Consider the following 144,179-nt stretch of genomic DNA (forward strand, 5'->3'; position numbering starts at 1 on the left):
TTCCTTGGCTGTACCATTCCCTGGCTGTACACTCCAAATCTCAAGGCGTTTTGTAAGGGCTAGCAAGGAATGATTTCAAAACCTAGATGGCAGACTTCCCCTCCCCTCATCCATTTGCAGCTGGAGATTATGGGACTTGTACTCAAGTCCTGTAAATAGTGGAGACAGAGTATGAGCAGAGGCAGAGTATTCAAGTAAGAGGAAGTTCAAGAAGGCCTTTGCCTGCCACTGATTGGGGCTGCCTTCTTTGAGAGGACAGAGTGTGCATGTTGAAAAGTTATCCTCTCAGCCACTTGCCTCAGTGCCACCTGGCTCTTCCTTGCACTCAGCAGATCAGGGAAGTGGTTGTTCTTTTGATCTCATACCCTACAGCTGTCTTTATTTATCAGGGATGTACCTGTCCTCAGGCTCCTGTTTTTTTAGTAAAAAAAGCCCTGTTTTGCTCTTGGGGATATCTTAACAAAAATTGTTACTGTGCATACACATGAACTAAAATTCTTCAGGTGTTATTGTCTCCCCAAATCTTTAGAAGTTGCAACTTGGCTGTAGTGGCATTGCACGTGCCCTGGGGCTGGCCCAGGACCTCCTGATGCCTGAAGTGGCCTGCGACATGCTGCTCCCTTACCCAATGATATCCCAACCATTGTTCCTTCCACTCTCCAAGATCCTAGCTCAGCACTTTCCTTCCTTCTACATTTCCTGTTCCTCTATGTTCTTACTTTTCTGTCCAGGGAGTGGGAAAGAGAAGGAAGGACAGTGCAGGCAAGTACTAGGCAGAGATGGGCTCCTCCCACCAGTGGCATAGCTAAGGGGGTGCAGGCGGTAGCAGTTGCACTGGGCTTGGGGGGGCAACAAGCTGAGCTTAACAATAGTGACCAAAATTATGAAAATCTTGGTATGTATGAATAATACCATCATGTTATATATCGTTGGAAAGGTAATTTAATGCAAAGTGCAATGAAACAAACTGCACTGGAATATCTGTATTCTATCAAATGTTATGGCCAATTAACCAGAAAATGAAAACAACTGTCTTGTGCAGGGGTCGGCAACCTTAAACACTCAAAGAGCCATTTGGACCCATTTTCCAGAGGAAAAAAAACCTCGGGAGCCACAAAACCCTTTTGACACCTAAAATGAAGATAACACTGCATACATAGTTTTTTTTTTTTTACCTTTATGCTCTTATAGGTCCCATTTTTATAAAGTAGCCCCCTCTTGTAGCTTTTAGTTAGTTTTGTCATACATTCTTGTCCTGTGTTTTCAGACACCTGGTCCTCTATGGTGTTTTGCCTGATTCCAAGGCCATTCTCTGCCTGGAGAATTATGCCCACTTTAAGCAAATTAGTTCCCCTTTCCCCCAACAAATGACCCTGGTTCTGCCCTGCAGTCCTGCTGGACCCCACCTCCAGGGTAGCTCCCCTGTTCAACCTGCAGAGGTCCTCTCTCCTGCCAGCAGCCTCCCACCACTACAGCAGACCCTGGATTGTCAGCAGGTCTTGGGCACAGCAGCTGCACTTCAAACTCCAGTGTCTCTAGCAGTCCCTTAGTCACAAAGTCAGTCAGAGTATCCAGGGCAGAGTCCAAAGTCAATAAGCCAAGTCACAATCCAAGGTCAGATTCCAAAGTCAGTCAAATCAGTCAGAGTATCCAAGTCAAAGTCCAAAGTCAATAAGCCAGGTCAGATCCCAAAGTCAACCTGCACTCCTTCTACAACCCACAAACCCTTCCTGCCTTAGGTGCTCCTTATATCCCTGAGGGCCCTATTGCCCTCAAGTGGCTGCAGCTGTGCAGCACACTCTGCTGGATGCCCAGGCCTTACCCTCAAAGGGGCCACTGCTGACACCACATCTACCTACTCACCAGAACTTCCTAGATTCCAATACAAGTGGGGGGGGGGGAATAGATCTCTATACAGACCAGTGCAAAAACAGGGAGAAGGGTGGGGGGGAGGGAAGATCTCTATATAGATATCACAGCAAGACCATTGCAAAACCCCTTGCACACAGAACCAACACATGGAAGTTGGGGGGGGGCAGATCTCCATACATACCAGTGCAAAAACAGGGGAAAGGTGTGGGGGAGGGAAGATCTCTATATAGACATCACAGCAAGACCAGTGCAAAACCCCTTGCACACAGAACCAACAGATGGAAGTTTGGGGGGGGGGGCAGATCTCCATACATACCAGTGCAAAAACAGGGGAAAGGTGTGGGGGAGGGAAGATCTCTATATAGACATCACAGCAAGACCAGTGCAAAACCCCTTGCACACAGAACCAACAGATGGAAGTTTGGGGGGGGGGGCAGATCTCCATACATACCAGTGCAAAAACAGGGGGAAAGGTAAGTCAGCCCCAGTAGAGTCAACGGGGCTTCATCCCAGGGATGCATGGACAGGAGTGCAGCCTGCGAGTGGCTCATCTCCCTGTCTACTCAGAAGTCAGCCCCAGTAGAGTCAACGGGGCTCACTCCCAGGGGAGTATATATACACTGCATATATAGTTTGTGCTCCCCTCTTGTAGGTCACAGTTATATAATACACTTCCCTCTTCTAGGTCCCACTAAAAATCAGGTCCAGACCCACAGTTGGAGAACAACTGTTTTAAATTGTGCACAGGTGAACTGCTTGTGAAGGATACTGTCATTCTTTACTGTCATTTACTTCTGTACTTCTGTAAATGCCTTTCCACACAATACTACCTCTGAACAAGACCACTTAGTACTACTTAACACTGTTCACAAAGGTGCTCCTGAACAAACAAGCTAAGAGTTCAAAACTGCATAAAATAAAAGTCATACTAACAGTGATTACTTCCCAACCATGAAATATGCTTTGGTGCACATATACAGTATGTTACACATACAGTATACAAACATATACAGAATACCATCTGGTGCAGGGGTCTCCAAACCCCTTTCAAGTGTCCAAGTGAAGGAAATGGGGCAGTGAGAGTGTGAGTGAGTGACCGGGGATGCTGAGTGGGGAGCTTGAAGGCTGTAATCCTGTGCACACTTTCCTGGGAGCAAGCACAATGGGACTTACTTCTGAGGAGATGCGCACAGGATTGTGCTCTAAGCTTGGGAGGAGGGCAGAGCAGCTGCACTCAATTGCTTGCTTTTGCCTTGGCTCCGTGGGGTCAGGTTTGTTTATGCACCCTCCCCTACACGGGCAGGCGACTGGCGCTGCGGCTCGGGCGGCAGGGAACGTGCGGCGGCTGCGGCAGCTGCTGCTGTGGTGCGGGCTCTTTGGGCAGGAGCTGCTCCGCCAGCCGTTCACGCCCTCTCCTATGGGGCGCGGCCGCAGGAGGTGAGGGAGCTGCGCCCGTGCGCTCGGGCTGGTGAGCAGCGGCTGCTTCACGGGAGGGGCATGCCCCTCCCCCCACGGCTTGGCCCCGCAGGGAGCCGCAGAAAAAGGCTGAAAGAGCCGCTTGCGGCTCCAGAATGGCAGGTTGCCGACCCCAGGTCTTGTGGAACAAAAAGTGGATTTGCTTACCTCCAAACTGACCTATGAGACTGTTTGTTCTGAGTGCCAATGAGATGTTATTATGATGCAGCATGGAACCAATAACATTTTATTTATTTCCTTAATTAAATTTGATTTTATCATGCAGGGGGGGCTACAAAATCTTCTTTGACCCCAGGTAGCAGATAGATGCCTCAGCTATGCCACTGACTGGGGGGAAGCAGCAGAGCAAGTGGGTGGTGGGTTCCTTCCAATTTTCACTTTTTAAAAAGCCTAAGTGTGATGTTACTTCTGGTTATGACATCACTTCCGGGGCAACATTTTGAGCTTGGCACCGGGCTACACAATCATTAGCTGCACTACTGCCTCCCACCTATATACTGCCTGATGGCCTCATAGATGGGCCAGCCCTGATGTGAATGGACACACAAATGGCAGGGCAGTTGTTTTGTTCCACCTTTGCCTGTAACTATTTATCAGGATAGATTTTGTATCTTGGAAACTAGTTTAGGAATATGCTGTTACAGAGTGAATGAACACCAAGCGTTTCAGAGCCAATGGAATGTGTGAACCATCAAGAAGCTTTCTGAGTATAGAAGTTTGTTGCTGTTTCAAAGAGTATGTTATCCTCCAGATAGATTTCGATACTAAATTCAAGGTAGCCATGAGGAAGATATTCCAGCTTAAACAATAGAATATTCAGATACTACTGTAAACTATATGTATGTTGGGTAATTATTTTGACTGGATACACATCTTTTCTCTTGGTATACTGAAAATGTTCCTTGTAGTTATAATTCTGCTACCAAATAATAAAAAGGGATTTTCCCTGGTCAAAGTGAAGTGGCCCTTACAGAAGAATTTCATGAAGCAGCCCCGAATGGCCTTCACCCTTGGCTTTGAGAGCAAAATAGTAAAGATGGCGTCGAGCCAATGTGGAACACTTTTTCAGTTCTGGTCATCTGATGACAGAGAGCTAAACATGTGCTTAAGAAAGCTTATCTCATTCATTGTCTGTGCTTAACTATCCTATTAGAATCAATAGTCTTAACAGTTTGAGACTATGGTGTTCTGACTATTATGTTTAAGACTGGATTATGTTCCTTGATTATAATCCTATGCACACTATTTTCTAAGTAAATAAAGATAGGGTCAAGATGTACTTTGAAAAATTTGAGCCCCTGAAATGTTTCAGTGATTCCGTGTGTATGTGTGTGTGTGTGGGGGGGGGGGGGTAGGTTATTGGACAGTACAATTTCTCCTGACCTGTTTCTTACAATATGGCATTATTCCTCTAGAGCAGTGTTCTTCAAACTATGGGTTGCAAGATGTTTTTCACTGGGTCTCAAGGTAAAAAAAAAATGTGAGTGTTTATTTTCAAAGTATACCAGCAATTCAAGTTTTGGTCAATAGTTTATTCAATTAAATAAAATATTATTTACCTTACTGGTGTGCTTTGTAACCAAATTATTTACAATTATCATTTTTATACTTATGACATGTACTTAGCGCCATTTTATTTGTTGTATATTTGATTTGATACAGATTATTTAAAATCCCTTAAATTAATACAGTATGTTTTGAGTCGAAACCTTTAAATGAGCTTACCAGTTATCTTGTTTTATATTCAGACATTTTCAGACAGCACAGGAATACGGTCGTGGGGGTATGTGATGTCATTTCACTGGGTTGTGGAGAAAAAAAGTTTCAAGAACAATGCTCTCTACAGCACCTATTTCTTGGGTATTGAAAAATAAGTTGCAGCAAATACTTTTTTGCCATTAAAAAATTATGCTTTTACCTGGGATGTTCCCAAGAGCAAGCCTTGGAACCTTGTTAGGACTATCCTAGGGGTATTCCGAAAGCTTTTAGGAGTGTTTTGTTTGAAGCATTCAGCTCGAGGAGAAAGCCTACACTGGACCTCAGGACATTGTTTGCTTAACAAATTTCACACAGTCAAATTATCAGGAAGAGAGAGGGTACTTCTGAGAATATTGATTGCACAGCACATTGGTCTCTGCGATGGACAGTTGACCGATTTCGGTGGGCTGTAATTCTTGAGGCTGAGTGTGGATGCACTCCATTACTTCCATCCCTGAGCCACCTTTTCCTGAAATAAGCCCTTTGTTTTAATGTGAGAGCTCCTGTAAACGGGCCATCTGAAAGTAAACAGCAATTTCTGCCAATGCACAGCCTAGGATCAGTCTGCAAACAGAGCTTGCCTCCCTGTTTTTGTTGCTTCCACATATGAGAGCTCTGGAGATAGTGGCTTATAAGAGGGTCATCTGTGAACCAGGAAGCACCTGACTCAGTCAATGGGGTAGTTCTCTTAGATGTGCACTATTGTTCAGTCCCAAGGGTGTTGCCAAACAGGATGCTCAAGTTGTGCTCATTACATAGAATAAAAGTGAAACGTACATTAACTAAACCAGTGGTTCCCAAACATTGTGAGGAGCTCCAGAAGGATCTCTCCAGACTGGCAGAATGGGCAGCAAAATTGCAGATGCACTTCAATGTCAGTAAGTGTAAAGTCATGCACATTGGGGCAAAAAATCAAAACTTTAGATATAGGCTGATGGGTTCTGAGCTGTCTGTGACAGATCAGGAGAGAGATCTTGGGGTGGTGGTGGACAGGTCGATGAAAGTGTCGACCCAAGGTGCGGCGGCAGTGAAGAAGGCCAATTCTATGCTTGGGATCATTAGGAAGGGTATTGAGAACAAAACAGCTAGTATTATAATGCCGTTGTACAAATCTATGGTAAGGCCACACCTGGAGTATTGTGCCCAGTTCTGGTCGCCGCATCTCAAAAAAGACATAGTGGAAATGGAAAAGGTGCAAAAGAGAGCGACTAAGATGATTACGGGGCTGGGGCACCTTCCTTATGAGGAAAGGCTATGGCGTTTGGGCCTCTTCAGCCTAGAAAAGAGACGCCTGAGGGGGGACATGATTGAGACATACAAAATTATGCAGGGGATGGACAGAGTGGATAGGGAGATGCTCTTTACACTCTCACATAATACCAGAACCAGGGGACATCCACTAAAATTGAGTGTTGGGCGGGTTAGGACAGACAAAAGAAAATATTTCTTTACTCAGCGTGTGGTCGGTCTGTGGAACTCCTTGCCACAGGATGTGGTGCTGGCGTCTACCCTAGACGCCTTTAAAAGGGGATTGGACAAGTTTCTGGAGGAAAAATCCATTACGGGGTACAAGCCATGATGTGTATGCGCAACCTCCTGATTTTAGAAATGGGTTATGTCAGAATGCCAGATGCAAGGGAGGGCACCAGGATGAGGTCTCTTGTTATCTGGTGTGCTCCCTGGGGCATTTGGTGGGCCGCTGTGTGATACAGGAAGCTGGACTAGATGGGCCTATGGCCTGATCCAGTGGGGCTGTTCTTATGTTCTTATGTTCATTTTAGCTCTGGGACCCACTTTTTAGAATGACAATATGTCAGGACACGCCAGAAGTGCAGGAAAATGTTTAACAATCCAAGGCTGCAAACCCATGCATACTTACCCAGGTCTAAGCCAATTTACTATCATTGTTAAAAATATGCACATAGTAGCCTATTAAAAGTACAGATCTATAACATTTCCCCAAATGCAGTCACATAACATGGTAGCATCAAATCTATTGAAAATAAAATATTGAAATGAACGGGGACAACTGAAATTGGCTTGTGACCCACAGTTTGAGAAACACTGAACTAGACTATAGAATGAACTGACTTTAAAATGCTTCTTCTGCCTCCCAGTCTGCATCTGACTGAGAGTGACTGGCTCAAGGTCACCCAGTGAACCTTTTGGCTGAGTGGGGATTTCTGGATCTTTCTATCCTTGTCCAAAACACGAACTACTACACCACATTTTATGTACACATGGTAGAAATGGGGAGGGGAAAGAGGTGTAAAGGCTCTCTTGTGATGTGTAAAAATGGCTTCTCCCTGTGTACCTCAACTCTGAAAAACCTCATGCTGTTTAACAATATGTTTCTTTGATGGTGCAATCCAATGTCAGTGAATGTCTCTCTGGTTAAACTGGGCATCTCTTTATAGAATGAAACATATCATTTCAGTGAGAAATCTGGTCTCCTGCTGCATGGTAATTACTTTGCCACGTAAACCGCAAGGGAAAGACACAGCAGAACAATGTGGATTATTTTTTATAGATAAATTAAGAACCGCTTGGAAAATGATAGTGACTGATTGTCAAATAGGGCCAGTGTTTATTAATGGCATTTGGGAAGAGTGCAGGGACTGGTTTCTGGGATTGTGTTAAACATTATGAGCATGCTGAAGTCAATAGGCTTATGTAAGAGCTTTCAGAATCTGAAGTAATGGAGATTCTGTGAAATGACATGAGCTATCCGGCAAGAGCTTCTGGTTTCTGAAATGGCATTATGTCACCTTGCTCCCAGGCCTGTGTCAGACTTTATCAATGCTCACCTTGAATTTGGTGGCCCAAAACTGTGGAACTTTTCAATTTTAAGATCAGTTGTAAACATGCAAGCAGATTTGCTTGAGTCCATCCTGAGTAGGAGGACAGGACTTTGTTGTAGAGCACATGTTTTGCATGCAGAAAGCTCCATGTTCAGTCTCCAGCATCCTTACAATGGACTGAGAGACCCCTAACTGATATGCTTGATAGCTCTTGCCCATTAGCAGGCAGTACTGAGCTAGATGGACCAGTGATCCAAGAAGGACTGAGACAGTTCCTACATTTCTGTATGTAAAACATAATCTTTACATGTGACCATTATTAAAGAATTGAGAAAAGTGGCTTTAAAAAAAGGTTTATCAATCCCTACTCTGTGACTCCTTTTAAGTGTGGCTGTTGGTAAACAGCTTAGTGAAAGATGTTTTCATCAGACCGAAAAAAACAAATACCCTGAATTACCTCTGTAAATAATTTGCCTGAGCAAATAATTTTTTGAACTGCCAGTATGAACCATAATTCTCTTTGCTTGGATAATCTACTTTGTAAATAGAACTGCTTATCAAAGACATGCATTTAAAGATGTTAACATGACTAATATCGGAGTCGAAAAGACTGGGATTGTGTGTGTGCGTGTGTGCATGCGTGTGTGTAAGATAAATGAATAAATGGGTGGCATCAAGAGTAACACTTCTGAGAATGGAAGTTCTTGGAACTTCTGAGAGGGTTTCTCCTTCTGAGAGTGGAAGAGCTAGTCTGCTCGTGCAAAGGGTCCTCACCTTCGTGCAAACAGAACACTTCTCAGAAGGAGCTTCCATTAATGGAATCGTTACTCTGGATGCCATCCAAAATTACAAAATTTTAAATGTTTATGTCAGGCAGAACTTTGGCATTGTGTGTGTGTGTGTGTGTGTGTGTGTGTGTGTGTGTGTGTGTGTGTGTGTGTGTGTGTCAGAGAAAAAGAGAGAGGGGGGAGAGGGAGAATATTGCACCAGCAATGTTAAAAACTTATGCCACAACAAATCTGCTATTCTTTAAGATGCCATAAGACTCTGCGTTTTTGGCACAATGAACTGGCGTGACTTTCCTTCTGGAAAATGTTAGGCAACGGACTGTGGCTTTCACTATTGAACATTTTTTGTTTGTTTGTTTTCCCGGGTAGAAACTTAAAAGATGGCTTACAGTTTATTATTAGTTAAAGATTTCTTAATAATGCCACTTTTCAGCAGAAAGGTTCACCAAGTGGTTTCTGTACCAAAAGGAATGAGAATACAGTTCCAGAGGGGCTCACGGTCTAAAAGGTAACACAAGGGAGTCACCAGCAACAGGCCCCCCTGAGAAGGATGCTATGGGGATGTGTGAAAAAGAGGGTCAGTTGCTCTCCTCTGGTTAAGTATAAGAGGGACACCACTTTCAAAGATACTCCTTTCCCTGGTTAATAGAGGGTGGTTTAACTATTGCAGTGCATGATAGTTATATATCTGAAGCACTGTATTCCTAATCTTTATTGATGATGACAGAAAGCTTATACTCAGAGAGGGGAGTCCCAGACAATAGCTTGCCCCTGCCTTCTGCTTCCTGGACCCTTGTGGTAACTGAAAGAAAAAGCATTCTTCATATGCTCCGAGTCCTTTTCTTATATAAAATAATCAGCATGTAAATAAAGAGTAGGGGTCATATGACCCCTTGGGGGTCATATCTGTTGACCTTGGGGTCATATCTGTTTATGTTTAGAATGGGAACATTAATGTGAAATACTATATACTTTTTTTTTTCTTTCAGAAATCTTAACACCCGAGGACAAAGTCTATCTCACCAAGAAATGCACTTTGCCCCTTCTGTGCCCCCCCTGTTTTTTTGTTTTACTCTTGGGTGAGAATTGGGCGTTGCAAATATGGTCGTGTTTTCATTTGTTGTGTGAAGTGAATTAGAGGGATTAACTTGGGATAAAAGGCGTGCTCTTTGTCAGTATCTAGAAGCCAGCAAACTTATTTTAATTTTAAAAATATGGCTAAAATGTGTAATGTGACTTCTGAATCCTGCAGTTCAAGCGGTGTCCCCCCTGTAGTTTTACCAGAATGCAAACACACACACTTGGTTTGTCCAAAAACTGTACTGTATTAGTGAGTAGAACAAAATGAGCATGGACTGTTATTGGCCGCAGTAACATAAGAAAACTGTGCATTGCCAGATGAAACCACATAAAAGTGTGTGTGTGTGTTGGGGGGAGGGGAAAGCAGGGAAGGAGGATGCCTGCAGTTTCTTGCACTCAAAGAGCTGTGATTTGTGAGTGGAACATGATGAAATCTCTCCCTGGACAAATCACATTTGAGGCTGTCAACCTCGCCAGGTGGGATTAGTTGTAGCTAATAGACTGAATCGTAGAGCAAACAGAGTCCTGTGCTCAGTTTAGAGCAAAAGGGAGCCCACTGTGGAGACTTTTCAAGAATTCTCTTTTAGTATGGCTAAGAAAAACTGCTTCCAGTTAAATCAGGTAGGAGCAAGTTTCCTTTTTTTCAGCTGAAGGAGGAGCTACCAATGTCTCTGGAGGGTGCCAGAAAACAAGAACCACCCGTGCATGAAAAGAAATGCTTGACTTTGAAAAATCAAGCTGCTTTATTCATAAATCCTCTTCAGAAGCTGACTCTGTCATTTACTGTTCCAGTAATAGGAACTGTGGCAGAAGGGAATGTGCAATGACTAGTTATTCTAATTAAATCATAAATGTTGGTTGTCCTTTTTTTTTTTTTTTTAAAAAGGCAGAACCCTGGATTGTTTCAATGGCTCATTTCTCTGGTTTTTTCCCCTCTCTCTTTATGCCCAGGTACTATCCTTGTTCACTTTTGCTGTCGGCATAAACGTCTGTGTTGGATTTACAGCCCATCGATTGCTAAGATCTGGAGAAGGGGGAGAGACCCTGGCCTCAGGTACAACTGTGACTTAAATGGTCTACATCTGGATGCTTTGGGGGTAGATACCAAATCTTCCAAAAATATCTCTTTACTGTTCCTTTCTGCTCTGGAATATTGCAAAGGTTATGTGTAAATGCCTGAGTTGGTTGACCTTCAGGGCTCACTTATAGGTTACCTATTTACTTCTGTTGGATGCATGTATGTGTGTGAGAGAGAGAGATTCAGGCATGTTTAGGGTCTGAGGTTTTTTAAGTTATTTTGCGTTTGCATTAAATAAACTATTCTGTCGCCTTTCTGAAAAAAAAAATTCTAGTATGCAATCTCACACATACATTCCTGGGAGTAAGTGCTGCTGAACACGATAAGGCTGCCTTCTAAATAAATGTGCGCATAGGACTGTGCTGCATGTTTGCTGCACTGGCTATATTGGAACATTCAAGAAATGGTAAAAAGGGCTCCTTTTAAATACATCTGCCCCAAACATCCATAGGCAGTATGTGCAATTCTCATTTGGAGTTGGCTTGTATTTATTTTTGGGAAGAGACTTTATTTGGGTTTCTTGTCTGCTCATCATGCTAGCTTCTGAACAGTAGACGGCAGACACTATCTGAATAAATGTGGGGGAGAGGGAAGCAGGTGTTGGATGTTGCATGTAGTGGATGTTTTGTAGCTTATTTCCCTTTCATGTTACATTCCTTTAACAAGGGAGTGAAAGGCATGCCAGGAGCTCTATGTAGGTATTGTTAAAATGCACTTTGAACATGTCTTCCCTGAGAAAAATGCAGTAGGGGTAGTGTGAAATATTGCTAGATGAGGTCTGGCTAATAAATGGAATTCACTTTCAGGTGATAGCCACAGGTTTAGATGGCTAAAATTCATAAACGGAAGATCTATCAGTGGATAGATCAAACAAAATACACTGTTTAGAAGCAGTTATTTTTCCCCTTGCAATGGTGGAGGGCTGTCACCTTAAGAATGTAGAAATAGCCCTGCTGGATCCCTCTCATCTACCAACCTGTTTCCAATAGTGACTAGCCAGATACATCCAGAAACCCACAAATCATCACCCTCAGTTGATTAACCCCAACATCTGTTATTCAGAGGTATACTGCATCTGAACATGGAGGTTTGTGCCTTGCTTGTGAGCTTCCAAGGGGCATCTGGCCAGCTGATGTTGGAAACCAGTTGTAGGACTTGATTGCCCTTTGTTCTGATCTAGCCAAGGCCATTTTTGTGTTTTTTGGCAGGATTCCCCTGTACTGTATTCTTGACTTGTATTTCAGTTTTGTCATTTGACACAATGAAGGAAAGGTGAGTGGATATAATGAATTGAACATGAAGGAGTTGCTTGCAATATTAAACTGCTCTGGTGAATTAGTTTTGCAGAATTCGAAGTCTTGTGGAGCAATTTGTGGTCCTAACAGAGTACAAGTAGTGGGATGTGTTTGTGTGAGGTGAAATGCTAGCTCATCCAAGGCTCAGTCAGAAAAGCTGGTGACAGAGCAATTAACACAATTCAGACAACTTGATTAACTCAAGTGCTACTGGATGCTCCTTTGTGGACTTTTTTGTTGGACACATAAATATGCCCTATTTAAACTGTGGGATTCTGGCTTGCCTGTTGGGTTTTTATAATACAAAGCTTGGTCCCTGTTTACATTTGAGAAGTCAAGCTGCAGCCAAGTAGCTGGCTATACTGTAGGATTGTGGTGACCACAAGGGGTGTGGGTCTGTGTGTGCACATGTACACATAGGCATGCTTTCCTTGCCAAACAAAGTTGTTTCTAATGTATCAAAGTAATGGAAACAGGATGTACAAAATGTGAGATCAGAAAGCCCTGTGTTCCAGTGTCATAAATGGAAGAGTTGAATGATGGTCTGTGAAAAGAAGGGTATGCTGGTCACTTGTGCTTAACTGGTAACAAATGGTCTGATCAAAGGAACCTGTTGGGCTTTGATAAGCACATACGATTCCAATTATTAGTAATGGAAATTGCAGATGGAGCTAGCCTCTTGGAAATGGCAAGCTGAACGCTTGTTGCAGAGTCCTCTTACACCTCTGTCGGATTTTGGCTTGTGCATTTAAGTACTTAATATCTCTTTTGAACAAACTCTGCTGTCTGATCCAGCTGCTTTCTAAGCTAACATGGAAAATGTTTTCCCCATCTGTTGTTGAGGATGCCCTGTGTTGTCCTTGCAGGTGCTGACTAGTGCTTACAAATTCCAAACATATGGCCATAGTTATTACCCAGCTGCCATGGGGAGTTGACTGCTTTTTACAATGGACAATTTTCTCTTCACATTGATCTTTGAGTGCAAATTACCTTGTTTGGCTACTATGCTTGTTGACAAGAGAGGGCATGAGCAATGTAAATGGGCAATGCACTGGAAGCTCTGGCAGATCTTGTGGCAACCTGCATGCTTTGTGAACATACACTTGGTACAAACTGTTTCAGATGAGATCTGTGAACTTCTGGCTTGCGTGTTGCACTGTTAATAGGAAATTGTTTTGTGAGTAAAAATAAAAGTGGTGAAAAATAACACATGAACTAGTTCTTTTGGATTCCCTTTAATTTAGCTATTTGGATATGGTTATTCCACAGATTATTCTGATCCTCTGCTTTCATGGCTATCAAATTAACCATTGAATCTGTTGAACTAATTGAATCAGTATAGTGGCTACAGTGTTGAACTAGGACTGAGAAGGCACCAGGCTCCTGCCAAGTCATGAAAGCTCCTGCCCAGCCATGAAATTAACTAGGTGATTTTGGTTCAGTCACTTACCTTGCAGTCTGACCTTGGGCATGAGCTTAACAAGGGTTGGGGAGAACCATGTATGCCATCTGAGAGAGAGAGAGAGAGAGAGAGAGAGTGTGAGAGTGAGTGAGTGAGTACTGTACTCTGATTGCAGTATACTCTTTTAAGTTCCAGGAAGGTTTCATTAGCAGAGTGGAAACTCAGATCTTGGTTCCTCCTGAAGAGTAATTTCTTCTCTTTGGCTATGATGTGGCTGAAATAATGTTAGAAATATATTGATCACTGGATTGCAGAATAATAATTGAAAAGACAGCCATATATTGCTTTGTAATGCCATGCATTATGATCATGTCTGTCAAGCAGTAATGTGTAAATGCTGTAGATAGAAAATTGCTGATCCATACTTCTAAAAACCACAGACCTAGCATTGTCCTTGGCTTTTCTCCTGTGTAGTATTACAGGACACTGTGCTCTCAGCATTATTTATGTTGTGAATGTTGTATAGCACTTAGATTTCTTCTGCCCAGGTCAAGCGAGGCAAAGTGATTCTCCAAGGAACCATCCTTGGTGGGTAAAAGAGACCAAATTTGAAGTGCCACTATTAAGATATGAAGCTACCATACAAAGGCAGACGTTGTCCCATATATGTTGTCCCATATATCCCAGCATTGTCTACTCTGACTGGCAGTAGCTCTCCAAGAACTAAAGCAGAAATCTTTCCTGGGCCTCATTCTGGAGTTACTTTTAACAGGAGATACAAGCAATTATTCCACATACAAAGAGAGGATGAAATAGGTTCAAACCCCTGCCCACTCAGGATGAAGTAGATGCATTCTCAATAAAAGGATTAATTCTTCCTTATCCTTGTTAAATCATTTGTTAAAAGGGATTTTCATCTCAGTTTAGTCATTCACAATTAACTTGACTATAATAGATGAAATCAAGATGAGTGCATCTTAGTACATTTGGGAAATAAGAATGTGCCCACTCTAAGTAAACGTATATGGCTTGAAATTCTTGGTATAGATTGAAATTTGTCCCTCTTTTAGAGCTGTCAAGAATGATTTGCAAGTGTGTTGCCTCTTTTGAACCCATATTGTATGTTATTCTTATAGAATGGACACCTCCATAAATCCATTCCCACTCTGTAGTGGTAATGTGAGGATGTTTTGATTTTGTTTGGTATCACCTCGATTGTATGGATGCTTTCCAGAGCAGTTTCTCCCTACCATGTCAGCTCCTGCTGGTTTTGAAAGTACCAGCATGATGAAAAAGCTCCTGTGTTACTGATGTAACACGTGAGGTTTTATAGCAGTAACTACACCACAAAGATAACTTATGCATTTGGTCTTGGTTAAAAAGATTCCAAGATGATGAGGTTCTTTATGAATTTGTGCTCCACTTTAAAAAAAAAAAAAATTCCTTGAACAACCATGAGTATCAGTTTGGAACGATGTTACTGGACTAAAATATCAATCACCATAATAAGTTAATAGATATTAGCTAGCAGAATTGTAATAAGATTGACTGTGAACCTGGGCCCCTGCAAAAAATGTCTCCAGTTGGGCCCTGCAGCTCCTAAGGTTGGCCCTGCCATCACCCCAGACAAAGTCTGTAGAATTTTAGAGTTGCAGGGGGCCCCATATCTGCAAATCCTGTATCCGTGGGTTCACTTATCCATGGATGTGGGAGGCCCCCCTCACCCTTCAGGGCTGCCCTGGGCCTCCCTATGCCTTCTAAGGCAGTGGTTCTCAAAATGTGGGTCGGAACCCACTTGGTGGGTCGCAATCCGATTTCTGATGGGTCGCGAGAAGCTGATGGTAGCCATCTTGGAAGATGGCAAAAGACCTAGGCGGCGCCATTTTGGAAGTGATCAACGCCTGGGTGTTGCCATTTTAAGCTTCCTGGCATTGAGACGTAACTAAGAGCGGCTTGCACATGTGCGAAGAAAGCAGCGTGCCGCTTTCCCCTAGAAAGCATGTTGCTGCCTTCCAGCTGGACCTCCCTCTGTACGTGGAGGCTTCCCTCGGGGGGGGGCCAATCGCAGAGTGTAGGCTTGGATTGCAGGCAAAGAAGGACAGGGAGAGACATGGACGAGCCAGCCAGGCTTCTCTCCACCAAGCTTTGTCAGCTTGGCTGCCTTGATGGGATGGGCTGCCTTGGGGTTGCAAGACAGAGCAGCTCCCCCCCTGCAGCTGGACTGGGCTGGAGAGTATAGGTGGAGACCTGAACACAGGGCTTGGGTGAGTAGAGGCAGACCTGCGTGATCTCCCCTCTTGTGAGTCTGCCTTGAAAGCAGCATTGCCGCTGCCACCACCCCACTGCCGTTCTCGTCCTCTGCATCACAACCTCTCTCCCTCTCTGAAATCACCTGGAAGCCACAATCCTTTCCTGCCCTGACTAGCACGTCCTCTCTTTATATCTTTGCTGGGGTGAGGGGGAATCCCTAGTTGCCAAGAGAGCAGCGGGAAGGGGGGAGGGGGGAGGGGGGAGGGCAAGCCTGGCATGTGGGGGGGAGCACCCAGGGAGAGTGCTGCTCCCCCAGCCACTTCTCTGATGTGCACCCTTCCCCTCTTCTTACTTCTCTCTTAGGCTGCAATTCTGTCTACTCTTACCTGGGAGTAAGCCGCATTGCCAATAATGGGAGTCGATTATGAGTAGATGTGCTTGGGCTTGGGGGAGATGAGGGGAAGTGTCCCTGCTTATCTTCCTTCTGAGGGGGATACTATTGTTTTTATTTCATTTATTTACAAAAACTCAAACTACTTCTTGTATTGAGGTGCATGTGTAGGGTGCACTTGTTTTCTGGCTAATGCTGTGCACAGTATCAATAGCCACATCAATGTTTGTTAGTTTCAAGCGCAATACAAGAAGTAGCTTGAGATTTTGTAAATAAAGACAGAAATAAAAACAGTAGTAAATAAAGACACAAATATTTTGTTCCAGATGTTTTATTTTTTGCTTGATAGCAGTGGTAGCGAGGGCAGGGAGAACTGGAAGAAGCTTCTGAGCTGGAATACTGTCTCATGTCATTTACAGTTTGAGTTTCTAGGCAGGAACTTCCTGCTTGATGACATCACTTCCGGCTCTGACATCACAGTGATGTCACTTCCTGTATGATGATGTCATTTCTGGCTATTACATCACTTCCAGGTTGCTGACATCACTTCCGGTGAGCCCCAGATTATCATTCTCAGAAGTGGGTTCCAGGCTAAAAAGGGTGAGAACCACTGTTCTAAGGCATTAAAAATGTCATGTTCGGTTTTCACAGAGAAGCTAGAAGTAGCATTTTTTTTGCTGTTTTCAGTCACTCTGGCGGCCATGTGCGGCCTCTGCCAGGCTCAGAAGACCCTCCAGAGGCAAAGGGAGTACAGTTCCTCTCACCTCCGGAGGGTGGATGGCATCCCCCCCATATCCACATATCAGTGGGGGGGGGGGGGTTCCAGAACAGGGCACGCCTAAGTAAATAAAATTTATTATAGATTTTATAGCTCTATGGTAGAATGGAAAGCAAAATGTTTGCTTAAAACGTTCATGTGAGTTAATGGACCAAATGGAACTAAGCACATTTTAATATAAAATTACATACATTCACGCCTACAAGTAAACAAACAAAATGTGTAGATTACCTTTGAAAAGTAAATAGTTACAAACCACTTGTTTTAGTGACTGAAATGATTTAGTAAAAATATTTTTTATGTTTTTTTTTTAACCCTAGTGTGTGGGGCCCATAGGTGCGGGACCTAACTGGGAGCAGTTGGTCCAATTGAGTTAAAGCCAGTCCTGGATGATGGGTTTACCTGTTGTTGTGATAGATGATCCTCATTAGATGAGTTTTCTTCTTTGTTAATGCAGACCTACGCTTGCTATACCACAATGTATGGCTGCTGGCTTAGGCTGGGCTGGACTTGGTAATGCCATTGTACCATTTATGGTAAATTCAGGTAAAGGACATTGGAAATATGCAGGTTGTGTGCCTGCTTTTTGTAACTTTGTTTTTAAACATGAATTGAATAGAAACATAGTGGTCTAAAGTATGGATCAGAGAAAATGCAATTAAATAGCTTCCTAACAATAATGAAAATCTAAATCCATTAGAAACCTTTAACAGTCTTAAAATGACCCTATTGGGTTTGCTGATTCATTTTTTTGTTTTTACAAATATTGATTCTTGGTTCAAAGTATTGAGCATATATATTTTTTTATGGCTAGACTTGTGATTTTTGATAACAAGGAAATATTTAATATTAACGTTATGTTTATTGCAGTACAATCCACATGATAAATCAATTATCTTGCAGTACAATTCACACGATAAAAATAAATTTATCACATGATAAATTATAAATCAGATCATTTATTTATCTTCATAATGTCAGTGAAAATAGGATAGAAACCATTCTTCCTACATAGCCAGCTCATTGTCACAAGTGACAAACTTTTTGCATTTCCCTCAAGCAACAGGCTCGCTAAATGTTACTTTCTAAAATAAACAGTTGCACGTGTACTTCAACATATTCCTAAGCCAAGCATTTTCAGCAGTGCTTACAGCTGTAAAATTATACTAGTTTAAGTGGCTTTGTTCCAAGTGCAAAGACCTCACTATTGAGCAAGGTCTTTGAATGAGTTAGGCCAAATGAAATTCGTAAATGAAATTGTTGAGATAGCCCGATATAGTGCATCATGCAATCGCATTGTGAAATGTTGTCCTGCAGAACTAATGGATGAATCCAATCAGAGAATACACATGTCTAATTACGTCCACTTTTTATACTCTCCTGCTCAATGCTCGAGCACTAATTGCAATGAAATAAATTATGATTATTATTAACAGTATTTATATACTGCTTTTCAACAAAAAGTTCACAAAGTGGTTTACAGAAAAAATGAAATAACTAATGGCTCCCTCTCCCAAAAGGGCTCACACTCTAAAAATATGCACAAGAACACCAGCATTCAGCCATTAGAAAAGACACTACTAGGGTGAGGAGGGCCAGTTACTCTCCCCCTGCTAAATCAAAGAGGAGCACCCCATTGAAAAAGTGCCTCTTACCCAGTTAGCAGGGAAATGGCACTTCCTAGTGAATTATGTTTATGGCCAGATCATTGGACATCTCAGCAATATCACAGAAAGTATATAGTAACTTCCTGTCAAATTTCTCCAATTCAGAATTGTATCCAGAATGACAAATTATCTTCTCATAAAAATAAACTGTTTTATATACTAGTAATGTCCTGTTGGGCAGAAATTCAGCTACGTAATCCTCCCCCCTTTTTAAAGTAGAAAAGATCTCCAACTTAGAGCTTCCTGGGGCCTCAGAATGCCTTATAAGGGCTAAAACAGCACTTTTGGTTTCACTCCAGATACTGGAAGTTGCTTTTTCTTTTTTTGCCAAGAAGGCCATTCTGAAGCCTGCAGAGGCTGCAGGCAAATGCAGCTCCAGTCGCCTCCAAAGGACTCAGGTTGAGCCAAGTCTGGCTCAATGCAAGTCTGGGGGATCCCTGTTGAGCCAGATCTGTGGATGCAAAATCTGCAAATACAAAGGCCCCACCTATATACAGAATATGTGTGTGTGTCTTGTCGGCATCCTTCAGTCTCGGAAGACTATGGTATCGTGCTCTGAATGGTGGTTCTGGAACAGAGTGTCCTCTCCAGTGCGCGAAGCCTGGGTAAAGTAGGTATGGAGGATAGACTGTTACCCATGCAGCAAATCCCCCTCTCCACGTCGCTGAAATGGTCCAATGGAAAGGCAGAGGCCAATACGGTTGGTTCCAGCGGCGTTGCAGGAGTTGCCAGAACGTGACTGTGTTCAGCCATGAACTGTCTCAGGGACTCCGGGTCCGGATTTTCCCTCGAGGTTGACTCCTAAAGCCTTTTTCGTAACTGGATGTAGCCACAAGGTAGTGGAGATTTGGGATCAGAATTTTCCTTCTCTCAGATGAGCTGCCTTCCCAGGCTATCGAGTCCCATCTACCCATCGACTGTGTGTGTACTTTAAATAGCATAAGGTGACTGTAGTAAACGCTATTGAACAGTGATCTAGAATGTAATGCTGTCTACTCAATGCAGTTTTTTGTTTTTGTCCTCCATCCCTTCCTCCACAATGTGGCCTTTTATTTCATTTTACAATAAACTTACTGTGATAAACCTACTGTGATAGGGAACCATGCAAATTCTGGTTATGTAAATAGTGCAGCATGGGACAACAAGCTCAAAAATTAGGCATGCAGAATCTGGGTATTCCTGTAATTAGAACACCATGAGAATCCTGGTCTTCTGAATGGTTTATCCAGATCTCTATGCTGACATGACTGCAATATTGACTTCCAGTGGAAAAGCCTTGTATTTTGAACCCACTTCAGTAGTTGAATTAAAGAGGAAAAAGTAAGACAACCTTTACTGAAATCCATAGGCCCCACTTCTTGGCTCCTCTCAATTTTAGCCAAAGCAGCCCACTGTAGCCTTCTGCTACCTAAGGGGGGGGGGGGGGAGAGGAACTATTACAAAATACAAGAGGTCAGCCCCACTCTTCAACTTGGGCACTATCTTGGCTTCATTGACACATTCAGTAGAATTCAGAGAGGCTAGAATGGCACCTGCCACCTGCAGTCAGAAGCAGTACCATCTTTTCTATTCTCAGGATTCTACCAGTTCATTTTGCGGTAGCCCTGGCCTCAGGTTGTTGAGCGAGATCATCCATTCTGCAAAGCAACATGACTGAACCTTACAGGCTTGCACAACTTTGATAAAACTTCTGCCTCCGATGGTATTGGGATGACTGGCTCAAGTAAAGTGCTAGTGAAGGCATCGTGGAAAAATAAAAGGCCAGAAAAATGACATGGTGAAGCTATGTCTTTGTGTGTGTAGAACAATCTGGATTTAATCCCCAGGATTTAAGCATAGTGGAAACATCCAGTGCTCCAATGAATGTGTTTTCATGATTCACAAAGAATAACCTGAAGGTACAGAGGGTTGCTCCTCAGACCTGGCAAGTACACAGAAACAAATGAGCTCAACGCTTCTGTCCAGGCCGACTGAACAGAGTCTTTTGTTCAGTAGTCTGGTAATCAATCTTTTATATAGTGGGTACTCATTATTCCAGGGCAATGGGGACTGAAAAATCAACTTGTATAGTGATTCGCAGTTATGAGGACTTATTTTCATAAGAAATAATGGGATGGCCTCCAGTAAGGACTGGAAGATTTGAAACAACTTCCCAAGATCTTATTTTGAACACTTTTTAAAAATATAAATTACTTTTCTGAAGGTCTGCAGGGGACTGTTTCACAGGAGATCCATGTCGAAGCAGGGGAAGGCAAGGCAAGCAGGAAGGAAGCTGTTTAACTTGACTGCTGTGCCCTTTAACTTGACTGCTGTATCACAGATGGAAGGAGGTTAATTCATCCAAGTCCTCTTCCTTCCACCTGGGCTGCTTCCTTGAGCTTATCTCCAGGGATAAGCTTTTTACCTCCTAGCAGCAACAACCCTGGCTGCAGTTCATATATGATCTGTGGGCTAGTCTTCCCCCACCCCCAAGCTTGAATCCAGCATCCTCATCACCTTTGCTACAAAAATAGTGCTACTGTATTTTTAATGCCAAACTACTTGGGTTATCCTTGAGCATCTTCCGTTGTGGTTGCTAGCCTCATTCAAGGCGTTGGAGACAGCTCTTTTTCCCCCAGAGCGCGACAATACTATACAGTCTGGGCTGTCATCTGAGGATCCTTGTAAGTGCAGGGAATTTTTACGATATGTTCTGAAATAAATTAGTCATGCAACTGCAGGGAATCCGTTAATGGAGATGTGGAAAGCAAGGACCCCCGTTACTAGAAAAGAGCTAGTAAGCAGCTGAGTTCAGATGCAATGCAAGACCATGGTTTCTTTATTGAAACTAAAACCAAGCCTTCCCATAAACCATGACTTGTTTGTTTGTGGCCAGCAAACCAGGATCTAAACCATGGATTGAGGTCAATTTGGTTAAGTCTGAGTTCTCAAACCATTGTGAATAGTTTGCTCTGCCTCCAGAGGCAGCTACAGCATGATAACAGGAGTGAACTTCTTGACATTTTGAAGCTGAGCCCTGAGCAAATGGAAAATAAAAGCAGAGAAGCAGCAGTAGATAATGTTTTTTCTGTTGTACATTTGAAAGCTCAAACTATGGTTTGGGTTCTTATCTGTCGTTCACACAAACCATGTTTTTGTGTTGTGTCTGAACCCAGTCAATATGATGAACGGGGAGAGAAGGCCAATACACTGGCAGAATCCTTCAAGAAACTTGAAGGAGTCCTTCAAGTCCTTCAAAGTTACATGAGATGCTTTTGGTCTTGGTGGAGGCTGGATACTTTGCTTCTTCCTATATAGCTGTCATTTTCTCTTTTGAAGAAAAACCAAAGCATTATTAGGGTGGGAGCCCAATTTCCTGATGGAAATATGTTTGACTCCTTCATTCAGTCTTGCAGTCTAATTTCAGCACAATCTTAAGCAGGTCTACTCAGAAGTAAGTTCCAATGTGTTCAGTGGGGCTTATTCCCAGGAAACTGTGTTTACTATACACAGTTGTGACCCACAGTTATGATCCACCAGGGAACTGGAAGAAGACCATTCCCCCTTAAGGAGAGTGGCCCACAGCTCCTAAGGCCGGCCCCGAGGCTGAGAGGGGTAATGATAGAGCAAATACCTGGAGGACTATCACATGAAGAAGGAACAAATTTGTTCTCAACTGTCTCTAAGAGGAGACTTGGATCAAATGGGTACAACTGCAAGAGAGGAGATTCCGGTTGGGTATCAGGAAGAAATTCTTGATGGTAAGGGTGGTTTGGCAGTAGATTGCTGAGAAAGGTGATGGATTTTCCCTTGCAGGAGGTCTTCATAAGCTCAACAGGCACCTGCTGGATATGCTCTGGGAGGATTTCCTGCTCTAGGTGGGGGTTGGACTAGATGACCTTGTGGACCCCTTCCATCTCCATGATTCTATAATTTAAAGAGACAAATTGTTGTAATGCTATCTTTAAATAGCTTAGCTTAGTAGTAGCTTCTTAGCACAAAGAAGCCCAACAAAAACTCTATTTTTTCCTCTTAAAAAAAAATCTTTAAAATTCCTTAATCCGCAATAGCAAAAGTGACTGTTAAAAATGTGGCTTGTTTTTGCTTCTTCCTTCTCAGAATGTGAAGTGGAAACCTATTTTTCTCCACTGTGTGCACACCACAGAAAAGTATCCACTGCAAGAAGCCAGAGTCCATTTCCTCGCTGTAAATTTGAATCCCATCTTCCTCCTAGGAGGCCAGTGTGGTTGGACAAGACTTCCAGATATCAAGGGAGTGGAACTTGCTGCCCTCCACAGATCCTTGTCCCTACCTACTTTAGAAAGGTTTCCCTCTCTAGGCCCTCGGTCTCCATATAATTCTCTTCTTTCATTTGCTCCCATCTCTTTGCCAAAGAATTTCCAATATTTTGACTGTTGTTTTTGTGTTTTTTGTTTTTGCTCAATTTATTCTCCATCCAATATCCACGTTGTTGCACATAATTTGACATCAGTTTGAGGATTTTAATGCAGAATTGTAGGGGTTTTTCCTGGGTGGATGGGTGACAGTGATGCAGAAGATGTACAGCTTTTATTATTACAGATTAATTCAGGATAAAAGTGGCAGGCTTTTGCTTTTTGTTTTTAATTAATAAGACTTTTTCATCTGCCTTGTTTCCCATCTTCTTCCCCTGTCTTCTGTTGGACTATGCTAGTTGGCCCTTACTCACTGCGCGCAGCAGTGAGTTTGAGCATTCATTAAACAGCCACCAGTTGCCTGATTTGTGGTGTCCTATTTCTTTTTTTTCTCCCCCAACACACAGTCTTATCAGATTCCCCCCGGATCAATACTTCTGGATCGTGCAAAAACAGATGCTTTGAACTTCAAGAGGCTCCCGGCTGCCGCTGTGACAACTTGTGCAAGAGCTACACCAGTTGTTGTGCTGACTTTGAAGAACTATGTTTAAAGACAGGTAGGATAGCTCCAAGGGCCTGCTTTTATTTAGGCTGTGGCAATCAAGCGTTAACATGGCCTCTTGCTCTTCTCCATCTGCTCAGGCACACATTTTAGCCAGTTCTCCTGGATGGTTTTCAATCACAAGCAGTGAAGAGTAGTTCATGCTCCATGGGAATCCTAATTACAGGCACCTCATGGCTCCCAAATCCTCATGGCTGGCACAAAGAATCCCATCGCTTTCAAACTTCACAAGCATGTTTTAAGACTCTCAGTGTCTTGCTTTGTCTTGTCTTGTTTAGCATCCTGGATGTGAGGAGGCTGTTACTGTTCTCTCGACCCCACCCATTATTCCCATTCCCACTGCCCTGTGTCCACATTTCTGCAAGTCTAGATCTGTTCCCTCCTGCTTCTTCCCAGTTAGGCTCATGTCCAAAGAGCTCAGATTGCTCTTGCCTTTTCATAGCTAGGTGAAGCATTCTGTACATTTGGCTGCAAGTCCTTATTGTCAATGTATTGCTGCTGAAAGCACTAGCCATGTCTCATCTCCTTGTCTCTGCCCCAGTAATGTTTAATAGAGCAGAATATCTGATATGGTGTCAATGCGCTGCGAGTTTCCTTATTTCCTCACTTAGTAGCTAATGAAGTTGAGGCAGGATTAGGATCTTGCAACTCACTGATATCATGTCCCACATTTTGCTTACTAAAATATTATAAATAATCAGAGAAGGAGAAGAGATGTATTACCACTTGCAGTAGCAACTACACAATGGCCATAAGGTTCTGCCTTCAGTATGTTTCCTCTTTGGGAGCTTATGTACTATTGAAGGGTCCAGAAAGAAACCTATGTTAATTTTTAATAGCTGCATGTGAAGATCCCAGTGTTTTATATCTCGTGGCTCTAGAACTACTAAGATTGCTTTGGTTCTAACCATATTTTTGAGGTGTTTTGTGTTTAATGTTTAATACACAGATATGTTTTCACAAAGTCTGTTGAGCTATTTACAGCTTGCATAGAATCATGGGTGTGTTGGCAGGTGAGGAATTTATTGTGAGCTTCTGCCAGAGACAAACATAGCCCCCAAGTGGCACTGCAGTTTGTTTCATGCTCACCAGTGTGTCTAGCAGCCCTGCTCCCAGGGCAAAGGTCCACAATGCCCCCCCCCCACAAGATGCCATCCCGCTGTGTGCAAAGCCACCGCCTACCTTTTAAGCATGAGAGAGCCTCATGCAATCATGAGACCTGTGGGTCTAGCAGCCCTGCTCCCAGGGCAAATGTCACAATGCCACCACCCCCATGAGATGCCATCCCCCTGTGCGCGAAGCCACCCCACACCTTCTAAGTGCGACAGAACCTTCTGCAATCGTGAGACCAACTGGGAAAGCCTTCTGAGGCTACTACACGGTCTTAAACTGTACTTTTGGAAAACTGGAAGTACAGTTTCTGATTGCGTCAGGAGCCTCAGTGAGGCTTCCTGCGTGGTCCTAGAGTCATGTGGACCCAACGCCCGGGGTGTTTGCCCAGTGCTAGGTCCGCTGCTGGAGTCTAGTTCAGGAAACACACATTTTGTTACTGGAATCCTTTCAGTTGAACAGAATTCTAAAGGGGTGGTTAAGACCTTGATGTAGCTCTGGCATAGGCAGAAGATGTAAAAATATGTATGTAGACCAGACTATGTAACCAGTATGTAACCAAAAGATATAACCAGAGTTAATAGATTGTGAGTGTCTGTGTGCTCACCTAACTCCCTTGTGTGTAGTCCTTTTCACCTCTCCCATGCCAATTCCCTTTTCCCCACCCCATTTTTCTTTTTTCCCTATTAATCAGTAGTATGTCTTCATCCAGAGTAACTATGGTTACCTTTAACTAAGTTTCTCTAACCAGCTTTGAACGCCAGTTTCAAACTATTCATGGTTAGCAAAGATCTTGGTTTAGATGTAGCACTACATCAAGATTAAAGGTGAATATGGAGAGTTAAGAGTTTGGGAAGCCTTATGTCTGTATTATATCTGTAGTCATCATGGACTTTTTTTCCACTATCACATGAATGTGGAATGCATGTATGTTTCTAAAAAAATGTTTGTTCTCCTCATAGCATGAACACAGCATTAATATTTTCTTTAAGCCAGTATGCTTTTCTAACAACTGATTTATTATCTTATATGAAATGATCAGGATGAACAAAAATTCCTAGTTAGTTTCATTGATTGCAGTTGGATCAATGGGTGTCCAACAGCTACAATTTCTCCTGTGCAAAAGCATTTGTCTTGCAGCTCTTCAAGGTGGTATCATAAGCAATATCCTGGTTCTCATGGAGGTGATCCATTTGCATTTTGACTGTACCACTTTACAATGTATGTGGGAGCTTAAATGACAGAGTGGTCCTCCTCAAGGGTGCTGTTGAAGGCCAGCCAGATCAGTCACTGGCTGAGGGACTATGCCCATTAGGGGGACCATGTAGCCAGGAACCATGAGGGGTCCAGAGTAGCACTTTGCTCCTGGTCTCCCAACAAACTGGTACTGGCACTGCCTCTTCATACAAAAGAACCCCCTTCATGGGGGAAAAACAGGCTGGAAATCTCTCTGGCATCAAACATTTTTTGTGCAAGGATTTTACTTTATTTTTGGTATAGAGGAATGTCCAGTTATATAACCTTCCCTTCGCATGTAAAGTGGTATAGCCCAAAAAGAAAGTGACTATCTCAGTGAGAACTAGACCAAAGAGCAACATTATTGGAACCATCTTCTATTGGAGACCTTTTTGACCCTTCATCTGACTATCCTTTAATGTTTAGTGAAGAAATGGCTATTTTGCAAAGCATTTGGCTTGGCATGAGAGTTATGTGCCCGCGTTATCATTCTCATTTTGGAATTTGGAAGTTGAACATGCTTACATTTGGCTGGATCATGTCCTGTTCATTTAACACTCGGTGCACATTTAGTTTAGCTTAGCACACTGGACCTTTAATCTTTGAATTCTGTGCTCATAATTGCAAACTTTGCAAATTTCTAGAACTGTGTTGCCTGCTGATTCCCATGCAAATAGAATACATGATCTTTAAAAAAATAAATAAACAGGCACTTCCATCTGTTGTTTGTATGCCATACTAATTTTTATGCAGTCTATCCATCTGTCCATCCATGCAGGGGATGGACAGAGTGGATAGGGAGATGCTCTTTACACTCTCACATAATACCAGAACCAGGGGACATCCACTAAAATTGAGTGTTGGGCGGGTTAGGACAGACAAAAGAAAATATTTCTTTACTCAGCGTATGGTCGAACTCCTTGCCACAGGATGTGGTGCTGGCGTCTACCCTAGACACCTTTAAAAGGGGATTGGACAAGTTTCTGGAGGAAAAATCCATTATGGGGTACAAGCCATGATGTGTATGCGCAACCTCCTGATTTTAGAAATGGGTTATGTCAGAATGCCAGATGCAAGGGAGGGCACCAGGATGAGGTCTCTTGTTATCTGGTGTGCTCCCTGGGGCATTTGGTGGGCTGCTGTGAGATACAGGAAGCTGGACTAGATGGGCCTATGGCCTGATCCAGTGGGGCTGTACTTATGTTCTTATGTTATGTTGCCTGACTCCTTAAGAGTGAGAATGGGAGTAGATGTTGTTTGTAAATGTGGTTTGTGCACCTTTTCTGTGAAGAGAGATTATTTCTAGTTACCATTATTTTTTATGATAAACAGTATGGTTCTATGCATATCGACTCAAAAGTAAGCTGCACAGAGTTCTGTGGGGGACTCATAGGTAAGTGTGTATAGGACTGGAGCCTGATACAGCAATTCTATACACACATTCCTGGGACTAAACCCTACTGAACATAATGGATTTATGTTGAACTAGACATGGCTACAACTATGCTGCTCAAAGTCAAAGGCCTTATCTGTATGGACGACTTTTATGTTCCAGCCTCAATTGTTGAACACTAAACTGAAAACAATGGGACTAAGTGCATTGAAACATAGGAAAGATTTTCATGCAGTTGAGGTCTGCGCAATCATGGTCAATTGGGTAGAACAGACAGTGTTACCTGCAGTTGTTCCCTCAAACACCTCTGCAGACAGACAGTGATGCCAGATTGATTGCAATGAATTGAATACCTTTGGAAGAGTTCCTGATAATTGGTCTGTGTAGCATATAGCACAATTAGTCTGTGGAACCCCTTGCCACAGGATGTTGTTATGGTATCTGGCCCAGATGCTTTTAAAAGTGTATTGTTCAGATTGATGGAGGCAAAGTCCATCACAGGTTTCAAGCCATGATGACTATATACAACTTATGGGTTTTATTGGTAGCCTGATCCATGTTGTTGTTATGGACTATGCAGTCTTTTACTGTTCTCACAACCACCTTGGGAGGTATCGCTTACTACTACTGTATTTTACAAAGGATGAGCAGAGGCATTTGAGGCATTTGCCAAAAAAGCCATTTGCCAAATCATTGTTTGAGTGGGAATGGGTTCTGGTCCAAGTCATGATATAAATATAACTGAACACTAAAACTTTGGTTGAATGCCTCTCATTTATATATGTGGTCATTTCATAATTTTGTATCTTAAAAAGCAGTTGGTGGGGGGTGATTTGGATCAGGGCCATGACACAGGGGACTAACCCTTTGCCTTTGCACTGATTTCACAATCCAAATTGTGTTCCCCTGTGGCTACTTTTGGAGATGGAAAAAGAAGAAAAAATGGAACATTCCAGTCCTAGAACTATCACAGAGTTTCTCAAACTGTTTGTAAATATAGGGAAATAAATGCTTAAGTGTCTTTTTTCTGGTGTGTTTTTCTCCAAGTCCATCAGTGAACAAGTAGTGGCGGCAAGTGAACACAACTAAACCCCTTAATCCTTGAGGCTATTCGTTAGGGCTACCTCATGATGAGAAATGGATAGAGCTTTTTGAAAACAAGCAAACAAATAAAATATAACTTGTAAATAAATAAAAATATTATTTCTTTCTAGATCGCCTTTTAAACAAATCTTGTAAACTAGATGAGTCCTGATAGTGTCATTTTAAAAAATGGGTCCTGGCGCTAAAATGTTTGGGAACTCCTGATATAACATGTGATTTAGCCTGGGTTTGTGAGATCGGTCTGAAAGAATTTTCAGCAATGTACAGTCCAAGATTCTTTGGGAAAATATGTGATATTTTAGCTGATATAAAATCAACTAGACTTGTAGTGTTAACATTTAATGTTTGTTTCAGTGGATGCATCAGAAAAGATGGGCAAACCAATCCTAAGCTTCCTGGCACTGCAGAATACAGTGGCATTGAAATGGCCACTGCTCTATCCTTTGGGGCCAAGAAAGCCACTGGAGGTATCTGCGGAGGAAGGGGACATTTGTCCACTTACCCCAAGTAAGGCCCCAGCTGCTGCAGTGGGGCTACTCAAGTTTATGCCAGTTAAATCACAGGCATAGACTTGAGAAGCTCTGTTTTGGGCTTCCAAGCCCAATATGGAGCATAGAATCTGGCCGAGGAGGCCTCTGCTGATCCCACCCCCGTCCCAGACAGGTCCCTCCCCGTTCCACCTTTACTGCTGCCCAGAAATGCCTCTCTTGCCCTCCCCATGCCCCCATGCTGCTCAATGGTTAGAGATGTAAACGTTACTGAGCCATTGGGGAACAGTGATCATGCTGCAATCCGTTTCGACATGCATGTCGGGGGAAGAATACCAGGCAAATCTCTCACAAAAACCCTTGACTTCTGACGAGTGGACTTCCCTCAGATGAGGAGGCTGGTTAGAAGGAGGTTGAAAGGGAGGGTAAAAAGAGTCCAATCTCTCCAGAGTGCATGGAGGCTGCTCAAAACAATAGTAATAGAGGCCCAGCAGAGGTGTGTACCACAAAAAAAGAAGGGTTCCACTAAATCCAGGAGGGTGCCCGCATGGCTAACCAGCCAAGTTAGAGAGGCTGTGAAGGGCAAGGAAGCTTCCTTCCGTAAATGGAAGTCTTGCCCTAATGAGGAGAATAAAAAGGAAGATAAACTGTGGCAAAAGAAATGTAAGAAGGTGATACGGGAGGCCAAGCGAGACTATGAGGAACATAGCATTAACGGCCAGCAACATTAAGGGGAATAATAAAAGCTTCTTCAAATATGTTAGAAGCAGGAAACCTGCCAGAGAAGCAGTTGGCCCTCTGGATGGTGAGGGAGGGAAAGGGGAGATAAAAGGAGACTTAGAGATGGCAGAGAAATTAAATGAGTTCTTTGCATCTGTCTTCATGGCAGAAGACCTGGGGCAGATACCGCTGCCTGAGCAGCCCCTCCTGACCAAGGAATTAAGTCAGATAGAGGTTAAAAGACAAGATGTTTCAGACCTCATTGATAAATTAAAGATCAATAAGTCACCGGGCCCTGATAGCATCCACCCAAGAGTTATTATGGAATTGAAGAATGAAGTTGCTGATCTCTTGACTAAAATATGCAACTTGTCCCTTAAAAAGGCCACGGTGCCAGAAGATTGGAGGATAGCAAATGTCACGCCTATCTTTAAAAAGGGAAGGAGGGGGGACCCGGGAAAATATATAGGCCGGTCAGCCTCTATACCGGGTAAGATGGTGGAATGCCTCACCAAAGATAGAATCTCAAGACACATAGACGAACAAGCCTTGCTGAGGGAGAATCAGCATGGCTTCTGTAAGGGTAAGTCTTGCCTCACGAACCTTATAGAATTCTTTGAAAAGGTCAACAGGCATGTGGATGCGGGAGAACCCGTAGACATTATATATCTGGACTTTCAGAAGGCTTTTGACACGATCCCCCACCAAAAGCTACTAAAAAAAACTCCACGGTCAGGGAATTAGAGGACAGGTCCTCACATGGATTGAGAACTGGTTGAAGACCAGGAAACAGAGAGTGGGTGTCAATGGGCAATTTTCACAATGGAGAGAGGTGAAAAGTGGTGTGCCCCAAGAATCTGTTCTGGGACTAGTGCTTTTCAACCTCTTCATAAATGACCTGGAGACAGGGTTGAGCAGTGAGGTGGCTACGTTTGCAGACGACACCAAACTTTTCCAAGTGGTGAAGACCAGAAGTGATTATGAGGAGCTCCAGAAGGATCTCTCCAGACTGGCAGAATGGGCAACAAAATGGCAGATGCGCTTCAATGTCAGTAAGTGTAAGGTCATGCACATTGGGGCAAAAAATCAAAACTTCACATATAGGTTAATGGGTTCTGAGCTGTCTGTGACAGATCAGATCTTGGGGTGGTGGTGGACAAGTCGATGAAAGTGCCGACTCAATGTGTGGCAGCAGTAAAGAAGGCCAATTCTACGACTTGGATCATTAGAAAAGGTATTGAGAACAAAACAGCTAATATTATAATGCCATTGTACAAATCGATGGTAAGGCCACACCTGGAGTATTGTGTCCAGTTCTGGTTGCCACATCTCAAAAAAGACATAGTGGAAATGGAAAAGGTGCAAAAGAGAGCGACTAAGATGATTACTGGGCTGGGGCACCTTCCTTATGAGGAAAGGCTACGGCGTTTGGGCCTCTTCAGCCTAGAAAAGAGGCGCCTGAGGGGGGACATGATTGAGACATACAAAATTATGCAGGGGATGGACAGAGTGGATAGAGAGATGCTCTTTACACTCACATAACACCAGAACCAGGGGACATCCAGTAAAATTGAGTGTAGGGAGAGTTAGGGCAGACAAAAGAAAATATTTCTTTACTCAGTGTGTGGTTGGTCTGTGGAACTCCTTGCCACAGGATGTGGTGATGGCGTCTGGCCTGGACGCCTTTAAAAGGGGATTGGACAAGTTTCTGGAGGAAAACTCCATTACGGGTTACAAGCCATGATGCTTATGTGCAACCTCCTGATTTTAGAAATGGGCTATGTCAGAATGCCAGTGCAAGGGAGGGCACCAGGATGCAGGTCTCTTGTTATCTGGTGTGTTCCCTGGGACATTTGGTGGGCCGCTGTGAGGTACAGGAAGCTGGGCTAGATGGGCCTATGGCCTGATCCAGTGGGGCTGTTCTTATGTTCTTATGTTAATGCTTACCTTTGCTGTGCTGGCAGCTGGGGCCTCCTCCATGGTACTGGTGGGGCAACACAGGTCTCTCCACTTGCTCCGCTTATTTGAAAGGTGCTGCAAACATGCTTTAAAGCACGTTTGTGACACCCAGAGCCAGCAATACAAGCATATTGCCAGCGCTGGAGCCCATAGGATTGGGCTGTTAATGATTCTTCCATGATTTGTTCTCGCCAAATGATTTTTTTTACTTTGTCTAATCATATGCTTTTACTTTTGTGATGATGTTAGCTGGAGGCTGGGAATGCACAAAAGATCGCTGTGGAGAGACAAGGAATGAAGATAATGCTTGTCAGTGCTCTGAAGACTGTTTGTCCAGAGGAGACTGCTGTACTAATTACCAAGTGGTCTGCAAAGGTACAGTATTTATGTTCCCTTTTGCATTCTGCAGAAGAAAGAAAGCACTTTCTCCTGGTTTCTACTCTTACGATGGGCAATTACCTTCACGCCCCTAGGAAAAAAGATGCTAAGGGAACCATTGTATGGTTCAAAATCTTCAGAGAAAGAACTTCCACTACCTCCACAGATTGCTTATTATGATTACTTTATTGTTCTGCAGTCTGAAATCCTGTTTTTCAAGCTAACCCTTAATATATCTCTAGTTTTTATTTTAATACACTTAAGTACACTTTAATACACTTTATTCTAATACACTTTATTTTTAATACACTTATTTTTAAGTCCTCACCTAAAGTTGTTTCGTTTTAAAGTGTTTTGTTATAAAGTTGATGAGAAAAAAAATTTGATTCCTCCCTGGACCGAATGTTGGTGTGGAGTTTGTAAGTTCTCCCCATGTCTGTGTGGGTTTTCTCCAGCCCAGAAAGTGTTTAATATTAGAAATGTTTTGGGTCTTTATTTAGAAGTTTGGTGATATATTTGTGAACAGGAATATGCAGTAGGAATGTAACTCTTGTTTTGTATATTAATTAGCCTATGGTAAAATTGGTTTTGTTTTAAATTGTTTCACTTATGGTTGCAGTTTCCAAGAACCTATTTACAACTTTAAGTGGGGACAACTTTAAATGAGAATAAGCCTAATTCTTCATTACCTCATAATTATGTACCTGTGTAGAAATTTTCTGATGCCAGGTATCATTCTTTGTTCTTCTTCTAAGTGAAACTGAATTTCTTAAGAGGCTTCCAGCTATGAGAAGTGCAATCCACCTATCTATAGCTAGAGGCAAAAGGTTACTGTGATCTTGTCTCTGTTACAGGATAATCTTCAGATCAGCTCCTTTTAAGTGACTAGTAATAAGCATCTTCCTTCCAACATTATGATTGCATCAGTTTTCCTTTCACCTGAACCAATAAAAGATAGCTTGGTGTTGGTAGAGGACATCATTTGTTATGCAAGGGGTTTTCATCTTTACCTTTTCTCCCATAGTTTTCATACTATGGCAGAATTCCATTGGTTAATGTTAATTTTTCAACTTGTTCTATATACCTATGAGAAATAAAATGAGAACTGAGGATTTTATTTTTCGTAATTTAGTTGTACAATTTTACAAGGCTGATGGGTTCTGAGCTGTCTGTGACAGATCAGGAGAGAGATCTTGGGGTGGTGGTGGACAGGTCGATGAAAGTGTCGACCCAATGTGCGGCGGCAGTGAAGAAGGCCAATTCTATGCTTGGGATCATTAGGAAGGGTATTGAGAACAAAACGGCTAATATTATAATGCCGTTGTACAAATCGATGGTAAGGCCACACCTGGAGTATTGTGTCCAGTTCTGGTCGCCGCATCTCAAAAAAGACATAGTGGAAATGGAGAAGGTGCAAAAGAGAGCGACTAAGCTGATTACGGGGCTGGGGCACCTTCCTTATGAGGAAAGGCTACGGCGTTTGGGCCTCTTCAGCCTAGAAAAGAGACGCTTGAGGGGGGACATGATTGAGACATACAAAATTATGCAGGGGATGGACAGAGTGGATAGGGAGATGCTCTTTACACTCTCACATAATACCAGAACCAGGGGACATCCACTAAAATTGAGTGTTGGGCGGGTTAGGACAGACAAAAGAAAATATTTCTTTACTCAGCGCGTGGTCAGTCTGTGGAACTCCTTGCCACAGGATGTGGTGCTGGCGTCTAGCCTAGACACCTTTAAAAGTGGATTGGACGAGTTTCTGGAGGAAAAATCCATTATGGGGTACAAGCCATGATGTGTATGCGCAACCTCCTGATTTTAGGAATGGGTTAAGTCAGAATGCCAGATGTAGGGGAGAGCACCAGGACGAGGTCTCTTGTTATCTGGTGTGCTCCCTGGGGCATTTGGTGGGCCGCTGTGAGATACAGGAAGCTGGACTAGATGGGCCTATGGCCTGATCCAGTGGGGCTGTTCTTATGTTCTTATGTTCTTATGTACAACAAAGATTTTCTGCCTAATCCTAACTAAACCCCCCCCCCAATGCAGCCATTCCAACAGAGTATGCACTATGTCTTGGAGGGTGGGGAGGTTCTTCAAGGCAAGGAAACTTTGTTCCCCTATTCTGGGGTAAGCCTCCGCTGCCCCAATGGGTTTCCTTGGATCTGTGCCAGCCATTTTGTTGTTGCTGAACCAAGGAGATTAAGGAGGAGGGGAGAGGAATGGGGACAGGCCTGGTGCACACCAGTGCTGCTGGGATATAGGCCCTGCCTCCGTGTTTCACCTCGCACCTCCATGCTCAGACACTGTCCTTTCCTCCTCCCCCCTGCCCCATTCCTCCTGCTGCCCTCTCTCTGTGCTGGCTTGCCTGTGCTCCTGCACATAGCCAGTCCTGCATGCAGCTGACTGTGGCAGCAAACCTCTGACATGGACACTGTTGGTGGTGGCTCTTCTGGAGTTGTCACCGGCAGCATACAGTGCATGCCACCATATACCCCACTGTTCCACTGTTGTAAAGCCCAGACAGGATTGGACTGTTTGTTTGGGAACTGTGGGATTGGGCCAGAAGGTGGTGGTAAAGTTAAATTACTGCCCAGAAGTCCTTGTCTTTTTTTTAAAATGGTAACTTTATTATTGACTTATTACTAACAGTATTTATATACCGCTTTTCAACAAAAAGTTCACAAAGCGGTTTACAGAAAAAATCCAATAACTAATGGCTCCCTGTCCCAAAAGGGCTCACAATCTAAAAAGATGCAACACCAGCAGACAGCCACTAGAGAAGACACTGCTGGGGTGTGGTGGGCCAGTTACTCTCCCCCTGCTAAATCAAAGAGGAGCACCCCATTGTAAAAGTGCCTCTTACTCAGTTAGGAGGGAGTTTATGGCTGCCTTCTGCTCCCCACCGCTTTTACATCCTAGTAACTTTTTAACTTCTCAACTGCTCCTTGTGTAAAGATCCTTCTTCACGTTTTTTTTCTGTCTGCACTTTTCCAGAAGAGAACACTTCACAATATGGGTTCCCCCCCCCCCAAGTAATCTGCACAAGATAGGGCTGTGCATCATTGTTTCGTAACTGAGATCTGTAACTATACAGGCAGTATACAAAACATTTTGTATATCCTTCCACTTTAGGAGAGACACACTGGGTTGCAGATGAGTGTGAGGAAATGCGGGCTCCAGAATGTCCAGCTGGGTAAGTGCACTGCATTTGCATATTTTTAATTCTGTTTAACAATTTACCAATATTAGGTAACTCCACTGACTGCTGGACCACTAAAACTCTCTGTTTTAGTTATGAATATGCTAGGAGATTTATATTATATATACCCTGGTTCTTGAGTTATGGATATCCGAGTTACGGACTTCTGACGGCAGCAGAGGATCAAGCTTGCAGTCCAGCTCTCAATGGTTATCTGAGAAAAGGACCGGCAGAGGCCTCCTCCACCAGATCTAACATTCTGTGTCGGGCTTGCAAGCCCAACATGAAGACTTGATAAAGCCCGTTATGGAGGCTTCCCAGTGCCCGCAGGATACAGCAGTCGCCATTTTGGTGCCACTGTTCCTCCAGGCCCCAGGAAGCATAGGATTCTTCTGCCCATTTCTTAACCCTGCTGTGGTTCTGACCCTAACTGCATACTATTTCATGTACTTTTTTCATCGGCTTTCACCTGGAGCTTTTACAAACTATCAATAACATGGAGAGCCATAGAAAGGGACTGGCCAGGCAAATTTTTCAGCTTCAGTTACTGCTGCCTGGCTTGATAACTACTCAATAATCCTGATTCTGTTTGTTTCAATATTCCGAGAACTATTTCCTACTGCTCATGTAGAACTTGTGGGCTGCATAAAGCACTGTAAAAAACACATTTTTTACCACCCTTCCTCCAAAGAGCTCAGGATGGTATATATGTTTCCTTCTCACCTTTTGTCTACATAACAACCCTATGAGGTAGGTGAGGCTGAAAGATTAAGGCTGCAATCCTAACCACACTTTCCTGAGAGTAAGCCCCATTGAACAAAATAGGACTTACGTCTGAGTAGACCTGGTTAGGATTGTGCCCTCAGTTCAATTCCTGAATCACTACACTATCCTGGCTTTCCCGCCATCCTTGCTTTTCTTAAGCAATTAAGGGTATAATCCTAACCCCTTATGTCAGTGCTTTCCAGCACTGGCATAGCAGTGCCAATGGGACATGAGCTGCATCTTGCAGTTGGGTGTCACTCACAGAGGTCTCCTCAAAGTAAGGGAATGTTTGTTCCCGTACCTCAGAGCTGCATTGCCCTTATGTCAGTGCTGGAAAGCACTGACCTAAGGGGTTAGGATTGCACCCGAAGTCAGATAAAAGATGAAAATATAGAAGTAAACGTAATGTCCTGCAGCATTTGATGTAAATATTGGGGGATATGAGTTTTTTTAAATGAATATCTCCAAGGATTTATTTCAATGATAAACATTTAAAGGTTCAGATTTTAATTCTGAATGTTTTGTGGCAGAGGTTCCCAAACTGGGGTGTCACAACACCCCAACCAGGGAACCTCTATCTCTGCCCCGCTATGGGGCGACAGTGATGGTGGTGATGCAATCGCCATATTTGCATCACTGCCAGGGCCAAAAGGGTTTTTTCTACTTACCTGGGAGTTGCTAAGGCTCTCTGGAGAGTCTGGGGAGCCTGTGACCCCCTCTGCAGGTCTGCCTATGCCCCCAACATTTCTAAACAGCAAAAAAAAAAAAAAAAAAAAAAAAGGAAAAAAAGAAACTACTTCTGGTTTTGTAATGAAAACCCGAAGTGGCTTTTTTGCTGTTTACAGATGTTTGGAGAAACAGGGAGGCCTGTAGAAAGGGTTGCATGTTCCCCAGACCCTTTGGAGAGCCGTTGTGACCCGCATGTAAGTAGAAAAAAAATCCCTGCTGACAGTTCGATCGTGGTGATCGCTTTGCTGCCCCTTCCTTCTCCTCCCCCACAAGCAGTTATAGGTTCCCAAACTCTCCCTGAGAATCTCCGGCTGTCTTGTGGTTTTAAACCATTTAAGGACAGGGATATGTTCTCCAATCCCCATTGTTCTGTAATTAGGTTGTTAAGCAAACATTCTGCCCAGTCTAGTGCCTTTGTGCAGCCAGTGAGTGTCTGGCAGGGAGTGTGTTTATGCAACAGACTACCTGAGACTAATTGCCTCTTCTTTGCTTTAAGAGCCTCTTTGTTAAGTAAACAGACACTCTGCTGAGGCTGTGGGAGTCCTGACTGAATCATTAAGAGCCTCTTTGCTGTGATTTGACCACCATCATATATACGGTCCATCATTAAGTGGAAGGTTGTTAAGTGGCGCATGACTGTATTTGGAGGGCATCTACCAATCTTACCTGCATCCTAATTCCAAACCAGTCTTAATTGTGTGTGTGTGTGACTGTGGCTACAGGCTCTCACTTTTAACAAGATCTTGTGTAATATCAATGCTTCCTCATCATACAATTTGATTGAAATCCTGAACCTATTAAATATGTGTCAACAATCGTTCAACCTAATTTAACATCAGCCATGCCAATGCTTTTCCCCACTTCACTTATGGGACCTTCCTAGGTAAAGCTGCCCAGTAAGCCCCCAAAAGCTGTATCAAGGTTTGCCTTTCCAATTGTTGCTCTTTTGTTACTTTTTTTTACTTCTGCCTGTTGTTCACTAATGTGTCTTGCACCCCAGTTTCCTTCGACCTCCTTTGATAATCTTCTCTGTTGATGGCTTCCGGGCATCATACATGAAGAAAGGTGACAAAGTAATGCCCAACATTGAGAAACTAAGTACGTACATGTCTTTGAATAGAACAAATGCAAATCTGCGTGTCTTGTTTTCCTGTGAATTTTGATGCTTTGTAGAACATTATGGTCATGTCTACATTGCAAACTTGTACTGGTTCTAAAGTAGTTCAAGTATCATGGTTTCCACCAGAGAATTCCTTACACTCTAAATAGGCATAAGAGAAATAATAGAGGGAAATATAAACAGGGAAGAATATGTGGCTATTTATTCATACTTAAGCGTATTTGTAGTAGGTAGAATGGACGAAAAGGCATTGTGCCACAGGTATTGTACAAGGAATTCATAAGAAGGAATCACTCAGGAATTCTGGGAGGCAGTTCCAAGCATAGAGTGACAAGGGACAGATGGTGGAAATGTTTGCTGGATAGAAGACCTTTTCACAGTAGATGGCTATAAAGTGTGTAGGTTGTGGGCAGGAGTATAGTAAGATAGGAGATCCTCCTCCCTGCAGCAGCTGCTATTCAGATTTTTTGATAGGCACACACAGGGCAAAACTACACATTTTAATGGCAACCCCCCCCCCCGCCCCCAATCTGCTGCCAGAGATGAATGCTTCAGTTGGCCTCATGGATGTCTGGTTTTGCATAGACATGTATAAGATTGTGCAGTAGGTATTTATTTTGTATTGAAGAAATTGAATCTAGCAACAAATGAATATAATAGTACCTTGGTGGGAAAATCCACTGCGACTGTATTAAAGATTCATTCATTCACCTTTATTGGCATATGGTATCAAAGTTTCTATGGAATTGCAAAATTGAAGGTGGTGATGATGATGGTGATGATGCATGTAGCTAATTGAAACAACTTAGCTAGTTGTACTCAATGACAGTCAACATTTCTCAAATGTGTATTTAGAAGGTAAATGAATCATTATGTCACTTCAGATCACATATGCAGTTAAACAAAATTTAAAAAACTGTGTTTTGTATCAAGCTAGATATTCAGCTGTTGTGCATTTAGATACTACTTACAACTCATATGCATGTCTACTTATATGTAAGTCCCATTGCGTTCAAAGGGACTTGCTCGCAAATAAGCATGTATAGGATTTCTGCTTTAAGTAGGTATCTTTTGGACTTCACCTTGGTTTTTGTCAAATCTGCTCTTTAATGTCTTCATACTTCCCATTACATTTTCAGGATCCTGCGGAACACATGCACCATACATGAGACCTGTCTATCCTACAAAAACCTTCCCCAATTTGTATACTTTGGCCACTGTAAGTCTTCTTTTTAGATTTTATGGGTATATAGGGATATATGAAAGCCTTTGAAAAGAAGCCAGTTTATATTCTTTGTTGACTTGGTTTGAAAAAGTGAGGAAGTCGCGAAATGTAAAACTGCATGTAGTTATGCCATGACAAAGGACATAGCTGGGGCAGCCAACAGGTACATGAAGAATTGTGAGTTGGTACAGGGGCAGTCAAATCACATTCTGATCCTCCCTGGTGTAAGGGAGGGCTTTACCCTGTTGCTTTTCAGCCCAGAGTTCAGAAATATATCCAGATTTACACTTTGTTACAGCAAAGGTCTCGTAACAATTGCATTTTCACTCCCGTTCTTTCTCAATTCCCATGGTGGCTTCTTACAGGTCACTTTATTTTCAGTTATTTATGCAGTGACATGTGAAGAATACACAGACAGTTTTTTCGCCATAGTCCTGTGCAAAAGTTAGGCAAAGCATGGATATTATAACCACACTGTACCCAGGTATAGTGTTCACAAATACACACCCACAAACCTCCTCCTTTGCCAACAAGATTCTAAGTCCATTCCCCACTATAGCATTATTCTGCAACAGCAAGTACTGTAACCAGGAAGGTCCTTCTCATGATGAAGAATACTGGGTGCCTACTATTTCATTTTGCAAGGAAGGTCTTTTCTTGGATACAGTATTTATCACTATAGATGAACACTGTATTTGTCGGAAGCAGGGTTGAGGTTTAGGATTGCAGGGGTGGAATTTTCAAGCTCACACAGTAGGCACAGAGTCCATGTTTTGTTTAACATCTGTGCAAGACATATATGTTAGGAATACATTGCCAACATTGTAGGTTGGATACATGCAGTAGAACAGTAAAATGTGTAGGTGTGCATGATATTTATACCATGACTATGTGCATATGTTGAAGGGCATTGCTTGGCGTAGTAGTCCTCCTTTTTTTTCCTGTAAGACATTAATCTGGTATGTACTACCTTAGTGCCAACCTACATTATTTTCAATGGAGAGATCTACTAGGGAGATAGAGACATCTGTAAATGTTCTAACCAATGATTTTCAATCTTTTTCATCTCATGGCACACTGACAAAAGTGCTAAATTTGTCATGGCACACCATCAGTTTTTTGACAATTGACAAGGCATGGTGCACTGCCAGTGAAGGGCTTGCATCCCCCAATGGCCCTACTAATAAATGACCCTCCCCCAAACCCCCACGATACACCTGCGGACCATTTGTGGTGCACCAATGTGTCATGGCACAGTGGTTGAAAATTGCTGGTTTAAACTTTTGTTCTTAATTCCATGGAATGGCTTTTAATTCTCTAACACATGGAATTAAAAGGCTTAAGAAGAAAAATATTTTATGTTAAAATACAAACCTGAAGTATCATACATGATGAACTTAAATACATGGGGGGGGGGAAGCCCAATTTTATTTCAAAGCAAGTGAAGCTACTCGTACATTCCTTCTTTTTTAAAGCTGGCACTTTAATATCAGATCATGTTGCATAGTTGATCTACTTAATTTTCTAACCCATTTATTGCTGTATTAAGGCTCTTTTGATTATGTACCTGTCGCAGGTAAACATGTGAGAGGTACTGTGTATAGAAGGTAACTTTGTAAAGAATTCTAGTAACTAACTTACTTCTGTGCAAAGGGACTTTATCCGGAATCACATGGAATCATCGGCAATTCAATGTATGACCCTGTATTTGATGCTAACTTCAACCTTCGAGGCAAAGAGAAATTCAATCACAGATGGTGGGGCGGTCAGCCAGTAAGTTTTGGATTTTTTTGCAGTCCAGTATGATAGTAGTAATAAATCTGTGACTAATTTTTTGTGCAGGAGTCTCTGACTAACTTTTAAAGCTGTTGAAAATGTTCAAGAAAAGGCCAATTCTATTTTTCCTAGCAAGGATAGTTGAAGGTGGGTCATAAAAAGTATGCATGTGTGGTAGTGTGGTGGAGTACCTTTACTGAAGTCCAGTTCAAATTGTAGTACAAAGAAATGGAAGTAGCAGATTGCTATGAAAGTAAACTTCCTTTAGTACCAAGCTAGTAGAATAAGTCTATTTTTTGGCAATTTTACTACTACTACCTGCAGAAGTCACTTTGCAAGGTTCTTTTGCTACTCCTGTAGGGTAACACCTCTGCAGCTGATCAAAGATCATTGTTTGGGGACTCCGTAATGGAAGCCACTAAGGGCTGGTTCATGCAAAATTTTCATCAATAGTTGATGTATCTAATAGCAATATATTTTGAATATGCCACTAGGAATGAAACTCTACATCTGAACTCAGGTTGCAATATTTCTTAATGGAGATTGTTCATATTCAACTAGTTATTAAGGATTATTGAATCATCCAGTGATGAAAATGCATGGTTGAATTGGTGCAAAGTATAGTTTCATACCTCAAAAATGACAATGATAAATGCAGAAGAAAGGTATTAAGTACTGTATGTTCTGAATACTAATAATATTAATTGTCATTCTGTTGACGTACGCAGTGGGTGCTATTTGCATCCAATGTATGCAGTCCAGCAAAGGACTTAGTGCATTGACATTGATGGAATTATTATTGTATGCAAATAGAACGTTTGTAATTTTCATCAGTTTGCTGGTATCTTCTACTTGCTGCTCGAAATGCATGGTTTGAGCTATTTTCTCTAAAACAGTGTTTCTCAATGTTTGTCCTCTGCTGTACCACATGGTCCACCTACTCGAAGTACCACAGAAAGTAAGTGGCATTAACATCACCACCAATTCTGGGTTGGGAAGTGAGATGCAATGCAACAAACAGCAGTAAGAAGCTCAGGGTAGACAGGAGGGTTTTTTCGAGCACGGAATAGCAGGCTTTGGAGCTCTGGCCTCTGAGCTGAGCCTCCTGCTGCTATTTGTTGTCTCACGTTCCTAGTCTTGCTGCCAGGTGGTTGATGTCCAGGGGTCCTGTGAGTACTATCAGACACCACTTCAAATAACACTGGTGGTACCCCTACGACTGGTTGAGAAACACTGCTCTAAAACCTTTATTGAAAATGTTCTTAATTTTAATTCTAAAGCAGTAGAGGAGGAAAGGAGATTCCTAATCAAAACACTAGACCCAATTTAAAGAACTGTTTGGGGGGACCTCTCTGTGTCTGGTAGATTATTATCATTTTAGCCATGACTTATTTTAAGCTGAATACTTACTCTCAATTATCGGTGGCTTTTTAAAATTCAGGAATACATGCATATTGCTGTAATATGTTTTGTTCCTCTTAGTAGTTTTAACAATAGTGGTTAAAAGTGGTTCAGCAGAAGATATGGCTGAATACAGATCAATGTGGAAATGCCAAGAATGTCATAGTCAGGAACTTTTTGAAGGATATACAATAATGTCACTGGGGTATCCTGTTCAAGTTAATATGATCTTACTAGTAGCTTCAAAAAGTGAACTGGACATTTCAGAATGTTTTTACTTTCAAAGTGAAAAGAATGTAAAGGACTCACCAACCATGAAAGATTGATCTGTGGTGCTTGTTGGTACAGTGTCTAGAAAAGAACATGGTGTTTCTACAGCAGGTCTGTGAATAAACTGGAACATTTTTCTTATCACAAGTGACAATGAGCTCCCAGTACTGTTTCTGGTTTGTTAGTTAGTTGTAGCCAGACCATTTCTATGATTAACACTCCAACCATGTTACCTGACCACCAGGAAAAGAGAGCAGTACATGCTGGAGACATGATCTTTCTAGATACAAAAGAATTGTAGGTTGGGTTTTAGGTGGTGGCAGCCACTGCAACCATAAAGGGTGCACAAGGAAGCAGGCAGTGATGTTGGCAGTTGTGTAAATCCCAGGGAGGGAGAGTGGACCAGAACCATACTTCTATCTCAGGTTCCCTCAAATCAGAATTGTATTCTGGGATTTTTTTTTCTTCTTTTGAGGAAGAGCTGACTATCAACATGTTAAAACCCTCTAACACAGTCCAAGTTGCATTTTTTGTCATAGCCATCAGAAGACCTTGCCTTGTTTGGCTAGTATGCACCATCACGTGTTTAACTAGTTAACCAGTTATATATGCTTCTGAGTCTGACCACCTCTTCATTGACATCTGATGACATCTGCATTGATACCTACTGTATTTGCTCTTGAGATGCTGCTAAAGTGTTAGTGAAAAACTGGTTTCCTTTTGACAGTTTGTAAGATACTGTGTAGGTTTTTAAACTTGATGGATGACAACCATGCTCAAATATGTATGAAATCCTTTCTTTATTTTGCTCTTGGATAGAATTTTTGCACAGTTCTCCCATAAGATTTGCTTTGAGGTACATTGGTTGTGTATTGGCCTTGGCTTGAGAGAACAAGCAAGAAGCATAAAACATGAATACCCCATGCTGCACGAGGCTTAAGGATATATTGTAGTAACGTTTGAACACAAAAATTTCATTTTATTTCTTGAGGTAAAATCAGGGGGCCTCTTATCTATTTGTAAACTGGGGGTAGAATTGCTTCCATCCAAAGCTGTGAAAGGTTCTGCTACATTTAATACAAAATATTGCTGTACTAGATTTTGGCATGGAGCACCAGTCATGTTATCCTTTTGTTTACAGAGGTTCCTGCTTGCTGGCTGCTGATTGCCTGTGCATCTCAAAGCTTTGGGAAGCACAGGAATATAAAGTAGCTGAAGCTTACCAAATGCAGAGCATTTGACAGGTCTGGGGGTTCTTCCAGTTACTGAAAGATGATGCACTATACCATTTAGCTTTAACTAAATGCACTATACCATTTATGATAACAACATGGGGTCCAAATGTATAAATACACTCATATCTAAATCATGCTGCCCGGGTAGCTGTACTTGAACTTTTAAATCCCATTTAGATTTTGATGCAGGATTATAGCAATGATGTACTGCCTACATATAAATGCAGTTCACTTGACTTGGGTAGTCCCTGGAAAGTAGCTTGATAAACTTATAAGTAGCAGATTGCAGTCCAGGTGTATAGGGATGGGAACCTATCCTGAGTTGTATCAGGATTTTCAGCTCCCAAAAATCAACATTGTGGTGACAGTCTGATTAAAAAGAATCACTGAGATCCATTCAGTGAACTCAGTTTGATATAAATGTTCAAATTCTAAGTTCCAGATCTGGAAGTCAACTTTGTGGAAAAAAAGAAAACATTCTGTTTTAATAAGTGTTCCTCTTTTTGTAACCAACAGCTTTAGCCCTTTGTAATCTGCTTATATTTTCCTCATTAGATATGGATTACTGCTGACAAGCAAGGGGTGAAAGCTGGTACATTCTTTTGGTCTAAGTAAGTAGTCTTCATTTTCTGGAGCATGAAAGTAAAGTAAATGTTTGTATGAGAGCTGTAATTCCGCAGTTTCCAAACTGTGGGTCCAGGACCCACCAGTGTGTCATGACCTGATTTTTGTTGGTGTTGTCTCAAAACTGACAGGGCAAATTAGGCTGTGTAGATCAGAGATTAAACAAGCTGCTACTTGGGTGGGCACACTGTTGCCCAATCACCATTTTAGCCACTCCCATGGCATTTATAAATCGAGCAGCAGCTTCTAGGGCCTCAAAAAGTTTTGGGAACCACCACTATACATAGTTACTTGGAAGCAAATCTCATTGAAATGCATAAGTTTTAATTTCCAGATAAGCATACAGCTGGGTTCTAAAATTGGTTTCCCTGACTAGGTTATAGAGCTTTCAAGTCAGACAGCATTTGTTTTCTACTTTGTAGATTTTCCTTTTTCATTTCTGCATCATTTATTAAATTATAATTGCAGCATACTCTTTGCCTTAGTGCATAAATACTCACTCTTTATATGATTTCCCAAAAGCTCATCTAGTTAGTATGTTATTACTGTAATCCTATAAGGTTGGTCAGATTTATTGTTCTTGTTCCACTGTGATGGAGGATTTTAGTACCTTTTGTTACTCCAGCACAGCTAGGAATTGCTGGTAAACTGAATTAGATGGGGTCTAGTTACTCCAACTTTACTACTGGAACTAAATCCAAAATAAAATGCACTATAAATCACTACAGTTAGCACGAGTGAATGAGCAAATGTGCAGTAAGTAAGCAGGGTTTATGATCATAAGCATGGGTTTAGGATTTCCAATAGTTAGAAGCAACAATAGCAAGAGGCTTCTCCTCCCCAAAACTTGGCTATGCAATCCTTGAACTGTAATAACTTGGTTTCAGATTTGTACTTGTTATGCAGAACTTCCCAATGTATGACTTGGAGAGTGCAGAAGGTAACTACCTGACCTCCCTCCCTCTGCCCCACCATTCTGAAACTACCTCCACCCCCAAGTGTTGTCTTGTACTTACCTATGGTTGATGGACCTTGAAGTCCTAGTAAAAAACAAGATAGATCCCACAAACATGAACTCTGTTCTACTGGCAATCCTGGCTCCTGTGCAACCCAAGGATAGGACCAGAAAATGCCATCCTCCCCCACTGAGGAGAATGCCACAACCCCCCACATCCGGGAGCCTTCTGACAGCCTTAAAACATCACCTCTGGTTTTTGCCGAAAACCAGAAGTGAGGTTTAAAGGTCCTCCGGAGGCCTTTGGAGGGCTGAAGGAGGCTGCAGACAACCTCCTTGACCCTCCAAAAGGGGCGAGGAAGTTGGGGGGGGGAAGGAAAGTACTTCCACTTCCGTAGGAGTGGTGCTGCAGGGTATTTGCTCACCCCAGGTATGCCAGTGATCTGCCCAGCCCTCACTGTACAATGTTCTTTGCTACAGAAAGCCAATAGCAAAAAGTGGTAGAAATCCAGTTCCCCTTCTGAATGGAATTCAGTGAATGTAGTTCCAATGTCCAAAGTCCAGCTGAAATGTCTGCGTGACTTCCTCTTTGCCGACGATGCAGCTGTCACTACCCACTCTGCCAAAGATCTCCAGCAGCTCATGGATCGTTTTAGCAAGGCCTGCCAAGATTTTGGACTGACAATCAGCCTGAAGAAAACACAGGTCATGGTTCAGGATGTGGCCTCACCTCCCTGCATTACAATCTCTGAACATGAACTGGAGGTTGTCCATGACTTTGTGTACCTTGGCTCAACGATCTCCGACACACATTCTCTCGATACCGAGCTAAACAAGCGCATCGGTAAAGCAGCTACCACGTTTTCCAGACTCACAAAGAGAGTCTGGTCCAACAAGAAGCTGACGGAACATACCAAGATCCAGGTCTACAGAGCTTTCGTCCTGAGTACACTTCTGTACTGCAGCGAGTCATGGACTCTTCACTCACAACAGGAGAGGAAACTGAGCGCTTTCCACATGCGCTGCCTCCGACGCATCCTCGGCATCACCTGGCAGGACAAAGTTCCAAACAACACAGTCCTGGAACGTGCTGGAATCCCTAGCATGTATTCACTGCTGAAACAGAGACGCCTGCGTTGGCTTGGTCATGTCGTGAGAATGGATGATGGCCGGATCCCAAAGGATCTCCTCTATGGAGAACTCGTGCAAGGAAAGCGCCCTACAGGTAGACCACAGCTGCGATACAAGGACATCTGCAAGAGGGATCTGAAGGCCTTAGGGAAGGACCTCAACAAGTGGGAAACCCTGGCCTCTGAGCGGCCCGCTTGGAGGCAGGCTGTGCAGCATGGCCTTTCCCAGTTTGAAGAGACACTTTGCCAACAGTCTGAGGCTAAGAGGCAAAGAAGGAAGGCCCATAGCCAGGGAGACAGACCAGGGACAGACTGCACTTGCTCCCGGTGTGGAAGGGATTGTCACTCCCGGATTGGCCTTTTCAGCCACACTAGACGCTGTGCCAGAACCACCTTTCAGAGCGCGATACCATAGTCTTTCGAGACTGAAGGTTGCCAATACTCTAGTTCCAATGTCAACCAGGTACAAGTGGAACCATTAAATATTATCTGAATAATAATCTTGCAGAGATTGTACAGGACATAGCCTTTCTTCTCAGCTGTTCTTCTGAGTAGTGTGGTATGCTTCTGGCATTATCTATTTCACAGACTTAACTACTACTACTCTCCAAGAAATTAATGCATTTATGAGGAGTGGCAGGGTATCTTTAAATCTTTTAACCATTATTTCTTTGCACATTTATCAAACTACAATTCCCATAACTATTTGGAAGAATTTCCTACAGATAAATTGGTATAAATGTATAATGTAGATGTACTTTTGGCGTGAGCAGCAGTATCGTCTTCTTGCTAGTGACATCAGATGAAGGTGGTGAAACCTGAAGGTGGTATGCAGTAGTAGTCAATTAGTGGTCTTATATGCTGTCTTCTCTGTTCTGATCTAGTATAATTCCTTATGAGCGCAGAATATTAACTATACTGCAATGGCTAACCCTACCAGACAACGAAAGGTAAGTCATTCATTTCTTGGGTTGTTTATTTTTTAAAAATAGTTTTAAAAGGGGGAGTGGAATGCTAGTGTTGCCAGTATTCTTTGTAGAATTTAAAGCTTCTTTGATCAACCACCTGTCTGTCATTTTTCAACAAGCTCATGACGTGAATGCCCTTTGATTAGCGGGGAACATTTTAATTACATGGGTTAATGTTGGTTGTAGGTTTTTAAAAATCTTATTTACTCTAAAGTGTCTTAACAAGCAATGCACCCTAGGGCTTGGACAAATGTCAAGATTTTTAATTGTGTAGTTGTGTATGCATAGTGTTGTATCCTGCCAACAGGCACAGTACATGGAAGTTGTACCTCTCCCCCCCCCCCCCGGCCTGATCTTATGAAACTGTGGAACATTTCTTCATAAGATTCTGTTCTCGTGCACCCTCTCTGCATGCCTTCTAATATTTAATGAAGTTATGGAACAAATTGCTTAATCAGACTGTGGAAAACTTACAACTGAGTGATAGTTTTCTTTTTCCTGATTTCCTAAGAGAAGCTCCAATGGAAATAGTTGACTTGAGCTGACCTGCTGAGGAGAAAAATTGCCATGACAAAACTTATTTTTTTTCCCCTTCAGGCCTTATACTTATGCTTTCTACTCTGAACAGCCAGACATCGCTGGCCACAAACTTGGTCCTTTAAACTCTGAGGTTAGTGTAGTTCCTGTTTTGTAAAGGAGGCATACCCTTCTGGGTTCAATAACTTGCAATTAGAGCAAAATCTGCAGATATACTAATCATGAGTCGCATGGGTAATTTTTAAGCTGCTGGTTTGTTTACCAACTTGGTAAACATTAAATGAGTTGGGGTTTTTTCTAAAATGTAGATGATCTGTCACGTAAGGACATGAAGAATTGGAGGGCCAGATAATCACAGTGGAAGAGTGACAGGGACAGTGACAAAATGTTAAGGCCCACTTTAAACTTAGCCCACTTGGATAAAATTGGTTTGTTTAATCTGCAGAAAAACAGTGTGTTAAGAGTTTATGTTTGGCTTACCAGGTATGCTTCATAATAATTATGGTATTGTTAATGCATATTGGTCTTGTGAAAAACTACTGGGAGAAGCACAAATACTGCCACTGAGTTACACATCCCAATCCCTGAAAATTGCCAAAATGCCCCTCATGGGGCTCTGAAAGGCATTTGAGCCCAGTCATAGTTGTGCTCAGTCCTTCAAGTGCATTAGGTCACTGGCAGCCCAATCTTATTCTTTCCCTCCCCACCATTTTAGTGACACCAAACTGGTGAATGCTGCATCCCATGGGGGTGGGCAGGCCTGGAGGCTTCAGCAAAGAAGAGGATTATAAATCTCCTTGCCCCTGTGTAAGCTTTTCTACCTGCAGTGGGTCTCCTTGGACCAGCACTGGCAATTTTGCTAGCACAAGTCTGAGGAGAGAAACTGAGCAGGGAGGCTGCTGATGGAGGGGGTAAGATGTGGTGCAGGCATTCCACTATGGATCCATCTCTCCCACTTCATCCCCATCCCTTCATTCCACCCTCCTGCCACCCCTCCCACCTTCATCTTACCTGTTCAAGCAAGTGGAGATGCTGGCGATGGCAGGGGCGGGAAGGCTCAGGCCTTCCTGCTAGCGCTCTCTGTAGCGTGCTAACTTGCGTGCTGCTGGAACACCTTTTACAACAAGTGCTGACTGTTTTACAGCAGTTAGCACTGTCGCAAGAACCTTGCGGCAAGGTGAAAACTGAACTCTCGTTCTTATAAAATCTTCATGTGGTCAACTGGTATTACAATCTTTAAAATTCAGACCATGGAGAGGGTCTGCAAATGCTGGTAAGTCAGCAGGGTGGTCAGAATGGGGAGGGAAGACCAGTGGCATGTTAGAAGTGGCAGGAGGTGGCACCCAGCACAGGCAACTTGCACCTGCTGTTATCCACTCCAGAGAGAGCTATTACACTTTTTTGTCTCAAACTTGCACCAGCTACAGGTCCAAAGGGTTAAAGGAAAATTCCCCTTCATAGCTTGCAGTGCAACCTCTTTTGTTGCATCTGCATTCTTTGGAGGGGAAAAGCATGGGACTGGACCCTTAAAAATTCTATTGCTGTTTATTGTTTTCCTGTGTTTAAATGTGTTTTGAACCATTAGTTTTATTGTGCTTTGATGAATGTTTTTCTAAGGTGCCCCAATAGTAACAAGGAAGGATAGGAGGATTTTGGTATTTGTCCGCTTGCCCCAGGGTGAGCCCCAGCAGCCACAATGGGACAACAAAGTCCTGAGTCAGCTCAATTGCTGGGGCAAGACCACAAGCATTGTCTCATGTCAGCAGATCAGGCTCGGGAAGGAGGAGAGGATGTGGCATGCACCAGTGTTGCCAATTCTGCCTTCTCCTGGGTCTGATCCACCCATTCCCTGCCCCCATCACCACCTTCTTCCACCCCTCCCTGCCTCTTCCAGCTTGCCTGCTATGCTTTTAATGTTTTGAGTTATTCCATTGGCTACCCTGAGGATGGAAAAGGCAGGACGTAAATTGTTAAGACAACCTACAAGACATGTATTTAATCTTTTCAGCCTGCTAATTTCCTGGTAACTATTGCATATAAAATGAAATAATTGTGTTCTGAGTTTTTATTTCTAGCTTTCCACTAACAGAACTTTTCTTTGTGCTTGTTTATGGTTGTATAATTGATGATTGTATTCATTATTTTATGTAATTGTGCATGACTTTAAGGGCCTTGAGTTGCAATAGGCTAATGAGGATGCATGTAGCTTGCAAGGTTGTTAACCAGTGAGCTAGCTTCTGAATAATCCTTAAACTTCTCGGAATGGTATATACCAAAAGATTGTGTATATGTGTGTTTGTAGCAATTTCATATATCATCTAGGATGAAATCTTCAATTGAATGATTAGATCAAATGCCCATTCAACAGTCTCCCAGCTGTGTAGAAGCCACTTACTGGGTAGCTAGAAAAGTATTTGAATGACTCAGCTACACACCAGCATTTCTCAGAGAATTGGCACCCATGACCCAAGGGTGTAAGAGGGACAGGCTGTCTCAATCCCATGGAATATTACCCCCCAGGGTACAATTCTGAGGGAAAGGGGGTCATGAGCATACATGTACCCCAGTCACATAGTTGGATTATTTAAATGTTCTTCCAGGCTATGCTGGAGCAGTTCCTGGTAAATGTGGATGATGATTCCTCATTATTGAAACTGTAGGTTGGCCAGATCTGCCTCCTCAGTGCAATCCTCTGATGATCCTATACATTTTTGATAAAGATGTCAGTCAGTGGTAGTCCTGGCTCCTGTGCCACCTCGGGGCTGCCTCCCTGAGACAAGTGCTGCCCCCCACTGGTTGTGTCCAGAGGTCTTCTGAGGGGTGGAAAGGCAGCATGCAGAAAAATCGGGAATCCCTTTTCTCAGACTTTATGGAAGCCTTAGAAGGACTTCTGAGGGCTGAAGAGGCCACGCTCAGAAGACCTCCAGATAAGACTGATGGAGGGAGTAGTGCTGAATCAGGCAGCAGGCTGGGAGGGGCAGTGCTTCCCAGCCTTTCCACCCAGGAGCTCTTGCACCCTCTGACTTTCCCTAGGTATGCCAGTGATGTCATTTATATGTTTGGCCACAGTTTTCTTTAGCATAAAGAAAACATGTTTTCAGAATAGGGAATGAATGTGTTCCCACTCTTCAAATGTATTACATAAAAGCCCTGATAATGTCCATGAGAAAGCTAGTTTGTGAGGCTTAATTTACTTCTAGCACCTCAGACTGCCATCTAGAGAACAGAGTGACCCTGAGATTAAAGAAGTAGCCCCTTCTGGTTTAGGGCCTGAATTAAAAAATAAACAGAAGCCAGATTCACCTTTGTTTTGTTTTTGGTGAATTTAGTGTCAGGGTTACCTCTCCAGTAATCCATAAGTCATTTGGAGAGCAATTCGAACCTGCGCTGGAGCAGGCAAGCCTTGCGCTACATCCAAGGCAGGTTTGTGGGCAGCAGCGGCTCAGCTAGAGGCAAGTGGAAACTCATCTCCTTACCCATGGGTAAGGGCTGCTGGCCCCAATGGGTCTCCTTGGATCTGCGCCACCTCTGGAGGTAGTGCAAGTTCTAGGAGAGCGGAGCAGCTTGAAGCCGCTCCGTTCCCCGTGGGGACAGGGGTTCGAATCTGGCATAACTGCAGGGTCCCAGCCCTGCCTCTTGCTCCCCGCGCGCCTGCCCCCAGGGCCACCCATCGCCCACCCCCACCCAGAAACGCCTCCTTCCCTCCTCCTCCCTGCCCCCCCACGCCTGCCTTTGCTGCTTGTGCCAGCGCAAGCACGCTGACACAAGCGGCTGCGGGGAAGCTGCAGTGGAGGCTTATGCCAGCCTCCGCAGGCCGGCGCTTCTCGGAGCGCTGGCCTGGCTTCCCTGCGAGGAGGCACAAACGTGCTTTACAGTACGTTTGCGACCCTCTTTTGCCGGCCCAGGCATAAGGCGCTGTTCGGATTGCGCCCTTAGTATAATGAAATCTCTCTAACTCAGATCACTCTGAATTCATTCCATTGCTGTGGAGCTTACTTCCTAGGAAGACTGGCCTGTATTCATCCATTTTATTTTATTTTGTTTGAAACGTATAGAAATTCTTATTTCTTTGCAGGTTTCCTATAATTGTTTGGTTTTAGTTTTAGCCTTCCGGGCACAATGGTTTTACAATTCTATTACTGTGTTTTTTATTGGTAGATTTTGATATTCATCTTGCATTATAGTTTGAATTTTTATGAATAATTTCATTTTAAACTTCTGATTATAAACGTAGGACATGACTGCCATTAAGGACACTACAGAAAGACAGGGTGGTAGTTTTGTATGCACTCATATGTGCTTTGTTGTTTAGAAACAATTAACTACACCATTGCCCACAACCTGTAAATTAAAGTTGCCTTTTAAAAAAGCACATATTGATGCCCAAACATACACTTGGGGTGTGTGTGTGTGTGTGTGTGTGTGTGTGTGTGTGTTGGGGAGGTTTGGATTGAGACTGTAATGCCAGGGAAGCCCACCTGTTTTCATTTAAAGTCCTCTCCCCACCCCCAGTTATTAGCTGACAGGTGCATTATGGGTTGCAGTTGAACAAATGGGCATTTAAATTAGCGTGAAGGAAAGGGGTTAATATCCTCTTCTTCAGAGCTGTGTCTCAATCCACATTTTCTTCTGCATGCTCTGCCCGGTCCTACTTTTAAGTAAAGAAAAGGGCATTGGGAGAAGTGAGATATCCCCCAAAGCATCTGGTTTGTCCCCGTGTTTCTAAATTAAAATTTGAAGATGCAAGTATGGCTGTGCAAGCATACTGCTGCTGCGATTTGCTATGGCTTGTATTTTTTAAAAAAGAAGATAGGAAGTATTTAATGCTTTTCACTTTTTAAGGAATTGTGAACGTCTCATAAATCAGCTAGAAGGAAGACCTCTGTGGGGACCTCTTAGGGTTGCTTACTTCATAATCACAGCAGTTTGGCTGGAACGCACAATTGTTTTTTTCTTCCTTTTGTACAAAGCTGGCTGCACTTTAAGCATTTGGATTAGATCAGGGCCTTTCCTCCATCTGGTTCTTCAGCAACTCACTAAAGCTTGGAAGCAAACTTTGCAGAGGGAGAGGGGGAAAAATAGCACTTTCTACTTAACCTTTCTGTGCATTTGGAGGCCCTAACTAAACCTAAAGAGGTACAAAAGCATACAAAAAAGAATGGTGTGAAAAGTACTTTTGTGATGTGTAAATAATTTACCTAGAAAATTTTTCATGCTGTAGTTTGCTGCTTGCCTCTGAATAGGTTTTTGCACCCTCTTGTAATATTTTGAAATTGTCCTGCAGTATTGTTGTGGTTTATATATAGTTCCTATGCTTCTCTGTGCTCTGGATGGAATATGAAACCAGACAAGAGTACATTTGGCATGCAGTGTATCTCTTAGCATGGTGGCCATTACTGACCTTGGACCATTACTGACCTTGGACCTTTTTTTAAACCTGACTTTAAAAGTTAACAGTGATAACTTAATTTGGATTTGTTTGGTCCCAATTAGCCAAGTGCTTTTTCCAGTTTAGGGACCAGTGGGGAAGTTAAAGCTGTTTTGCTGGCAGAATAAATATTGTTTATGCTGAACTCGGCATTCCTCTGTGTATTTCAGTCAAAGCATTTTGATGAAAGGAGTTTGGAGGTTGAGGATGACAGGGTTACCTTTTGGTCTTTCTTTTGTGATGGTCCTTGGTTTCTCTGAACATGAGTCGGTGAGGTCACTGGCAGTGCATATATTTCAGAAGTAATAATTTTAGCATATCTCGCAGGAAAATTTGTTGCGTGCTTTGACTGTTGTCATGACTATCTGCACTATAATATCACTGGGTTGTATCCTAAGAAAGTTACAACCCAATCCTGTGTTGTGCAATGGAGGGTTTTGTAACAGTGGAAGATACTTTTGCTGTCACAGAATGGCTGTCAGCAGAGTGCAGAGCAACTATTTTGAGAATGCTGCTGCAAGAGATGGCAGCCCTCCTCATCTGTTGCTAGACCTGTCTGCTGCTGCTGGAGCAGGAAAGGCTGCGGAGGGGGCAAAACAGGGTGGGAGGAATGAGGGAGAGGGAGGCTGCAAGAGGGGTGGATCTCAAGGTGCTAGCATGTGCTAGATCTTATTCCCCCGCTTTTTGTAGCCTCCCTGCCCCTTTCTCTCCTTGGACTTGCCCCATTACAGAGTGGGAGGCTTACGGAGGGGTAAATCTCCTTTCCCCTCTGAAGCCCCCCAATCCTCTTTCCCTCCACTGGATACTGATTGCTCCCTTTTTGGCAGAGCTGCACCGGTGGGGGGAGGGTATAGGATTGTTCAGGGTAGTAGATACGGGGTTTTATTTCCATTTTACTCTCACAACAATCCTATGAAGACATTAGGCTGGGGAGAGTTACCCCAGAGCATTCTAGGACCAAGCAGGAAACTGAGCCCCATAAAAATCTACTATAGGGCTTTCCCAACTCCTACAAGGGAGTTGGGAGCACTATAAGTTGTTGCGGGGGAGGGGAGAAGGCGAGTCCCAGGATCGCACTGCTGCCAGGGATGGGAGGGGTTGTTTTTAACTACCTGCAGCCAGTGTTGCAGTCCTGGAGGGTCCAGGGAGCCCTCCAAAGGGCCCCTCACACCTGCAAAAGTAAAAAAAAAAGGCACTTACAGTTTTTGCAACAAAACCAGAAGTGCACATTTTTTTTCTTGAGATGTTTGCAGTTGTGCGGAGCCCTGTAGAAGGCTCCCTGGACCCCTCGAACCTCTAGGACTTCAGCACTGTCTGCAGATAATTAAAGAAACACTCCCATCCCCAGCAGCATTGTGATCTGGGGGATTGCGTTGCTGCCTTCCCCCTTCCCCACCCCTGAAAGGGGCAGAGACAAGTGATTCCCTGGCTGGTAGTTTGCCACCAGTTTGGGAATCACTGGTCTACTATATTGGATATAAAGAAAAAGCATTTCTCTGGAATGGTGTGTCAAACATATGGCCCATGGGCCACATGCAGCACACGGAAGCTCTTTATCCAGCCCTCCCAGTACTACCACCAGTTACTATCTATCAGCTGCTGAGCTGTGCTGAGGTGTCTCTGTTGAAAGGGCAGCCGCATGAGAATTGAACTCTCCTTTATCTTGAAAATATTGTACAGATTTGAGTATTTTCTCTTCAGTCATTTGCAGCTAATGACTCCTTAATTGAGAAAAATTGTGTATGGTCATGACCAGCTTAATGACATCACTTCCGGCCCTCAGCAGGCATCATGAATACTATTCTGCCACTGTATGAAATGTGTTTGATAGCCCTGTGCTAGAATTACTAGTGTCATGAATGAGTGTGTCCAGACATTAATATCTCCCATTATAGTGCCAACCTGAAAGTTTTGGTTAAAGGTTGTTGATGCAAGGAAAAGGTATTGGATAGTACAAGTTTCTGGTGGTCCATCAATACTGTTTCTGATATTCCCGTATCTGCTATGTGGGCTAGTAGCTACCAGTATGGGGAATGACACAACCATCTCATGACTTACAGGAGTCATCAATTAATTGGAAATCAGAGGGCTGAAATGGATGTTGTGTTGCAGGAATTTTTTATTTTTGCAATACCCTTGGGATAGGAGGTGGCTACAATGTTTCCTAGAGCAGCAGTGCTTGGGAAGAGAGTGTTTTAACTATCTTAATGCTTCCCTGCACCATTGTCCCAACAAAAATTGCCGCCTCTTACTGCTGTTAGTTCCACTGAGGGGGAAAAAAAGGCTGGTATAGTACATATATCATGCCTGTTGTCCTCATTTATCTACCCTCCATGGAACTAATATCAACTTTGGGGGTGCATGATTCAGATTGGAGGAAGAGAACTCCCACTGCTCCTGGCACCATGTCTCCAATTAAAATGGGAGGCCCCAGCAAATTGAGTGGTGAGACAAGGTTGAGCCATGTGACCCTGGTTATCCTGCATCTCATTGGTTTTGCCCTAGTCCTAGCCACTTGAGAAGTCATCAGCTGTTGGCAACAAATAGCCTTTTTCATCACAAAGTGTTCCATACTGTTGATGGTAGGTTACTGTGTGACTTAGACAGAGTCAGAGGTCTTATGTGCGCTTCCTTTTCCTTTGTGCTGATACCTACTTTTGCTTTTTTGAAGTGAAGCTAAGATTTGGCTGGTTAATAAAAGACTTGGCTTTTTTCCTAGCTCTAACTTCTTTTTGAAAGAGAAGCTATAACTTTGTGAATGTATGTACAACTGCACAGTCTACTGTGCAAGCTATGAATTGGACAACATGTTCATGTGCTTAAGGACTGTTCCTGCTGCTCCTCTAACATTCTGCCTTGGGATGGCAATTCTGATTTTTAGAACCACTTAGTGGCACAGTTAAAACTCTGGCTGCGCTTATTTTGGAAAGAGTGAGTAAACTGTGAGAATCCTTCCTTTCCCTCTTCCTGCTGCTCCTCTCATCAAGACTGCACGAAGCTTGAACTCTTTTTTTTCTGGTATATATAAAAAAGACAACTCTGAAGCTGCTTTCTGGAGAGAGACAAATGGAATTGGATTAGCATCTCCCTTCCAGCTGCTTGCCTAGGAAGCAATGAAACAGCATGGCAGATGGTAACACTATTTTTCTTTCCAAGAAAGCGGCTCTGCGATTGAACAACAAAGACAGAGAATGGTTAAGCAGATAGGAACAAACGGCGTTGTAAATCACTGCTGAGTCTCAACCCCCTTTGCTGTGCTTTCTTTCTTCTCCATTTTTTGAATTAGCTGCACTATCTTCCTGTATGTGTCATCTTGCACTCTTCTGAGAATCTAATCCTAAAAGATGCCAGGAACTCTCATTGGAATAGTCAATCGGAGTTGCATGAAATGTGGCTTCTTTTAAGAGCAACTTACTAAAATTGTATTCAACAACTGCCCTGCTTGGCTCTTTTTTGGAAAAATTGTGTTACCTCCTCTTAGTACAATGAACAAATCACTTCTCCAACATTTTTCTTGGGATCTCTTTCTTCTCCTCCCCCCCACTCAGCTGCCACAGTGACATTGTACAATAAAAGTAGGATCATCATAAAAGCTACTGATTCAATAGCTATGGAGGTGGAAGACTTTCATGTGCAAAATGACAGTTTGCAGATAGCAGCAATGGGAATTATTTTCTTCTTCTTTGGACATGTGTCTTTTCTTTTAAAGATCAATATGAGAATGAAGTCAATTTTAACATCTGGCAATTTGGGCAAATAAAATACTATGTCGTTTCCAAGCATTTTGACTCAAGCATGCTTCTTGCTGCATGGAACTGATACTGACTGGCAGACCAGCTATGTGGAAATGAAATTCTAACAGCTGCGTGGCATTAGTTCATTATTTGTAATAACCCCTGAATTGTGAGCCATCGATTTATTAGCCCTTTTGAAGGCATAAATATGTTCAGCGGATATGCCTCTTTAAAACAAAAAAAGCAAGCATGAAACTGGGACTCTTTTTCTTGAAAACAGATCTCATCACCTTCAGATTATTTCTCTTATGTGCTCTAGTGCTCTTCTTACCAATAACTAACTCCTTTCTTTCGATCTTCACCCTAAATTTATCATTTGAACCACCACTGTTGGCTTTAACCAAGACTTGATGTACAGGTTCCTGCATGAGCCAACACAGATAGTTTAACTATCTGATGCTGGCTGAGACGAGCTTTTTCTGAGTCCAGGCATCTCTCTCCGCCAGTACAGGAGAGTAGTTTTGGCCCACCTCTTACTCCATCTAAAAGACCTAAGAGAAAGATCACTCCTAAGAGGAGACAGAAAAGAAGAGTTGATTCTTCAAAGAAAAGAAGAAAAGTACCTAGAGCTCAACAATACTCTGCGGAATCCCGTCGGAACAAAGTAAGTTTCCAAACCTGACAAATATCCAATTTTAAGCCCTTGTGCTGCTTAACTTTTGGAATTCTCTTCACATTTGAAATTCCAACACAGCCATCTTGAAAAGATGTCAACAGCCTGCTACTGTTTAAGCGCCGAGGGTAGTCTGATTTTTCCTCCCTTTTTCCTGAGTTGTACTCTCCGTTTATTAGACCATTCTGCAAAATCCATCTTCTTAGCCACATAGGAGAGAAACTGTTGCAAAAGGGCCACTAGAAATAAATGCTATTGCAAAAGTTCATTCAAAGTTCTTCATTCACAGGTAGAAAATTCAAAACCAGCCTTCAGAATCTTAAGCTTATCACTTTTCACGAAGCCCTTTTTGACTTAAATAAGCCAGGTGTTTGCCTTTATGGAATATACTACTAGTATTATCTAGAAATTATTGCAAAAGTTACAAAGTCACTTCCTTTCATGACACATCATGAGACCATTATGAGTATCTCCTTATACTGGAGTATCCAGCTGAAAGCTATTTTCACAATAGGTCTGCAAGGCTCTGATTTCATGGCCAACAACTTGATGATAATAATGGCAGCTGTTCTGGAAGACTAAAGGCTTCTTTGGAGCTTTTATGAATGTTTTAAGGTGGTGAAAATCTGCAAGTGATATCAAGAGAGGCTTTTGCCAAGCATCTATCTGTTCAAGCTGTCTCATCCCAGGATTTGCAATTTGCTGTTGAACAAGAACAAAATGTAGCAGTGAAGTGATACGTCTTTATAGAGTGCCTTCACTCAAGCTTTTGGCTTAGTATAGGCTATGGAAGTGATGTAAATGGTAAACAGGTATTTTGATGAGGATGTAAAAGAATGGTCACAGTTCTCCAGCTGTGGATGGGTAGAAATAGAGCATTGTGGAGTGTGTACATATACATACATTTGTGAGTGTCTCTCTCTCTCTCTGTGTGATCTCACAGAATCTGAAATGTTGGTTCAAATTGTACTGATGATTTTGATCATAGGGTATAGATAAAAGTGACTGGTTGTTCTCTTCACCTACGTAGTACTATTGTAATCTTCTTCAGATGTCACTGTTTTCACAAACAAACAAACAAAACCTTGTTCCTAAACCACTCATTTGGAGTACAAGAGCACTTTCCATTTGGGCTTCAAGTTTAGGGCTTGTATACTGAAAGGGAAGTAGGAGAGAGAAATCTTTTCCATGTCATAGAAAGTAGTAGGTAAGAAAATACCATAGAATACAATACTATATCAGCAAAATATTTCATTCTTTAACAATTGGCTTCTCGTGTTTTCGGTAAAGCTTGTTTGTTAGATAAGGAGTAAATAGCTGTAGGCTGCATAGTCTTCCCTTTGTACGCTCGTTTAGCCTTTTGTCAGGAAACCAAGATAACAAAATCTTATTTTGAAATATAGTGATTTTGAGTCTGCAAAGTATTTCATATACATTTTCTTATTGTTCTTACAAAATGTTATTAGGTAACTAAGTACAGTAAAAACTTTGTTAACCAGCATCCTTGGAGCATGTGCATTTCTTCTTAACCAAAATAGCCAGTTAACAAAGCTTCACCGTACTTAACAAAGGCCCCCACCTCCACCTTCACTTATTGGGCAGAGCTCCATCTGAGGTGCTGTTCTACCCTTCTTCCTTCCTCATAAGGGCCGTCTAGGAATGAAGACACACAATCCTTTTCTCCCCCCCCCCGCCTCCCCTCCCAATGCAGTAACACCAAAATGACTACTGCTGCATCCTGTGGGTGTGTGGGGTGCAGTTGTGGAGATTTCCTCTTGGTAAAGGAGCATTCATTCCCTTACTCACGGTAAGCCTCTGCAATGCAGAGGGGTCTACTTGGACCTGCGTTAGAGAACTCGTTGACATAGAGCCACGTGGACTCGTGCAGCGGGATCAGATCTGGAAAGGGGACTGGGATTTGGCACCTCCTTCCCAGACCTGTTCCTCCCTCCTCCATCCCTGTCACCACCCTGTTTCGCCAGCCCTATCACCGCCTAGTTCTGCCCTCTTTCACCTCTGTTTGCAGGAATCTTTTGTCAGTTTGAAGAATCAAATAAATTATGAGAAAATAGGCTAGGTTCTGACTTACCACAACCTTATTTAAACTTCAAAAGGCTTGTTTAATACAGTACAGGTGTCTTCTGTTTAATTCTGTTCTCTAAAAACCATATGTGTGTTCTTCTGAGCATCCTGGTAGGTTTCCTGTGTTCCCCTTTAGGGTCAGAGTTTACCACTATGTTGTGAGTCTTTAATAATTTCATATTTCAGAGATGTTTGGCTGTGTTTCTGTGTAAAGGATGGAAGAGCTAGGTTAGGTTTAACTGAGACACACGTACCTATACTCCTACATACTTTGACTATGCATAATTTCATGCATGGTAAAGACCTTCTGGACAAAGGTAATGCATTACTGGGCCCAAGTCAGGTGTGGTGGAATGAAGACATGATAGAAACTTTACACACTGTGAATAAGTGAGCTGTGCCAGGGCAGGAGTGTCTGGAAGCAACCCAGGGAGGTGTGGGTGCCACTCTTCTGTACCCCACCATGAGTGGTGTCTGTGTACACTCAACATGTGTGGGAAAAGGACCCATGCAGATGTTTCCCTGGCTGAAATGAAAGGTTGTTGTTGTAATCCTAGCACGGTGAGAACATCATAAGTCCAAAAGGTACTTTGTGTTCGACTGTGTAAACATATAAGAATATATAGACAGATGAAAGATAGCCAGAAAAGATAGAGCTAAGAAGTGAAATTGCAAGAATGACTAACTTTACTCTTTGTGCAAATATATGTATACATATAGATGTCCTATCAGCTAAGAGAAATTGACAAGATACTGGGACAACTAATGGATGGATTGAAGCAGCTGAACCTACACAGATGTGTCAACATTATCTTTGTTGGTGATCATGGTAATTTAAAAAAGACCACATTTTATATCAGAAGCTTAAAGTCTTAATTTTTGATCTTTCAGTGTTTTGACTTGGAAAAAGATTTCAAAAGACTAAGAAAGTAACAAATTGCAGGATTCCTAAAGATGTTCAGTGAGACTGGGGACTCCCTGAGGGCCAGATTGGGAGTCCTCGAGGGCCACAAGTGGCCCCAGGGCTGGGGTTTGGGCACCCCTAGGTTAAAGGCAGAAGTTTGAAATGCTCCTAAAAGCAGAGACTTAAAGGAAGGATGAGGCAATTACTTGGTGTGTGTGGGTATGTTCGCAACATATTTTCTGGGAGGCATTTGAACCCTTTGAGGTTTTTAAAGTGTGGGTGCAGCAGCACCAAAATGGCTACCACTGCATCCAGCAGCACTGTTTGAGGTTTCCTTGGGGGGAAAAGAGCTTTTGTCCCTTTGTCCCAGGGGAGGCCCCTAGCCCTGCAATGGGGCTTTTCAAGTCTGCGCTGGCTATTTTGCGGCATCAGTCTGGCGATGGGCCATCCTTATACAGAGGATGCCGTAAACGTGCTTTACAGCATGTTTACAACGCCCAGCACTGGTGCTGGAGCTCAGGGCCAGCGCTGACCTATGATAGGATTGGGCCCTGAATCTCACTGAGCTAGAGACTTAGAGCTAGAGCTGGGCAAGACTAAACATAGTTAGTATACCATAGGTATACCATAGGTATTCAGTGGAAGGGCTTTTTCCCAATAAAGACTGCCTCCAGGAGGGCCATTATTGGGGTGGGGACCATGATAGGGACTAAGGCCATAAGCCACCTTAACCCTTGTTGTGGTTTTTCCCACATCAAGCATCTGCAGCATGTTATGTTAAAAAAAAAATTAAGGTTCATTTTGCTATAACATGTAGTTTGGCCCTTAGTTCTTTATCTGTTCATGGTATTGGTGTGCAGCCGGCTTTGAAAATCGAAATCAGTTTTAGCTTATTTCAGGCAGATACACAGAAATTGGAATCCATAATTTGTGTGTGTTTTTTTAACTATATTTTTATTAAAGAGAGCCCTACTTTTTTTTTTAATAAAAAATGACCATCAGGCAACACAAAGTAGTAAGAACTCTCTGGTAACTACAAACAACTGTAGTTGCCTTTATATTAGTTAATCTTTGGCCATTATTATTTGAGTTTGTAACCTTTCTTTTATTGTAAGTTAATAATAGTTTTGTGTAGCAACATTTAAAACAAACAAAACAAAACAAACACCCAAGTACTTAATAACAGTTAAGTCATTGTCTCTTTCTGTTTCTTCTTGATTTGAACAGAGGTTTTTTAATATTAAATTACATTGTTTGCTATAACTCTTTGAAATGTGTAGTTTTAAGTATAAGAAAAAAAATCTCTTTTTAGTAATTGCCATCTTTAAAAACATTAATGATTTGAGCATTCTGATTTATGGCTGGAAGTGTTAGAGTAAGCTGACTTCCTGGAGGGTGGATTCACACAGAGAAGCTAAAGAAAAACAATGATGAACTCACAGAACTGCCTCCTATTAATTTGTTTTCAAATAACAGACATGTCTATACTTTTTAAATAACAAAAGAATACATTTTTCAAATGACTTATTGTCATTCCATAGGGATGGAAGAGGCCACATGTGAAAGAACTGAATATCTGAACTCCTATCTTCCTAATGTGGATGACATTCTTCTGATACCTGGAACTTTGGGGCGCATTCGTCCCAAAGCTAACAGTAATGTCCAATGTAAGTTGACTTCACAGCACTTGCCTTGTCATTTCCTGTACCTTGTCACTTCCAAGAGCAATGACAGAAGGAGGACAGGTCCCAAGCGAAAGAGAGTACCACATTTTAAAGATATACTTCATGATGCTGGGACCTTGAGCTTCTATTGTTATTCAGGACTTATCGTTCCTGCATTGGTGGATAGGTAGAAATCCAAATGCATGTCATTTTTACAAAGGTTAAAAAAAAATTTCAGTCCACAATGGTTTAAATCCAAGGGACCCTGAGTGGATAGAAAATAGTCACTAGTGCTGTTCTACAAAAGCTTGCAGAAGAGTTTGTGCAAGAGTTTACAGTGCTCTAACAAGTTAGTGCTCTAACAAGCTCTGACATAGTCTTTGTGCTATGACATGTGCAAGAGGTTCTGAAAGAACATCCTTGCGTTCCATTTCATTGTACTTGTGTTATCCTTGAACAACAGTTCATTCAGGAGGGCATCTGTCCTTACGGAGAAATGTACCTGTGCATCCAATGCAACATCTAAAATAGAAGCAATTTGTAGGAACGCTAATTCTAGTTTGGAAACTTCTTCAGCTGTGATAGCTCAGTTGACATTTCTTTTTCTTTTCTTTCCCCATATATAACAGATGATCCAAAAGTCATTGTTGCCAATCTCACTGTAAGTATTTAATTATCATCCTCTCTGTCTAGTATACACATTTTGTTTATAGCTGCTAATTGTGGGCCTTCTGGTTGCTTCTGCTAGCTCAGGGCTTAGGATGTTTATTAGATAAATAGGGACCTTCATGACTGCATACTGGAAGAATACTTATAATGATTTCCAGAGCTTGTTGCTGGCAGTAGATTTTATAACTTTTTTGGAAAGCATGTGCCTGGGTGCTTTGACTTGCTGAACTGAGTTTATTTATTCCTTCTTTTGGAAATTGAAATACTCTTTAATGAGTAAATATTTAGTCAGTATGCTGTTGCAAAATTTGATTGCTATCCCTTCAATTTGCTTTTGGGGGAAAAAATGAACTTGAAATTGAAATTTGGTTCTTCAGAAACCAGAAGACAAATCAGTTTCTCATAAAATTGTATTCAGTTGTTCTCCCAGCTACTTTAAAAATAATATATGATGAAAGAGAAGATACTGAGCAAGCAAAAGTATAGTAATTCATTGCAGTCACTTGTAAAAGACTGTTGTCAAATAATCTACTGAACTGTTAATAGTACTGCAAAAACCAAGCCTTGGACATGCTTGTGAAGCAGGCTACATAATGAGGGACACCATGTGCTATACCTGGAAAAGGTGTATATAGTGGAAATGCAAAAGGTGCAGAAGAGAGCAACCAAAATGATTACTGGGCTGGGGCACCTCCCTTACAAGAAAAGGCTATGGTGTTTGGGGCTCTTCAGTCTAGAAAAGAGGCACCTGAGGGGGAACATGATTGAGACATACAAAATTAGGCAGGGGATGGATAGAGTGGATGGAGTGATGTTCTTTTCCCTCTCGCATAATACCAGAACCAGAGGACATCCACTAAAATTCAGTGTTGGGAGAGTTAGGACAGACAAAAGAAAATATTTATTTACCCAGCGTGTAATTAGTCTGTGAAACTCCTTGCCACAGGAAGTGGTGATGGCATCTTGCTTAGGTGCTTTTAAAATGGATTGGACAAATTTCTGGAGGAAACGTCCATCACAGGTTATGTCATGGTAGGTATGTACAAGCTCCTGGTTTTAGTGGTAGGCTACCTCAGATTGCCAGATGCAGGAGAGGGCACCAGGAGTCAGGTGATGTCTTGTTCTCCTGTGTGTTCCCTGAAGCATTTGGTGGGCCACTGTGAGATACAGGAAGCTGAACTTCCTGTGTCAATGGGCAATTTTCACAATGGAGAGAGGTGAAAAGCGGTGTGCCCCAAGGATCTGTCCTGGGACTGGTGCTTTTCAACCATAAATGACCTGGAGACAGGGGTGAGCAGTGAGGTGGCAAAGTTTGCAGCCACCTCAAAGAAACCAAACTTGTCTGAGTGGTGAAGACCAGAAGTGATTGTGAGGAGCTCCTGAAGGATCTCTCCAAACTGGCAGAATGGGCAGCAAAATGGCAGATGCGTTTCAATGTAAGTAAGTGTAAAGTCATGTACATTGGGGCAAAAAATCAAAACTTTAGATATAGGCTGATGGGTTCTGAGCTGTCTGTGACAGATCAGGAGAGAGATCTTGGGGTGGTGGTGGACAGGTCGATGAAAGTGTCGACCCAATGTGCGGCGGCAGTGAAGAAGGCCAATTCTATGCTTGGGATCATTAGGAAAGGTATTGAGAACAAAACGTCTAATATTATAATGCCATTGTACAAATCGATGGTAAGGCCACACCTGAAGTATTGCGTCCAGTTCTGGTCGCCACATCTCAAAAAAGACATAGTGGAAATGGAAAAGGTGCAAAAGAGAGCGAATAGGATGATTACTGGGCTTGGGCACCTTCCTTATGAGGAAAGGCTACGGCATTTGGGCCTCTTCAGCCTAGAAAAGAGGCACTTGAGGGGGACATGATTGAGACATACAAAATTATGCATGGGAAAGATAAAGTGGATAGAGAGAAGCTCTTTGCACTCTCACATAACACCAGAACCAGGGGACATCCAGTAAAATTGAGTGTTGGGAGAGTTAGGATAGACAAAAGAAAATATTTCTTTACCCAGTGTGTGGTTGGTCTTTGGAACTCCTTGCCACAGGATGTGGTGACGGCATCTGGCCTGGATGCCTTTAAAAGGGGATTGGGCAAGTTTCTGGAGGAAAAATCTATTACGGGTTACAAGCCATGATGCTTATGTGCAACCTCCTGATTTTAGAAACGGGCTATGTCAGAATGCCAGATGCAAGGGAGGGCACCAGGATGCAGGTCTCTTGTTATCTGGTGTGCTTCCTGGAGCATTTGGTGGGCCGCTGTGAGATACAGGAAACTGGACTAGATGGGCCTATGGCCTGATCCAGTGGGGCTGTTCTTATGTTCATAACTAGATGGGCCTTTGACCTGATCCAGTGGGTCTCTTCTTATGTGTAGAAAAGGGAAAACAAAATAATCAGGGAACTGCAGCATCTTCCCTCCAAAGAAAGGCTAATGCATTTGGGGCATTTTAATTTAGAAAAAGTGACATAATCCTGAGATTGTACATGACATGGAGAAAGTGGACAGAGGAAGTTTTTTCTTTGTCTGTCATGTAATACGAGAGCTCTGAATCAAGAAAACTGGAAGTTAAGGATGGATGAAAAAAGTTCTTTGCACCACTGACAATTCATTTATAGAATTTATTGCCACAAGATGTGGTCACCCCCAGCTTAGATGTGGGTTAGTTGTGGAGATAAGAGAAAGTCATGGGGAAGACGTCAAGCCACAAATATTAACCATGATGACTAGATGGAACATTGAGTTCAAGGGATTTACTCCCAGGTCCTTGTGCATAGGGGAACAGCCTGTACCAATGAACCTGAGTTGTTGGGGAGGGGAGGCAATGGTGAAAGGCTGCTATAGTCATACCCCCCTTGTGCATTCTCAGCAGAAAATACAGTGCAGGACTAGGTGATCCTTTGGCTTTATCCTGCAAGACTAATGTACCACTTTTGATTACGGGTAAAGGGTAAAATGTTTGAATCTTCTCTCATGTTTAAAAAGAAATTCCCTGCTTGTGTCTGCACTTTTTAAATGAATGCAGATGAATGCATAATGAATGCACAGATTAATGCATAATAATGTTATTCAAAGCAACTTCTTAAAACCCACAACTAAGATGGAACATACAAAATGAGAACATTGGGCAGAAGTTTCTAGCTTAGCCCTCTTCCCAGTAGTGCTGGGAACAGGATCTAAAGGTTTAACTATAACATCATGTTATCAGGATGATCTATGGTTTTTAAGCATGTGAGAGGGGGACAACTCACTGTGTGTGTGCGCATGTGTGTAGGAGGCCCCAGTTCACTTTGTAGTGCCTTTTCCACAGTCATCAGTTGACAATTGGTGCTGCTTCTGGAGAGGAGAGGCATTCCTGGACCTGTTACGTCAACATCTACCTATCTTGAGACCAGAAGTGTTTTGGATTTTGGATTTATTTTATTTTTTATTTTGGAATACTTGCATATACACAATGAGCTTTCTTGGGGATGGGAAAGATATATTGTCACTGAAGGGGGTTGGGAGGGTCTTTTTTTCCTTGGGAATGCTGAATAAACTGTCTGTTGTATGCCTGCATTTTGACTGCAACCATGAAGTCAGGAGTGGAAATTTGCACTTGTGGTATCATGTTGGTACTCAAGAAGTTTGAATTTTGGATCATTTTGGAATTTCAGATCAGGGATGCTCAACCTGTATTGCAAACTCTGTGGGTGCAGGACTATTAATATTTAGAGGAAAAAATGCTTTAACCTCTCTGAGCTCATGGGATAGAATGTGATATAAATAACTAAAAAAGAGAAGTTAGAGAAAGATCTGCCCAGAAGTATTTTAGTTGATCCAATCCCTAGCACAGAAGGAATGCTAGAAGGACATCTTCATGTACCTTGCAGCCAAATTCTCAAGGCAGTTCTTGCAGCAGGTGGTTAGGATGTCTTGCGAGGTTCCTTCTAAAACTTCTATCTTGTTTTTTTCAGTGCAGAAAGCCAGATCAGCACTTTAAGCCCTATATGAAGCAGCACCTTCCAAAGCGCTTGCATTATGCAAATAACAGAAGGATTGAGGATGTTCATCTGCTGGTGGAAAGAAGGTGGCACATTGCCAAGTAAGAAGTTGTTATCCTTTCTTTCCCCCCCCCCTTACGTTTAGTTATGTCCTGATATCCATTTATGAGGTTGAGAAAACACTGAATATTCTTAGATTCCTATCAGTGCCTTAGAGGTCAGTTGTGTCATGTGTGCATCTTGGCTATTGAGACAAAGAATTTCTGCATGGTGGTTGTTCAGCTTCAAAATATATGTAGATGATGATAAAGTGTACATTTTAGAATTTGTGGTTGAATGATTCTGTCACCAGATTACTGGGGGACTGTGGGTGAAAAGACCTGCACAAGGCCCCCATGGTATCTCCAGTTGTTCCTGACAGCGTGTTGGGTGTTACTGCTGCCAACTTTAAGGTTGTAAAGGTCAGCCCAGCAAGATGGGCCCTCTGATGGGTGTGAGCATAGTGATTGCACCACCTGGCCAACCCCTAACAGCAACCCAAGCACAGGTCAGGAATATTTGGAGACCTCATGATTTCCATTCACAACAGTGACCTTGGTTTCCTAAATATCATAGTTTATCATTCTTGTTCTAGCTATCAGCATTGTAAAATATGCTTAATTCCTACCACAAGGATTTAGCAAGGCTTCTCTTTTTGTTTTTTTCATACAGTCTTAATTTTGCTGAAACATTTGATTTCTTGTTCTTAACAAAGTTTGACCAACTGTCATCCTAGGAGCCAAATTTTGCTTGCAAACCCTTATATCTGCCCCCCCCCCCAGTGACCCTATTGATAATGTGTACTAAAAATTGCCTACAATTTCTTGTTAGGAAAACTTTTTAAAAATTGTGTACAAAGTTCATCTGAGAGGGTTTTAACACTGCATATCTCTTTTGGGTTTTATATTTGGGCCTTGTCATTATGTCTCCAGCCATGTCATTATGGAGCCAGACATGCACATGTCAGGTTGCAGTGCAATCTCTACTTCTCATTCCTGAACCACTCAGTATCTCGAGAAGAAAATTGGTCCAAGACTGTAGAACTTGGTCATTCCTGTCCAAAAGGATTATGATCAGCTGTCTTTTTCCACTGTATTTGGAGGAGAATATAAAGCTATATTTGAGCTCCACAGGGTACATATGTTTTTAAAAAAACATTTAAGTGAGTCATCTTAAATATCTAGGAGGCCTGGGGAAGTCTTTAAGAAAGCATCAGCCGCAACAAAGTGCTTCTTCAGTGGAGACCATGGATATGACAACAAGATTAATAGCATGCAGGTAGGAGAAGCAGAATATTTGGTAGAGGTACTGAAAAGGAATTTATGGTGGGCATAGTTGGTGTGAATGCACTTTTATAACTTTTAACTACAGTATAAGGTTTTAATATTGTATTTCTAGTGATCTAGCGTTCTATCTGTGGCTCCTCAAATGTGTTAAATTGCCTGCAAAAGCTGAAAAGAAGACAAAGACTAAAAATATGTTTTATTATAGATTAATAGATGCTGCTCTTTACCTAGCAAGGGAGCATAAAACAAAATCAAAGGAAATAAAAATACAAATAATTCTATAATGAAACATGGGGTGCAGTGAAAACATGAAAACCCACAGAAAACAATCCATGTTCCCAAATCTTATGATGCTCTAGAAGGAGTGATGAAATAAGGAGGTTTTGGCCTAGTCTTAGAAAGACATCAGATATGGTGGCAGAAGATCCTGGTTGTAGAGGACATTCCATTTGCAGGGGCACCACAACTTAAAAGGCCCCTTATCTGGTCACACTTCACTTAAATCAAGGAGATGAAGGATCATAAAGAAGGCCCTTGGATGACAAGTTAACAATTGGGCTTGCTTGCTATTTCTACCCTGCCTTACCTATTGAACCTTACCCTACCTATTGAACTGCAAGAGGGGCTTAAGAGTCTAACTGGATACAAGGGGCTTTGTACGTTAATGGTGGCTTATGTACAGCCGGTGCTAGAATTAAGAGTAGAAACAGAAAATCAAAAGAAAACAGATTGAGATCAAAAGAAACCATGAATCCATGTGCTGTGGATGGTTTGGTCTATGCTATCTGCTGATGTGTTTGTCTATATTACTTTTTGTTAGTTTTATTGTTATAGTTTTTTATTATTGATTTTTTCTATTTATAGTTATTGTATTTTTTAATATTATCAGCCTCCCTGAATGCCATTTGAGGAAAGGCAGGGTACAAATCCGTTAAATAAATAAATAAATAAACCAACAGGAAGCTAGGCTATAGCTGGAAATTTAATAAAGCAATTCTGTCTGATATCCTTGCAAAAGTTTGGAAAATTTGGATTTACAGCCCAGTCCTATGCATGTTTACTCAGAAGTAAGTCCCATTAGTGTCAATGGGGCTTACTCCCAGGAAAGTGTGGATAGGATTGGGCTGACAGTTAGGGGACTAAAAGATAGCAGAGCAGACAACTTATGGTATCGGGTAACTTTTGGTATATTATGATAGAAGCAGGTAACTTTTGGTATGCCACCACAGAAAAGCCTCTGGTGGCTACCCATCTGACCTCTGAGAGAGAGAGAGAGAGGGATACCTGGAGTAAGACCTCAGCAATAGACAAGTGTGCTTATAGGAACTTCTTTAGTCAGCGAAAGGACAAGAAGTTTCAGAGATTTCACTATATATTATCTGTATGCTTCAAAGCTATTTCACTGTAAGGACTAGAATTGTAATCTTAAAAAGAGCTCTGATTCTTCTAGGATGCTAAATTCTATACCAAATGCTCTTATTTTGTTTCTGTATTTGTACAGAATTTCAGAACTTATTCAGCACTAACTGGTTGTCTTGCTGTTTTTTCTTTCCCTCTTTCTTTCATAGACTGTCTTTATAGGTTATGGCCCTTCATTTAAATACAGGACAAAAGTACCTCCTTTTGAAAATATTGAACTTTACAATGTTATGTGTGGTAAGTAACATTACTTTTAAAAATGGGTGAAAATGTAGGTGGTCATACCTATATCTGCTTGCAAGGAAAAAAAGCTCACTTTGTTCTGTGGGTTTATGTACCTCTCTTTGGCCTACAAAATGATGGACAATTCTGCAAAACACAGCATCAGTGAGGCAACTGAAGTAGATATCAAAGATCTCATCTACTACTTTTTTCCCCTCTCTTGTTAAAAATAATTTCTTGCCAGATCTGCTTGGATTAAAACCTGTTCCTAATAATGGCACTCATGGAAGTTTAAATCACCTCCTGCGGAGCAGTACATATAAACCAACCATGCCTGAAGAAGTGGCTAGACCACTGTATCCTGTAGCCACAACACCTTCATCAGACTATGATCTAGGTTGCACATGTGATGACAAGGTGAGCTCATGGTAACTGTTTGCATTTGGGAGGTCCATGAGGTAATTACCTTTTAACGTCTGCCAGAAATGTGAAGTACATCCCAGTAGCAGATGTTTACTCTTGAGTTGTTGCCATCTGGAAATCAGTAACTCTTCTGTTTCATTGGATCTGTACTGTAACCTGGATCTGCCCATCATCACTGTGCTCATTTACTTTGCAATGTAAGAGAGTCTTGCTGAAATAGCCTCAAGCTGTAGAATGAGGCTTGTCTCAATAGAGGTTATCTCCATGCTTAGCAAAAGCTGAAGGGAATATGATTGCACCAGTGTCTGCTGTATCTCAAACCCCTATCTCAACCCTATCTCAACCAGCTCTGGCAGACTGCTCAGAGCTGTGCCAGCAAAACAGCTGGCATAGATCTGAGGAGTGCCATTGGGGACCATGTGGCACCCGGGAAGGGAAGTATAGTTTGTTTTTTTTCATTTCTTGCCTCTGCTGATCGGCCTGGTCCATGGTTGTCACACTTGATACAGTGGACACTTGCACCTGCATCCTGTGTGCCAGCCCCAGCTAGGATTGGGCCTTTAGACTTACCGAACGAGAAGGCTTTGTGCAACATCTCTACCTGGTATAAGCAAACTGAATTGTGTACTGAGTAGAGCCATCGCTTGACTGCTGCTGAATCCTGCATGAATCCATTCAGATCATGCTACCAATGTGTTCAGTTGGGTTGTGTGACTTGACCTGAATGGTACACCATAGAGAGAATTGTTTTCCTGCCCTGCAAGAGAAGCCATGGGACAGAGAATCTTTTGGATCCAACCTGTTTCTAAAACTCTTATGTATCCTTTGCAAAGGCAAGTACAGTGTGGCTTTCACAAATTAGGAAACCTTACCACTGCCTGTTTTCACAGGGCTTGTGTTTCTTTGCTAAGAAAATAGTGGAAATGGAACATACAAGATTATTTTTTTTTAGTTCAGCTGCTGACCTTTTTTCTTTTTCTTTTTTTTATTAATAGAATAGGTTGGATGAACTCAATAGACGTCTTCATGTCAAAGGAACAGAAGGTAAGGACACAGTGACAAACTCCGTGAAAGAAGTCCTTGTTTTCTTGTGTTCAGATTTGTAAACTGTAATTTTAAAGTGGTAAGAAACAAGCCAACATGCCAGCAGAACCCCCAGACTTTCCTCTAGCTTGGAGCTCTGATGCGACTGATGTGCATGATCAGGTCAGATTCATTAGATGTTGGATGAGAAAGGCTGATGTGGGCTGGCTGGATTTCCGCCCAGTAACTGTCTGCCTAGAACAGGGGTGTCAAACTCATTTCATACTAAGGGCCAAATACCATTCATGGTGCTTGCTGAGGTTTGAAAGTGATGTCATTAGGCAGGAAGTGATGTCATTAAACAGGTCATAACCAAAAATAAGCACTTTTTCTCATTTAAGAGCTCATTCACTGCAAATTACAGAAGAGAAAATACACAAATCTTGATCATATTTCAAGATATGAGATTTCATGTGGGCTGCCCTTATAGCAGTAACTCCTTAGCACTGCTCAGCAGCTGAGAGTCAGAGGGCCAGATAAGTTTCCGCAGGCCGCATCCGCCCCCCCCCCCTGGCCTTATGTTTGACACCCCTGGCCTAGAATATATCATTCTAGATGCTAATGCATGTGATCTGCAGTGTTCCCATTTTGCAAAGGGGGGAATTGAGGCTGAAAAACAAGATCTTGACTATCTTGCAAATTTAATGGAATTCAAATCTAGACTGACAAATTCACCAAAACTTGGTTTTAAATGTGCTGAAAGCAGCCAATAAATATATTTACTGACTATTGCCCTGATCCCTAAATATCTGTGAGGGTGCCAATTTTCTCTGTCTTCTTATAATATTGCTACCATGTTGACATAATGCCCTGTTGTGTGATGTAGTTACAGGTACACCAATACCACATTTTGACCTAGTTACTGATTTGCTGGTATAGTGAGAGTTCTGGGATCAGTCCATTAGGCTCTGATTCAGCAAAAACATTTAAATTTTCCTGTTAATCTTCAAGCATGCTATTACCTCTTAGCAATAATTGGAGATTCTTAGTGCTTACAGTCTTGCTTTGGTGATGAAGTTATGAGCAAATGGGTGCATTCTTATCTCCCCTTCTCTTTATTTACAAAATGCATGGCACACATTCTCCCTGCTCTACACCACTTCTCTTTGAAATGAATGGGAGCAGGGGATGCTGGGGAATCCTACTCATTGCAAACAGAAGTAAAGGGGAAGGATGCTGGGCTCCAAATTGCCTGCCCTGCATACTTGGTTCTTCATAAGCACCACGTAGGCAGAAAGAGATTATCTTGACTCTTAACAGCTCCCCCCCCCCATTCTCCTCCCAGCAGCACTGGAGGAGAAGAGGTCTGCCATTGCTGCGATAGTCTTCTGACTTGCCCTAAGTTGGAAGAGGATTGGAGCACTCATTGGTGTGGCAGCTTGGAGAGAGAGGCAGGCACGCAGGCAGAAGGGCTGGGGAATCACCATCCTTCCAAGACTCTTGTCCATGTGACCATTTTAGGTCACTTCATGGCAAGGCTAATCCTCCAGTCAGTGCAGTGTGAGAGCTGGAGCTCGAGAGGGTTGAGGCTATGGAGGGCTTTGAAGGGAAAGACCAAGAGCTTGTTCTGAATCTAAAAGTAGGAAGGAAGCCGATGAAGGGACTTTTAGTTCAAGAGCTAGAGGGATTGATTGGTACCCGCTGAGGAGATGAAGGCTATGAATTTTGACAATCATTAGGTTCTCAGAGGTGAATAGGTGACAGTCTTGCGTATCTTTTAGCCTTCTTGGAGTTGTCACCTCACCATCACTAAGCATTTTGTGGCACTTTTGTATGTTCAGAAAGTTGAGGTTTGGACCAATAACTTCCAAGCTTACTTTTAGCTTCCAGAATGCATTCACTCCCAAAAGTACCACAGTGAAGTTTCTTTGCAAAAGAATATGAATTTTGGAGGTTGCCGTGTAATGTTCACATTCATTCTGGGATTAAGTCTGGTTTGCCTTGGCATGATGGAGAGGAACAAGCATGTTAAAATAAAATGTGTTTTGAGAGAAGAGGGTTGTAAAATAATGTTTATGAATGTGCTAAAGTTTTTGTTCCATGCATAATTTTTTTTCTAACTTGCAGATAAGCACCTCCTTTATGGTCGCCCTGCAGTTCTTTATCGGACAAAATACAGTATCTTGCATCATCACGACTTTGAAAGTGGCTACAGTGAAACATTCTTGATGCCTCTCTGGACATCTTACACCATTTCAAAACAGGTTATTATGTTTGCCACTTTGCCTGACTAATGCATAGGTATGGGGGGAAGAGATTACTATAAATATTATTGGTGAAACTGGGTAAGAAGCAATTATGATAAAGGTGCATAAATTCATATATCACCAAGTGACTGTGGGTGACTTTCCTATTATCACAGTGCCCTCAGAAACACTGTAAGGTCAACATTAAGAGTTCTGTTATTGTGTGAATCTCTGTACCATGCCTTGTCCTTGGCAAAGGAGCCCTATGGAAAGTGAAACTGAGTCATATTGCTCATTTACTCGTGAGTAGGTGAACTTGCCTTAGTCTGATAGAAAGAGCAGGCTGAGAGAAATCTAACGACACCGCAATGGTCCCAGTCCAATGAACGAAGCCCAAAAAAGAACCTGAGGAGGTCCCTTCCTCCAAGCTGACAAATGTATTGAGCCCTATGAAAAGTGAAACTAAGCCACATGGCTGCATTTACTCATGAGTAAGTAAACGTGCCTTGGCTCGTGGTCAGACCAGGCAAAGGGAAATGTGAGGCCACCAGAATGGTTCTGATCTGATGAACGTGGGGCTCAACAAATGCTCCAGAAGGCAGTCTCCCCCACTAAAAAGGACAAAAAGTGGGTCCCAGTGCTAAATGTCTGAGAACTGCTGCAATAAGGTGCTAGTAAGTTGACACCGGGGGGAGGGGGTGACACCACTAGTGACCAAAATCACTAAAATCACAGTTTGTAGGAATAATACCATCATGTATATCTATCAATGTGTAATTTCATGCAGAATGCAATGAAACAAACTTCATTGAAATAATTGTACAATCAATTGTACAAACAATCAAATAATTGTTTGATAGAATTGTTCTATCAATTGTAAGAACAATTGTTCTATCAAAAGGTACAGCCAGAAAATCCGTGGGGGCGGGGCAATGGTATATTACTATGCCCACCACCTGGGGTGTTGCCCCACCCACTGCATGGGGGTGACACACTGGCCTCCCGCAGAAGGTGATGCGGACCCTAGTGACATCACTGGCCGAAAGAATGTATCTTTGGTTGTTGCCTTGACTGTGTTTTCTGTAAAAATGTTGCTGTCATTTTCTGTGCTAAATTTATATTGTTATAAACGGCTTTTAGCATTTTTATGGAAAGCTATATCAATAGTTTTGATGATGATAATGATTTTCTATATAAAAATCCCTAACATGCATGTCTGAGGTGTAATTCTAACAAGATCCAAGTCTAGTATTCAAACCATATTAATAGCCTAATGTTATCCCTACCCCCAGTGCTGTTGCAGCTGTACTGTAAAGGCACCACTGCATGCTATTGTGGTGTGGGGTGCGAACAGACAGCCTTCAGGAAGTGAGAACTTTTTGCCCTTAACTCCTGGTAGGCTGCCCGTTTACCAACGTGTCTTCTCAGATATACACCACCTATTTTGGTGGTGTATATCGAAGGAGAAAAAAGGGGCAGGGAGGTTTTAAAAAGAGGGGATAAGATCTGGTGTGCCCCATTGCCACTAGAGCTACCCCTCCTGCTTCCTATTCACCCCCAGTTCCTCCCCCCTCCCTGCCCAGACATGCCCTAGTTCTCCACCGCCCACAGCCCTACCCTTGCCACTGACTGACTGGTGCTGAGAACTCCAGGGCTTCTGCTACGACACGGCCAGAACCACTCACTATTTCCCTCAGTGTGCCAGTCACATACTAGTGTAGAGCATTATGTTTTGCAGTGCCATGAGTTGGGGTGTGCTGTCAGAATACGAGTTTTGGCATTACAGCCCAGTGATGGGATTGAACTGCAATTCTTCCAAAAACCTTTCATTAAATGTTAGACACTTTAAAAGTGATATGTGTAGATTGGTCTTAGTTGTTGATTTTCCCCCTTTCCATCTTTCAATGTAGGCAGAGGTATCTGGTGTTCCAGAGCAGTTGGTCAACTGTGTAAGGCCTGACCTGCGCATTTCTCCAAGCAATAGTCAGACCTGTACAGCCTACAGAGTGGACAGACAAATGTCTTATGGGTTCCTCTTTCCTCCTCGTAAGCTTATGCAAGCTGTTCACACATTGTCTTGTGATTTTTATATTTTGTATGCTTGTGTAATGATATATTAATACACATAATTAAGGAATGTGGGCACATGGGACAGATCTTGCTGGTTTATACTGCTTCAGTTTATTTAAGAGCTTTCGATACTGCCAGTTCCCATGTCTGAAATCAGTTTTTGAACTGAACTATTGTATATGTCTCTATGCCCTTAATATCCAGCAGAATGAGCTTGGGTAGTGGATTGCATGGCTGTATATCATGTTTGTAAGGGAGGTGGAAATGTAAGTCTTTAGGATCCCCTGGCGCACGTGACAGACATTGGATCATCTGTGCCTTTGGGATGGTGATGGTGGTGGGATGCTCTACAAAGCAGAGGTGTAAGCATACAAGTTTGTGCTGTGTTTACAGCTCTTGCCTTGGATTCTCAAAGTGCTAACGTTCTGGGAACTACTCATAGTTGCAGAAAGGAGAACAAATCTTATTCTAGTTCAGTAGGCACCAAATCCCAGACCTGAGACCTTGAAAAAGCCTTCCCCATTGTGCATGGCGCTTACCGTTCCACGCTGCTGCCTTTTGTTATTAAAGCCAGTCTTCTCAGAAAGTCTCACCGGGCAGCCGCTTCTGCTGCCTGTCACCCCAGCAGGCTCTGTGCCCCAGTTTCAGGGTGGAAGTGACTGCCCAGTGCAACATTCTGTGAAGATTGACTTGAAAGAGTCAGCAGCGCAGAATGTTAAGCATCATGCACAACGGGGAAGGCTTTTTCACGGCACAGTGGTCCGCGGTTTGGAGACCGTAGTTCTTGTTGCTTTACTCCATTTTTGTTTCTATTTTGCACTTGTTTCATGTTAGCTGTTAAGAAACAATCTGAGTTTTAGAGGATTCTATGGTTAATGCTGTGGTTCTCAAATTATGGATCCGGAACCCACCAGTGGGTCGTGACCAAATTTTAAGTGGTTTGCAAAACTGACAGGGCAAATTAGACTGTTTACATCAAGTGTTAAACAAGCTGCTACTTGGGGGTGGGGCACTACAGCCCAATTACCATTATAGCCACACCCCTTGGCATTTATAAATTGGGCAGCAGCCTCTAGGACCACATCAAAGTTTGAGAACCATTGGGTGAATGAATTATATTATTATAAGAGCAGCACATCAAGTGTCATCACCCTGATATTTTTCTTCAAAGGGTTTCTAGCATAGAAAAAGTATTCCTAGCCCTACCTGGTTTCTGTCTTTCATCCTTACATGGATATACTAAATGCATATAGTAATTTTGACAGGATATGTCAACTTTCTTATTTTCAGACCTGAGTTCCTCAGCCGAAGCAAAATACGATGCTTTCCTAGTAACAAATGTCATTCCAATGTATCCTGCCTTCAAGAGTAAGTATTTTCGATTGTGAGTGCTGGTATGAAATAGTTTAAGGAGTGATTTAGTTATTTAGCATATCTTTGTCCTACTTTCTAACATGGATGTGTCCACAAAATGCGTTATCCTGCCTCCCCTGCAGAAAAAAAAAAGAAAACCCGTGTTATCAATAGCAGATAGTAATACAAAAAGATTAAACAGAAGCACCAGCAGTGAAAGTAACTTCATAATTCCAGTGCCTTCTGAAATATAACAGCCTTTATTCAACATATGAAAACAAATGAAGGAGCAGCAAGACTTACCTCCCTGGGGAACAAGTTCTTTAGCCTCAGTGCCACCACTGAGAAAGCCCCCCCCCTTCTCTGATGGACATGAATCCCCATAGATTACCTAAATATGTGAGATTGATTTGTATGGGAATTAGTTGCCTTTTCTCTGCATTTACCCATGTAAATGGAGAAATTGATATGTTAAAACAGTAAGTATTTAGAAAAAAAAAAAAAGAATTTTACTCCTGTTGTCTTGGAAAGTCACTCTATAGATGGATCATAAACTATCATATACCAGTGGTCTGCCCAATCTTGGTATTGTCAATACTGACTGCCAGCAGAACAGGATAGGCTTTCAGACAGGAATTTTTCTCTAGATATGCCAGAGATTGAACCAGGGACCTTCTGCATGCAAAGCAGATGTTACTTCATTAAGCTGCAGCCTCATGAGGTGCCACCACTAAGAATCCCTTTATCCAAAAATCTCATCTGCTTTGCCTCCGAAGGTAGAGGCATGGAAGACAGGGGCCTTTGTTGCAGATCTGAATTGTCAGGCAGGTTCACATGGGAGAAGTTAATATATTTGCATTTCTAGAAAGAGAAATTTAAATGCTGCATCCATACATAGCATGTTGAGAGCTTTTAAATTCCTTTAAAAAAAAAAAACCCTGGCAAAGAACATACAGCATGATCCACCAAACTCAATTGTTAAAAATGTTATGCTGTGTTGAAAAACCACAAGTTTTTTGCAAATGTGCATTTGTGTGTCTGCACTCACGAGAGAGACAGCAAGAAAAACTCATCATTTGTAAGGAAAGAACAATGGAATATCTGTACAGGACCCATTGCAATACCAGCCTCGGAATGGCACTGTGTATTTCCTTTGTTACAGCCTGAAGAGGGAAAATAAGAATACAAACATGGTGGCTTCTTTCCAAGAAATTAAATGAATCTGAAATAAACCTATGATTTTGTTTTTATTTAACCACAAAACAAAGAAATTCTTCTTATCTCTAATACTTTTGGAACACCCAGAGCTCATGTTAAATACGTCACATGATCTAAAAGAGTTAAAAAGAATTAAAAGAAGTGCTTTTGTTAAAAGTTTTACATAATCACAGTGGTGAAATATGCTGCTGTATGTGTAACTTCTGTCAATTAAAATGTTGATTAAATACAGGTTAAAGATTTGCCTACTGAGGTGCAAAGAGATTAATGATAAATTTCCTGTTTCCCCCTTATCTGGTCCAGACATGATATTGATCCATTGATTTTCAGAGTTACTAGATATTCTCATCCCATGTCTGATCTTCATTGTCTTGATATCTCTGAAAAGTGCTTCTTTGTAATATACTAGGACAGTGTTTCTCAAACTGTGGGTCGTGACCCACTAGGTGGGATGCAAGCCAATTTCAGGTGGGTCCCCATTCATTTAAATTTATTTTTATTATATTTGACTTGATGCTCCCATGGTATGTGACTGCATTTGGGGAAATGTTACAGATCTGTAATTTGAACAGGCCACTATGTATATGCTTTTAGCAATGATAGTAAATGGAACTTATTCCTGGGTAGGCTTGGGTAGGTTTGCAGCCTAGGATTGTTAAAAATTTTCCTGCTTGATGATGTCACTTCTGGTCATGACATCACTTCTGGTGGGTCCTGACAGATTCTCATTCTAAAATATGGGTCCTAGAGCTGAAAGTTTGAGAACCACTATACTAGGAAAATGCCTGTGTGTGTATATATACGTGTACAAGCATGTACATGTTGAGCCTATTTAATCCATGGATTTTCCATCTGCAGATCTGGCTCAGTATGGCTCCCCCGGACCCACACTGAGCCAGACTTGGCTTAACCGGGGCCTTCCAAAGGTGACTGAAGCTGTGCTCTGGTTGCCTCCAGAGGACTTTCTGAAGCCCACAGAGGCTGCACACATCCGCCTGTGGCCTCTGCAGGTTTAGAGTGCCTCCTAGAAGCAAAAAAGCCACTTCTGCCACTTTGACGAAAAAGCAGAAATGGTTTTTTGCCTGTAGAAGGCATTCTGAAGCCCACAGAGGCCGCAGGTGGATGCGCGCTGCCTCTGCAGGCTTCAGAACAGCTCTGGTCATGTTAGGAGCTCAGGTGGGCTCTGAAAACCATGGATTTCATTATCAAGTGTTCATTATAATGAAATCCATGGTTTTCTGTATCCACGGGGGTTCCGGGAACGAATCGCTCGCAGATACAGAGGCACCACCTATATGTGTAGGTTTGACTTGTATAGTATTAGGAACCCTGAAGGATGCCCTGAGTGTTTGTGCTCAATGTGCAGGAATCCTTCCCCCCCCCCATCACTGTTGTGAATGCTATCGGTTTTCAGGGCTCACAGTGATAATATCCACAAGTGAAGCACTTTACTTTTTCTCCATAGAAGTGAATAGTAATAACTTGTGTACACCTGAGGAGAGTCAAGGAGTGCAATTAAATATATCACTAGAATGAGAATTATGCCTGTTTCCTGCCCCTGGTGACCCTAGATAATGAAATTCAAACCTGCTCTTACTTGCATAGGACATAATTATTAAAACATAATCTTATGTCTTAATACAGAGGTGTGGAATTACTTTCAACGGGTTTTGGTGAAGCGATATGCCATTGAGCGGAATGGAGTCAACGTTATAAGCGGACCAATCTTTGATTATGACTTTGATGGTTTGCATGACACACCGGATAAAATAAAACTGTAAGCATCTTCCATGAAGCTCTCATTGTTATGCAATTTTTTTTATAACTGATCCCTATCAGGGCAGAATTCCATGGATGAGGAGCATTCCTCACATAGAAAGAATAGAAAGGTGGATGGATCTTTCTCTGTTCACTGTGTGTTTCAATATATTCTTGTTTTCAAGGGGAATTTTCAATTTTATTCATAAAAGAGTGCTCAAGGAATCTGCTTAGTTAGCTTTAACTATGAAGAAATTTTGATACACCTACTATATCTTCAGGATGAACACTTTTTTCCTTTTGAGAAAGATGATTAGTCATTTATTAGCAGTTGTAAACAGTGGCGTTCCCAGAGGGGGGGTTCCCAGAGGGGTTTTTTGCAGGGCACCACAGTATGCTGTGTAAGCTGCCCCTCCCCCTCACCATCAGAGCCATTCCAGAACCTGACAGGAAAGCAGAGGAGATTCCTCTGTGTTCCTCGTACCACCCAGAATGGCTCTGATTGTTGGGGGGTGGGTGGGGGTGGGACAGCTTACACAGCATGTTGTGGCACCTTGCAAAACTTAGTGCTGTGCCACCCTCTGGGAACATCACTGGTAATAAATGCCACCTCTTTCCCCTGGGGGCTGGGGATAAGAATAGGCCCTCAGTTTGGCTGTACTTGTCCTAAGAGGCGACTAAACAGCCACCGGGTAGATGGGACTCGTCAGCCTGGGAAGGCAGCTCATCTGAGAGAAGGAAAACTCTGATCCCAAACCTCCACTGCCTTGTGGCTACATTCAGTTATGGAAAAGGCTTCAGGAGTCAACCTCGAGGCAAAATCCAGAGCCGGAGTCCCTGAGGCAGTTCATGGCTGAACACAGTCAAGTTCTGGCAACTCCTGCGACGCCGCTGGAACAAACCGTATTGGCCTCTGCCTTTCCATTGGACCATTTCAGTGATGTGGAGAGGGGGGATTTGCTGCCTGGGTAACAGCCTATCCTCCATACCTACTTTACCTCCATAGCCTACTTTACCCAGGCTTCGCGCACTGGAGAGGACACTCTGTTCCAGAACCACCATTCAGAGCGTGACACCATAGTCTTCCGAGACTGAAGGATGCCAACTCTTTCCCTGATCAAAGGGATTCAAGGCATCTCTCAAAAACCAATGTAACAACCAAGCAATCAAACAATTAAAAATTGTTTTGATTACACATTGAAACACATTGGGAAGGAAAAGCAATAGATGCACTGTTTTCTTACTGTGTTGGATGTTTTTTCTTCTGTTATTTTTGGGCCTCTTCTGCATATGAAGAGGCTGTGTGGTTAGCAATGAATCCCTTTCAATAGGTAGCAGAATAGAAGGTTCTTTACTTGGAATCTTTTTCCACATGTCCACTGCAGTCATGCTGTTCCTCAAGAAAGTCCCTCCTTTCTTCTAGGTATGTGGAAGGAAGCTCAATCCCAGTTCCAACCCACTACTACAGCATCATAACAAGTTGTTTAGATTTCACCCAGCCTGCTGACAAATGTGACGGACCACTGTCTGTGTTGTCCTATATTTTCCCTCACCGGCCTGACAATGATGAAAGTTGCAATGTAAGTTTGCCCAGTGTTCTCTTCTTGATTTATCTTGCGCAACCAACAAATAGAGAACCCAGGGTTGCACCAGTGTCTTCAATTTTGTTTGCATTTATTAATCTGGCTGCTAATAGAGGACTAGCTATCTTTTAAGCCTAGTATGTGAGTCCACAGAGCCTTTGGGGTAACCTAAAACATGTAATGAAGCAACAGTACATGACCACAACGAACCCATCCCCATCACCAAAAGCAAAACAAGTACATGCACAAATCAGGACCCTAAAATTGCATAAATGAAGTACATAGAATCATGTGGTAGAACTCTTGGCTCTCTACAAGACAGAGTGCTTAATCACTGACCCATAAATCCAGGGCATGCATGTTCCTCTTTGGGGCTCTCTTACCTGTATTTTACAGTTTGTGCTAATTAAGCTGGTCTTACACGGCAAAAGTGATCTGTTGTGAGAAAATCAAGCCGAAGGCTGTTTTCACCAGCTGCCTCTATTGACTTAAGCTTGAACGTAGAGTTCTGTACTCTGCTTCTTTCAGATGAGAGCACTAATTGGTGTGTGTCACTTCCAGTGACTTGAGGTGTTTTATGTGAGCTATTTAAAACAACATAATGTCAATGATTTGAATGATGCTCCTTAATGATAATGAGTCTTCACAGGTGACTGTGATGATTTTCTACAGTGTCAGCAAGGAAAAAGAAGAGAGGTAGAAAGAGATGAACAGCAAGTGCGGCTGCATGGTTTGTTACACTCCAGTGTGTGCATTTTTTCAGGCTGAAATCCAGTGTTGGGAAGTCATGACTCAAAAGTAATGGGAAAGGTGCATATGTTTTCCCCTGCTGGTTCTTCTGTTCAAAATACCTCCTCCCAGCTTCTTTTTCCCATGCAGGATTTCAGATGCATATTAATAAGCAGAGAATAATCTTGAACATTAAAAAGACCATCAGAGAAAGGGTTAATCACCTTCCTCACTGTTCCTTGGCTCACAGTTGCAGTCTTCTGAGTGATTAGAGAGAGTTATTAAAGGAAGCTTGTTTCACATATTTGCATGGGATGACTACTCATTGTAGCCTAAGACCAAGGAGAGAAGAGGTGTTTACTGGAAGCTTCCTGTGCTTATATTTCTGTTTTAGCTTATGGAGTCAATAATGTTGCTTTTCAAACTTGCATTAATTCCGGCTTATAAATAGCCACTTGCCAGGCTACCTGTGGTGGCAAATATGAATTGCTTCCAGGCCATCCGGCATGCAAGCTTTACCTAAATTAAAAGCCACAAATGACTAATATAGTACGGGTGACCAGATGGGCTAGTAAACATTTTTATAGGCTTGTAACTGTGAATTTACTGTATTTATGCTGTTTAAGATACATTCACTGTATAAAGATATACATGAAGAAAACTGATCAGTCACTTTGACTGTTCCAGGAATACCAAACAAATGGCCTCTGTGATTGACTTTGACCTGAAATCATGCACTTAGGACCAGACTAGATGTTCCATGACTTCAGCTGAGACTGAAACAAAAATGTTCAAAAAATCAAAGTGGAAGCTGTAGCGTTACTGTACAGGGTTCCTTCCCAGGAGAAATATCTGAAATTGTTGGTTTCTATAAGACAAGTTTCAGGGGGCAGGGGAAGGGGTTGTCATGGCATCTTTAGAGCTTTGGAGTCTTACTCCCCCTTCAGAATAACAACTTCAGGGGGTGTCTGATTTGGATCACTACTGCAGCATGGATGTAAAGCAGGGTGGTGGGTGGGGGGGAGAGTTAATCCTCTGCTGATTACCTTGTGAATGCTTTCCTTTCCACCTGATGGCAACTTTGTGAGAGTGATTTGCATTGGGAGATCAACAGGAGGGCAAATGGTCACATCCCCCTTGCACCCTGCAGTGTGGCCCTGATCCATATCATTCTTCTCTTGTGGCTTTTCTGCAAGACAAAACAAAGCACAACAAAGACATGGAAAGTGCAGTTGCAGGGCACCCGCTGTTCCATGTAATGTCTCCCTTGGTCTTTTTGTCCTCTGGCTTGGCAGCATCACTATTATTCTTGACTGTAAAGTCCCAACTATCTTAGTAACCGAAACTGAGTTTCTGGTTCCTGAAGGGTATTCTTACATTTACAGTTGCACTGTCCTTGAAGATGGCTTCAAATGACACAGCACCACCTGGTGGCTACATGCATCCATGTGGGGAACCAATCATCTTTATTCAGACCCAGGAGCCAAAGCAAATCTGTACTATCTTCTTGGTAGCAACAGTACAGTTGGTTTTACATCCCAGTCATAAATATCCACTATGTGGTAGTAGGCTGCCTGACATTACATTTACTGAGTGTCAAAATATGAATATTATTTTGGAAAAAGTAGAGAAACTATTATTCATTTTTCAGTAGTAAACTTCTTAAGTATTTCCATAGTATGTTGACCTTGAACATCTGGAATGACTGCGGAATAGAGAATTTCCTGCTCATGTATACCGTCACCCTGAGCTACTTACTTATATATAAGAAGTCAAAAGAGGAGAGAGTGATTTTAAGGAGAAAAAAATGCAGCTTATTGTTTTGTTTGGTAGACATTTAGAATAAAAAGGAAATTCAGGGGAGGGAGAAGAATAGATAGATAGGTGTGTGTGTCTTTAAACTGCAAAAGTACTGGGTGGTTCTGACAAAATCCATTATAGACCCAACTGAATTTGGATTCTACACCAATGTTGCCCTAAGGCCAGTACAATGTCCATCGTATCATAAGCCCGTCCAGGCAGTGCTGCACCACACAGCCCTTCCAATAACGCTATTGCAGTCCCACCCAGCAACACCAACAGTATCCATGGGAATCTCGACACAGCCTGTCACACACAGAGCAGCATTCTCACTTTGGTGGATCATTAGCATGAACTTGGGAAGATGCTTAAGGAGCCAATGACAGCATCCACCCAACACCAGTGACCAGAAAAACACTACCAGGGTGAGCAGACCAGGGAGAGGAGGCAGGTACAGGGACAATGATAGCCAATGCTGGGTGACACTCCCCCACCAACCACTGAGAATGAACTGCACAGCAACAGGCACTTCTGCTAATGATGGGAAGGTGCCTCAGAGACACCACACAGACACAAAACAAAGATGCCACAACAGTTCCAGCCCCTGCAGGAATCACAAAGGCAGCAGCAGCAGAGTGAAAGCAAAGACCTGCTAGAACCCTAGCATCCAGGGTTCAGTTCCCTTTATCTCACCTATGAAACACACACACCCAAAGAACACTTTTTTGATTAGATCACAAGAAGGGCAGAAGACAACTACTAAGACATAAGACTGTGCTGCCACTGGACAATGAGCAGGGATTGGAGTCAGGCAGGGAAGTACTGGATTTGAACACCACAACTGAGAAATGCTAGAATGCTCTTCTCAGTGACGTTACACGTTCTTTTACAAATCCTGAAAACTAGTGACTGTTTCTGTAACATTTACAGCCCAATCCTGAGCTGCCCGGCGTTCGTGGCTGTAGCAGTGCTGAAAATGGTGGCTTCTGCATCCAGTGCACCCCAGGCAGTCACCGCCTCCTTCTCAGAAGAAGGGGACGTTCATCCCAGCAGTGGAGCTACTCGATTCTATGACAACCCAAGGGTTGGTGTAGAATTGAGAGCCTCCATATCGGGCAGTCAGCCCAACAGAGAGGCTCAGGATCCGGTGGAGCAAAGCTCCTCCTGTCCCACCTCTCTCCCCCCCCAGCACCCCTCCTCCCGGCCCTCTCCTTGCCCTCCCTCTGCCTCTCCCTGCCTCAGAATGCCTCCCCCCCCACGCCACACTTACCTCTCCACTGCCCAGCAGTCCACTGCCCTTATGGCATGTTTGCAATAGTGAAGCATGTGGTAATCCAGCATGCACTTGTTAGAACTGGTACATTCTTAGCTGTTAACTAAGAAAGAGGACCACTTAGAAATTCAAGAATAGTAGGAAGTTCTCACAGACAATAAAAAGATGCAAATTAACCTTCTTGCAGGTAGTTCTCACCAGATTATAATCTCTCTCTGCAGAATTTAGGTTTCAAATAAACAATTCTGAAAGGTGAAACATCACCTTTGAAAGCGAAAACACATCCTAAGTTGAGATGCTTTTCAATTTCAGAACTTGGAAGACGAATCCCGATGGGTTGAAAATCTCTTGAAAATGCACACAGCTAGAGTTCGTGACATTGAGCAGCTCACCAGCTTGGACTTCTTCCGTAAAACCAGCCGAAGCTACACAGAAATCCTTTCTTTAAAGACATATCTGCATACATTTGAAAGTGAAATTTAACTTCCTCTTAAACTCAGCCCATCATCTCATGAAGTGGTGTATATTTTTATATTATATTTATTAATTTGAAACAGGACATTAAAATTATTAGTATTTTTAATCTTGCATCAAATCTTAAATATATTAAAAGTCAGGGTTTTTTCTTCTTGATTCTTTTAACATAGATGTGTTTTGTTCTCTAAGAAGAGCTCCTGTAGTGCTGACGTTTGAGTTTTTTGGTTGAAGCTTTTTTCAGTGGTGCTGCAGAATTGATGATACATGCATTGAGGAAATGTTTAATTTTTCCAGCACTCCCTTGCCTCGTCTTTAGTCCTGTACTGTGTATCAAACATGTAAAATGACAATTACTATTAACTATGTGATAGACATATTTAAGCTCCATAGAGAATAGAAACTTAAATATAATAAAACCACACATTCAGTTTTGTACTTTGTGTTTCTTTCTCAGACAATACTTGAGTATGTAGATGTAAAAAACAGTTGCTGGTATCCCTGGGGCAAATCACTCCACTGGACCCCCATGAAATCCCCTTGCTGTCCTCCTGGTTGTTTGTTGGGTACTATCACTGCCTGAGGGTGATAGTGCAGTCAGGTGGGTCTTGGTCCAGGTGGTCATCTTTTGACTGTCTGGCTCTAAATTTATTTATTTTTTACAGTATTTGAAAAATGCATATCCAGTTTTTCCCATGCTGAAACAAATACCCAAGATAGCTTACAAAGCTCCATAATAAATGTACAATGTACCATAACAATTAAAAAAGGAAAAGAATTCAAAACAAGGCATTAAAACATTAACTTTAGCAGCAAAGCATCAAAACATTATTTAAAAATTATAACAAAGGAAAACCACACACACATAATTGAGCCTTTTCGGGGGGGGGGGGAGAGATAAATTAGTCCTTTAATCTGAACAATTTAAACAAATGCAATTCTGTAAATTGTATTTGATTTCATTTATCTTTTACAATATTTGGATATCTAACAGTGATGGTTCACAACAGTGACAGATAATATAATAATAATAATATAATATACAGTATTTATATACCGCCTTTCTTGGTCTTTATTCAAGACTTTATTCAAGGCGGTTTACACAGGCAGGCTTATTAAATCCACGCAGGGATTTTTACAAATTGAAAGAAGGTTCTCTCTTTCAAGAACCACCACATTCAAGATGTTACACTCCGATCTGGTTTAACATTCTGGCCTCCATCCTCCCACGCTCCGAGCAGATGGAACAGCTCAGCTGCAGCTTGCCAGCTGCTTCAAGGTCGCACGGTGCCGGTGGCCTCGAACTGGCGACCTTGTGGATGTTAATCTTCAGGCAAATGGAGGCTCTACCCTCTAGACCAGACCTCCTGCCCAGATCCAGAATACCAGGTCTCAAACAAATCCAGTGCTGTCAATGGGGTCGTGGTGCTCCTATGAGAGTTGGCAACAGCAGAGGAAATCTGGGAGAGGGGATGTTTTTTGGACCTAGTTCTTATGGCTTAGTTCACACAGAGGTGGCAAACTGTGCCTGGATATTCTGCTTCAGACTGCCAACAAAGCCTTGTGCGTTGGAATGTTCCTCCATGCAAAATGAATAAATAAATGGATCTCTACACATAGAACATCAGCATGACAGGAAGAAAGCTAGTCTAGAACAGCCATTTTCAACCACTGTGCCGTGGCACACTGGTGTGCTGCGAGAGGTCCTCAGGTGTGCCGCAGGAATTTGGGGGAAGGTCATTTATTAATAGAGCCAATGGGAGATGTGAGCCCCCACTGGCAGCATGGTGTGCCTTGTCAATTGTCAGAAACCTGGTGGTGTGCCTTGACCATTTTAGTGCCTTGTCAGTGTGCTGTGAGATGAAAAAGGTTGAAAATCACTGGTCTAGAACAGTGGTTCCCAAACTGTAGGTCATGACCCAATTTCTGGTGCATCACAGGCCTGCCAATGCTGCAAGCTAAAATGGCAGGTAACACAGAAGTTGCTTACAGGTCATAAGTGTGCACTCCATGTCATTGGCCATGTTGCATTTCCCAAACTGTATATTGTGCTGGTGGGTTGTGACACAGAATTTGGGAAATGCGGCATTATGTAGCCAATGGCTCATGGCACACACACAACCCAGAAGTAACTTCTGGGAAAATAAGTAGGGATGCCTACTTCAAACCAGAATTAGATACTAATAGCAGAAAACACACACAAGCATCCTTGTTCTTGAGCTTAAGAAACCTAGGGTTGGTGTTGTCATCAGGTTGCCTGATTGGATGAATGAAACCCACCTGCCCCTCCATCCCACCCTTTTATCTAAACAGGCAAGTTTGGCTGCCCAATTGGTAGATACATGTCAATGTCAGTAGGAGACGCAGCTACCCTATCTAGCACATGACTGTCTTAGACTGGTGTTTTCAAACAAAGGTCAAAAGCTACTGAAGGAGGATGTCCCAGCAGCGTTTAGGGTGCTGAACCATCCCAGAAACTTCTGCAGGATTAGAAGTGTCCAAAAAATTGGAAGGGGGGAATAGGGCATTCATCACAGCCTCTAAGTACCTACAGCTGAAAGAACAGAAGAAAGTTGCGCACTTTCCCACCTCATCTGGTTGGCTACTGTGGGAAGCAGGATGCCAGACTAGATCAGTGGTGGGCCTGGGTGGGCAAAAGCCCTGGGCACCCTGCTGCTGCCTCCACCCACTGTGCCACCATGCCTGTCAGAGCTGCACTGTGGGTAGGCAAAGCCCCATCTGGTGCTCTGCAGCACATGAAAAGCCTTCTGAGGCTTCTAGTGAAGGCTCCGTTGCACTTGGGTAAGTATCTTCTTGGGGGGGGGGGTGGCATGGCATAGACCTGCAGCCCAGGGCACCAGGAGGGCAGGTCCATTACTGGACAAGATGGAACTGTGGTCTGATGCAGCAGGATTCTCTTCCTCTGATGTTGTCTCTGAGCTCCATTCCCTCTCTTTTCAAGATTGCTCCAATATAAGAGCCCTGTTCCACCCAGTCGAAGGTCCATCTAGTCCAGCATCCTTTTTCTCACAGTGGCCAACCGGCTGCTTCTAGGAAGCTCACAAGCAGGAGTTGAATTAAGGACTGGCTCTCCTGCAGCTCATATTCAGAGGGATATTGCCACTGAATCTGAAAGTTCTAACCACTAGCCATTACTTCCCTTGGTTAACAATCAGCTTACATCCAGCCTAACATCCAAGAATTTCTGGGTCTGGGATGCCACTTTGGTGGGCCACTGTGAGATACAGGAAGCTGGACTAGATGGGCCTATGGCCTGATCCAGCAGGGCTGTTCTTATGTTCACGCGCTCAAGCGCCTTGTGCACAAATGGCAGATTAGCAACCAGCCAACAGCTGCAGAGTGCTGGGTTTTAAATCAGGCCAGGTTTGAATCCCTGTTTCAGCCCCATAGGATGACCTCAAATCAATCATGCCCTCTCATCCTACCTACCTGCTAGGCTCATGATGAGGATAACAGAATAAGGGCGCAATCCTAACCTTAAGATTGTTAGACTGGCACAAGGGACCTAGGAGGGTTGCAAATGTACCATAAAGCACATTTGAATCTTTTCGGGAGCAAGCCACACTAGCGGATGGAGGTGCACTGGAACACTGATGCTTCAACCAGCCTCTGGTGGCTTGCACCAGGAAGGCTGTGCCGGCTGAGCTTGGCCAGTGCAGGGGACTGAGGAGGGCAGGGAGAGGTGGGAGGGAGGCATTCTGGAGTGGATGGAGGGCATTCCAGGATGCAGGTGGGCAGGGAGCGGGAGGTGGGGCTGAGACCCAGCAGCTACACCAGATCCCAACCCTGTTCGCCAAGCAGCATAGAGCTGCTCTGTTCTCCTCAGACTTGCATCACCTCCTGAGATGGTGCAGGTTCGAGGACATCCATTGGGACTGTGGTGGCTTACCTGGGGGTAAGGGAAAGAGTTTCCCCTTGCCTCTGGCTGAGCCACTTCTGGCCCCAATCTTGTCCTGGATTCGGCATAGTCCTCCTGGCCTGCCTGTTCCAGCGTAAGATAGGATTGCGCTGTAGGGGAGAAAAGACCATGAGTGCCACCCTGAATGCCTTGGAACAAGGGCAGGTAAAAATGAAACTATCATGTTCTCTACACTGAGGCAGAGCTTTCCATTACTCCAATAATATTATTTGTTCTATCCCAATTATAGTGCACCATATTAGCTGAATTAAGGATAACAGATTTTTAATTTTGCTTTTTGAAAATAAACTGCAATTGGCTTTGGGGAGTTGGGCAACTGCAAAGTATATAAATACACAGTGTAGGAATACCAACCACACACACACACACACACACACACACACACACACACAGAGAGAGAGAGAGAGAGAGAGAGAGTGTTATGTATATATGGTTAACACACATACATGTTATGCAGAAAGAGTATGTTACTTCTGAAACAAACCCTAAAAACTCAAATTTTTAGCACCATCTTTAAGCTAAAAGTTCCTGTGCTGTGAAATTGACACTATTTGGCCCCATTGAACTGTACAGGACACTCCTATCTTAAGAAGGCTTCATTTGTCTTGGGAAATGGCTTTGTTAGAGGCAATAAAAAATAAATCATTAGACTGTCTACTACAGCCATTTTCAACCAGTATGCCATGGCACATTGGTGCGCCGTGAATGGTCCCCAGGTGTGCTGCAGGAATTTGGGAGAGGGTCATATATTAGTAGGGCCATGGGGGATGTGAACCCCCAATTGGCAGCACAGTGTGCTTTGTCAATTTTCAAAAAACTGATGGTGTGCCTTGATAATTTTAGTGCCTTGCCAGTGTGTCATGAGATGAAAAAGGTTGAAAATCACTGGTCTGCTAGAGTGCAGAGTGAAAAAAATGTTGGATCTGGTCCCTTCAGCGGCTTTTAGAATACTTGTTATGTCTTTGCAAAGATCTAAGGCTTTGAAATGTAGATTGAAATGTAGGTCAGGCACTTCCAGGAGTGACTGTTGTGCATCATGGCCCAGGGCAGCAGAGGGGCCAGCTATGCCACAGCCAAAGTCCATAGAAAATATAGACCCAGTGCTTTTTTTGCAAATAAAAAGGTGCAGGAACTCACAACTTGTTAATCTTTTATTTATTTATTTATTTATTTATTTTCAAACCATTTTTTATTGGACAAATAAAAATTATTTTATGTGTTTCTCCCTTAAAGATGAACTTACTTCTGAGTAGACATGCATAGGATTGGGCTGTCAATCTCCACATCCCCTTCCTCCTAGCTATTTTTTCTACACATGGGGAAAAGTACTGTACAGGTGCACTTGTAGCGTGTAGTATGTAGTGTGGCACTACTTCGAGGAGAGGAAGCAGTGAATGGATTCCAAAAAATGGCTTTCATGAGTTCCATGTAGTAAAATTACTCTAAGCAACTGTGGGAGTAAGAACAAAAAAGGAATTCTTACACAAGAGGGGTCCTTAGGTGCACATAGAAACAGCTACATTTGCAAACAAGCGATTAAATATGGTTTAATTCAGGTATCAGAATAGTCTGTGTCTTTGGGAAGGCGCTTGGCATGCAATTGTATGTTCTCTGCTGCCCTGAGCAGCTGCTGTGCATTGCTGGAGAGGAGCTGCAAACGCTGGCTGGCGGAGGACATGCTTGTGGGGGAAGGATGAGGAGGATCTCTGGCAAGGCTGGACAGCACGTTGTACAGACGTAGAATCCCTTTTCACCTGCCCTTAGCATGTGAAAACAGGTGCAGATATATATCTCTGCCAGGATTAAGAGCCCAATCCTAGGTATGTCTACTCTGAAGTAAGGCTCGTTCTAGTCAATGGAGCTTACTCCCAGGAAATTGCCTAGGATTGCAGCCTAAGAGCCCAATCCTATGCATGTCTACTCAGAAGTCCACTTTAGTGAATGGGGCTTACTGTGGATAGGATGGCAGCCTCAGGGCCCAATTCTGTGCCTGTCTACTCAGAAGTCAGTCCCATTAGAGGCAGTGGGGCTTCCTCCCAGGAAAGTGTGGAGAGGACTGCAGCCTCAGAGCCCCTCCTCTGTCTGTCTACTCAGAAGTCAGTCCCACTAGAGGCAGTGGGGCTTCCTCCCAGGAAAGTGTGGAGAGGACTGCAGCCTCAGAGCCCTTCCTCTGCCTGTCTACTCAGGCTCCAAGACTATGTCACTTTCCTGGGAGTAAGCCCCACTGAACACAATGGAACTTACTTCTGAGTAGACATGCTTGGGCTCTCAGGCTGCAAGGCTATGCACCCTTTCCCAGGAGCAAGCCCAATTGAGCATAATGAGACTTACTTCTGAGTAGACACACCTAGGCTCGTGCTGCAGATTGGCACGGGGCTGCACCAGCCAGCTTCCTTCCCCAACTCCTCCGCCAAGCCAGTACCTGGGCGTTCCGTGGGTGCCGCAGCCCGTCTCCCTGGCTGGCTGGCTGTCCGTCCTCCTCCTCAGTGTTGGCACGTGTCCCCCACTGGCTTGGAAGCTGTGCTGGGAAGCAGAGCGCGGGGGGAGGGGAGGGGAGGCAGGCTGGGCTCAGGCAAGAGCTTGGAGATGGGGACAGGAGGGGGTCGTTGTGCGGTCAGGCAGGGGCCAGGTGCCTGCCCACCCTGCACCCACCAGCACCCACCCAGCGAATGCCTCTATTTTGCTCCCCCCTCCTGGAATGCCTCCAAAGGGGAGGGGCCCCTGCAAAAAGGTGCCGGAACTCCGTCCCCCCGCGTTCCATTAGAAAAAAAGCCCTGTATAGACCCATGCATTTTTTTCACCCCACATATATTTTTTAATTGGCAGTTGGGTTGAAAGAGTATGTTTTATTTGCCAAAGTTAAATGATAGTACCTGACATCTGGCCGTTAAACTGTACACACGTTAGGGACCCATGTGTGGGTGACAATGTCCGAAAGTTGCAGCACGACTAACAAGAAATATACCTTTGGGGTACTAAAAACACCCCAAGTGTAGGCTGAGTGTTTAAATAGTGCACACCCTGCTCAGCTCTCTTAATGCTATGCAAATAAAAAAGAATAGTTTTGCTTTCCCAAGTAACAGGATGTTTGGGGATATTTTTGCTTGGTCAATTTTTTTTGGAAGAGAAAGTACTGACTGGAGGCATACAGTGTGAAAATTCCTCCATTAAATGAAGGAAAGCCCCCCCCCCCCGGGGAAATACAAGCACTTCAGAGTTGCTGCTGTGTGCTTATATCACCCCTGAGCTGAGTGCCAAGTTGCATGTGATCTTTGTTTGCACTATTTCTTGCATGTGATCTTTGCTTGCAATTTCCCAAAGGTTTTCTTAAAATGAGAAGCAGCCTTGGGAGCTTTGATTAAGAGCAAGAAGAACACTTCATATTGCTGAAATCTCTTCTCTATGGGCTGTATGTTGTATTGATTTACTCTTCCTGGAGCCTTTCCTGCATTGCCTTCTGAAGCAGAATGTGTAATGAACTGACTGTAAAGAGCTTGTTTATTTGTAATGTGGGTGAAACAAGCCACATCACCCTGATGGTGTAAAGAAAAATGGTTTCAGCAGGGGGCACTTTGAACAGAGAAGTAGTGTGTGTGTGGGGGGGGGGCAGGTGTTTAACCTTTTCCCTGCCTGTCATTTTTATGCTCTAAATTGACCTCCCCAAACAGCTATTTACAAATCTAGGACAAATGCAACCTAGAACCCCACAGGGAGAGGAAGAAACAGCTGTGTTATGGGGGGAATTATTTAGATTGGGAATCTTCTTCCTGAACCTACCTACCTACCTACCTACCTATCTAATCTCATTGTACTTATTATACTGTCATTTGCAACTCATTCAGCAATTCAGCAGGGTTTGCTGTCTGTGCACTCGGACAAACAGAGGCATGTACACAGAGACTGCGTCTCTCTTCATCTCATATGGCCTCCGCCATATCCTAAACCCTGTCCTGGGATTGAAAGACCTACATGGGGCTACTCGATCCCGTGCCAGTGATTTAGCTGACACAGATCCAAGTAACCCCACTGAGCAGGCTGGAACTCTACACTTGGTACAGGAACAATTTTCCCTCACCCTGAGAAGACCTCCAGCCTACTCAATTTCAGTACTAGATACGGCGTGGGCCGTGCAGCCCTGCTGCACCAGTGTTGGACTGGACTGAGCTGCCAGAGGGTACAGTGTGTCATATTTAGTGGAGCAGCAAGGGATTAGTCTTCCTGAGATCCCAACTATATTAGACAACCCTTTTCACTCATTCTTTTTTATAGGGTGAAATGCAAATATTCTCCATTTCTGAGGACATTCAGTGGTCTGGCTAATCCTTATTAAAGGATATGTCCCAGTGGGACCAAGATTATAGGCCTCCTACTGAAGTGTGCATTGATTCTCACAAACATGGATTAAAAGCACAGAGCTCTTCACAGAGAGGTGCCAGCAGCAACTGCGATACACTTTGCCTTTTGGAAAGGAACCACAGTTTCCAGTTTTCAAAGTCCGACTGTCTCACCATGTTCTTGGCAAACCTTTCAGCAGTTTGTTCACAGTTCCTAACCTTCACTAAAAATAATCTCAATTGATTTTCCAGAAGTGGCAATATGCTGCTGAAAACAACCTTTGATCTTCAGAACTAGGTCTGAGCTCTGCCATTCACAGAATATACATAAATTACTTGTCTTTTGTGCATCCGTGGTCTGGAAAAGTAATAGTATGTTTTGGTAGTTTGGCTTTGCCCATCAGTGAATAGGTTTATTTGTTTGTCCCTCACCATTCATTCATGGGCGGTGCATTTATCAATGGATTGCTAATGGAGAAGATGTCATGGGGCCAAGGGGGATGTGCTACTACAATGGGATTTCACATTAACTGGCTCTTAGAAGATCTCAGATATTCATCAGAGGCAGCGAGGATGGGTGTGTGGCTCTTGCTATTCTGCAGAAATAGTTTATTTTTTCACATTTTTTTAATACCATCCTTCCTCTAAGGAGCCCAGGGTTCCTCCCCTCCTTTTGTCCTCGCAACAACCTGCTACGGTAGGGGAAGCTGAGAAGTAGTGATTGGACCAAGGTCACCCAGGAAGCTTCATGACTGAATGGGGATTTGAAGCCAGATCTTAAGGTCTAAGTCCAATCTCTGAAACACTACTCCATCCTGGATATTAAAACAACATCCAATGATATAGGGCACAATCCTAACCAGGTCTACTTAGAAGTAAGTCCTATTTTGTTCAATGGGGCATACACTCAGGAAAGTGTGGTTAGGATTGCATTCATAGTTGAATAAATTGTCCGAGATCTTTGCAGAATGAGACTCACTTGACTTGAGCTCGGGATACTGAAAGGACAGAGCCTAAGAATAAGGCTGTGTGGGGCTCTGTGTGGGGCTTTGCTTGTGTAACACCCTCCCCAAAGAGACTTGCCTAGTATCTTCAGCATTTAGATACCATCTTCTTATTGGCTCATGCCTTTTGATGACTTTTGGATAATTATTTCATAGCTCTGTGTATCCCCTATACAACAGCTTTCCTGGGTTTCCAACATGGATTTTTCCCAGTTTTTGAGATAATAATAATAATAATAATAATAATAAAACTTTATTTTTATCCCGCCCTTCTCCCTAACGGGACCCAGGGCGGCTAACAACATATTAAAAAAACAATAGATTTTAAAAACATTAATACAAGCAGATAAAAACATTTAAAAACACACTACAGGGCCATAAAAACAGCAGTCAGATTAAAAGAATAAAAGAACAGATCACCGAGGAATCAAGCCTGTAAAACTAAAAGATGTATAAAAAAGTTAAGAAGTTAAGAAGGCCAGAAATCAGAAGGCTTGTTTAAACAACAGTGTTTTCAGGCCTCGCCGAAAGCTCTCAAGAGAGGGAGCCATTCTCAAGTCAAGGGGAAGGGAGTTCCATAATGTTGGTGCCACTACCGAGAAGGCCCTATTTCTTGCAGCCGCCCCCCAGACCTCCTTGGCAGGGTTTCAGCCTTCTGCATGCAAACATGCGCTCTAGGTTTGCCACTGAACTACCCACCCTTTCTCTCACAATAAAATATTGCCATTCATATGTGAGCATTGGATTGTTAGTCAGTACAGTGGCGTAGCTAGAAGGGATGTAAAGCACTAAGTCTTGCAGGTACCTGAATGCGCCATGGCTTCAAAGGGGAGGGGTCACTTGCATGGTGCATTCAGGTGCCTACAAAACTTAGTGATTTGCAGCCCATCTAGCTATGCCACTAAATTGGTATCATCATACTTTTTAGAAAAGTGGGATATAAATCCTTTAATCAATAAACAAATAGAACAAAGTTTTCCCTCTTACAGTGTTTTCTTGTTCTGGTAGTGTTTAATGGAATAATACAAATGTTAAACCAAAGGAGGAAAAAGGATCTCAGTTGTCCAAATATTTATTAGAAACTTCAGTGTACTTTTGCATAGTTCTGCAGAAAAAGGCATTTGTCTTTCTCTGAATCCCAGAGTAATCAATTGTGTTGACTGCCCTCCAAATATTTCCAATAAATGAAGCAATTCTGAAAGAGCAACTATTACCCTGCACATGCCTGATCTTAGAAGCCAAGCAGGGTCAGGCCTGGTTAGTACTTGAATGGGAGACCGCCTGGGAATACCGGGTGCTGTAGGCTTACACCATAGTCTTTTGAGACAGAAGGTTGCCAACCAACCACACAAAAACAGAAGGACAGCCTTCATTTAAAACTTCACCGCCTGTGCTAGAATTTGGATCTCAGTCTATTTTAGGATTGAACAAAAGCAACAATTCAACTCCTGGACAATTAAAAATAGAATAATTAATTACTGGCTATATGAGTATAAATATTTCAAGGATGATTTAAGTCAGGATCTCTGCAGCAAAGCAACAAAATATAACTTCTTTGGGGGCTTTAAACTCTTCATACAAAAACATGATGTAGAAAATTGAGAATGAATTTTCATTTTGCGCCATCTAGTGGCAGCACAAATTAAACCATCAGTGAAGCAAGAGTCAAGTGCAAAGCATTAAAACTATATTCAGAATATTATTGAAAAGATTGGTTCCAGTATTGATTCACAAGGGTTCAGTCATCCAGTTAGGGTCTGGTGACCAAGCAACTAGGAAAAAGATGTCTGGTAGTTTGTTCTTAATCGTAGAACCTGTTACCAAACGTAGAGTTCTCCTTCCTTGGCTCTAGGCAGTGCAAGCAGAAATTACAACGAAGACACCAGAAGATGGCTGTAGGTTCTTTCATCCATTAGCAATGAAAGGTCATAGCTCTGCCCCAAGAACTTCTCACCACTTGGAAATGGGGAGCACATGACAACCTGGACACTTTGAGCTCCCCACATGATCTGAGTAGTAAAACAGGGCAACCATGAAGGCATGCGCAGGGCTTCTGCCCAAGCCAGCAAGCGGATGGGCCAAACTACATATGACATTGACTATATCATTAGTCCTGCATAGTTTAGTTTTGCTTTAGTCAACAGCAGTGGTCGTTTTCTTCTCTCAGGCCGCCTCCCTCTCCATGAGATGTAGGACACTGCTCCATATCCTGTTGTCACAATGTGGTGTGCATTCATTACTTGCCACTATTAGTGATAGGAGAAACAGCTCATCATTACATTACTCCACAGGGAAGTACCACTGCAGCTATGATAGTAGCTATTGACATGGGACTGCAGCAGCCTAATTTTTGGACTATGTAGTTCTGCGCTAGCTGATAGGAGAGGAACTACAGTGCAGGAGCAGAGGATGCAAATGGCCCTGGGTTCAAGCCTCAACTGAGGGGGGGGGGGAAAGCTCATCAAGCTGTGACTAGCCGATGTGGCTAATACTGTCCTAGATGGACCAATGACCTGACTTATGTAAGGCAACTTTATATGTTCTGACCTTTTTCATGCCTTAGTGCTAACTCAGAAATGTAAACTCCAGTTGGTTCATCTGACCAGTCAAGCCAGGTTTGCAATATAAGCCTCCATGAGATTGAGGCTCAGATATTCATTCATGGCAAAGCTCCCAAATAATTATGCGTTGTGTCTTCAGTCCTCTTCAATACTTTTGCTTTGCACTAAGTTGCTGGACAGACAGGAGCCGCTCACAAGAGACTGATCCTCTGAGGCACCTGACCTAGGAAGAGTAAAGGATAATCTTTCTCCAGAGCTCAGACTGACATGTAGAAGATTCTAGGCACACAGAAGACCTGACTAGTAGCAGGGCAGAGGTGAGCCAGGGCAGAAGTGGGAGGGTGTCAGATGTATATTGCTACATTACCTGATCCCCGCTAACTCAAAGCACCACTCAAGTTTCTGCTTAGAGCCCCCCAAAGAAACCTTGTGCTACAGGGTAGCTGTTCTTGGAAACACTTTCGCTGTAGCACAGGAAAGTTTTTTTTTTAAAGAAACTCAACTGTTCAAAATGATATATTCCTTTATTGATGTTCCCAATATAATTCAAGAAATATTTCTTCAAGGAAATGTCTGCAACACTTACTGAACAGCTTGCCGCAGAGCCTTGAATCAACTAAAAAGTTGTTTCAAACCAATGTGACAGGCTGTTCTGTAAGAATGCTGTTACATATTCCTTTAGGAAAGAATTATGACAAACAAGTCAGCAACATCAATCAAAGAATGTATCATTTGGGGCAGTTCGGTTCCTCCTTTCAAAAACCCCCATAACCTTTGATGACCTTGAAATTCCAATAACTGAAGACACTGCATCACTTTACAGCAGCCATTTTCAACTGGTGCGCCATGGAAGGTGTGCAGGTGTGCTGCACGAATTTGCAACACAGTGGTTGAAAGTCGCTCAAAGCCTCTTCCAGCTTCAGTGACTCTGTTTTTAGGGCAACTGTCTGTAGTGACAAATCTCTGCTGGTGGAGGCCAATGGTCCACCTGCCCACCTGAACCCTCAGTATTGGTGGCAATGCTATTGCCCAACATGCCATAAAGGACTGAGCAGGGGAAACTGCAGGGTGCCCTGTGCAGGTCTTTACCCCAAGGCACCTTGCAACCTGGTGCTGGCTCTGCAGGCATGCAAATATACCTCCATAGGTCAAGTATAGATACACAAGGGGGTCGAAAGACTCCGCCCTTGAGCACTGGGCATTGTTTCCTACTCTGAAATTTTTTCCTTGTAGGAGCAGCAGGCATCTCTCACTTTTGTTCACCTGCAAATCAGTAAGCAGAAGGGCAGAGGTCAGATTAATAGAAAGACTGCTAATGTATGGAACTGACTGGAAGGGTCATGCTTGGCTGGTTACAAGGGACACCTTAGCCCTTCCGAGTTTCTTCAGGTAGTCTGTGCCTTGGGGGGCCCCCACCCCAGTCTGAGAACCACTGGTGTAACCTTACAAGACAGAACAGTGGGCTGAGTCAGTAGGAGGCAATTTCATATTTCCAACCAAGAAAAAAAAGTCACACCAATTGCAAGAAAAGTATGCCTAAGAGTACAGCCTCACAAATTTAACCTTGCATTAAATGGACTGCATTAAAATCCTATCCAATTTTCCAGCGCTGGTACAACCATGCCAATGGGGTGTGCACTGCATCCTTTGGTGGGCAGGTAGTCACAGAGGCCTCCTCAAGGTATGGGAACATTTGTTCCCCTGTTGGGGCTGCAATGGTGCTGGAAAGTTGGATAGGATTGGGCCCTCAGGTAGGTTCTTGAGAACAAAAGTGGCAAAGCTCAAGGTTGGTGCATGTGCCTTGCATGCTGAAGGGGACAGGTTCAATCCTGTGACCTCTAATTAAAAGCTCTCAGGTAGCATAGGGAAAGATCCTTACCAAGACTCTGTAGAGGCCCTGCCAGATATAGTAGACTAAAACTGGGCTAGGCAGACCAATGCTTCCATTCTGTACAAGGCAACTTCATATAGCTGAAGTTGAACTTCAACTTCATATTTCATCTTCATATTGAGACATACAAAATTATGCAGGGGATGGACAGAGGGGATAGAGATGCTCTTTACACTCTCACAAAACACCAGAACCAGGGGACATCCACTAAAATTGAGTGTTGGAGGAGTTAGGACAAAAGAAAATATTTCTTTACTCAGCGTGTGGTTGGTCTGTGGAACTCCTTGCCACAGGATGTGGTGATGGCGTCTGGCCTGGATGCCTTTAAAAGGGGATTGGACAAGTTTCTGGAGGAAAAATCCATTACGGGGTACAAGCCATGATGTGTATGGGCAACCTCCTGATTTTAGAAATGGGCTATGTCAGAATGCCAGATGCAAGGGAGGGCACCAGGATGAGGTCTCTTGTTTATCTGGTGTGCTCCCTGGGGCATTTGGTGGGCCGCTGTGAGATACAGGAAGCTGGACTAGATGGGCCTATGGCCTGCTCCAGTGGGGCTGTTCTTATGTTCTTATATACATATATAAGCTCAGAAGAACTACTCTCTCTTACTTGGCACTTTGGGGGTAAGAATTCACAGCAAGGACTCACCTGTCCACTGAAACCAAATGGCTCCTCAGGTCACCGGTTCAGAGAAATTTTAATCAGCAATTCTTGACCATGTACAGAAAAATAAGATTACACCATGTGCGTTTTCTGTTTACACTGCAGTTTCTATAAAAACGTAGATCTATTTTAAAGAGATTTACAAAGTTTGTTTTCTCGCCCAGCAAAGCAATTCAGTCCACCTGCTTCAGAGCCAACGCAGAGAATTGACCGCTCTAGTGTTTGTCTGATGAACTGGGGCACCGGCATCCCAAATAAATGTCAGCTGACATTTAAGCTGATCACCTGGAAGTTGGTTCATGTGGACTATTACTGCTTTCAGGTCCACACAAGCCCATTTCAGTAGCACATACTTCAGATTGCAACTCCTGTCTACTTTGATCGATTGCATGGAGTATTTTCCTTCTGCCAGGACACACTGAAGCAGCCACAAAACTAGTTCAACATTACAGCACACTCTTTTCTATTAATCTCAGTGCTTAAACACAAACATTCAGTGCTGGCCTAAACAAGGATGAATGAAGCTCTGTGTATTGCCTTTTGTTCTTCTTGCCGTGGAAGAGTTTAAGATGATATCTTGCTCAAGACTCTACAGCAGCCATTTTCAACCTTTTGCCTCTCATGGCACACTGAATGCGCTAAAATTGTCAAGGCACATCATCAGTTTGTTGACAACTGACAAGGCACACAGTGCTGCTGGTGGGGGGCTCACATCCCCCAGTGAGGCTACTAATATATGCCCCTCACCCAAACTCCCGCATCACACCTACAGATCATTTGCAGCACACCAGTGTGCCATGACACACTAGTTAAAAAAAATTGCTGCTCTAGAGACAGTGCTATCTTGGAGATTTTTCATGACAAGAGAGAGAGAGAGAGCAGGAGTGTTTGCAACTGAATAGCAGCAGACAGGAAACCCAGGGGAGCTGGGCAGTACACTCTGGCCTTCTGCTCTTACTGGAAACAAATTTTGGTTCCCATCATGAAGAACTCAGATCCCAAGCAAGCTATCCCAACTTGGCTGTGTATAACATCAAGACCTCCTTTCATTCTGCAGACACATGCTGTGTTCGCCTGTTGGCTGCTGTCAGCAGTGCAACAAGAAGGCCAGTAAGAATACAAGCATCTTGCCAATGGAATTTACAAACAGTTTGTTCAGCGAGAAGAATTCTGAACTATGACAAAAGACAAGCTCATACATGAAGCAGAGGAATGAGAACTCCAAGTGCCTGCAGTTTCTAAGAAATCATTATTCAAATAAGGAAACAAGGGTGTTGCTATGTTTTCCTCAGTGTTAATATCTGGATGCTTGAAGCAAGCAAAGATTTTAAGGAACTCTGCAGGAACTGAGCTACATAATTGATAGAGCCAAATGCAAATGTTTTTCAAATGCAAATGAACCATAAATGCTTTTCTCAAAAGACAAATATTACCCACAGATGTCCAATGCACGTGTTAGGCTTCTTAGGAAAAATGTTAACATAGTAAAACATTCCCCCCCTTTTTTTGAAGCAATTGTCCACGTCATGTCCTACTTTGGCTCATCCCCCTCGACTGCGCTTTCTGAAGAAAGCATTGTTGTCAAGAGGACAGTTCCTATGACACACACAGGTGGTGATGGACATCACAGGATATTTGACGGTGTCTCCCAGGGGACAGCGAAACTCAACCTGGATGGTTTTGGTGTTGTGAGGTGTGCAACATCGTCCATCGTTGCAGAGACCACAGTAACGGGGTTTATACGTCTGGATGCTGGTACAGTTCTTGTATTCCAGGTGGATGGCAGTCGGGGACTTTTTGGTTCGGATACATCGCTTGCCCTTCTGCAAGAAGGCAGGACATTAGACATATAGGCAACAGCATTTCCATGATTTGGCCTGCTGGCCACAAGAAGCTTTTGAATAGCATGTTGACTGTGGATGGAGGCAGCAACGAAAGAACAGGCAGGCCAGACCAAGGTGATGGTGCATTAAATGATGGATCCTTGCCCCAAGTTAGGTTACTGGAACCACTTGCTCTTGCCTGAGCCTGGTCAGCACTGGTCCATCGTGGTATGACATCTTGTGGGTGGAGAGACATGATAGGGCCTTTCTAGTGGTGGTAATGGCAAGACCATGCAATGCCTCTTGTAGAAATCTGTCTGGTTGCTCAGTGTTTTCCGATACCTTTAAGACTTGCTTCAGCCTTTGTAATTAATTTAGACATTAAATTTAATTACAAATTAAGGGCACAATCCCATCCTGCACTAGAACAGGCAAGCCAAAGGCTTGCACAGTATCCAGCACAGGATAGGTGCCCAAAGCAGCTCAGCCAGAGGTAAGGGGAAACTTTTCCCCTTACCTCCAGGTAAGCCACCCTTGCACCTGAGGTGCCACAAGTCCGAGGAGAGCAGAGCAGCTTAAAGCTGCTCTGAGCTCCCTGCTAACGGGGGTTGGGATCCAGTATAACTGCTGGGTCCCAGCCTCGCCTCCCGCTCCCCATCCACCTGCCCCCAGGGTCACCCACCACCTGCCCACCTTTCCCCCTGCCCCAGAATGCCTCCCTCCCACCTCCTCCTCGCCCACCCTAGAATCTTGCATCGGCTGACCTCATCCAACTCAAGACTCACTCCCTCCATCAGTGCAGAGGCTTATTCCAGCCTCCACAGGCTGGCATGCCTCTACGCACCAGACTTGCCAACTCAGGAAGAGGTGCAAATTGCTTTATGGCACGTTTGCGACCCTCCTGGGCTGGTGCAAGGGACTTGCGCTGGCCCAAGTGCATCTCAGGATTGCGTTGCAAAGTAATTACAAATTACTTTGTAATTTTAAAATATACTGCCATTTTAGCTACAGTCCCTGACACTTTTGTGACTATATTGATACTGCAGTACTTTACCTTGCAGCAGTGCATGGTTTGCTTCTAATTGATTGTATTATGATTTTCACTTCAAACACTTCCAAACAGGAAAGTGGGCCCTCCCAAAAGCCCCGTCCATGTCTTTATCAGACAGTGGCTATACACAGCTCCATGTGCAGTATCATGATTCTAGACAGGCCATTACATTTACGGCAAACAGTTCATGCAATGCAGTTCCTATGCAAGTAATGGCGACTAAGTGTTTGATCAAAGGTGTAAACCTGGGATTTCACGCAGTGGGACGTCCTTCCAATTAAAGATGAACAGGAATTCACAGCATACTTAGCTGGCCTACAATTGCCCAGACATCATTATACATGGAGCTGCAGCTGCAATAGAAAGCTCTCTTCTGAATCCTTCCATAGATGCTTTTCATGTTTGGAATGAAAGGCTCCTGCTTTTCAGAAAGTCACAGGCTTTGAGTTATAACCCCAAGTTATATTTGAGTTTATGTAATGTTCTCAAGAATCATTTCATATGGGTTGCGCTCCATGCAGGAGCCATTTTGGAGGCCTCTGCATACGCGCTATGCCGTACACTGACACTCTTCCAGTGATAGTTTGTAGGCTCAGAGTCCTCAGCAGCACTGTCATAATTTCTCCTGAACATATGCTTTAAGGTGCTTTTTTCCTTGCGTGAGCAATTAAACACAAGAATGCCATACCTTATCTGGCAGCTGTCCATTTCCGCAGGGGCGCACCTCACAGGCCCGGGTTTCTTTAACCATCTCACATGTTGGATTTTTGTTGGTGACCCGTGTGGAGAAGCCCACGCCACAACTCATGGAGCAGGCACTCCACTCTGTTGTCTGCTCAATGCAGTTAGAGCCAGGGTCTGATGAGTCAACGCCAAGGGTGGCTTCGTGCCTGTATGCTTGAAGGCAAGAGCACAAGCAAATGCACAATCTGTTATGAGAAAGTATATCTTTGTATGCTGTTGGCTCAAACTCAGTTCATACACCTTGGCTCACTCAACTATTCAGACCTTCCAGCAGTGTTGTTCTTCTGAAGCCTAGTACAAGATAAGACACTAAAGAAACAGCAGTCGTTGGCCCTGTTTCGATAATCCCAGGTGGTATGGTTTGGATGAAAAATGCTAACCAATGGAGTGCTAAGGGGAGAAAGCAGATAGACTGATGCTCCTTATGTATCCAGAGCATGGTTTATTGGATGCAAATATGTTCTGCTTCCCTAGACTGGGATATACAAGTGTCCTTCAGCAAGGTCAAGACCCCGTCAGCCATAGTGTGCACACTTATGGTATTAACTGGACAATCAGATGTCTTAAGCGATATTTAGAAGGGGGAGATCAACAGACTCTATTGACTGTAGCACAGGGTCTCTCCCAGTGACTGTTGCTCATGCCTCCATTGCATTTAGAACCCCTTTGGAACAGCCACCCATTTTCGGGTTATAGAAATTGCTTTGAGAATCTTGTTCAAATGGTATGTATATAAAGAGTAATGCTGTTATCAGCTTTGATCACAGGTTTTTTTTTTGTAGAAGCCCCAAACCTATTTGGCCTCAGATAGTCACAGCACAAGTGAGTATGCAGAGCACTGGAAACCACCCATGATTTTGCCTTCAACTCACTGAACATCATTAGGCTCTTGGTATCACTGTCATGCCAGTTCAAATGCTGACAACAAACAGAGCAAAGGCTGCCAACAAACAGGCTGGCAAGGAAGGCAGGTGGCAGGTTGCTTCACCACATGCCAGGTCTTCCTGGTTCCATCCAACCTTTCAATGTTGTCATGTGAATTAGCCTTGGCTGCTCAAACAGAATGACGTCATAATAAGAAAGCTTTCTCCATTTCATATGTTAAGTGAGGACACTAGTTCTGCAAGTGTCAACAGAATTTCTATATAAATGTTGTCAGAGCTGCAAGCAAAATGATCTCTTAAGAGACAATAAGGAAACCTGAGGCACCTACAGCATCATACTGGCTGAGAAGATGACCTGTCGTCCCAAACGCCAGCTAAAGTAAAGGAGGAAGGTTTTACATATTTGGCAAAGAATTTGGATTCTTTTGCCACTAAGAGAAAACATCTAACATCTAATACTTGTTATTTAAATTAATATTTGCATGTATTTTGAATAGTTCCCCATACCTCATGGTTTGAAAAGACCAGCCATTATCCAGCTCCAGAGATCTCACTAAATAGTCACATATTTTCAAGCCCATGTTCACAATCTTAAGGGCAAGAAACTTATTTTAAGAAGATGGGCAGATGTTCTCAGATCGCCCACACAGGGACCCACACTCGGTACCTGTTGTATTGCTTGTGCAATTCAGTAATGGAATGTATAATTTCTTCTTACGGCAAAATATTCTCTCTTCACAACCTACCTTGATTCTGGTTACCAAGGGTGACACCTGCCACTCAGTATAACAGACCAGCAATTCTGCAGTACAAGCTTCTCAGTCAGAGATTCAGGTCATGTTTATTGACCCCCTCTGGTTCTAAGATCAGCTTTTACGATTTGTCCAAACATCATAAAAACTAGGAAAAATGAATTTATTGCTTTATACCGAGAATCATAAAGCAATCGCATTAAAGTTATTACTTAACCATTTCAAACCCACAAAATTTTACCCAATCGTATGAAAATCAAAACATCCAGAGAATTTACAATGCTGCTCAACTGACATCACAGTTAGAAGCCTAAGCTGTAAAGAGTAAACATTACCAACTTTTATGGGTAGATGAATCTAGCCTATGAAACCAACATTTGACCTTGGAATGTGGTTCCAATGGTAGACAACTATGAAACCAAATAGCTTTTAAGAGGCACACAGTCTTAGGCCATGAGAGCCTGAGAAAGTTTGAGTTAAAGCTGTTTTCAAAGCAATCTTATACATGTTTACTAAGTTCAGTGGGCTTACTCCCAGGTATATTCAGCCTTTGTTCTACTGAAGTCTCAAATCACACTTACAGCCCAATTCCACTGGACCGCGCTGCCAGCAGTACATGCAGTAACTGCTGCAAAGCAGCTGTAAAGCATGCCCCAGTAGCCTGCCGAGTAGCATGTTGTAGAGTTGGCAGGAGAGCCAGAGCCTTCTGGCACCATCCAGTGGATCCCATCCACCTGCTGACGATGCTAAGGTGGCAGGGGAGGGTGGAACACAGGTGTGGAGGGGCAAAACTGGGCAGGAAGGCTGCAGCAGGGCATGATTCTGGCAGTGATGGTGCATGCCAAATCCTATCTCCCTTTCCTGCAACCTCCCTGACCCTTTCTCTCCTTGGGCTTGTACCAGTAAGATAGCTGGCACAGGTCCAAGAAGACCCATTGTAGAAGGCTTATGGAACAGTAAGGGGATTTAAATCCACTTTCCCCTCCGAAGCCTCCTTCCCCCTGGATACAGTGCATCTGTTTTTTTGGCATGGGTGCATGGGGGTGGGGAGGGGAGGATAGGATTGGCCTCTTAATGGAGGAATGCATTTAAATGTGTGGTCCCACCTACAGTCTGAAATGATACAGTTCACTTCAGGGCTGTCACCTCATTCTGCTAAAGGTCTACACCGAAAGTTTTCAAACTAGTTTACTGCAACGCGTATAGTGAGAAACAACTGATCATGAGTAAGTGGTCACAAATGTGTCAGTGGGAGCTTCCTTCACCTTGGGTAGGTGCACATGCACAATCCAGGCTGAAGTGGAACAATTAAAACCTCCTTCCACACTTGGGACTTCACACCACTGTAACCCAGCAGAGCATGTAGTTTGGCTCTTTAGTTGTGTGGCTCTTAAGTGTGGTTTTTCCCCACAAGTTGCTTCTGTCCAAACAAGGAAGCCTGCATAACTAAGGCATGATCCCAAGAACAGGCCTTGGCAATCTGGGGCTGCCATACCGATTGTGACAGTTTCTCCCGCAACCCAGTCAATGAGCTCTAGAAAGAGGTGGCTCATGTAAGAGCCCCTGATGTCTTATCTTAAACTGAAGAACAGAAGAATCATCCTGCTTACTGCCCAATCCTAACCTGCACCGATACAGCCAGACCACATGGCCTGCTCTGTATTCAACACAGGTTGGGATGCTGCAGGAGGTCACCTCAGGGTAACCTTATTTTTTCCCTTATCCTGTGTCAAGTCCCAGCCTGCTCTATTGGGCTACTCGGACGTGTGCCAGCTATTTAGTTGGCACAAACCTGAGCATCCCTGTGCAAGTCCAGGGGTTAGGATACAGTGTGTGCTGCTACCACTGCTCCCAACCTTCCTGGGCTTGATCTGTCCTCCTCCCCCACACAGAAAGGCCCAGAACCCTCTTCCATCCACTGCGTCACCCAGTGCAAACCTACCTTGCTCAGCCGGTGCAGGGATGGGATCTGGTGCTGGCAGGCAGGCACTTGTCCTTGTGCTGGCCCAGCCTGCTCCCAAGTTGGCACAAACATACTTTATGGCACGTTTGCGACACTTGGGAGCCAGTGGAGGAGGCCTGCACTGGCACAAGTCAAAGTTAGGATTATGCCATTCATGTTTCAATGAATGCAATAACACCCAACATGCTCATTTTCTCAAGTTTCTGCTTGAGGTTGCTGCTACTGCTGCCAATTTAGCTTTGCCCATCCACCCATCCCCAACGTGAAGGATATGCTTTCTTACACTAAGAATACAGAGTTTATTTTAATTAGCATTTGCAACATCACAATGCAATTCAAGAACACCCACTTTGAGGTACGCACCTGCCATTGCCAAGCCTCCTGAGTCCACATCTTCCTCGGGTTCACAAGACCATTTTTCACAGCACTCCTCGGGGACCTCAATTTTCCTTGGGAATGGGCACTTGGGGCCAGGAAGCAACAGGTCAAGGTTACAGCGGGGGACACAACCTATCTGTCCATCTCGGCACGTGCAGTGATATTTACAGTTGGGCTGGAACGTCTCACCGCTCCGGTAAATAATGCCATCAAACACACAATTGTCTCCTTCTGTGTCTGAAACAAAGGATGAAAGTTGTATGAACTCAGAACATTGCAGCTCGTAGCTCTGCTTCCTATCACATGACCCTGCCTGGCCTAAGAGATTGGTTGGGGAAACCCTCTTGTGACCCTCCTCGGTCCATGCGTATTCTGGGCAGGGCCTTTTTGGTCAGAACACCAAAGCTTGATAAGTTTTTTCCTTTCCAAAAAAGCAAAGTCTTTTTGCATTATGGAGACTAAGATTTACTGTAACATTTGTTGGTGAATTACAGTGCATTTCAGATGCAGGATGTTATTACCCTCACCTGATTTACATTTTGTTCCTCTATATCCGAGTGTGTAAAGTTCAAACTATAGTTACAGTAATAATAATAATAATAATAATAATAATATACAGTATTTATATACCGCCTTTCTTGGTCTTTATACAAGACTTTATTCAAGGCGGTTTACACAGGCAGGCTTATTAAATCCACGCAGGGATTTTTACAAATTGAAAGAAGGTTCTCTCTTTCAAGAACCACCACATTCAAGATGTTACACTCCGATCTGGTTTTAACATTCTGGCCTCCATCCTCCCACACTCCGAGCAGATGGAACAGCTCAGCTGCAGCTTGCCGGCTGCTTCAAGGTCGCACGGTGCCGGTGGCCTCGAACTGGCGACCTTGTGGATGTTAATCTTCAGGCAAATGGAGGCTCTACCCTCTAGACCAGACCTCCTGCCCATGCAACAGTACATGCAACCAGTGTGTGTGTGGGGGGGGGGGAGGGGTCAAGATATGCCTTGCTTTATAACCAGAACTTGTTGTACATACACTCTCCTCATTTGTAGAATTTACTACAGTTGTAGATTTGCTTTGTGCAAGATTCTTCATCTTCTCCTTGGTAACTGGGTCAAAAGCCTAAAACATGCATGAAATGTTTGCATGTGCTCCTTGGGGCATCTGGTGTGCTCCTTGGGGCATTTGGTGGGCTGCTGTGAGATACAGGAAGTTGGACTAGATGGGCCTATGGCCTGATCCAGTGGGGCTGTTCTTATGTTCTTACTAACCAGATACATTCCATAGTTGTGATGTTAAGTTAGTTAAGCTTCACTCCAGCTTATTGGTTAATGGGTTTATTGTAAGCTATCTACTAAAGCCTCTTCCTTGTAAGTAAACCTGGATCTGTTGTATTCTTTCCTTGGCATCCAACCTTGGAGCCTGTAGTACTGGGCCATACAACAGGTTATTCACTCAGACTGCAATTCTATGCATATTTTCCCAGGAGTAAGCCTCATTGAACACAATGGCGCTTACTTCTGAGTAGATGTGCACGGGATTGGACTGTCAGATTGCAGCTAAAGCATTGTCTTATTTTTCCATTTAGGTATTTTCCACTCCCAAGTAATTATGGATAATTACATCCAGCTAGAACATATAGCCAAACCACATCCACCAGAATATTTTATGCAGCCTACAGGCACTTGTTAGAACTCCAGTTCTGTGTTTACAAGAGTTTCTAGTCCTCATGAGGGTCTCAGAAAAGCAACCTCAACAATGAGAATTAAGACAAAATGACAAGAAAAGGTTCAGGAAGAAGCAAGCCTCAATGTGCTTGTTTTTGCTTATGTTCTGCAGCCCAAACAAGTGCCCTCACTTTTGAGGGCAACCATGTTGTCAAATATATATTTCACAACTGGTCAGTGCAACTTATTCCCTGTCCCACTAATCTGGCATCTACCACATTCAAAAGCTAAAAAGAGACTTTAGTGTCGAGTTAGAATGTTGATCTCTGCTTGGAAGACTCTGGTTTACATCTCCACTCAGCAATGAAGCTTAAAGTTGCTGGTTGGCCATGGGCAAGTCAATCTATTTTACCTCACACGGTTGTTGTGAGGATTAGGTAGGATGACCTGCAGCCACTTTGAGCACACTGGAAGAAGAAAAAAATCTAGAAGCATGGTTAATAGTGATGTTTGTTGCAATCCTCCCCCTCAAGGCTTATATTTTTCAGATAAATCTCTTCCATCTCCGGTTTATGTACTGTAAGCATCCATAACTAGACATAGCCAGGGCTTAATCTGTACCAAGCCTCACCAAGCATTAGCCAGAGAGCTCATTCCCCAATTCCAGAACATTTAGTATTGTGTACCAGTTTTGGACCCCATACCAGTGCCTTGAAGTGCATAGGCTCAATCCTATCCAACTTTCCAGCTCCTGTGTAGCCACATATGTTCCCATACCTTGAGAAGGACCCAGTGACTGCCCCTTCACAACAGGATGCAGCACACACCCCACTGGTACAACTGCACCAGCACTGGAATATTGGATAGGATTGGGCCCATAGCCACTATGCTACAGTCGCTCCTGGCGCAAGAGGGTTCTACATGTCAGTTGGCCCCTTGTTCAAATGTGGCCTCTAGTGAGAACCCTCCTACCAAACTGTGCTCAGACTCTGTCTGAAATATGGAGATAAGACTGGCCTACCTTACAGGGCTGTTGTAACAATGACAAGTTAAGGTGTCATACTCATCATGGCTTGCAACCTGTGATGGCCTTTTCCTCCATCTAGCTGCCTAACACCTTTTTAAAGGCAGGCATCCAGACCAGATGCCACCATCACATCCTGTGGCAAGGAGTTCCACAGACTAGTCACAAGCTGGGCAAAGAACTATTTTCTTTGGTCAGTCTGTCCCATTTTAGACTAAGCTGAAAAGAGGAGCTAGCCGGTGCCTGAGCCCTGCAAGCTTCAACGTGGGTGGGGGGAAAGAGATGGACAGCTCAGCCCCATCCAGAGGTGCCACTCACCCATACAGACCCCCAGGTGAGCCTGAGTGCCGGCGCTGCGGTCGCAGTAGAGGGCGCTGGCCTCATCGCAGGGCATCTGCTCGGAGCAGGGCTCCCCTCGCTGGCGGGCGCAGGTCAGGCAGCACTTGCAGCCGTCCAGCACGGTGGGCACGCCTGGCGCGCAGGTGGGCGGCTCTGCGGGGCACGCGCAGGGCAGCGGGCACCGGGGCTCCTGGCCGGGCACCTGCAGGGGGGCGAAGCAAGAGGCATCAGAACAGGCGCTTGGGCCGGCCGGGCCGGGGCGGGCAGCCGCACTCACCGTGCCCAGGAGCAGCAGGACGAGCCCCGCACAGCGCAGCATCGCACATCGTCGCCCGCCCACACCCCTCGCAGCCCTTTATACGCAGCGCCCCGCGGGCCCCTTCTTCCCATTGGACGAGGCGCTCAGCCCCGCGCCAATCCCGGCCCGGTGTCGAGTTCGGGGCACCTGCGCGTGCCGGACCCGGCGTCCTTCGCAGTGCGCGCTTGGGCAGAGCCGGCTCCAGTTGCCAAGCGCCCTCCTGGGCTCCCTTCCTCCAAGCCAGACTCTGCCCCGCTCCGCCTCGTTGCGCAGCGCCGCGCCTGCGGACACAAACCTGGCTTAGGCAGTGGGTGGACAGAGTGGGGATGGGGTGTTCTTTCCCCCCTCGCACAACACCACAACCAGGGGGCTGCTACTAGAATAGAGTCTGTGGAACTCCTTGCCACAGGATACGGTGATAGAGTGGATAGGGGGATGTTCTTTTCTCTCACACAACACCAGAACGACGGGGCAGCCACTAAAACCGAGTGTCTGTGGAACTTCTTCCCACATGATACAGTGCTATATAGAGTGGATAGGGGGATGTTCTTTTCTCTCACACAACACCAGAACGACGGGGCAGCCACTAAAACCGAGTGTCTGTGGAACTCCTTCCCACATGATATAGTGCTATATAGAGTGGATAGGGGTATGTTCTTTTCTCTCTCACACAATACTAGAACCAGGGGGCAGCCACGATGAGTGTCTGTGGAACCCCTTGCCACAGGATATGGTGATAGAGTGAATGGGGGGGATGTTCTTTTCTCTCACACAACACCGGAACTGGGGGCAGCCAGTAAAACGGAGTGTCTGTGGAACTCCTTGTTGTGAGGCAGCCACTAACATTAGCATCCCCCCTTGCTCTCTTCTCAAAGTGGCTCACCAACATAATTAATTGTCACCTAGGACAACCACCCACAAACTACTTGCTGTTATTCCTAATGTTTTCTATGGCATTTTCCATTAGACTTTGCTTTCTTTTATCTGCGTCTCCGTCTAAACAACCTGGTAAGCTGGTATGATGGACCCATTTTGTAGACAGACATACTGAGGCAAAGGATCTGTTCTGGCACAGGTTATTCAATGAAATGGATCTCCTGCTGCCCAAATGGAGTGTAGTGCTGTTGTCACAGCTTGGCCGACATGGAGAGGGATAGCCTTGCAGCCGCAGAAATTAATGGAGCTCTGTGCACTTTGTATAAAAACAAATGTAGCTATGTTGTGAGGCAGTGGGCGAAATCCTAACCAACTTTCCAGCACTGTCCTGTTGTGAGCGAAGAGCCCATGACTCGCTGCAGTACAGAAGTGTACTCAGGATGCAAGCTCTTCCCTCACAACAGGAGAGGAAACTGAATGCATTCCACATGCGCTGCCTCCGACGCATCCTCGGCATCACCTGGCAGGACAAAGTTCCAAACAACACAGTCCTGGAACGTGCTGGAATCCCTAGCATGTATTCACTGCTGAAACAGAGACGCCTGCGTTGGCTCGGTCATGTCGTGAGAATGGATGATGGCCGGATCCCAAAGGATCTCCTCTATGGAGAACTCGTGCAAGGAAAGCGCCCTACAGGTAGACCACAGCTGCGATACAAGGACATCTGCAAGAGGGATCTGAAGGCCTTAGGGATGGACCTCAACAAGTGGGAAACCCTGGCCTCTGAGCGGCCTGCTTGGAGGCAGGCTGTGCAGCATGGCCTTTCCCAGTTTGAAGAGACACTTGGCCGACAGTCTGAGGCTAAGAGGCAAAGAAGGAAGGCCCATAGCCAGGGAGACAGACCAGGGACAGACTGCACTTGCTCCCGGTGTGGAAGGGATTGTCACTCCCGGATTGGCCTTTTCAGCCACACTAGATGCTGTGCCAGAACCACCTTTCAGAGCGCGATACCATAGTCTTTCGAGACTGAAGGTTGCCAATACAATACAATTTCCAGCACTGACATAGCTGTGCCAATCTGGTGTGCACTGCATCCTGCAGTGGGGAGGTAGTCAAGGTGGCCTCCTCAAGCTAAGGACATGTTTGTTGCCTTACCTTGGGGGCTGCATTGCAGCTAAGTCAGTGCTGGAAAGTTGGTTAGGATTGCGCCCAGTGTGACTTAGGATAAATACCCTGATTCATCCTGGTACCACATGCAGGGCTAGAAACCAACTGGGCCTGCTTTTGAGTGAGTAATTTGGTTGTGCCAGTTTTAAATCCATGGCCACAGACATGCATTACAGGGCACAAGCATTTTCTGCTCATGGAATGTCTGAAACAGGGCAGAACCCAAGGAAACAAACCATGAGAAAGGGTAGAAGAAACAAGAAAGAAACAGGCTACTCTTGAGAACTTCCTGACAAAGACTTGTACGTTTAAAAAAGCACATTCAACTGGCTCAGACGTAAGGATAGAGGACAGGTTGGTAAGGGAGCAATGAATATGCTTGAACTGACAGGGGTATAGGATATTGACCATGATGGGCAGTCAGAAGCAGAAGTATAGCAGCAGCCATCTTAGTGGGACCATAGCATTGGGCTGTCTGCCATATGCGGTGTCGGGGTGGAAGGAGGCAAGTGCCTCCACCATCTGTTGCTGGATCATGTTGAAAATTAAAATAAGGCTGTAATTCTAAGCATGCCAGAATGTTAACTCCATCAAAATCAAGAGATTTCCCTTGTGCTTTGCCCCTTCTGAGGGTCCCCAGTATTTTATCCTGGTGCCTTCACTGTGGCCTGTGTGTTTCTTCTACCAAACAGTGGACAATATGGACTTCAGCTGACAGCCTCGGGCATGGAAAGGCGTAACAAGAGAACCTATTGTGGGAGGGCCCAGGCTCTAAGGTGGGAACCATTACCAGCCAGGAATTGCACCTGTGTGCATGCACACCTACATAGGGGACCCTGAGTACAACACCATACCAGCAGGTCATCTCTCAGCAGCTTAGCTTGATGGCAATTAGGGATGCATGCACATTAACACCAATTATATTAGCTGTGCAAAACTGCGCTAATTTGGTTTTCAAAAGGAGCCTTTGGTGGTGAACAAATTGCTCATTCTTGAGAAAAAGGGACTCTAGACAGAATAATAATGTTCCTTGTACTTCCTCCAGTGCAATTACTTTGTGTAAGAATGCATAATGATGGCAACAGTTTCCAAAGTATCTTTTCCTAACTGTCCTGCATCTCTTTAGTGATTGCTCCAGAGTAACAAAGACATTCAAGAGGAGGAGGAAAAAGAAAAAATTCTTACATCTCAGGCATTTGGGAGGCAAAAGCAGTTTTCCAGTGAGACAGCAACTCGATCAATATGCATTCTGGCAAATGGGATGACTTGGGCTTCAGTCCAGGAATTTCATCTAAACTGGGTCATGGATCAGTCTGTGAACCAAAGTGCAGGAACAAAGCCCATGTGGGAAGCAGGGGCCGGAGCGTCAAGTTTGAATGTGTGGAATTGCCATGTTTAAATCATTGCAGAGAGTCATGAAACTCCCTGGGTGGTTCTGGGCCCATCACTCACTTTCTTTCTATAATCTACTTTGCAAGATTGTTGTGAGGATGAAATGTTGGTCAGGTCCATAGATTCTGTCCTGAGTGTGGTGGAGAAGGGTGGGATACAAACACGTCAAATATCTTTAAACAGCCCAAAGCTTAAATGCTGTGGGATGGAACCTCTGACAATTTGTTATATAAGAAACCTACTCCAGCTAATGGTTGCTAAAACATTTGAGGGAGCTTAAAGAAAACAATCAGAAGTGTTAAAATATGTAAAAACCACACCAATTAATATTATATTTTGTTACATTTAAGTAAAAGCTGGAGTTGTTGCAACAGCTGGAAAATGTCTATAGAACTGAACATGTGAAACGGTCTTCTACTGAGTCAGGCGTTTGGCCATCTAGTCTGACGGACAAGCAGCTCTTCAAGTTCTCTGGCATAATTTTTTCCCCCCATCCTGGTTACCTGAGAGCACAATCCGAAAGCTCCTCAGCACTGGTGCTGAGGTCCAACACTGCGCTGGGTGTCGCAAATGTGCCATAAGGCGCTGAGCCTCTGTGCCATGTGGAGTTCCGGCCGGCGCTCCAGCAATGCTGGGCAGCAGTAAGTAGTTTCTGGGTGGGAGTGGGTGTAATGGAGTGGGGGCAGGGGAGGAACCAGGGCAGAAGTGGGGTGGACCAGTGGAGCTCTGCTCCGCTGTATCCTGAACTCTGTGTCCGGCTTACTGGCCCAACATAGGGTCTTTCAAATCAAGCAAAATAGCCGGTGCGGGACTTGAGAAGCTCCATTGCAGGGCTTGGGGCTTTCCCTGGGGGCTTTCCCCGGAGGAGACTTTCTCTGAGGAGACGTCCCTAGAAGAGAATCCTGGATGCTCAGGACTGGACTGTGAGATACCTAGGATTGAACCTAGGGCAAAGCATGTCCTCTACCATTGACTTATGTGGCCCTAGATGTTCCATAGTAAACTAGGGCTAAGGAGGTTTGCTGGGGCAAAGCCAGCCTTAGCAACTGTAGGGTCCCAATTGAAAACATTTTTGGTGGGGCCCCAGGTTCACAGCCAAGGTCTGTAGAATCTTAGAGATATAAATAAAATTTATTATAGACTTTGTGGTAGAATGGAAAGCAATCAAAATGTGCGCTTCACAAGTGCATGTAAGTTAACGGACCAAATGGATCTACACACATTTTAATATAAAACTGCATACATATGCAAGTCAAACAAAATGTGTAGCTTGAAAAGAAAATAGTTACAAAACCACTTGTTTTAGTGACTGTGACCAGAACCCAGACTGAAATGGCTCCACATAAATCCCATCTTTTCCCAAAATGCTTGCATTGCAGGTTGCACACAGCCCCCACTCAAGTATCTTATCCAAGATGTGGATAAAGCCCCATGAAACAGAAGCAGTAATTCACACAACTCCATAGCAGTCGAAGCATAAAATAATCTGAACACAACCAGCAATTACCCATCCCCAAAAGCATTCAGGAACAGCCATGTCTTCTCCAGGTGGCAAAATGTCAACACTGATAGGACCAAGAGAGCTTACCTGGGGGATGACATTCCAAAATTATGGTCCCAGGACACCAAATGTCCTGGCCACCCGCCACATTTCTGGTGGCAAGGGCATGCAACAAGGCTTTGCATCTCCCTTCAAAGACTCCTGTTTGAGAAGAGTGGCAATCACACCACATCCCATTTGTGAGATTTCTGGCAATGACAAGCCAGATTCCCAGTCACAGCACTGCTTTACCCAACTTAATCTAGATCCAGAAGTGAATATTTCTTAACTTGATCCATAGCCATTCATAACACAACCGGGTTGGTGATGATAGTTCTGAATCAAGCTATGCCAAGGGATTAGAAAGCAAAATATCTCCACCTTCCATTCGGAAATAAGTGTCTCACACTTGGTATTGTTTGCCCAAATATGTATTCTGGTGGTTCTTGGACATTTTTCTTCTTCTTGTCTCCTAAGAGCAGCAGGTAAAGAAGGTTTTTTCTTTTCTTTTCCTCCAAAATGCTATTAAGCTACCATGGCTAAGAGACTGAACCTTCATTTCAGGACATTCTGCAATATGACATAGTCATATTGGTCTGTGACAGAAAGAAAAACAATGACTTATGGCATTTTAAAGATTAGCAGCCAAATCCTAACTTAATCCCCTATCCCACTGATGCAACCAAGTCACTGGAGTGCAAGAGGCATTTGGGCCTATTCAGCCTAGAAAAGAGACGCCTGAGGAGGGACATGATTGAGACATACAAAATTATGCAGGGGATGGACAGAGTGGATAGAGAGATGCTCTTTACACTCTCACATAACACCAGAACCAGGGGACATCCACTAAAATTGAGTGTTGGGAGAGTTAGGACAGACAAAAGAAAATATTTATTTACTCAGCGTGTGCTTGGTCTGTGGAACTCCTTGCCACAGGATGTGGTGACGGCATCTGACCTGGATGCCTTTAAAAGGGAATTGGACAAGTTTCTGGAGGAAAAATCCATTACGGGGTACAAGCCATGATGTGTGTGCGCAACCTCCTGATTTTGGAGGTGGGCTATATCACAATGCCAGATGCAAGGGAGGGCACCAGGATGAAGTCTCTTGTTATCTGGTATGCTCCCTGGGGCATTTGGTGGGCCGCTGTGAGATACAGGAAGCTGGACTAGATGGGCCTATGGCCTGATCCAGTGGCACTATTTTTATGTTCTTATGTTCTTAAGTGGCTGGGTCCATGCACAGTGGACCAGGGACACCCGCTAGCACCGGTACATTTGTGCAGGGGGTTGGACGAAGGTGGAAAGGGGGTGAAGAGGGAGAGGAGATGGGGTGGGAAGGAGGTCAGATCGGGACCAGGGAGGGGTGATATTGGTGGCAGCGGTGCACCAATGTTTTAACCTCCTTCTCAGCCTTGATTCCTTGACTCAGGTCCATGCAGAAGTGCAGCAATTCTAGAACTGGCACAAATCTGAATAGACCCAGCAGGCTGGTGCTGGCTTAGCCCAGGACAAGGGAACAAATGTTCCTTTACTCCAAAGAGACCTCTGAAGTCCAAAACTCTCCCATGGTATTCAGTGGTTGCTACATTGGCACAGCTGCATCGCCATACAGGGAGTTAAATTGGATTGAGCTGTTAGGGTCACACATGACCAGTTCACAGATGGGCCTATGGCCTGATCCAGTGGGGCTGTTCTTATGTTCTTATGTTCTGCATGTTGCAAAGGGGGCAGTCCAGGAGGTCTCCTCCAGATAAGGAAACATTTGTTCATTGCCAGGAGTGTTATGAACCCCCAGGTTGGGGGAAAACCTCTGCTGCCTGAATAGGCCTACTTGCCAGTGATTTTGCTGGCATAAGTCTGAGTGGAACCAAGAAGATGGATTGAGGCCCGGAATGGGGATAGTATATTGGTGCTGCTGCTGTCATTGATACACCCCATTCTCAGCCTCAATCCCACCTTCCTGGTCCAGTCTCTACCCGATTCCCTCCCTGCCCTGTTCTGCATACCCCCTGCCTCCTGCCCTGTGCTGAATTACCAGCACTGGGGATCAGTGCAAGGCCGCTAGCGTACAGTGGTGGCCACCTGCTGCTTGTGGTGGTGGCCCAGCTGCACAAAATGGAATGTCGCTATTTGTGACAGACATACAGATGGAATGCTAGTTTTGGCAGCACAAAACTCTGATAGGATTGGGGCCAAAGGGCCAAAGTCAAACACAGAAGTCGCCATTGGACATCCCTCATTTTCCTGATCAGGACAGAGATCAGCTAGAAGTGCCGACATGGTTGTATATTCTCCAATCAGTAAAACCATGTCATGATCAAACCAAACCGACACATGCTTCCTCACAGAGCAGGCAGGTCTGTTTTGCCAGGTCTGCTATTGGAACCAGTACAGACTTACCCCAGTAAATGCAGGAGGCCAAATTTTCTGGAACAATTTAAGTAGTTAGCAGTAGGGATAGTTTCTTAGTTAGACATGTAAGGAATTGTTCTTTTTCAAACTATTTTGCCAATTCTCTTCCAGACTTTGGGTAGTGGGTGAGATCCAGGCCAGGGCCATAGGTTGCTGACCCCTGCTTTAAACAAAGGCTTCTGAAATGGAGGGGAAGGGGGTCTGACTTTTGGTTCACCAAGCACTAACTTTCAGTTCAATTCTGTTTGCTTTCTTCTTACAGCCCAATCCTATGCATGTCTCCTCAGAAGTAAGCCTAATTAAAGTCAATGGGGCTTACTTCCAGGAAAGTGTGGATAGGATTGGGCTGTTATTTTAGCTACCCTGCTCCATGTTCTAGAATTTGCTAGTAGTGGGCAGCCCAATTCATTGCAACTCCCCACATGGTGATGCAAAACAGCGTCTAAGTGGTGTCTACTGAATCCAATGGGAGAGTTTAAGCCTTGGGAGGCCTCCTCAGGGTAAGGGAAGAGTTGCTCCCTTGCCACTGGGTAAGCTCCTTTGGGCCTGATGGGCCAACTCGGACCTGTACCAGTGATATCGCTGACACAAGTCCATGTTGATGCATGAAGATGGATCAGGCCCATGAAGGGGGTCAGGATTAACTGCTGCTGCTGCCACCATACCCACCCCATCCTGGGCTTGATCTCAGACAACAGGGATTGCCATCTCCCTGTTGCCATCTCAGACAACAGGGATTGAGCCAGTCCTGTGTTTGTGAGTTCTGATGTGGTTCTACTCCCTGATCCAATGTTTTGGGATGATCTTTGTGTAGTCATTGTTACACTGAGCTTGAGAGGGATGTTGAGTTTCTCATAGAAAAAAACCAAACATGCTTTTAATTCAGAAAGAATGTACTTTCATCTGGACAGCTTATAGGTGAGATGCATTTGGAAATGGAACTTCCCCTAGCCCCTGAAGTCTCTGGGCCATAAAAATCACTGTGATTTACAAGGAAATGTCACCTAGGTATCTCCTCTCAAAGTGGTTATTACTACCCTTGCTGACTATTAACCAGAAGTATGTGGCCAACCAAATGATGGTTTTGGCATAAACAGTTTAAAGGGCAGGGGAAAAAAAAGAAATGGAATGGAATTGTCTTGGCTTTAGAAGAAAAAGGAAAAAAAAGAGTCTCGGTGGAATGTATTGCCAGGCCAAGATCAATAGGTCTCCTTAAAAATAACTCTGTGCTCAGTAACATCTTTGATGCATATTTCAATCGAATTTAGAATGCTTCGTCTGATGTTTACCTGTGGACAGTGCTGCCACTGTATACAACACCAGAGATTATACAGGAGTTGTGTGGTTGTTGTTTTATGCAAGTCACGTTCTTATAAACACAAGTCAAAGACTTATCTATACCTCCCATTGAGAAGAGAAATGGCAGTGAGTACAATTGATAGACTCTACTTATTAATAATCAGGTAGACAACTCAAAGGTACATTAATCTGTATCCTGGCTCTGATCAATGTACATAATATTGACAATAGATGCCAGTTTTCTGCATGGCATGGATCCAGCTAGGTATGAAATAGGAAGAACAAGAGGGAAGGAGAGTTTCTCCCTACAGAAGACCTGCAGAATGCTAAATCATCCTGTAGATTATAGATTAAGGGCACAATCCTTTCCTGTCCTGGAACAGGTAAACCAAGAGGCTTGCACTGTATCCAGCACGGGATTGTGCCATAAGCGGCTCAGCCAGAAGCAAGGGGAAACTTTTCCCCTTACCCGTGGGTAAGGGCCGCTGGCCCCTATGGGTCTCCTTGGACTTGTGCCACCTCTTGAGGTGGTGCAAATCCAAGGAGAGTGGAACAGCTTGGAGCCACTCCGTTCTCCCCAGAAACGGCGGTTGGGATTCAGCATAACTGCCGGATCCCAGCCCCGCCTCTCGCTCCTCGCCTGCTCGCTCCTGGGGCCACCCACCACCTGCCCCCCTCCGCCCAGGAACGCCTCCGTCCTGCCTCCTCCCTGCCTCCCCTCCACCTACCTTTTGTCCTTGTGTCTGCCCAGCCGGGCCGACGCAAGAGTTGAAGAGGAAGCTGGCGCGGAGGCTTGCATCAGCCTTTGCAGGCTGGTGCTTCTCAGATTGCCAGCCCGGCTTCCCCTCGAGGAGGTGCAAACATGCCTTACGGCACTGACTTAAGGACAGTGCAACTCTGAGGTAAGGGAACAAACATTGCCTTACCTTGAGGAGGCCTCTGTGACCGCCCCCCAACTGCAGGATACAGCATATGCCCCACTGTCACAGCTATGCCAGTGTTGGAAAGTTGGTTAGGATTGCGTCCTAACTTTCACTTAAAAAAAGGACTCATGGGTGGGGTGGGATGGATGATCTCACCATCTAGCAAGCTTATTTCTTTGATTTTATTTGTTTAAAAACTTTTATTCCGCATCATTGGCCCTCCCCCCCAAATTGGGGGCTTATAAGCACTCAAAGTGACTTATAATATAGCAATGAAACAAAACAGCAAACAATGCCAATCAGAACCTGAACCTGTGTGGTGGGTTGGCTGGATCTCCCACCAGGACAATGGTGATTATTTATTACAGATTTATTCCTCATTGGCAGCTTTTGGGGGACCTCAGGGCAAAAACCCTGTGAGAGTGGCCCCAATGGTGCATTCCACACATGCTTTGGAAAGCATGTGTGTGTGCCAGCTCTCCCTCTCCCCATGCTGAGAACTAGATAGGGAACAGGTAACAGGCCTCTTTGGCTGCCACTGCTGTGGGTGGCAGTGTGAAGGAAGACTCAGATATGCTACTATCATCTGCCCTCCAACACCTCCTGGTGAGTCTCTCCAGTGGACCCTGGAAACCCAGTGAGCTTTCCAGGTGCTGGTGCAGATGTTTACCAGGTGCTTATCAGTAGGCAACAGAATTTGCAAAATGACAGAGGCCAGAAAAGGATGGCCTATGCAGATCTTTTCAGAAGCACATGCACCCTACAGCCCTTTCTCATCCTGCAAATCAGTGTCCTCATGTCATCCAAGCACCTGCACTCTATATAACTGTGATGTCACCCTTCGAGCCTGGCCACATCATTCCTAGAACAGGTTTGGGACATTAACAACCTAATCCTATCACCGGTGGCGCTGCCGGTGCCATGCGCCACTGCATCCTGCAGCACAGCTGGGGCCACCAGAAGTCTCTTTGGGGGTAGGTCCCAAGCCCTGTAATAGGGCTTCTCAAGCCTGTGCTGGCTGTTTTGTGGGTGCAGACATAACAGCCTCTGTGTCGGGCTTTGCAGCCCAACAAGGAAGATAGGATATGGCAAAGAAGGGTTCCGCTGGTCCCATTCTTCTCCTGCCCTGGGTCCTCCTCCCGCCCTGCCCTGCCCTTGTACCCAAGGCTCACCTGTAACTCTTACCATGTTCCAGGCAGTGTCTCTATGTTGCTGGGCTAAGCGCCAACTGACGCTGGGCCAGTGCCGGCACTGACTTCTCTCTGGGTGTCATGGACGTGACTTATGGCACCTTTGCGACACCCAGCGCTGGCACTGGAACTCAGTGCCAGTGCTGAGCTATGATAGGATTGGGCCCTAAGTGAACTGAAGATTACGGAATGTGACCAAATGAATTGCATTATCTTCATTGTCTAATTTGGCTGCATTCTTTTTTTAGCTTCTAGTGCTAGAAGTGCTAGAGAGTTTTAAAAAAACAATTTAAGCTTCCAGCCTGCTCGGTTGCATTCTTTTTTTGGATTCTAGCATGCTAGCCACACTAGAATTTTGCCAAGCAAGCTTGGAGCTAGGAAAGATGGCTGCCACCATGCTTATGTCACTTCCACCTATTTTCAATCAAAACAAATGCAGGAACCTGTCAGAAACATTGCAGCCTCCCTAACATATGGGATGTATAGTGAAAACATGGCAACCTCCATGCAACTGATTTTAATGATGAGGCACCATTTTGTCGTTTTCAAAATAACCACATCGGAAGCATGCTAGCTATATGCAGGAAACATCACTTCCACATATTTCCCTAGCTAAAAAAAATGCAGCCTTTGATTGTTAGCAGCTGTCAAGGATCTCATAGAATCATAGTGTTGGAAGTGACCTACAAGGTCACCTAGTCCAAACTCCTGTATGTAGCAGGACATCCTCCTAGAGCAGTGATTTTCAATGTTTTTGTTCACACTGACCTTTATGGTCTTCTCCATGGTCTTGTGATGTCACTTCTGGCTTCCAGGTGACTCATCCGGGTTCTATGGCATTGCCTCCAGGGCAACAGACTGTCTCAGACAGAGGTTTTCTCCATTACCTGATTCTTTTAGCTAGAGATGCTGGGGATTGAACCTTCAATCTTTTGCATGAAAAGCATGCATTCGACCACTCTGCTAAGGGCCCTTCCCAAGAAGCTGCTCTCTATCCTGTCCATGCCATATGTGATGTAGCACACTCAAAAGCCCCTTTTGGAGGCCATTTCATATCTGCTTAATTCCATGGAAATATCAAAGGTGATTGAAATGCTGGATAGTATGTTGCTCATTAAAAATGTTCTCTTTTTCCCTTAAAGACGTGCCAGTAGGTGTTCCCCTTTGTTCCTGGTATTTGAAGATAGCAACAGTCTTTTACATGTACAGCCAAGTCAGACCCAGATGTTGTATTACGCTTCCATATTTATGGGGTTCCCCCTGCCTTTGAATAAATATTCATCCGGCATACCTAAGGAATAAGAGCATAATGTCTTCTTAAATTAAGTTCCGTTGAAAGTTGTTATCTGTTCCCCACCCCTCTTCGTTATTTAAATCACTAGCCTCACTCACTTTCACTCTGGAAGTTAGCACATGGATACAGAATTCCTCATAGCAGAGTGGTGAGTCACAGCTAGTTCTCCCAGCTCAGAATGTTGCCTTATCTAAGCATAGGATACTCTCCCATTGTATCAGTCTTTCCATTAGCATCTGTGAAAAGGTCAAGCTTTCCACAGACATTCCCTTTGCCTGTTCTGTGATTGCTCAGTGGGAGAGCGGTTTTCCCCTTCCCTTCCCCTTAGAAGCCATTGTTTAAAACAGGGGTCAGCAATCTACAGCCCTGGCCTGGATCTGGCCCACCACCCAAAGTCCTTCAGCTTACACAGAGCTTAGCTGGGGAGGCAAAGCCTCCAACCCAGTTTGCTGCACGGCACACAGGGCATGGCAGAGCCGCCTGTCCAGCTCTGGCATCTGTGGCTCTGCCATGCATTATCCGGGGTGCGGCAAATTGAACAGGAAGCTTTGCCTCTCAAGCCTCCCTGAAACCTCCCAAGCCAAGCTCCGCTTAGCCAGGAGCTCAGCAACCCAGAAGTTTGGCAATGATGTGATTACATCATTGTCGAATGTCCGATCCCTTTGCCTGAAAACTTTTTTAAAAAATGTTTAGGTTCCCTGCTGACTATGTGTTTGCCCTACTATGCAATGCCAGCAGGGGAGATGGACCTCTAACTTACTATTGCCTACTCCGATGGGCAGGGATCTCTGCCTCCGAGTCCCAGGTATACCACCTGGGACCTCCCACATGCAAAACATGTGATCTGCTATTGAGCTAGTGGTCTTTTATTTAGCATTGATGCATGGCTTTTCCACAATCAGCTGGTAACTCCACCTGGCACAATATAGGACTATATTATTCAATGATTCCCATCATCATGGCCAAAGCCCTTCTATAATGTTTACTCCCAAGTCCTGTTCAGCAACATTTATTAGCAGTGTTGCCCTTCCATCTCCTGCCTCTTTTATTGCATCTGGAGGATGTAGTGAAGGATTGCTCCTGAAATGTCCCTTATTTAGTCAGTTTCAGTTGTGGGGGGGGGGAGTGGGAGGGATGATGACTTTTCTGTTATTTTTTAACATATTACTTTTGTAGAAAAATAGAGCTGTGACCACCCCAACCCCTAACCCTCCCGCAACTTACAAGCAGCAGCATTTCTGGCCTTCCAATGTCATGGCTACTCCGTGTTCATTATGTAGTGATGGGATATTTCACTACTGCCACTGAATCAGGGCGAATGTAAACAAGCTGCATGTTACACCAGCCATTTTCAATCAGCGTGCCATGGCACATTGGTGTGCCACGAGTGTGCCACAGGAATTTGGGGGAAGGTCATTTATTAGTAGGGTCAATGGGGGATGTGAGCCTCCCGCTGGTAGCATGGTGTGCCCTTGTCAATTGTCAAAAACCTGATGGTGCGCCTCGACAATTTTAGTGCCTTGTCAGTGTGCTGTGAGTTGAAAAAGGTTGAAAATTGCTGTGTTACACTAATGGGAGCTTTTTACCTCCATGGTAATAGCAGCAATGTGGCCATGAAGGCAATATAGATCAAAACTATGGTAGGGTGGAAGAGTTAAAGGTCTTCTATCTTGCTGTGTGCCCAGTCCACAGGAGTCCTGATTCAGCCTCTAGTTAGTTGAAAATAAAACTAAAACTAGTTGAAAATAAAACTAAAACGAAACACATCAATGTTAAGCTTGTGCCTAAAACAGCAATTTTCAACCAGTGTACCATGGCACATTGGTGTGCCGTGAATGGTTTGCAGGTGTGCCATAGGAGTTTTGGGAGGGTCGTTTTATTAGCAGGGCTGTTGAGGGGTGTGAGCTCCCCAACAGCAGCACAGTGTGCCTTGTCAATTGTCAAAAAATGATGGTGTGCCTTGACAATTTCAGCAGCTTGTTAGTGTGCTGAGATGAAAAAGGCTGAAAATCACTGGCCTAAGTTTGACTCTTTAAGGTCTATTCTTTAATTATGTAGAAAGACCTTTCCTTGCATTTTCCAAAGGCATAGCTGGGGAGTGAGTCAGAGTGGGGGTTTCTGTGTGCCACTGAAGTTGGGAAGTGGCTCCCTCTGATTAGGTTTACTAGGTGATTAGGATTAGGATCCCCTGGGGGCTGGGGATAAGAATAGGCCCTCAGTTTGGCTGTACTTGTCGTAAGAAGCGACTAAACAGCCACCGGGTAGATGGGACTCGTCAGCCTGGGAAGGCAGCTCATCTGAGAGAAGGAAAATGCTGATCCCAAACCTCCACTGCCTTGTGGCTACATCCAGTTATGGAAAAGGCTTCAGGAGTCACCTCGAGGCAAAATCCGGAGCCAGAGTCCCTGAGGCAGTTCATGGCTGAACACAGTCGCGTTCTAGCAACTCCTGTGACGCCACTGGAACCAACCGTATTGGCCTCTGCCTTTCCATTGGACCATTTCAGTGATGTGGAGAGGGGGGATTTGCTGCATGGGTAACAGCCTATCCTCCATACCTTCTTTACCCAGGCTTCGCGCACTGGAGAGGACGCTCTGTTCCAGAACCACCATTCAGACGCGATTCCGAGACTGAAGGATGCCAACAGTGAGGATTAGGTGATTAGGTGCCATATGATTTGAAAAATACCAGTCAATGGGAGGAGTCTGGGGCAGAGGAGTGGGTTTAGCCAGGACCAGGGGGGTTGATTGAACAGGGTGTGGAAACTGGTTAGCTTTGTGACAAATCACAGTCTGCATATGCCAAGTTTTGATGGGCCAGGCTGGAGCCTGAAGAATTTGACATAACAGTGACTGGTGGTAGAGGGGGAAGTCAACTGGATAAACTCCACTATATAGCTATAATGAAAACTTTGACTGGATCTTGCTCTCACCAAGCCTTAAATCTGATTCAGGAATATAACATAGAGTGAAGTTCCATAAACTGTCTCCCCATAGACTGCTCCAGCTTAAGTCAGGAGAGAGACGTGTCTCTACATTTCCATATTTGTAAATCTGTCTCCACTGCAATCTGTCATCACCTTATGCATATCATACTCATTCACTTGAAAAACATTTGGAACATTTGGGATAAAGAACAATTTCTGCTATTCTTATTTTTATACCATGCCAAAAGTGCTAATAAATATACCTACAGAGTTTCTGGAAAGGAACAGGCTAGGAAGAAAGCACCAAAGAAAGGCTACCATCCTGCATTCAGTCAATATCCCTTCACTCCTAAAGAGAAACATTGAAAGAACACAGAAACAAACCTGCAAAGCAGCTGGTATAGAGGTGCCAAATAACATAGGCCAGATCCAAAGAACTGTGAGCAGAAGGAAATTAGGGCCTAGTCCTGAGCCCTGTCCTCCAGCCTACAACCAGTGCACAAATCTGGCCATGGTGACCCATCACTTATTTACATAGTGATCAACTACTTGGACACTATGTGGGACTGCCTTTGAAGAGTGTGTTGAAAGTGTTGTCAATACTTGTAAAAATCTATGCATGTAAAACTTTGTAATATGGGTGTTTATGGACATGTGTTGAACCGGGACAAAGACATCACTATGGTATTGTGATATACTAAGCAGCCAAGGTGCCAAATATCTACCCAGCTTATTTCAGACCTTAAACCATTCTCTTTCCTGTAAAATTTTCCCTTCTGTACGTAGACCTACAGCCTACAGGGAGCCCACAGCCCCAAGACTAGCTGAGCTGCTCTCCAAGTCAGCATGAATAGGCTAAAAATACTACAACTTGTTTTCCCCTTTCCAAGCAGTATCACGGTACTAAAATTGTCAAGGTGCGCCATGCTGTTGGTGAGGGGTTCACATTCCCCAATGGTGCTACTAATAAATGACCCTTCTCCCAAACTCCCGCAGCACACCTGCAGACCATTCGTGGCGCACGGGTGTGCTATGGCACAGTGGTTGAAAATGGCTGATTTCGGGAGCAATCCTAACCCCTTATGTCAGTGCTTTCCAGCACTGGCAGAGCTGTGCCAATGGGACATGTGCTGCATCCTGCAGTTGGGTGTCACTCACGGAGGCCTCCTCAAAGTAAGGGAATGTTTGTTCGCTTACCTCAGAGCTGCATTGCCCTTATGTCAGAGCTGGAAAGCACTGACATAAGGGGTTAGGATTGCGCCCTAAGACTATTAGGAAAATATTTTCAAATGGTAGTCTGTGGTCATAAATCTAACTTCCACTAATTACAAAAGCTGTAGGAGAATGACAAAACAGGTTGTCTAAAACGTATCAACGTTTAAAAAGGACAACATAACCAATAACCAAAAATTGCATCCAATGCGGGTAATTGTGGCAACCATAACTGATAGAACATATTGACCAGGAATGTCATGGAACTTCCTTCCAGACTAGAAGCGTATCAAGAAAGATGAGGGTTTAAATCTCACAAATTCCTGCCATAACAGACAGCTGAATCAGACTGATCTCAAAGAACTCTTTCCTACTCTGAGATTCTACAATATCAAACACCTTTTAATGGGATCAAATAAATGCCAGCCATTCCCCTTCTCTGCCATTCCATTTGAAGAGGGTAGGACACCGCATTGGCTGCCATAATAAATAGTCCAGTGAAAAAAGAAAACAATATCTTGGATTAAAAAGTGAACAGAAAAACACACTCCTTGGCTTTTAGTTGATACGACTTGGCTGTGCTATCAACCTATTATAAATCAGGAACTCCAAAGAGCCAATGAACTATTTTGCCTGAACAATGACTTTAGCACTGCCACTGGCTATACTTATGGGAGAGAGTGAAATAGGCTTTGAGTTGTACAGGAGGTCTAAAATGGCACCATGTTGAGACACTTAAAAAGTGCATTTTAGCCTCTCAGTAATCGAGAATTAAGAATTGTCTTTAACTTAAAGGCAGCCATGGAGAAAACAGAAAATGCAGCTAAGGGATAAACTAGAATAGAGAGAAAAATCAAGGATGGATACATTAATGTTGAATATGGACATTGCCATTCCTCCTTGTTTTTATCCATAGCTATAATGGAAGAGACTTGTTACAACACTGATAGCAGTTGAGATCCTCGCCTTCCCATCACTGAACATCAACCCACCACACACTACCCATGATCGTCCCCCAAAACTGCCCCCTCCCCGCTGACCTACCTGTTCCAGTGGTATTTCAGTGGTCCACCATCACTGGTATAGGGTTTCCTAGCTCCCATGCCATCAATAACAAGCCTTCTGCTCTTGGAGCAGCTTATGCAACAGGATGGAGGCAGCCTGGCCTTACACTGGCGGATTACGAGATATGTCAGTGTAAAGACCTGATAGAATTGGGCCATTAATTATGTATCCCTGTGATTTTGACTAATGGGATAACAGCAGTCCTTGATGAAGTCTTTGCCGAAGGAGTGGACACTGAACCACAGTTTAGAGCTCCATGGTCAAGCCTAAGGGAGCAATGGGCTCACTGCCCCCCTCCCCTGCTTCATTAGAGAGAATGAAAGTTTTTGCAAACCATCACCCTTTGTTACGTATGAACTGGCAGAAGTATAGTGTGTTAACTACAGCCAAAACAAACCAAGATGTTAAACCATGTTTTCATCTTAACTATAGTTAATTAACAGCCAACAGTTCCTTGAATTTGTTTGTAAGACAGAGACTTGGTTTGTCTTCAAGCAATAGCAGAAGCTTTCTCCTCTTTTTGTGCGTGAGAGAGGAACAGAGGGGAGAGGCCTTAGGTATATACACAAGTCTTGGTCGTCTCTTTAGGTTTGATGATGTAGTACCAAACTGTGGTTTAGAATTATATCTGAACCAGCCAGAGTCGGTCTGAGAGCAAAGCACGGAATAAGCTTGTCTATTGATTTACAATTCTAAATGAGTCAATGAGTAAACATGGTAGTGTAGCACTAGTACAGAGGTAGTAAATTAATAATAATATACCCATGGACAAACTAATGCATACAAAAGGAACATACTTTACCAAAACCTACAAGTGGATTTAAGGAAAGGCATATCATGCTGGAATCTGAGGTAGCAGCAGAAGAACTATGGGAACTATGGTTTACAGAAGGAAACCTGGATACACCAAGCTCAGGTCCATCTGTATAGAAAAAGGTGGAAAAAGATGTAGATGTTCCATGAGAAATGTATGTACATTGTTATTGTCTTGTTTGTCCTCCGATGGTAATTCTTTGGGATGTGACATGTTGGTCTCTGTACTGCCTTATCTGTTGTTCTGTGGTGGTATCCTCACAGCTTCTGCCTATGATGGTCAGGGAAACCTTTAACAGTTCCAACCCTGTCCATTTGAATTTGGATACTGGAGGTCTATCAATGAAATCCCCTTTGAGTTCCAGGCACCCAAAGCTTTTTCTGACCCATAGTCCCGCTCTTCATCTTGGATGTGTCTTCGGCTGCTGTTTGGACAGCTTTTCAAGCTGCAGATCATAGAGTTGTTATATTTTTGAGTTCTGTTCAAGGTGGGAAGTGTATCACCCTGCATTTTTTTTTTTTAATCTGTCCAACTCTGTCAAGAAAAATATAATGAAAATAATAAGTAGCCTCCCAGGTTATGACAGAATGTGCAAATGTTTTTTGGGCATTTGAACACAATGTGAAGCACAAATTGAGAAAAAGCAGCCCTTTGTCGTCCTTCGTGAATTATACTGTTGGCCTTAAATTTTGTTTTCTTCTATAAAGAAATATAGACTTTTTGATTCAAAAGAAAGCTTCTTTAATCACAGCACATAAATTTTAACTCTTGATGGCTAAAATTGAAACTATTTTTAAGAGGATGGTGTGTTCCATTCACCTCCTGTTTTTAATAAAAAATGTATTTTCTGAGAGAAGAGAGAAGTGAACTCCCTGCATTCCTTCAGATTTGTTCTTTGATGTAGACTTCAGGACTGGAGCATGCGCAGGGGTACCACTTCTTCATGAGTGCTTCCTACCCATAACTGTGTCAGCTTGTAATGCTCAGAAATACTCCTTGTTTTCACAGAATACTTGCTTTGGGTTCTATATCACCATTAACCAAATCATTTTGTGAGGTAATAATGACACACATGTTTTGGGCTTCACTCCTACACACCTTTACCTGGGAGTAAGTGCCACCGGACTCAAGGGGACTTCCGCTGAGTAGGCATGTATAGGATCATGCTGTTGGAGATTACCGTACAAGGTGGTATATGGGGAATGTCTATACTGGAAATTTAAAACAGTTTCAGACTTTTTTGTGTCACTAGTGCCATCTCAGGAACTTTGGGAGCTCTTAAATTGAGAGGTTATGGAGGGGGGGGCAGGGGGACAAAAATTTTTTACACCCCAATAACATCCCACAAAAAAATTCCACCCCCCCCCATACAAAGCAACTGTTACCCTGCACATGCCTGATCTCGTCTGATCTTGGAAGCTAAGCAGGGTCAGGCCTGGTTAGTACTTGGATGGAAGACCACCTGGGAATACCAGGTGCTGTAGGCTTATACCGTAGTCTTTCGAGACTGAAGGTTGCCAACCGCCATAAAAAGTACCTCCAAAAGGCACTTCACACACACATACACTCAGCATCACCACAGAGTTACAATTCCCAAGGTTCTTCAAGGGAAGACATAAGAACTAAAGTAGTATCGAACTAGTACACACAGTCCAACAGAATTAAACCCACAGATTTCAATGAGCTACTGTTTAATTTGGATTGTGGGTGTCATACACTGTAGAAGTGTTCTGGATTCAGCCTATTCATTAAATAACATGGTTTATTCAAGATGCTTATATAAATGCAGGTTCAACCTCTCTATAAGGCCAACTGGGACCATCGGCTCAGGAAGCAGATTGGTAGAGCAGATTGGCCCTGGGCCTTATAGCATTGGTGTCCAATAGCACTGCCCCAATGTGACTGGCAGGAACCTCTCACATTGGGGAATTGCGGCACCTGCAATACTTACTTTGCCCCCCCCCCCCCAGCTAGGCTAATGCACCTGTCCATTTAATTACCACAGCTGTCGGTTTTCTTGGAACTGCTGGTGACACTAGTCCCTTATTGTGCAATGGGGCTATTCTTGACCCATGTTGGAATATTCTAAAACAGTGGTTCTCACACATTTAGCACTGGGACCCACTTTTTGGAATGAGAATCTGTCAGGACCCAGCAGAAGTGATGTCATGACTGGAAGTGACATCATCAAGCAGGAACAATTTTAACAATCCTAGGCTGCAATCCCACACTTGCCCAGGAGTAAGTCCCATTTACTGTCATTGTTAAAAGAATATACATAGTAGCTTGTTAAAAGTACAGGTCTGTAACATTTCCCCAAATGCAGTCACATACCATGGTGGCATCAAGTCTAATATATTAAAATAAAATATTGAAATGAATGGGGACCCACCTGAAATTGGCTCGCGGCCACCTAGTGGGTCCCGACCCACAGTTTGAGAAGCACTGCTCTAAAATGAGTGTGGTTTGGGAGATGCGTGTGTTGTTTTTCCTTTCACAAGGCCTTTTCTTTCTCCACATTTTCCTGGCGAAATAATCTGTGGTTTGCAGCCACTGTGCTCATAAATATTAGGAATTCAAAATCAACACATGGATGCGCACCTAGGTTCTCCTGGGAAAACACCCCGCAGAGCCACATGATAACTAAAAAATATTTTAAATAAATTGTGCTCCAATCCAAGCATTCCAATGCCATTTTCTTCAGAATATGTTGTAACTGAATAACATTGTAACAGGCATAATCTGGTGACTAAGGGAAGGCATGTGGATTTCTCTGGGCTGCCAGTGATTAATTGAGAACAACATTAGCTAAATCTCTTTAGTGGTATGCATTGAATGTAGGCTGTTCCATGATATCCTTAATGAAAAAGGTGTGGACACAGAAGAAGAACCTCGCTGGATCAGGCCAAAGGCCCATCTAGTCCAGCTTCCTGTATCTCACAGTGGCCCATCACATGCTTTAGGGAGCACACCAGGAGAGAGATCTTAAAATGGGGGGAGGGGAAAGACTGTTTTCTACCACCAGCTGAGATTCAACTTGTGAGGATTACTTACCATCCAGCCACAAATCAGTGTTTCTCAAACTGTGGGTCGGGACCCACTAGGTGAGTTGCGAGCCAATTTCAGGTGGGTCCCCATTCCTTTCAATATTTTATTTTTAATATATTGGACTTGATGCTACCATGGTATGTGATTGCATTTGGGTAAATGTTACCTGTACTTTTAACAAGGTACTGTGTATATTATTTAACAATGATAGTAAATGGGACTTACTCCTGGGTAAGTGTGGAAGGATTGCAGCCTAGGATTGTTAAAAATTTTCCTGCTTGATGACGTTACTTCCGGCCATGACCACTTCCGGTGGGTCCTGACAGATTCTAACAGATAAAAAGTGGGTCCTCGTACTAAATGTGTAAGGACCACTGCACTAGATAATGCTACCCAATTTGGCTTTTATTGCTTCTTTTGGTAGACCACTCAAAACTAATCTCCAACCTTGCTAATATAAAGACTGCCACATTTCTTTCTGCTTGTTGCCCCATAAAGGACCTGTGTGTTCCACTTAGTACTGCGGAAACAGATTTGAGTAATGGCTAAATGTTTCTTGTTTTTCAAAAACTGGAGAAACAGAAGCTGTCATTGTCCTAACAAGCTCTTGAGCAATTTGGAATCGGTTTTGCACCTTGCTCAGAAGCCTCGCCTAATAAGTCTGCATAAAATCACCAGAACTCTGTCTTAAGGCTGTCACAAACCCTGGAGGTTTCTGATCATGTCCTTGCTTTGGTTTGCTTAACACTCACCCTGAAGAAGAGCAAGTACTCAAAAGCTCACTCAGGACTTGTGACATTTTTGCTGGTCCTAATAAAGGTATTACCCTATTTGGACTCTCAGACATTTGGACCTTCATGGTTACCTATGATTTCAATTCATGTTTCCATTCAAACTGTTCTTAGCTTTTAAGAAGACCAGCTGGGTTTCCCCCCTCTTCCTTCCATTTCTTTGCCAGAGTTTATTATACTACAGGCAACACATCAAAGAAAATAGTTGGAGAAGGCTGTGGAGCAAACCACAAGGGTCACACTATAACATGAGAGCTCTTGGAACAGTCAATATTTTTTCAGATCCTAGCAATAGGAAATATTTTAATTTTTGCTTTTCAGCTTCCTTGGATATGTTGCTTCATAACACTCCACCCTTCTCTCATCTGCTAACAGCTGCCAACTATCTATGGCCGTAACCAAGTCCAGCTCATAAGAACAAGCGATTCATCAGCATTCAAAGCCGTGGACCCTTGGGTGGGACTAAACTGCATCTACCTGAAACAATGATATCATCAGGAATGCATCGGTTCTCCTGACAATCTGGAAACAGCAGCTGCAGTTGTTGACGGGCGAGGCTAGTCATACTCTGAGCAGCAAAATCAAATGTTGCACCTTGGTGAAGTTAATTCCACATGGAGACAAGCCAAATTCTGTGCTTGGACCCATTTTAAAAAATCACATAGACATACAGCAATGCCTTGACTTTCATCTATTTGACTTTCATCGCTTTGCTCTTTCAGCCATTTCAATTACAGCCACATTTCAAATGTCACCCTGTACTTTCCTCTTTCGTCTGATTTCATCCAACCTTCCATGACAATCGTCAAGATTCTTATGTCTATTTTTTATTTTTGTTTATTTAGGTTTCACATACATTCATGTGTGTTATATAGGATATTACATTTTTTATCTGCCAAAAGAAATGTGCAAGTTAAATGATGCTATGCTTTGACATTCATCCATTTTTGACTTTCATCCATGCACTGGTCCCTAACTAGATGAAAGTGCATTGCTGTATTTTGGGCTCTAAGCACTATAATGGCAGAGATGGGAAGATTCCTTCCTTTAGATATTAAAAAATAATATTAATAAAGAAACCTTGGGGTGCAATCCAGAGTGTTCACTCAGCCAGCGCAGCCCCAGTACACCATGCCAGCTTCCGAGTGTTGTGAAAGTGCTGTAAAGCATGTTTGCGCTGGCTTGGGAGTTGGTTGGGCTAGTGCAGATCTAGCCCCCAACGGGGTACATTTACACCAGTCCAGGCAGGCCAGTGCATGTGGTGGGAGAGAGTGGCAGGAAAGCAGAATTGAGGCAGGGAGGAATGTTTTTGGTCAGGGTATAGTGGAACGGAAGGTGGATCGGGCCCGGGAGGGGGGTGGGATCGGCCGTGGCAGCACAGGCTGAATCCTAACACCTGTCCCTGGCCTGAGTAGCCTTACACTGGCTGCTCAGATTTGAACTAGTGATTTTACTGGTGCAGATCCAAATAACCCCATAGAGGAGGCTGGGGCTTTACTTGGGGTATGGGAAAAAAAATCCCCTTACCCGAGTTGACCTCCAGCCACCTCCTAACCTGCTCTGCATACAGTGCAGGCCAGTTAGATCAGAGATTAGGATTGGGCTGCCCCAAATATTGCAAGGCTCAGAATTTTATTTTGTATCTTTATCACCGGCATTTTTCCCACAGTGCTTAAGGCAGCATACCTACCAAGCAGCCTCTCATCTGGACCCTAACCAAGACCAGGCCTCTGTAGCCTCAGCAATGGTTGCTTGCTACATCATGTACCCTGAGACCAATGGTGTAGTGTGAGGGGGTGCAAAGCACTAAGTTTTGCAGGGAGCCTCACCGCAGCATGCAAGGGGCTCCTCCCCTTCAGAGCCATTCCAGGCAGGGAGAGCAGAATGGAGGGGTCCGAAGAGGAGGGGGAGAGCCTGTTTGCACGCTGTGGTGAGGCTCCCTGCAAAACTTAGTGCTTTGCACCCTTCTAGCAATGCCACTACCTAGGACTATGCTCTGCAAATACTTCCAATTAGAATAAAAACACACTCTCCGGCTTTTCGCAGGTGAAAGTGGGGGCAAGCTTGGAATACTTTTCATACCAGGAAACAGTTTGCAAGCCCCGCCCCATCCCTTATTCCTCGTTATGTTTGATTTCTTTTCAAGATTTATATCTCCCCTTTCTAAGAACTGTTTCGCAAGTTGGACAACAAAATTCTGAACTGAAAACAATAAACTACAAAAGGGTCAAATGAATTAAAAATCTTAAAACAGAGGCCATGCGAAAGGAACAGCAGCTAGAAACCAAAGTCAGAAAGCCACATCTATGTCTTGGGTAGGGGTCTCCTCAAGAACCTCTGATTACCTTTGATAGATGCTCTAGTCTAGTGCTATTTATGAACTGTACCCCATCAAGCACAGCTTATGGCTTATCCTTATGTTCTTACCACAGCTGCGTTACAAGGACATCTGCAAGAGGGATCTGAAGGCCTTAGGAGTGGACCTCAACAGGTGGGAAACCCTGGCCTCTGAGCGGCCCGCTTGGAGGCAGGCTGTGCAGCATGGCCTTTCCCAGTTTGATGAGACACTTGGCCAACAGTCTGAGGCAAAGAGGCAAAGAAGGAAGGCCCATAGCCAGGGAGACAGACCAGGGACAGACTGCACTTGCTCCCAGTGTGGAAGGGATTGTCACTCCCGAATTGGCCTTTTCAGCCACACTAGACGCTGTTCCAGAACCACCATTCAGAGCGCGATACCATAGTCTTTCGAGACTGAAGGTTGCCAACAATGTTATGTTCTTATGTTCTTCAATCCTTATGTTGTTATGTTCTTATGTTCTTATGGCTCCTTTACAGTGCTATTTAACTAAGGGCGCAATCCTAACCAACTTTCCAGCACTGACTTAGCCGCAATGCAGCCCCCAAGGTAAGGCAACAAACATGTCCTTAGCTTGAGGAGGCCCCCTTGACTACCTCCCCACTGCAGGATGCAGTGCACACCAGATTGGCACAGCTATGTCAGTGCTGGAAAGTTGGTTCAGATTGTGCCCTAAATAGTACACTAAGATCCTACTTTTTTCTCTCAAAAGGAGGCACCCAAATAACAAATAAAACAATAGAATGAATTAAAACAAAATTGGATCCCCTCAGGAAGAAAGGCAGGGTAAAAATACTAATAAATTAATAATAAGTAATAAAATAATGAAAACTGAGTAGTAGAATTCAAAGAGCACTGAATATACTTTGGTTCATTTATGTACACCTGTCACCTATTCATGTTCTACGTCAGGGGTCTCTAAACATTTCGACCGGAGGGCCGCATCAAATATCTGACATGGTGTTGTGGGCTGGAAAAAAAATTAAATATGAAATTTATATAAATAAATTAGAGATCGAACTTAGATGAGTGAATAAATGAATGAATGGGCTCATTCATTCAAACTCTCTGGCCCTTAGAACATCCTTCAGATGCAACCAGAGCACAGTTCCAATTATGTTCGGCCAAGTGGGCCAGAGATTTTCAGGGGACAAGAGGCTGGCCACGGGCCAAATTGAGGCTGGCCACGGGCCGCATCTGGCCCCTAGGCCGGGGTTTGGAGTCCCATGATCTATGTGATCATGTATAAAGCTGTCCTTAGGTACACAGACGTTTCTCCGGATGATACCCTCATGCATCTTTCAGCATTGTTTTTCAATGTACATAATCACTTGTTTAGGGAAATCTAACATAAAAATAGAATCAATTTGGTTGCTTTGTCCATTAAGATGGTGTTGTGGGTCACACCATTAAGATGTGTTTGATCTGATTCAACAAGGTATGCTTCAAACTCAGCTTCAGTGCAGCCACTGACTTTCCCCCAAATTAGAACCCAATCCTATGAATTTAAACTCAGAAGTAATTCCTATTGTAGTCTATGTGGCTTACTACCAGATAAGTGTGGATAGGACTGCAGCCTTAGGCCAAATCCGATCAACTTTCTAGCCCTGGTGTGGTCATGCCAATGGGATATGCGCTGTATCCTGTGGTGGCAGAGTAGTTACGGAAGCCTCCACAAGGTAAGGGAACTTTTGTCCCCTTGCCTCAGGGTTGTTTTGCAGCTGCACTGGTGCTGGAAAGTTGGATAGGATTGGGCCCTTAGATAGATATTTGCTTTTCACCTATATTGGGCAGGAGGTCTGGTCTAGAGGGTAGAGCCTCCATTTGCCTGAAGATTAACATCCACAAGATCGCCAGTTCGAGGCCACCGGCACCGTGCGACCTTGAAGCAGCTGGCAAGCTGCAGCTGAGCTGTTCCATCTGCTTGGAGCGTGGGAGGATGGAGGCCAGAATGTTAAACCAGATCGGAGTGTAACACCTTGAATGTAGTGGTTCTTGAAAGAAAGAACCTTCTTTCAATTTGTAAAAATCCCTGCGTGGATTTAATAAGCCTGCCTATGTAAACTGCCTTGAATAAAGTCTTGAATAAAGACCAAGAAAGGCGGTATATAAATACTGTATATTATTATATTATTATTTTCATTATTCCTTTTACTGCACACAGCTGGATCTCTCCCAGTGGGGACTCTGCAGCTGATAAGTCATGTACTTCAGAACAACAAAAGCAGGTCCTGAACATGCTACAGTGGGCAGAGCTGTTAAAAAAGGCATCCTGAAGAGCAAATGTAAAACATGTCAGCTCAGCAATGGAATGATGTAAGAAAATGCAGACCTGACTGTGGTAAAGAGCAATCTGTTCTAAGAGCTAGATTTTTTGGGGATGACGACCCCTGATTGAATTGTGATGCTGGGTTCTTTGGAGCTAGATTGGAGCAATGAATTAGGCAGAGACGGTGTGCCGTGCATCACTAAAGCTGATATTTTTCTGGTCCATGAAAATGTGCAAAATATACGATGTGGCCTTCTTACTGAAATGTTTACCGTAAACATGTTTACCGTTAAATGTAAGCAATTACAGGGTTGGAGAAATGTAGCATTTTGTGACAGATCCCAGTTGTTATAATCTAGCACATTGTACTCTTTTAACACCCAGGGGTGGAGCAAGGGATCCAGGCAACCAGGTTTTGGCACCCCTTTTGGAGAGGGAAACAGGCAGCACCTCTGCTGTCTTACTGCAAGCTGCCCACCTGGGGAGAAGCAATCCCAGAAGTTGCAGAACAGGCACCACCGTAGCCAAGTACAGCAGGTGCAACCCCTGACTCTTCCTCCTCAGAGAGCAGCAGCAGCTTTGTCCGTGGGGAGCCCTCCCCCACCCCACACTTGCCCAGTTCCCTATCTCCTCATTGCAATCCTATGCATACTTACCTTGGAGTAAGCCCCATTGACTATAATGGGACATTTCTGAGTAGACATGCCTAGAGTGGGGCTATTAGTCACACTGTGGCTGTGATGGACTTCTCCAGAAATTTCTCCAATCCCCTTTTAAAGGCATCTAGTCTAGACACCATCATCACATCCTGGGGCAAGGAGTTCCACAGACTAATGGCAGAGTAGGCAGCTGTTGTTTTGTGGCTGCAGCCTACCTATAGTCTTGCTCACACTCTTTTAGCTCCAACCAAAGTAGTCCACAGCTACAGCATGATAGCAATTAGAACAGGAAGTGAAGAGAGGCTTTTTTCCCCTAAAGACCTTGCAGTGCACACCAAAAGGACTTTTCTTCCTGAGACATGCAGCAGCCATTCTGAGATGTCTCTCTGAGCTGGTGCTTCCTTCACACGTCTCTTCTCCTTCAGGACCCACCTGTCTAAATTGTGTTGAACACTTTCCTAAGGACTCTGGACTCACAAGTGGGGGGAGCAGGTCCAGGGCTGTGTAACAAAAGGAACTGTGGAGGGATGTGTGTGCTTTTTGTTGGCTCATTTAACTACCTTGCATGACTTGTCTATAATCCCCTTGTGCTTACCCTCTCCCTTTCTGAGGTGTTTTTCCACACTTAAAAGAGGCAAGGAATGTTCATAATGTGGTCTGGTGTGGGGGAAAAGAGACTGGATTGAATTGGGTGGGTGTGAAAACCTCTGAGTTGGGGGGGAATTATTTTGTGTCCCATGTATTCCATGTAAACCCAAGACTTTCACAGCTAGTGAAGCAAATGTAAGCACAACCATCACATATTAAATAATCTTCTTATGTATTACAAATTTAATTGTATTTTTTGTGTGCGAGGGTGGTGGTGGGGGGTTGCATGTGGTCCCCATCATCTCAAAATTTTGCCTTAGTGGTCCCTGAGCTCCTAAAGGTTGGGAACCACTGTTCTAGCTGGAAGAGTTGGCTTAGCCAAGTGCCCGTGGGGCAGGGGGTGGTGGTGTAATTGCTTACGCCTTCAACAGTTTCTGTACATTCTTTCAGAACTCTCAGTCAAAAACCTTCTTGACAATTTTTCTGGCGTACAAAACAAGATATGCATGAGGCAGATACTTCATATGATTGCTTAGTTTAACAATAACCACTCAGAAAGTGTAAGTTCAGCATACACACACAAAGACACACACAAAATATCAAATCAGGTTAAAAAAAAAAAACCCTTGAAAGACTGGGTTGTTCATGATGCAAGTTTGCTTTTTGATGCCTGGAACATCAAGCAATGTCTTGCGTGGATACATTGTGTGGATGAACCACCACAGATCTAACCTCATGCATATCTTTTCTCCATGCTTTTTTATGGAGTCCATTCCTGCATTCAGCAGCATGTCATACAGAGCCGGTTTACACATGCATGCTCATCATGTGATGACTGGCACAGCAAGTGACAACTTGCTTGTAGAAATGAACCATCATGGGTCCAAAACCACCCAAAAAAAAATGTGGATAACATGCCACACACCCCCCCCCCTCAAATACAACACTTATCAGTGAGATGTTTTCAACTTTACATCTTCAACCACCAGCCTGAAAAGGTGCAGTGATCATATACTGAAAAACGGAGGGCGCAATCCTAACCTCTTATGTCAGTGCTTTCCAGCACTGGCATAGCGGTGCCAATGGGACGCGTGCTGCATCCTGCATTTGGCTGTCACTCACGGAGGCCTCCTCAAAGTAAGGGAATGTTTGTTTCCTTACCTCAGAGCTGCATTGCCCTTATGTCAGATGCAAGGGAGGGCACCAGGATGAGGTCTCTTGTTGTCTGGTGTGCTCCCTGGGGCATTTGGTGAGATACAGGAAGCTGGACTAGATGGGCCTATGGCCTGATCCAGTGGGGCTGTTCTTATGTTCTTATGTCAGTGCTGGAAAGCACTGACAAAGGGTTAGGATTGCGCCCTGAGTGATATACTTGAATTTGTGGATGAGCCCTAAAAAAAACTGTGGGAAAAGTGAGGACATGTTTTGTGGGAAGATCTGAAGCCATTCATCCCTCCCTGAACCAGAAATCCTTTTTAGAACCTTCACATTTTTTGCCACTGTTCTCTATTCTGCCCAGAGTGTGAAACCAAAACATATCATGCAAGGTTAGAGCTCCATCTTCTGTTATCAAAATGAAAGAGAGCACAGTTGATTTTAAACATAATCTCCCTATTTTCCAATCAAAGGCCTGCTCTAGGGTGGCAACATGTAGAGAGAGCAGGGGTTGCAGTTCTTGGCTACCCCTCTACCATTTTTCATACATCAAGTGGATACAAAATCAGGAACATTTCAGGTTTACTACTGGTATAAACAATTACACATGGTTCCAGTTGGGTCTCTGGCCAGGGCTGGAGGTTCTTTTGGGGTTCAGAGGAAGAAATATGCTCAGTCCAGGGTCGGGAGGCAAAGAGATACTTTATTTCTTCTAAGTCGAAAACAAAACATATACAGCAAAGCAAAACTTACAGAATGTTATCAGGTGGGCTCATGGTAAAGGCTAGGCATTTACTTAAACCAATTTCTCAATAAATCAGTGCTAAATTAGCAAGAACTAGGCTAATTGACAGCAAAATGATATATATTACTGTGCGCCTGGGTACGTCTGTGTGTATCATACAGTGATACATGTCTTAAACCACCCCCATCCAAGAAGACTGCCCAATACCTGCACACCAGCGTGTCCTTAATTTTGTTGTACCTCCATGAAGCTTTTAATTGCAAGCCACTTTGGTAGCCAACATTAGCTCAGGATAAAGCACCTTGGCTGAAAAGCACGCTATAAATAAAATACATAGACATGTGTGTAACGGCCGGCAACTATCTTTCCAGCCAGCTAGCCTGTGTTTCCCCCTCTACAGGGAACTGTCCTCTTTCTCACAAGCTGGTTTTTCTAAGGAGTTGAGCTAAAATCGACCTCCACCTCAGCTGGCTATGCTGAAAAGCACGTTACATAGTGCCTTCTCCAGAAACAGTTCCTAGTTATCTCTTACTTGTACCAGCTTTTCCAATTAGTTGGCTGCATCTTTTGATAAGATGCTTCTACACAGTGAGAGCCTGGGCAGTGAGAACTGGGGCACCAGTTAGAGATGAGTGCTTTTGATTGCTTTCATCCAGAAGAGGGAGCAAATGAAGCCTGTATTCAATGACCATACAGTTCTTGCCTGAGCTTACAATGAAAGTGGTGATTGTAGTCACTAAATACTTTGTTTACTTCAAAAGTCAGGAGCCTCCCAAGATGTGACCTTGTTTACAGATATAAATCTGCCCAATCAGTAAGGTGCACCTGGTCATAGAATCTTCCCAGAAAGGTGAGGCTTCTCTTAAGCCAGCCAGCAAGAAAAGGGTGGGGTGGTTGATTGGATGAATCAGAGCTTGGCCTTCCCCCTAAATGTTAGTGGGATCTGATGCTTCCTTGCCACCAGCCCAAGCAAAATGCTATGAGGCTGGTCTGGGACATGATTCTCTAGCATGCACCCAATGCCATGTACATGTGAATGAAAGAAAAGGTAAGAGCTGCCCATCCACAGAAACTAGTTCTGTACAGTTTGTGCCTTGTTATCCACTGGGGTTCTGTTCCACAACCCCCAATGGATAAAAAAAATCAGTGGATATCAAATCAATGGAAAAATGGACCTGATGTGCCCCCCAAGTAAGTTATGCAGCACCCCTCTGGCAGATTTAATTGTCTGTGGATTTTGATATCCACAGGGGGTTCTGTAACAGGTCCACCATGAATATTGAGAGCCATTGTAGAAGCTGACGGAACATACCAAGATCCAGGTCTACAGAGCTTGCGTCCTGAGTACACTTCTGTACTGCAGCGAGTCACGGACTCTTCGTTCACAACAGGAGAGGAAACTGAACGCTTTCCACATGCGCTGCCTCTGACGCATTCTCGGCATCACCTGGCAGGACAAAGTTCCAAACAACACAGTCCTGGAATGTGCTGGAATCCCTAGCATGTATGAACTGCTAAAACAGACACCTGCGTTGGCTCGGTCATGTCGTGAGAATGGATGATGGCCAGATCCTAAAGGATCTCCTCTATGGAGAACTCGTGCAAGGAAAGCGCCCTACAGGTAGACCACAGCTGCGATACAAGGACATCTGCAAGAGGGATCTGAAGGCCTTAGGAGTGGACCTCAACAAGTGGGAAACCCTGGCCTCTGAATGGCCCGCTTGGAGGCAGGCTGTGCAGCATGGCCTTTCCCAGTTTGAAGAGACACTTGGCCAACAGTCTGAGGCTAAGAGGCAAAGAAGAAAGGCCCATAGCCAGGGAGACAGACCAGGGACAGACTGCACTTGCTCCCAGTGTGGAAGGGATTGTCACTCCCGAATTGGCCTTTTCAGCCACACTAGACGCTGTTCCAGAACCACCTTTCAGAGTGTGATACCATAGTCTTTCAAGACTGAAGGTTGCCAAGGTTTGTAGTTGTTATGAGGCATAACAAAGAAACCCAAACACAGTAAATGCTCTTAAAAAAACATTGAGTTATGGAGTTTTTCAGAATTAATTCTGGAATATATTAAAGACCAGGCCTTGGAAGCTTGTTGTGAATTCAGTCGTCCACTATAGATGTCCGCAAGCAGTTTCCATCCCAAATCCCTTCTTTGTAGAACTACTAAATTGCACAAGAGCTTGACCATACCTTGGCTGGTCACCCTTTCCTCTTTTGCTTCTTAGGGAGGAGACCTATGAACAAGAGAAAGTTCCGTTTTGCTGGAATAAGGCAGGGAGAAGCAAATCTTATTTTCTCTGGTCCAAACTGTACTTTTCCAGGATCAGTTAACTTTAGAGGACTTTAATCTAGAGGTAAGCTGAAGTGTGCTTGGACTTATCTGTCTACTTTAACCATAACACTTTGGGTGGCTGGAAAAAGGAGTTTGACAGGGTCCTCGTCTTCAGTTCAACCAATTTACTAATACTTGAGCTGAAAGGGGTGTGTCTCCTTGCTCCTGTTCAGAGTGAATGCACTGTACTATTCAAGGGCTAGAGCAGGTTGCAGCAAAAGTGATAGAATGATTTGGGGACGGGATGGAGAAAAGAGAAACCAAGGAGGGATTTTAGGGTCTGTAGTGTAAGGAAGAGTAGGATTGTTAAAATGATACACAGCATAGATACATAGCATAGATATGCTCAAGTCCAGGGGTGCCCAAACCCTGCCCCAGGGGCCACTTGTGGCCCTTGGGAACTCCCAATCTGGCCCATGGGGAGCCCCCAGTCTCCAATGACCCTCTGGAGACTTGCTGGAGCCTGCAATGGCCCGACGCAACTGCTCTCAGCGTGAAGGTGACTGTTCAACCTCTCACGTGACTTGTGGGACAAGGGCTCTCTCCACTGCTTGCTGTTTCACAGTAGCAGCAAAGGAAAGGCTGGCCTTGCTTTGTGCAAGGCCTTTTGTAGGCCTTGAGCTGTTGCAAGACTTTAATTCATTCATATAAGTTCCACCTCTAATATACTCATTTATGTAAATTTATTCAAATTTGAAATGCAAATTTTTTTCCCCAGGGCCCCCCCCCCGACACAGTGATGGAGAGATGATGTGGCCCTCCTGCCAAAAGGTTTGGACACCCCTGGTCTAGTCTAAAGAGTGTTGGGCTGTTTCCACATTCACTGGTTATGCCAGAATTGTCATCCAGT

The 144,179-nt window shown here is 43.7% G+C and overlaps 2 protein-coding genes across 2 annotated transcripts; one reads left to right on the top strand and one right to left on the bottom strand.

Annotated features, from left to right (window-relative positions):
- The first annotated feature begins 10,363 nt into the window (after positions 1-10,363).
- ENPP2 (ectonucleotide pyrophosphatase/phosphodiesterase 2) lies at positions 10,364-85,961 on the top strand. The gene is made up of 25 exons (XM_066623123.1): positions 10,364-10,396; positions 10,727-10,829; positions 23,417-23,566; positions 31,831-31,956; positions 35,095-35,155; positions 37,656-37,753; positions 38,915-38,994; positions 40,654-40,773; positions 44,238-44,293; positions 47,276-47,341; positions 47,957-48,029; positions 60,534-60,642; positions 62,259-62,384; positions 63,011-63,042; positions 67,010-67,137; positions 68,260-68,353; positions 69,930-70,017; positions 70,247-70,419; positions 71,421-71,469; positions 73,576-73,712; positions 75,605-75,740; positions 77,055-77,132; positions 79,980-80,112; positions 81,517-81,673; positions 85,791-85,961. Exons 1-25 carry the CDS (start codon positions 10,364-10,366, stop codon positions 85,959-85,961), a joined length of 2,577 nt encoding a protein of 858 aa, XP_066479220.1.
- A 15,928-nt stretch (positions 85,962-101,889) lies between these two features.
- On the bottom strand, positions 101,890-133,789 carry CCN3 (cellular communication network factor 3). The gene is made up of 6 exons (XM_066623308.1): positions 133,702-133,789; positions 111,337-111,554; positions 110,955-111,177; positions 107,929-108,180; positions 103,911-104,119; positions 101,890-102,171 (listed from the first exon to the last, which is right to left on the bottom strand). The coding sequence occupies exons 1-6, from the start codon at positions 133,787-133,789 to the stop codon at positions 101,890-101,892; spliced, it is 1,272 nt and encodes a 423-aa protein (XP_066479405.1).
- Between the last annotated feature and the right edge of the window lie 10,390 nt (positions 133,790-144,179).

The sequence above is a fragment of the Tiliqua scincoides genome, chromosome 4 (assembly GCF_035046505.1).
Source record: "Tiliqua scincoides isolate rTilSci1 chromosome 4, rTilSci1.hap2, whole genome shotgun sequence".
NCBI classification, from domain to species: domain Eukaryota; kingdom Metazoa; phylum Chordata; class Lepidosauria; order Squamata; family Scincidae; genus Tiliqua; species Tiliqua scincoides.

Excerpts from the sequence above, each read along its gene's own strand:
- ENPP2 (XM_066623123.1), top strand. The coding sequence starts at position 10,364 with ATGGCTAAGAAAAACTGCTTCCAGTTAAATCAG. Across the intron at positions 10,397-10,726 it reads ACTGCTTCCAGTTAAATCAG|GTACTATCCTTGTTCACTTT; the intron begins GTAGGAGCAAGT and ends CTTTATGCCCAG. Across the intron at positions 62,385-63,010 it reads AGCTAACAGTAATGTCCAAT|ATGATCCAAAAGTCATTGTT; the intron begins GTAAGTTGACTT and ends CATATATAACAG.
- CCN3 (XM_066623308.1), bottom strand. The coding sequence starts at position 133,789 with ATGACTAGCCTCGCCCGTCAACAACTGCAGCTGCTGTTTCCAGATTGT. Across the intron at positions 111,178-111,336 it reads AGGGGCCCGCGGGGCGCTGC|GTGCCCGGCCAGGAGCCCCG; the intron begins GTATAAAGGGCT and ends GCCCCCCTGCAG. Across the intron at positions 102,172-103,910 it reads ATGGACAGCTGCCAGATAAG|AAGGGCAAGCGATGTATCCG; the intron begins GTATGGCATTCT and ends GCCTTCTTGCAG.